This window comes from Pteropus medius, unplaced genomic scaffold (genome assembly GCF_902729225.1).
Source record: "Pteropus medius unplaced genomic scaffold, Ma_sr-lr_union100, whole genome shotgun sequence".
NCBI lineage: Eukaryota > Metazoa > Chordata > Mammalia > Chiroptera > Pteropodidae > Pteropus > Pteropus medius.
The window spans coordinates 43,402,956-43,521,750 of record NW_024344378.1 but is presented as its reverse complement, the minus strand read 5'-3'; the positions used below and the strand labels follow the sequence as shown (position 1 = coordinate 43,521,750).

The following is a 118,795-nucleotide window of genomic DNA, read 5'->3' as shown; positions in this document are numbered from 1 at the left end:
TCTAGCTGTTCGTCTAGATCCCCAGGTGACTCTGCTTGCTGTTTGCTCCAAGTTTCTGTCTCAACTTTGATGTGGTCACAAGAAAGGATGAGTGAAGCTTCTATCATCTATGCCATTTTGCCTGGTTCTCAGCAAGCTTGCTATTTTTAAATAGAGTTGTCAAGAAAGGCCTTTTCTGAAAACACATCATTTGAGTAAAGATCTGAAGACACAGGAGAGTGTGCCTTGTGTGTTCATGGAAGGATACCTCTTGGATGGAGTGAATGGAGAGAGCAGTAGGAGATGAAGTCAAAGAAGTAATATGGGCCTGATTATGTAGGATTTGTAAGGCGACTAATATGGACTTTGGGTATTCTCAGTGAGATGGTAGCCGTTGGATGGTTTTGAAGAAAAGAGTGACAAGACCTGACTTACAGGATTATTCAGGAAACAAACTGAAGGAGAGACAAGGGAATAAATAGAAAGACTGGTAAGGAAACAACTATAATAATCATAGTAGGTGCTCAGTATATATCTGTTCATAAATAGGAAAGTGATTGGCACATGGTTAATAATGGCAGCTAATTACTTACTGTGAGCCAGATAACATTCTATATGTCAAAATCTTCTAATCCTCAGAACAACTCTGTGAGATACTATTATTTGCATTCTGCAGATTAGGAATTGTGGTCCAGAGATTAATTATTTACCAAAGGTCACTAAAAATAAGTAGGCAGTTTTACTCCAGAGTCCACTTTCAATCATTATGCTATACTATCTTGTAGTAGGAGCTCAATAAATAAACCACCACAACACATGGTGCTGTCCTCTAAAGATCTGGCTGGAAGAACACGCATGTGAAAACTAGATTTTTAAAAAATCTTTACACAAACACACCAAAGAAACACAAAGACATTGGACTAGGAAACTTGAGATGGAAGAGTTCTGGCTGCCATTTGGGGAGCATATTCCCTCTTGGGCTTCTTTTTATATCCGTATCTTGAGGATTGAGCATTCACATGTCCCTGAGATGTTATAAAGCTGTCCCTACAGAATTTGTCCAGTGAGTAGTACAGAGTATAGATCACCATAATGCCGTGATCTGAAATCTATTTCATGAAGATAACAATCAGAAAAGATAGAAAAGTATAGGGTATGTTGTGGTGAAAGGGAGTGAATTTGGTCAGGGCACAGCTAGCACCTATCAATTATGTTCATTCCAGTAAAAATACCACTAGTAAGAGCACTAATTTGTCTTCGACATCATCATTATTATTAATGGAAAATGTATTAAATAAGACTAGGGTGATTATATCATCTTTAGTATATATTGACCTGAAAGCGTCAGAAAATGCAATCGTACAAAAGACAAAATGAGAGGTGTAATAATTGGGAAGGAGAAGGGAAAATTATCATTATTTATGGATGGTATGATTGTCTTCTTGAAAAAGCAAAGTAAAACAACTGAACACAGAAAAAGTAAGAAAGTTCAGTAAGTATACCTGTCACAAATAAAAGTATAAAAATCAACTTTTTATTGGAAGAAAGATGCAATGGAGAAAAAGATCACTTTTGTAACAGCAACAACAACAATCTAACATAAATTTGAGTTATGTAATGAGCCAGATTAAAAAAAAAAATTATAATGTAGGACTTAAAATAAGTCTTGGTCGCCAGATTGTAGGCTCCAAATAGCATTTCCTATTATAAGGAAACAAGGTTACTTGGAGAACATGGTAATTCCGGATTTGGGGCAGGATGAGCCTGGATATCTTGTCATACCAGAGATCAAGGAAACTATCAAAGACTAGTAGGGTAAGGTCAAAATGACTGAGAAGGTACCAACTTAAGAGGCTCTTGCTGGCTAAAGATGGGACAATTTGATCATCAATAAAATAACTGTAATAAAGTATGTCATGTGTTAAAATCCACAAATTTATAATGACCCCAATAAAGGACAAATATATAAGGTATTTTTAAAAATGCAAATGGCCAATAAATGCAAGATCTTAACCCTCACTCAATTAAAAGATGCAAATAAATACAATACAATATTATTTTGCACCTAGCAAACTTAATAAAGGAAGCCAAAATCCAGTGTACCAGTGCTATGGAGAAACACGTTTTCTCATTCATTGTAGGGTGGGAATGTAAACTGGTACTGCTTTGGAGAGCCACTTGCACCAAAATTTAATACACATTCACTTTGAACCTGCAATTCTACTTTTAGAAAATTTATCCTAACCTGATAATCAGATGAGTAGGCAAAGATGCATACAAGAACACTCATTTTAGGGTTGCTTATAATAGTGAAAAATTACAAATAACCAATATGGCCATCTAGTGTCCTGGTTAAATATACAGTAAGATGCCATGGAGTCATCAAAAATGTCGTGGATCTGTACTTACAGAAAAGTGTGTACAACATTGAGGGGGAAAGAGCAATTCATAAAACTGAATGGTTCCAATTTTGTAAATGAATTCCTGGATGAGATGTTCACAAAAATCTTAGATATGGGTTGACTATTAGTTTTTTTCTCCTATGTTTAGATTTTTACAACCATCATTTATTATTATTATTATTATTATTATTATTATTATTATTATTAACACCTACAACACCTGGTATTCCTAGGTGGTCTCCCACCCAAGTACTAACCAGGTCCAACCCTGCTTAGCTTCTGAGATCAGACAAGATTGGGCACATTCAGGGTGGCATGGCCATAGACTCATCATTTATGATTTTTAAAATAAAAAATTTTGAGCTATTTTCAATTTTAGGAAGTCACCAAAAACAGAACTAGTAATACTAATAACTTTATTATGGCATAAAGCAGTATTTTATACATTAACTCAATTTTATAGTAAAAACATTTTATGTACAATTGTAAAGAAACCGCTGCACAGATACTCCAACATAAAAAAGTGTTGTATTTCAAAAGTTCAGTGAGTTGTTTGATATATAAATTGAAAAATATTTTCTCTGTAGAAAATAGTAAAAATGATAACATTTCTCAGGCTAGCCCAACAAGCCCATTTAAACAAAGCAGTAGCTGAATTATACATTTATAAATATGGTTTGAGGTCTGGGATCCAGAAGAACTTTAGCTTCATTTATTGAAATAGTCACGTTTTCCTTAAAATTAAGTTGCTTAAAGGAAAATATCCAACAATCTTCCCCCTTGCTCTTGATTTATGCCTAATTATTTTTCTTTAGGCTACTCCACATCAAGGTTTTAGCTGTTCCTTTCTAAAGGACAGGTTCTGTGTCCTTTTGATCTGCTTGATAAAGTACTCATTCCTATCCAAACTATGAAATGTTTTGGGTGTTACTAAAGTACGCTCAGTATTTGAGCAAAATTAGAATCTAATAAAATTGTAATACACAAGGTACATGAGTTGTTTATCATCAAACAACTTCCCCTAAATTCCTGAGGCCTGATGGTAAGCCATGAGGAATAGGAAGAAAAGTGATAAAATTGACAAGTGGATCAAGGAATTAAAGCAAGAGGATTTCTGAGAACAGAGAAATATCCAATCAGGATTAAAAAATAGAACTGAGGGGCAAATAGAAAGAGGAAACTGCCTCAGAGTTGGCTCTCTGAGCCCTTTATTGCCAGGTGATCAAGAGGCAGTCAGATATAGACTAAGTGAGAGAAACCAGGGCCTAGAAATATTTGTTATTCAAAATAATTAAATGAAAACAAGACAAGCCATGGACTTTAATTCCTCCCACCATAGCTTATTCCCTGAGATTCTCAGTACAGAATTTCTAGGAATTAAGGCAAGAAGACAATGCCACTCTTAAGTTCTTGCACCATGCAGAAAGTTTCCCAGAGAATATCTGAGAACTCAGAGTTATCTGGCCTGGGGATATATTAAGTTCTTCAGTTCCCTCAAAGCAACAACTAAAAATAACCATATAGTTTTTCCTTAAAAAAGACTCTAAGCAGCTAAAACCTTTCAATGGAGTAGCAGTCTAATAGAAAACAATGTCCTATATCGCAGCTATAAAAACGAGGCCCCTAAGAAACTAAACTGGATCATTCTACCTAAAAACTCCAGTGTTCCCGTTAGAAGTTAACCTCAACAGTTAATTTCAACAGATATTGTTTCCTTCTTACATGTAAAAATATTTTCAGTTGGTATTTGGACTCTCCAGCAATGAAAAAATCTCTGCCCCCACTCCCTTAATTCCTTCTTGGTAAATAATGTTAATCTTCCAATAGGAAGAAGAGTACATTATCACCAAGCCCTATTTACCCAAGCCTTACTTATGAAGAAAGTTTTGGGGCCATCTTTATAAATTTGAAATTCCTTAAAGACACTTGCTCTCTATTAAAATACTTTGTTATATATGTAGACATATGGATATATAAAATCTGTAATGCATTCACTGCAGCATAAACCACCTTATATTGAGAAGCTAAAAATGTATCAAAATGCACATAACAATGGCTAATTTACATAATGTCTCCTATCAAATGTATCACCATCCTCCAAATCAAGAGCACATGCTGGCATAAACTTTATTACATCCCAGCTAAGTTTGAAATCTTGCTTCAAAACACTGCTCAGTATTAATTCTCAGAAGACATGTTACAGGGCCACATGAGTAATGATTAGGCAGGTGGCTGAGGAATGCCAATTACAGAACAAAACCTGACTACTCAAAGTGTTTCTCCAGAGACTGTTGCATGTCCCCATAGGTACTTAAGAAAGAACGCTATTAAAATAAAACTTTAAATATGAAGACAGATCAACTTAAAGAGTATAGACAGCTTCCGATGCATGCTTGATTTTACCTTACCATCTATAGACAATGCATTAGAAGAAAAATGTAAGGAATTCATACACCTTTTCAAAAAGAAAACCCAATATAGAAGTAGCAATAAAGTTATAAATGACAATCATCAGATGAAATAATTTAAATGAAGCTTATCTCTCTGGAAAAGATGCGGGCCTGGGCAAGTGGTCAGGAAGGAAACACAATGTGCTTTTAACTTTGTATGAAAAAGAAAGTTCAGTTCAGTGTTGCCAAACACAGTTCTGTTTTGCCATATAAATCCTCTACTTCAAATTACTGACCAAATGCTTTACTAAAACTCCGTTTCTGGCCTTTGTTGTTTTGAAATCTGTTACTTCTGCCACCTCCTGATCGCTGTCCTCTGAAGTTTCTATTTCCTTCCCGCTGTCCCCTGAAACCTCTGTTTCCTTCTCGCTGTCCCCTAAAGCCTCGATTGCCTTCCCGCTGTCCTCTGTAGCTTCGGTATCCTTCCCGTGGTCCTTCTAGCTCTGGCTGCTCTGTGGCCACAGAGAGCTGCCAGCGCCGTGAATCATGCCATTTTTCCTGTTGAGAGATGTTTGTTTTTACATGCTTTGGTTTTTACTGAATTTGGTTTAATAAGGCATGAGAAAGACAACATTTTTTGCTCTTTCTCAAAGAGAAAAACCAAACTGATAACCTAAGTGCTTAAAAGGTTATTGGTAAAAAATAATACTAACTCTCATGGCCCAAAAACCAGTCACTAAAGTGTAGGAAAATAAGTTTCACTATGAGGAGTACCCTTGCAATGTATCTTCATCACAGTCTCATTTATTCAATTCAATTACTACAGGGCATCCAAAGCTGTCAGGTAGAAAAACATAAACATGTTTCTCACAGCAGTACTGAATAAAGATGTAATAATTAAAAATGTTTATGTAAACCTTGTATAACATATACAGGGAAAAAAGCTGGATATTGTTCACTACTCTGTAGAAAGGAAAACAGGCAGGCTGAACAAGAAAAAAATAACAGAATAAAAGGCTGGTAGAAAAAATACTAAAGTTCTTAACTTTTAGTAAAGGAACCAAAGCTATTGTTCCCCTCTCCATTCTGTACTGTCAGTGATGAACATTTTACAATTTAGATATGTTAACTTCAAAATCCAAGTGAAAGAATACCTGTATTTCTGTTACTGCTGCAGTAGGGACATCAAAACAAACACCCTAGAAATCAAAACAAATTCAAGTTAATCCAGCCTTTGACTAGAATTATAAAATGCACATCAAGTAATACTCTAAATGACCAAGCATTATGTCAAATAAAAAAAAAAAAGTATCAATTTTAGATAAACTTTAGACCAAGGCCAACATATTATATCTCCCAAAAGCAAAACAGCAAAAAGTCAAGGGTGCAAAAAAGTACTCAAAAACAAATTAGAACTGACTAGAGATCATTCTTTGCTATCGCACCGTGCTAATCCTCAAGTAGCCACTAGCAACATTTACAGCTGAGGAAACAGGCTTGGAGAGGCTAAGTGTCTTGTCTAAGGCTCCACCATTGGTCAGTATGTCTCCAAAACCTATGGTATAAAACCATCAAAATATACTGCCTTCCATCAGAAAGAGTGTGAACTATTGAGGATGGCCTAACTGAAACAGAAAAATAAATGATCTTCTATTGTTAAGTTTCTAGTTTTTCATAATTCAGCTTCCTATAAAGTTTTTAAAAAATTAAATATTTTACAGGACACTATCTTTGATAATAAGCAATGACATCATTTCCAGTTAAGAAAGTCCTCCTTTTTCTTGGTCTCCACAAATATAGTCAAATTGTCCCTGCAACTAACTGACACAGGCACCCCTCTCAACTGGCCATCTTTAATTACAATATTTTATGAGCAACACCCCTGTCTACCTAATAATTTACCCAATTATAACCACAGGTAGCATCAGGTACTGATCGATTTTGCCATTTGTGGGAATCTTCATTCACATGTTTACTAACTATTCAATGCCAGGCACTCATTGGGGTAGAGAGAGAACTAGAAAACAGTCTTTGCCCTTGAGTAGGTCATAGAGTTCTTGAGGCTCTCAGTCAGTAACCAAGCACAGCAAGTAAAATTTACCTGAATAAAGGTATACCCTAAAACGCTGCAGTACAGAAAAAGATGCCCCCAACTCTGCCATACGGCCAGGGAGTTTCACAAGGGAGACTTAAAGCTAAGCCAAGTCATAAAGGCTACCATAAAGGAAGAAGTATTATAAGCAGTGGGTTGAGCATGCACTCAGGATGAGAGACAGCAAGGTGTGCTTGGCATTACTGGAGTGGAGGGTGTTGCTAGTGAGGAGATAGAGATAAGTTGATAAGGGAGGGCAGCAGCCAACTCATGAAGAATCTTATCCTCCATGTGAAAGTTAGGACTTCATGCCACAGATTTGTGGAGTTGCTTAAAGAAATAAACAACATGGTCAGACATGCAATGAGTTGAAGATAAACCTGGTTTGGTTTACTAGGTCAGTGGTTCTCCAAGAATGTACCCCTGAAACTCTGAGATCTTTTGGAGGTTCCACAAAGTCAAAATTATTTTCATAATACTAAAATGTTATCTGTCGTTTTACTCTCACTCTCTCATTAGGAAGGAGAGAGTGGCATTTCCCAGACACTAAATGCGATGACATCGTTGCTCTGCTAGCTAATGGAACATGATATTCTTCTCTTAGAGTTCCGGTTTTACTTACTAATAAAGTAAATATCGATAGATATAACCCACATAAACAAAAGCTTTTTGGTGTCCCCAATACTTGTTAAGAATATAAAAGGATCATGAGACCAAAATGTTTGAGAATTGCTGTGCCGGTGGTCCATGCCATTAACTTCTGAATAGGAATCAGAAGAAAGAACACCAGGTTTGGAAGGCAAGATTTAAAAATTTGAATTTGAATTAAAGATTTAGAATTCAATTTTGAATGTTTGTTTTAAGCTACTTAATAAACCCCATTTGATGGAGATGTCAGAGAAGCAGCTGGATCTTCCAGTCTAGCACATGGTTCTGGCTAGAGATAACACATAAGGTAGTTGTCAGTGACTAAGCAGCAACTGCGGGTCACGGATGACACTGCCCAGAGAAGACTGTATAGAATGAAAAGATGCAGCATCCTCATAGATTAGGGAGAAGCCACCATACAGTGTTTACTGACAGCATAAAGCTACTGAACCAAAAGTGAGGTCACAATAGAAGCCCCAGCCTTCCTTACCTGCTTTCCTTTGAGAAAGACCATTCCCTTCACTTTGGAATCAATATCCTCACCCAGTTGCTCTTTAAGTTCTTTCCAAGCATAACTAATGTTTGGCATTTCAATTGAGCACTGTAAGATCATGGTCACAAAGCCCTATGGATGAAAGGAGAACAAAATTAAAGTCTTGAAAACAAGCCTAACTTATAAACAACTGCCCTCAAGTTTCTAAAATATTTCTGGAAAATTTCTTTCTAAAAGGATATACCTCCCCACCAACCACACAAATTAGAACGAGTAAAACTGGGGAACGCCGAATAAGTCTGGTGGACTGTGCCAATTGGTGGATTGTGCCATAGAAATAACCAGTTGTGACATTATAGTTTTGCAAAATATTACCATTGGGGGAAACCGGGCAAAGTGCACAAAGAATCTATATTATTTCTTACAACTACATGTGAACCTACGATTATCTCGAATTAAAAAAAAATAAAAAAAGTTTATACCTTCTAAAGTTTCTAGGAATTTTGGATATATACATTTGTGTGCATATATATTTTAAAATTTCAAAAAATTGATATAATTCACATACCATAGAATTCACTATTTTAAAGTGTACAATTCAAGAGTTTTTAGTATGTTCACAAAACTTACAACCATTACCACTATCTAAAATTCTAGAACATTCCGTTAGCAGTCACTACCATTCCCCCACTTCACTGGGACACTGGAAACCGCTAATCTTTCAGTCTCTATGGTTTGTTTACATCTACCTTAATGCAAAAGTTAAAACAACTGGGAAGTTTAAATGAAATATTTTCAAATCCTGCTCAAACTCCGAATTACAAAGCATCAGAAATTTGACAGGGACTCACCGCATCTGAGTTGATCAAAGAGCGCTGGTCTACTGATGTGGCACCTGAAATGTGGGCCAGCGCTGCTGCCAGGGCTTCCACAGCGCCCTTCTCCTCTATCAGCTTCTCAGCTGACTGCTTAAAGTGACTAATGGCAGTGGGAGGCACAGAATCCAAAAGCCTAGTTTGATTGAGAGTGTATTTGTCAAGAGAAAGGATAGCAGAAGTGGACAGATTCCATTCTCAAGAAAACAGCATCTCAAGATAAATCAATAACTTTCAAACCACATCTTTCATATGCCTAATGCATCATTTTGATGCAATGTATACAGTCACACTTCTGTAGTAATAAATCTATTCCTTTGATTGACTCTAATTCTAATTGACCACCAATCCTCCCCCCAGCAAAAAAAAAATTTTATCCTAAGGAAATAAGACAGATATTAAGATGTTTATCACGGTGTTACAGAAAAAGAGTGTAAACAATTTTAAAATGTACGTCAATATGGAATTAAATTCTTTTCATTTGCAGAACTTTCCCAAGCTATTAATATGCTAATTAATACCCAGCATTTCTTTTGATCGTGAATCCCTCCTATTTTTTTAAAATAAGCATGTCACATATTTACGATAACTGTGGAAAGAACTTTAAAAATGATGTTCAGTCTCTGGTTCTAAGCCGGGGACATTTGGAGAACAGGGCCTTTTTGTTTTTCATAATGCCAACCTCACTCACCCCTAGGGATACATATTGCACAGCCAGGCATGCTTAACAGCTAAATATCCTTCAATTTGTGAAGACAATCCCATACAATAAAAGATTTTCTTGCCCCCAATGCCAGTAGCACCTCCAATGACAAACACTGTTAGTTGATGTAATCCTCAAAATCTAGATATTTACTATAACTTAAAAAAAGCAACTCTCATTTTTCCCAGGTGGGGAGCTGTATTAATGAAGATTTAGAATATAATCTGTGATCCCATCTAATCAATCTCCAGATGGGAAGCACCTACACTGTATCTAAGATACAGTTCCTTAAACTGCCCAAGACAAACCAAACTATTATTAGTGGTTTCCTCTGGTGAGCAGGCATGAGTAGAAATGAGGATTTTTACTTTGTATAACTTTACTTCAGCACAGTCTGAGTGCTTTTATAACAAGTGGGTTATAAATTATTAATAATAAATAAAGAAAATAAAATTTAAAAGGCCAAATCTCATTACTACACAAAGACAAGCAATTAACAGAACAAGCACTAAAACAGACCATAGCAGCAGTAGAGAACACACCTGATGGCATCTTTGCTGGAAGCTTTTATTATTTCTGTTGCAGAAGGAACACCTATTCGTTTAAATTTAATTCCCTACAAGAAAATGAACCATAATTTAATGTACAACGTGGCCATTGTTTCCATTGAGATTAGTAGTCCTTTAATTTTTTATATTTACCAAACATATTTATTACATATTTATAAGATAAACTTTATATTTGAGAATGGTTTTAGATTTACAGAGAGTTTCTATGTACCATGTACCGAGTTTTCTTATTGTTATTACCATGGTACATTTGTCCCAACTAAGAAACCCATATTCCTACATTACTATGAACTGAACTCTAGAGTTCATTCGAATTTCACTAGTTTTCCTACTAAAATCCTTTTTCCGTTCCAATACCCAGTCCGAGATACTACATTACAACTAGTCATCATGTCTTCCTAGTTTCCTCTGATCTGTAGCAGTTTGTCATTCTTTGTTTTTCATGATCTGGACAGTTTTAACGAGTACCGGTCAGATATTTTGTAGACTATCCCTCGATTTGAGGCTGTTTAATATTTTTCACATGCTTAGACTGGAGCTATGGGTTTGGAGGAAGAAGAGCAGAGGTCAATGCCATCTTATCACATCTTAACAGGGGTACATGCTTATCACTGATGTCAACCATGATTACCTGGCCAGGTAGTATAGTGTCTGCCTGCTTTCTGCACTCCTCCCAACCCCCACATTCCTATTCTATTCTTTGTAAGCAAATCACTAAGTGCAGTCCACTCAAAGAGAAAGAGGGAGATTAAGCTCCACCTTCTGGAGGAGGAAGTAGCTGCTTAAGAATTTCATTACAGAAGAATTCTGTAAGGAAAATTAGTCTCTTCCCTCCCACTTTAAAATTTATCCTTTTCACATATTCTCATTCTTTTGGTTTTCAAGCAATTCCTATAACCCCTTACTCTATGTTTAAATATTTTTGGTGTGTTCATGTTATCATTGTCTGAAAACTGCCTTTCGAACATAAAAACACTCCTTATAACTGTATACATGAAAACAAAACCACTGCTTTCAAATGCAAAGTTATTTCAAAATGTGTTTTATATCACAGAACAAAATATAAAATATGTATCTAATAAGCTTTCACAGTCATGGCCACATGATGGAAATAAAAATAATTTAAAGTTAGTAAAAAAATTGAATAAAGAAACCAAACGCGGACTTTATAACTCAACAGTTGCTAAGTAAAGCTAAGAAAATAGTTTTACCGCTTTTTGCTCCACTTGTGCTAACTGATATTCTTCCTTGTGCTGATAAAAGCAGATGCAAATCCCTGTCCTTCCAGCTCTACCCGTTCGCCCAGAACGATGAATGTAGGACTCCACATCCTATTGAAGTAAAATATATGAGTGAGTGACAATGAACAAAAAAGAGACAAAGACTTGAGCAGTCTTCATAGAGGCAAGTGTGGTGGTTATATATGCGAGGAAGTATAGGGAAGTTCCTTAGCATTTCAATGTAAAGAACTGTGACAATTTTTAAAAACCTTTAGAACAATGGCCTCTATCCTGTGGACAAATCTGCAAAAAACATAGTGCTGTTCAACAGAACCATAATATGTAATTTCAATCTTTAATTTTCTAGTAAACGCACTAAAAAGTTAAATTAATTTATAATTATTTTATTTTATAAAATAAAGTAAATAAAATTAATTTTATTTAAATAATTATAAATTATTTTATAAAATAAAATATTTAAATATACAAAATATATTCATATAAAATAAAAAATATATAAAATAAAATAAATTATTTAAAATAATTTATAATTATTTTATTTTGGGTATATTTAATACACCCAAAAGTTTTATTATTTCAATATGGTATCTATATAAAACAAGTAATCAAATGAGATATCTTTACATTCTTTATTCATGTCTTCAAAATCCATTGTGCATAATAAAAGTTAAAATAAAAACAATCCAATGTATATTTTATACTTATAGCATATGTCAATTCAGATCAGGTGCATTTCAAGTACTTAACAGCTACATGTGGCTGTGGCTATCATACTGGGCAGTACAGGTGCAGGCTCATTTAAACAATGTCCATGCCACACACATGGGACTTCCTTTAAAAAAAACTGAAGACTTCACAGTTATCAGAGTTATTTTTTCCAACACTGTAAACCTTTAATCCTGAGAAATGTGACGGTTTGGGGGTAAGTTATAGGGTCTTCACACTTAAAACAGGCTTTTTTAAATTTATGTGAAGTACTGTCCACACCACATAAACTATGCTTTAGAACCCTCCCTGAGAGGTTCTCATCTCCCACACACCCAAGCAGTTTTAACCATGGAGGCTATTAACTACAGGCCTTTTCTCCCTTCTCTATCCTCTAGTTCATGAGTTTATCTATTCTAGCCCCACTCCATCTAAGTCTTACACATGTTCAAAGTCCAGTTCAAAACTGCACTACTTCCATGAAGCCTTCCAGGACTCCCTCTAATCAGAAATTATCTTCCCAATCTCTAGGCACCGACCACACTGGCACTCAACTGTCAGTTCTGAAGGGAGGGCATCGCAATAAATTTTAAAATCATCCTTAGCATCCTAGCACTTATGAGAGAATATTACTAATCACATGAAAGTAAATGATACAAGTTCCATTTTATTTTAGTGCCCAAAGACACAACAACAACAAAAAAGTCTTACCTTTGGTGGAGAACTCTGTATAACCAGATCAACCTCAGGGATGTCTAACCCACGTGCAGCAACATTGGTTGCAACCAATACTCCAAAATCACCATTTCTAAAACCTTTCAGTGTGATTTCCCTTTGCTTCTGTGGAATATCTCCGTGTAATGACTGGGCATCCTGCCAAAGAAACAAACTGGCCTAAGAATACCAGATCCAACATTATAGGTACTTTTTACCTGTAAAAGACATTCATATTTTGGTGATACTTCTGTTGAAAATAATATAAAGGAGAAAACATGCGCTGCTTTACATGGACAAACCTCAAGACTATATCCAATCCTTGGTCATTAAATCAACCGTACCCAAATACATATACAAGGTAAAAACACCAGATAAGAGTGATCAAATCTACTTTGTTGGTATAATCTTGGGGGTTTGAACCACCTTTTCCTCATCTCTGAGATGAGAATGACAGATTAGGTGAGCTCTTACATGTATACTCTATTAATTAAAAGATGCCTCCTTAAAAGAAAGGGTGAGGAAGGACCAACCTGCTTTATGGACACATTCTGTGACAGCTCCTGGGCTTCTTTCTTTGTTTCACAGAAGATGATAGTGCGCCCATGAAAACCACTATACACTCGGATCACATCCCCAATAACTGCTGCTCTTTGAGTCCAGTGGCACTTGATAGCCAGATGCTTATAAGAGAGTGAAAAAAAAGATCAAATTAGTAAAACCTAGCTGGAACCTGAAACCACCTGCTCAACACTAATGGTACTAGAAGCAACTGTTTAAGCCTGACTAGAGCAGATGATACCATTATCATTTGGAGAAAAAAACTAAATCATTAAAGCAGAGAGCCTTTCCCCTTTCTCCAAAGAGCATCTAGCTTCTTTATCTATTTTCTGACCTCATCAGGAAAATGTAGGAAAAGAAATACCATTCACATTCCTACAGGAGACCAAATAACTGACAAAAGAAAAGTTTCTGTATGTTTTGTCCTCTCATCCACTTAAAAAATGCAATCAGTAGTCAGTTACTGTACATGTCTATTCCTTGGGTGAAACGATTCACCTAGGTACAGGACCCTAAGATGAAAAACAGCTTCAACACGAGCACTAGATTTTTCTGCTGACCTCTAGAGTTTAAATTCTAGCTGTAATTTCTTATTGTTTAGCTCATTCAGATTAGGTTCCAAAAAACTTCTGAAATCAGGCTGCCAGATGATGAAATTTGGAAAACACAAATAACACATACAACTCAGAAAGAAATTTGTCTTTACTTAGCTTTTCACATGGATTTATTATTTATCTGGAAAAAGAGTTTGTAACTTGTCAGAGTTAAAACAATCACAGGGAAAAAAATGATATACAATTTATTACTAATTCCAGAAACTAAGTGAATCATTTACCTCCACAGTTATTGCTGTTTTCTGAGTCTTTTTACCAATTAAGTCCACCTGTTCATATGTAGACTTCATGTACTTCTTAGCAACATTAAAAACCCAATGAGGACAAGTTGCAGAAAAAAGCAATGTTTGGGGATTATCTTCTGAATCTTTGGAGGAAAAAAATCAGTATGAATAACCCAAACAAGCCTACATAGTATTCCACCTCACTCAATTCTTTTAGGGTCCATTAACATTCCACAGCAACCACCAGGCCGATCCAGGCATTGAGAACACAAAAATGAAAGACACAGAAATTCCCAACAGGCAAAGAAATGCTACCTAAATAATTTATGTAAAGGATCCTTGAAACAGCAAAAGCACTTTAAACTTATTTTGCTTTCTGACCAGTGGCCTTTACGAACCACAAGGGAAACTTGTCCGTTATAACAAGACCTACCAACTAGAAAACACCAATTCATTGCATTTTCATACTTTTCGAGTGGCAGTATAAGCTGGTAGAATTAATTTCTAGAAGTAATTTCGCTTCTGAAAATCTATCCTAAGGAACTAATTCTAAATATTGTGGTGTGAAAGGAAGCTACCTGCACAAAAATGTCTGTATGCAGAATTATTTATTAAAATTAAAACAGGTAGATGAAATTAAATCATGGTACAACCACTTCATGGACTATTATGCCAAATTGTTATATGTACAGTATGGTTATAATTAAAACACATACACACACAAATAGCACAAAGTCAGGAAGAAACATACCAAAAGCAAAGCATACCACACTGGTAAATATGAAATTTTCCCTTTACTTTCCCAAATTTCCCATTGTAACTATGTGATAAATTATTATTTTTTAAAAAAATTTAAGTTTTCCTGAATAAAATAAGTCACCTCCAATTTCCCAAGCCTTCATTTAACCCTTACACTACTTAATCACTACGCTTCCTCTGCTCTCCCTTTTATTGGTTCCTTGAGCTTGGAGTTTACCTTTCTTGTATGCCACACTTAAAATCTCTTCCACTTGATCAGCAAACCCCATATCCAACATCTGGTCAACTTCATCCAGGACAACATGTTTAAGTTTGGTGAGATCCAGCTTGCCATTCTGCAGATGGTCTTTGATACGGCCTGGTGTCCCAACCAAGATGTCAATCCCATTCCGCATGCGTTCGACTAGAAAAAACATCAATGATAAGATACACTGGGTGTTTAAGTCCTTTTATTAGTCTGGAGTATCAGCTACATATATTTTTATTCTAAAATATTTATTATATTTATTAATTACAAGTACAAGGTAATATGCTAAGTATATTAAGTATTTATGAAGATAAAGATACTCAAAGCACTCCTTAATCTAGTGGAAAAAACATGTATGAAGTGACAGTCCATTGTGTTATGTGACATAACAGAAAAATGCACCAGTGGGGTATGGCAGGACCAGGAAAGAAATGGCTTCTTTGGTTGGTGGAAAAGTGTCAAGATTTCACAAAGTGAGAATAAGAATCTTAAACAAATAGGAACTTTCTATAAGGTAAGGTTTAGGGGAAGGAAACAAGATAGAAGGGCAAATATAATCATAAGCCTTGTGTGCAAGGCTAAGAATTTTTTAATGCCTTGAATCCTTTCCTGAATTATGTATCTGCTCTACGTTATAGAGCTTCAAGGTCTTGAACTGGGAACTAATGGAATACTACAGCAGAGGCTGCAACATTTAGCCCTTGGGCCCAGAGAAAAGAAAGCCTGCCTATAGTAAGAAAGAAACAAGAATGCAAGAGGAGGCAGAGACCCAAGGTCCTTGACAGATAAAAAGAGTAACCTGAATTCTGACTTTCTAGTCTAACGGCCCAAATGGACTCTGTCCTCTTGGGTTCAGTAAGATATCTTTACAGTCTTTAGATGAACACAGATAAGACAAATGTCCTAAGAATGGTACGTAGGATCTAATACATCATCAAGCAGGACCATGTTCTTGACCATCTTTAAGTAATAATAACAAAAGAAAACACCAGAGAACTAGACCAGGTAAAGCTGGATATCAAGGTCAGAAGATAACCAACCAGGACATCCAACAATGAATGGTAATTTCCTTCCTTCACTTTTGGATTTACTTACTTTGACCTCCATAGGGAGTTCCACCATAAAAACAAGCCACTGCCAATTTTTTTGTGATGTCGCTGAAATCTTTGCTTACTTGATTTGCTAACTCCCTTGTAGGTGCAAGAACCAGTACCTGAAAAGGAAAAACTAATAATTAAATTTAAAGCATTACATGATTCAACTCACTCTAACAAGCATTATCAAAATATCTATTATGTGCTTTGCAATGTGCTGTGTGTGGAAGGATCATAAATAAAATATGGTTCCTGACAAACCTACTCAGAAGAAAAGCTTGCGATCCTACTAATCAGAAGAAAAGTTATGTGCCCAAATGTAGGTGCTATAGGAGAGCTGCACAGAGCAGGCTGAAGGAACCGGGAAAATTTCGTGGAACTGCTAGTACTTAAAGAATAGCATTCCAGGAAAGGAACAACTTGAGCAAGGAATACTACTACTGATATTAACATCAGCTAATATCAGAGCTTTTACTGTCTCAGGCTCTACTAAATGCTTAATATGCATTATTCTCATTTAATTCTTACAAGTTATTCACCTACAATACCTACAATTGTATCATACAATTGTACTATAATACCAAAAAACAAAACAAAACAAAAAAACAATTGCATTGTAACACCTACAATAACACACAATAGATTTCTAAAACCAGAAGACTAAGAAGAAGAGCCTGAATATAAATTCAGGCAGTCGGGCTCTAAAACCTATGGTACGAACCTCTACACCACAGTGAATGTGAAGCAAAATGGAAGTCAGAGTAGTAAGGCAGGGCCAACATGGTGAGGGGCTTTAAATCCTTGAGCAGTCTCAGTTTGATCCAATGAGACATACAACACAAAACCAGTACAGATACTCAAGCAGGGTAACAGCAAGATGCAAATATGAGTTAAGAACAATGACCTAATATATTCATCCTACAGATATTTACTAAATATCTACTATGTGCCAGGTGGTATTCTAGATGCTACAATAATTCATTTGTTTACTACTGTATTTGTTAATAGCAGTAAACAAATAAATAAATGAGGAGGGAGAATGGACATGGAAGGCCAGTAAACAAGTGAGGTGGGGCCAGAAATACAGGTGCAAGAACCCCCGGCCAAGGTGATAACACAGGCATTTCAGTGATGTAGGGGGCTTGGCCTCTTTGCCTGAGTGCCCCTCCTATTCATGCATCTCTATTAAAAATGCTTTCTCAATCTTAAGCAAATATGATCAGACACTTGACCAAATCTGCGAGCCCCAAGAACATCTAATAGTTTGAAAAGAATATGATGAGCATTAATAATACAGGTGATCACAACCATAGGACAGATTACAATACTTAAATATATAGGATTTATGGCTGATACTCTTAAAAGAATTACCCTGGTTAAACAATGTCATCTATTACTTAAAAGAAAAAAAAGAAAAAAACTACCATGGTCTACTTGCAGATAAAGATGTGCTGTAAATACCCCAAAAAGGCTTTAACTTAAAGAAAACCCAATAAAAAATAGGGTTCGTAAACATGCCCAAGAGATGTTTTTGCCCATGGGCATTTAGAACCCCTGAGGTCCCTGTTAAAGCTAGTTACCTGTCTATGGACATGCCACCCTGAACAAGCCCGATCCCATCTGATCTCGGAAGCTAAGCAGGGTCGGGCCTGTTTAGTAATTGGATGAGAGACCACCTAGGAAGACCAGTGCTATAGGCGTAAAAAATTTAAAAAATAAGGGGTTATAAACTGACAAGGTCCTTGCAATCTGTGAGGTCAATCAAGGGTTGCCTCCCCAAATAAACAAACAAACAAATAAATAAAAATAAAGCTAGTTACCTGAGGGGCACGGCCTCTCTTTCGGTCTTGCAGTTCTCCCAGAAGTTTCTCAATCAAAGGGATGGCAAAGGAGAAAGTCTTCCCAGTTCCTGTCCGTGCCTGTGCAATTAAATCTTTTCCACTATAGACATGGTGAAATGTCTTTGCTTGTATAGGAAACAGGAAGGTCACCCCACGGGCTGTAAACAAATTGACCATTATTTGACAATGCAGTTCTTAAAATACCAGCCATACTGGAGGACCCATGCTTCTGATCCTACAGAATTAAGGAATTCTACCTTCTGATAGAATTCAACATCTACAAAGTCACACTCAAGTATATTCTGGCAGTGAAAAATCTGCTTGACTGAAAAATTCAATAAACTTCAAAGCACTGAATTATTTATTATTTTAAGAGATTAAGTCACTTGTCATGAAATCTTATCCATAGGTCAGCATAAGCCTGAAAATCAAGTGCTTTGCAGTCTAGACTGTGCCATACTTGTTTAGAAAACACCTAGTTGAACATTTGTGACTACCTAGCTCGTTCACAGGCACACTGCTAACATGAGATCTAAGCCAGAATGGTATCATTGACCTAGAGATGGCTCAAGAAGTAGAAGAGGATAAAAAAGAAAATACTAACATGACATCAACTATTTAACTCCAGCAGCACTATCAATCAATATACTTCTGAATATACATATTGTATTGAATAAATTTTAATCACCTGTTTAAGAGGCAACAAAGACCACCGCTATAGTCCTATACTTAATATACAGAACTACTTCAATTATTTGGTCACATGTATTGTGACCAATAAAAACATGTCCTAGTTCATCTCAACAAAACAGTGGAGTGCTTCCAAACAATATGTTCTAAATTATACAATATTTCCAAGAATATTACCTTTGAGAAGTTTAATAGTCCCTTCAGATATGGGGAAATTGGAGAAAGCGCCTTCTTTTTGTTCCACAGGTATTTCCTATCAAGTAAAGCGCCACAAAAAGAAATCAGTTAACTTTACTCCTGCAGGTTACTAGAGAGAGCCTTTTGAGAAACAGAAGAACCTATTTTAAAACATCTCTTCTCAATCAACCAAAAAGACACAAGTACCTTGTGGTAGGTAAATCAAGATGTGAAAAGGAAATATATCGTAATAAGCCATAAAACCTTAACAGAAGAAAAATCTGTAGCAAAAATATATTGCACATATATTATATATGGCAGACTCAGTCTCAGCCCTTTCCCACAGCAACTTCTCATATACGTTCATAGAAAATAAGAACATTTATGACAGTGGTCACAGTGGCATTATTGATAAAAAAATCTGAGTGCCCAACAGGAATACTTATGTGGATTTCTAAACATTTATATGATGCTTTATGTAACCATTAAAAAGATTAATATTTTTATTTAATACATATAACATTAAATATTTAATGAAAGTGAGGGAAATACATACATAAAAGTGGAAAACGCAGAAAACAAGATTGCATATATAGTACAATCCTAATCTGATTAAATAAAAGAGGTTCGTGTATAAAAACTACTGTTAAGAAAATAAAATTCAACAGGTTACTTCAATACCTGAAGTGTTTAACATTTACTGAATTACTGAATGCAGAAATTCTAAGGAGCTTTTTGATAAATTTCCATATTTCCTAAATTTTCTAGACCACATTAGTTTTTAAAAGGTGATCACGACCTACATCAAACACAAAATTATTTATTAGAATTAGGATTTTTCTTTGATGTTTCTGAACAGTAACAGAACTATCTTCCAAATGCACAGACCTTTAATCGTCTGGTTCAACTTAAGTTAGTTAATGGCCAAAGCAAAGAGATTTATGCAATCTAGCAAATAGATAACTTTTCAGTAGTTCCATTTAATCCTGATTTATTTGGTGAAACCCCCCAGGAGAGAAGCTAAGGCCATTAAGCACGACTATATCCCCCCTGTTGATTTCTCACTTTCAAATAAGCTGAGCAAGTGTGTGGAGAGATTTTTACCATATTTAAACAAATCTATTTACTTGCAAAGGAGGCATTCTGAGGGGGCCCGGCCCTTCCATTATTAAATAATATGTAGCAATTACCTACTTATTTATCTGAAACAACAGAAGATACATTCCACATATTTAAATGCAACTTTACCTGCTCTAACTCACTGTTACTTTCTTCACTGGCAATTTCGTTGGAGTTAGAGTCAGGTCCAGAATGAGAGAATCCATTCTTCAGTTTGGGGCTCTTCTCTCCAATTTCTCCATTCATTTCCTTTTCTTTCTTCATCTTTTTGGGTTTAGGAGCACCTATTTCTTCTTCAGAAGGCTCCTCATTTTTTACTGCTTTTTTGGTTTTAGGAGAAACAACTTTCTTTTCAATGGGCTCCTTTGGTTTTTTTACACTTTTGGTTTTAGGAGAAATAATGTCATTTTGAGATGTCTCCTCTTTCTTTTTTGACTTTTTGGATGTAGGAGAATTCACATCAACTTCAGAAGGTTCTGCTTTCTTTTTAACTTTTTTAGCTTTGGGGGAAACAACTTCTTGCTTTTCTTCTGCTGCCTCTTCAGTCTTACCAGATTTTGGCTTCTCTTTTTTAACTTTCTAAATAATCAAAGAAAATATAAACACTGAACAAAGCATCTGATATATTTGTATAACAGATTAATTCTAGATTATTGCAAGATCATATAATTATGAAGAACACAATTTAGGGGTATTTTCCAACATTTGTACTTTCACCTAGCAATGAGGCAAAAATCAACAATACGCCTTTTAGTAGTATGTTTTAGCTATATGGAGATAAATATACATGAATAATTTCATTAGCTTGGACGTGAATGTCTCTTGGTAACTATTCAATGCATGTCAAACAAGTTTTAAAATCAAAATTTCACAAGGGATTTGGAGTGGCTCAAGGGATGCTCCAACAGCTCTAAACGAAATACACAACAGCAAGTGACCAAATACAGTTTAATTATGATAGAGTAAAAAAGGCCACATACGTCCATGGATGGATGATTTTAAAGCAGACTCTTTGCTAGAATTCCTGTACAGGTAAAACAAGGATTCGTAACATCTACCTTGCCTATCTCACAAAGGCAGATGAATTTACAGAGACATTTTATGAACCAAAAGCTATAAAAACCCATAATCTATCACCCTATGTATAAAAAAAGAGGTTCTTAAGAAAAAAAAGTGCACAAGTTACAAGGAAATGGAATGAGTGAAACCTTAAAACCAAACCAGATTATGGCTCCTACTTGAAATGTCTGACCCAGTCCAACTTTCATGTTATTGAAAACTTAATTACACTATTACATGGAGCTGAAATCTATCTCCCTAAAACGTCAAGCCTGGCTTCTGCTCTCAAAACATGGAGTAGGGGAGGGGTAATCTATCCCACATCACACACACACACACACACACACACACACACACACTCTTCCTCCCCCACCCCCACACCCCAGCCTCCCAGACTTCAGTTCTTCCATCCCCTGGTTTCACCAGAAGGGGTGGCTTTCCCAATCCAGTGGTCTCTTTTGGAACATAAGGGAGTTTGGTCATGACCTCCTAATCTGAGTATCCTCAATTGAACACTGTTTACTGCTGAAGAGCAGATAATGCAGGACCACTTTCTCTCCACCTGCAAAGACAAGTTTGTGCTCCCTTAGCTTCCTAAAACGCCAGAACATTTCTGTTGTACAAGCTTCCCATAAAAAAGACCCAGAAACAGCAAGGAAAGAAAATTCTATATATACAACACAAGTTCAGGGACAATCTGTGTTTCCACTTTATCTCAGAACAGACTCAGTCACAGTTAAATCACTATCTAAAGAAGCAAAAGAGGGCAGACAGCAAAAAGGTAACTTAAGACTATTGCGATGTTGGCCTATCATCTCAAAAATATGGTGTACAGTTAGCAAAACACAGCTTTACATTTCCACGGGTAATCTGGTCAATAAACCTTAAGAACTTAACTACTTCATCTTCTAAGGGTTGCTTACCGGAAAACAAACTGTACTTCCCTTAACATGATAAAGAGAATGTCACTGCTGATATGGCCCACGTGTACAGGTGAGTTAAGTCTCCCTAGTCTAGTCTAAAAGCGTTAGTCCCGACCTTGACTTACAACTCCTTCCACGCGCTCACTCGCAAGAGTGAGGTCTGAGCCTGAGCCAAAACGTGGGGCCTAATCGCGGACGTCCAACTCTGCACACCCGGTCGTGGGCGCCCAGACTCGGGTACCACGTGAGACGCCGGGCCCTCCAGTTCCGATCTGTCCGAGCTCCCGGAGCGCGCCGACGCGCTCAAAGCCCACGGAGAACACCACTCCTGGACGGCCCCTGACCGAGACTCACGCGGGTCTCCGGACGAGCTGGGTCAGCGCCGCGCCCCACGCGCTCCCAGCCGGGGCACCCCTTCTCTCCGGTTCCCCGCTGCCCCGCTCCTCTCAGCGACCCGGCTTCTGGTCTTGCCTTGCCCTAGCCCCCTCGGCCCTTGGTGGCACCTTCTCTTTTCGCGGTATCTCCACTTTTCCCATGGCGGTGTCTGATTCCAAATTCACGTCACTGAGGAGTTTCCCCGGCATCATTCAGCACAAGCTGTGTAAGGCGACCGATCTCGTCCACCGCGTGGAGAGGAAGAGACCGGCCTACCCTTTGGCCCACCCAGCTTTCGTCACATCCTGTAGCAAAGCCCTTTCCCCCCGGAAGCAGAAAGCCCCAGGGAAGCCAAGCCCCAGGTGGTAGTCCCTAAGCAGCGGCTGCTGATACTGCCCGGGCAGTCAATTGACTGCCTACTGCGCCTGAACTAAAAGGTACCTGCAGAATGCTAGAAATGGAAGGAACCACAAAGGTTGGCTTTGTGTTCTCGTTTAAACACTAGTCAGATTCTCGCTAGTCCCTGCCGGATAAATACAGACTTGTAGTATGCTTTTGAGTGGCGCCTCTTCAATACTTTAGATCGCTCCAGTTATGGATCATTTTGAGGACACAGAAAGGAAGCGCCCAGATTCATAAGCCTGGTTTAGAACTAAAATTCAGTAGGGTCTGGTTATTCATTCATGCACTCAACAAACATCCTCTAAGCATTCACCGTATGTGAGATACAGGGCTAGGATTCTGTGACAGACAATATACAAGCCTTGTCTTCAAGCTTTATTGACTGGTGAGAAATAGACGAATGTTACTTGTTATGAAGGCATATAGAGGCACTTTACGGGCCCTGGGACCAAAAGGGGTCCCTAAACTACATAGATCTCTCTTAGAAAATACAGGGGCTCTTAGTCTTGCATAATTTGGACAATATACTAATTCAAGCGGTTGAGATGAAGTGGTCCATTGAACGATCTATGATGTTGCTAAACTTATTCTGAAGAACTAGTGGTCCAAAGAATTAGGAGCCAATTCATCATAAAATCGTTTTAAAAAATGGGTTGAAATCATGCCTGGCTTTGAAAACCTGCCCTATTTGCTCTGTGATTTTGGACACCTTACTTAGTCTGAACCTGAGTTTCTCGTGCATGAAATGGGCTTAACAAAACTTGCTTCATCGGCTGAGAAAATTAAGATAATGAATGAAAAGGGTTTAGCAGTGCCTGGCACATGGAGCACAATAAATGAATTATTAAAACAGGTGTGTCAAGTGTTTAAAAAAAACAATTCAAAGTGCGATCATTTTATGACAAAGGAAAATGCTGGAAGTTTTATTTCTGTATTCCATAAGATTAGTTTTTACTGCATTTTTAATGACAGTTTAAAGGAAAACTTTCATGTTTCACAATTATTTGATGTTTGTCTCAATTTTTAATTTTATTTTTTTAGGTCAGGCAACCCTTGGTTGACCTCACAGATTGCAAGGAACATTGTCAGCTTACAATCCCTTATTTATTTTATTTTTTTTATGCCTACAGCACCTGGTCTTCCTAGGTGGTCTCCCATCCAAGTACTAACCAGGCCTGACCCTGCTTAGCTTCCAAGATCAGACGGGATCAGGCTTGTTCAGGGTAACATGGCCGTAGACAGTCTCAATTTTTTAACAGATAAATTTATGTAAATATACAATGCTTTAACTTGTACTCTATAATATCCTTGAGCTGGTAGCCTTGATTTATCCATCTGTGTATCCTTAAGATTTCAGACAGTGCCTGGCACACAGTAAGTAGCCTATCACATAATGTTGACTGATCACTTAAATGGCAATGTGGGGTGGGGCATGGGAGAAGGAACTCGTTGAAATAAATTTTAGCTATGTGCCCAGGCAGGCAAGCAATTCGATCATCCTGGTGTGATAGAAGAGGGAGCAAACATGAGTGCAGTCAATCAACTGACTAAAAATGCTTCACATCTGGGATTTCGGCATCGTACTGCAGACTTTGGAGTATATAAGTACCAGTCCCTGCCTCAAGTTGATAAACCACAAAACTGCATGATACTGCTGTAAACAGTATAAGCACATTTTTTATTACCAACAGATGTTGAGTAAGCCCAGAACACCACTAAATGGAAAATTGTTGTCAAAGCCTATAAAGTTCTTCTGTGACATACCTGCACATAGGTGCAAAGCCAAAATTCTAAGAGGAAACATGCAAAAAGCCTTTTTTGGCTCAGAGGTAGCCAAATTACTGTATTGAATCTAGTCATCAGTCTAAAATAAATAGAATGAGTAATATATATTCGATAGGAAATGTGAAGCTCTGCTTGAATAGTGACTGTGCCAGACTAGTTTCCTCTGATGTACATATGTAATGTTTTCGAAAAATTGGGAGAATTTGTTTCACACACAGTGAATTCAAAAGTTTACACAACAAAGTGTTTGCAGTAATTATCTCTGAGTGATATAATTATGGGTGGTTTTAATTCTATTTGCTTCTCTATTTCTTTTAAATTTTCAACAATGGACATGTACTACTAATATGAAAAAGTAATGATTTTAAAAATTATTATTAAGCACTACCCCAAAATATATAAAACAAAACAGTGCGAGAGGAGACTCTCAGACATTCACACCTAAATGTGAATTTGTTAAGTGTCTAATGCTGAAGGAAACAAAATATATTATTTACAAATTCAAAAACTGATGATCAGGACATCTGAAACCAATATAAAATACTATCGACTGTAATTGGAAAAAAAAAAAAAAAAACCCTGAAGATCAGGGCAATTGATTCAAGTCAAACAGCTGTTAAGTGACCCATACTAGGGCACAGAGTACCAAACTGGAAGCTCTGAATAGCCAAAAGGTGGTGCCATGAAGATGCTGGGCTCTATGAGGAAGAAGCAGAGTAAAGGCGAGTGGCCACCCAAAGCTGAGAATTTGGTGAGGAATTTGCCCTTCCTCTTCTTCCAGAAGATATAGAAGGCTAGTCTTTAATCTTGTTAGTATCTGCCCCACTTTCCTTCCGAACAGGGTTGCCAGCTTTTAGCAAGTGGACCCCTTAAATCCATCTCCATCCTGCTAGTATTTACCTACATGCTTATCTTTTCCACTCTTTTCTCTGAAACACTTCAGTGGCTGTCCAATGTCTGTGAAGCCTTCCAAGATATGACTCTTGCTGTGTTTTCACCACTGCTTTCCTCACAGAGAAGATCTACTTAGTTTATTATACTTAGACCTTGTTGTTACATTAAACCTTTGCCTGGATGCCCATTCCCATTTCCCTGTTTCTTTTTCCTGACTTAATTCATGTGCAATCATTGTGTCCAAAATCTTTCTGTGAACCCTGGGCTGGGCTAGGTGGCCTATGCAGAGCTCTATCAAGTCACTGCATTTAGTTATTGCCATAGACCTAAGTTTATGTATCCAACTATGTCACCAGATTCTGGGCAGAGACTGGGCACTCCTTACTCACCTTTGTACCCCAAACACTGTAGATAACACAACATATTCTGACTTAAGTATTAGTACTCACCTTTGTACCCCAAACACTGTAGATACACAACATATTCTGACTTAAGTATTAGTAGTCATGCATCTAGAAATGGAGCCCATGCTTCATCTTGGGCATAAATTCAGAGCTCACAATTATTCAAATGCAAAGCCAACTGAGATTTTCGCACCCAGTCATAGTTATCTGGAGCTCTGTTCCCTATAATCAAAACTTTCTCCTTTCTCAATCCAGCACTGAGGTCCTTCCCCCAACCTTGGCTTAACTGAAATCTGACTCTTCCTGAAAAATACTCCCCCTGCAGCTTCCTCACACATGCCATGTACTCTGTCTGGTGTCAGTGTTCTCTATTCCTCAACGCCATTTCCAAACTATGGCTCCTTCACTTTCATGTAAATGCCCTTTTCCCTTTGAAGACGTATTATCACCCTATACTCCTATTTCAGGTAATTTACTAACATCCACCATTCACTGATATTTTGTCCCCCACAGGCCTACCACACCCTGCACCTGTCTTCCCAACTGTTCCACTCCTAAAATCTCAATTTCATACATCCCTCACTGACCTTTAGTCCCATGCCCCTTTTACACTCTATTATCTATCCCATCTTCACTTCAATTCCTAGGATGTCTACAATCCATGGAGCATTACTCCAGTCATTTTTGTTGCATCTTTAACATTTCTTCTCAAAGCGAAACTCTAATCCTGGATCAATCGACTCTCTCCCATCTCCATCCCTATAAGAGAATGGTGAATGTTGCTACAGGAAATTAATCATTTGATCGCTCCAACTGCTGCCACTACAAATTCAGTCTCTTATCTCAACTGGACCCTGAAAGCTACCTGTGCCCCTCAGTTTGCCTACTGAGTTCTCCATCTTGTTCTATAGTTGATACTTCAGCATTTTTCCACTTTCCTCAAACCTCCTAGCCTACTACTTCCCTATTCACCCTCCACAGATGATAATGAAAGAAAAAAATAGAAAACATGAGGCAGGCACTTCAACTTAAAACTCACCTATATGATAATCACACTTTTCTCCTGACAAGATGTTAGAGAGATGTACCATCTAAGGCTAAAATCTCGTGTGTGCTCGACCTCATCCCTATGGGTCTTTAATAGGGATTTTGCTACATCATATATTCTCTTCCTCCCTCCTTTATGGCTCCTTCCCATATTAATATTTCAACATGCTCAAATTGTCCTCTAGGTCCTGCTTCAGTTTGTTCTTCCCTATTTACAGCCAGACTTCATGTTAGTTGTCCCTATTTCTTTATTTTCCATTTATTACTGAATCCACTGCTAAGTGGCTTCTACTTTTAATACTCTATTAACATGGTTGCTCTTCATGTCAAATGTCTTTTTGCCAAGTCCAGTGGCCCTTTCAGGCTTGTTTTCTGGTTCCTGTGAAAGCCTCACACTTCTGGGCTTTCTGTCCTCTTCTCCTTTTTCAATAGGACCCCTTTTCTTCTGCTACACAGTAAATACATTGGTGTGCCTCTGAGCTCCCTTCTCAGTCCTCTTTTCTGACTATAATTTCTCTAGATAATCTCATCTACCACCTTAACTGATTTATTATTATTCCCAAATTTTTAGAACAGATCTCTCTCCACTTCGAACCTATAAAAACAACTGCCTACTGTTCATCTCCTCTTACATTATCTCATGGGACAATATTAAAACATATCTAATCCTGAACTAATCATATTTCCACTCCCTCCCCACATAGCTTTTCTTGCTTTGTCCTAGTAGCTTATCTTAGTGACGAAAATCTAGGTTTCGTCCTTTTGCTTCTCTCTCATCCTCTAATTCAAAGCACTAAGTCCTAACAATTCTATCTAAAAACCTCTGAAATCTATTCATGTCTCTCAATGTCCACTGCCACTACTTAGGCACAGTGGTTAAGAGTGCTGGTTCAGAAGCTACACTTATCTTGATAAAAATCCTCACTCCACTACGTGTTATCCAGCTATGTGGTTCTGGACAAGCAACAACTTCTCAAGTACCTCAGTTCTCATCACTTAAAATATGTTATCATTAGTGCAGACCGCCATCACCCCTACTTACCGTGGATTACTCTGACCGTATCTTGAGGCAGTCTTGCCCTTCTGTAATCTAGTCTCAATGTAGCCAGTAATCATCAGAAACACAAAGCTCATCATATTAATCCTCACTTTATATGCTTTAATGGTTCCCACTGTCTTCAAGAAAATGTTTACACTTCGTAACAATGCACACAAGCCGTTAAAATCTGGTCCCTGTAAATATTAACTCCTATCTCTCTTATTCCTGTCTTCTGCTTGTCACACACAAACCACACTGAATTGTAACTCTTCAGACTTATCATGCTATTCCTTGCTTCTGGGTTTCTGCATATGCTGGTCTACCAGCAAAGCCTCTCCCTTCTAAATTCTTCTTCCCACCATACACATATATCTGGCGAGATCAACTGATACTTTAACTTCTCCTTTTGGGCATCATTTCTTCTAAAAGTCTTCCCGACTCCTAAGACTCATTAGGCACACTCCAACTAGGTCCTTAGCATTCCATACCTATCTTCACCTTAGACTTTAGATGTTAACTTCATTCACAACTGCTTGACTATCTTTAGACTGTTAGTTCCTGGAGGAACTAACATGCCTTTGTTCACCACTATATCCCTACTAATTAGTATAGTGATAAGCACACAAGAGACAGCCAACCAATATCTGTTGAATAAATTATCGAGTGTGCACTGATTGCACAGCCTTTTAATTAATTATATCTAGAATTTAAATTGCTACACCTAACCAACCATGTTACCAGTTTATACAGCCCTTTAATGTAGAAGGGATTTCTTATTGTCTACCCTATATCCTATGGAAGGAATAATCTGAAAGCAAATACACTACATTTTGTAAAAAGCAAGTAAACAAGTAAGATTAACTTGACTGCTATGTTTTAGAAAACATTTTAAAAGATCACATTGAGGAACATTCTAAACACATAGTGAAAAGAGACAATAAAAGGAGTTTTTTTTTATTCAAAGGTATAACTGCATAAGTAGTTTTGTTTACAACCATTCTTGTGAAATACTTTTTAAAAAAATACGACCAACTTCTTTGCAAATAGCAGACACATACCTCAACTATCATGACCTAATTTTAGGTGGATAATGTACATGATTAGGCAGAAATATGCAAGCTCACACTGGTAGATTAATTATCAAATTCTCAGTCAAAACTCCGTTTGTGGCCCCCGCTTCTTGATCGATTTCTATTCCCACTTCGTCTTCTACCATCTTGTCGACTTCCTGATCGACTCCCCTGTCGACACTGTCTACCTGACCGGCCACCGGAACGACCACCTGACCGGCCTGACCGGCCTGACCGGCCACTTGACCAGCCACTCCTCTGCCTGGAATTAGAGGATGTGTTTCCATCATAATATTCTTCAATTTCAGGTAATTTGGCTGGCACTGAGAGTATCCAGTCTGAATCATGCCACTCTGCCTGTCAGGAGAAGTTATAGGATTAATATAAATGCAAAATAGAAACTATAAGCAAGCACATGAGTACAGTAGACTCTTTTTTTATATCTACTATCCATTAGCTAAAGGCCATTGATCCATTAAATTCGAAGTATCTGGAACAAAATTGAAAACCAGAAAAAAAAAAAAACGATATTCAAAGTACATTCACTAAAGTTCCTAAGTTTTCGTCTCAGGAGAAACTCTCAGGCCCATTTTGAAACTCCAAATTCATACACAGTTTACACATTCTAAAAGAGAGCACTGGTTTCTCTGCACAAAACAAATTCACCACTAATAAGTAGTACACTGCTTTCAGCAGGTATACTGACAGAAGCAAGAACTGAGAGCTGATGATGGAGATTAAAAAACCTGTCAACACCAGCATTGGAAACATTTGCTATCGGGGTAAACAACTCTACATACACAAAATCAGTGGCTCATAAGAGCATCACTATGTCATATCCTTTTACATTAACTGTTCTTCATTGCGATCATGACTTGCCAAGGAAAATTAATATTAAAATATCTTGGTTATAAGAGTGAGCAGAGACAAACACCCAAACATACCACTAGTGGCAATATATAACCGAAATCTTAAAAATATGCAAACCTTTTGGCCAAGCAGTCATCTTTAAAAAATTCATCTTAAAGAGATAAACATGGCAATGTATAAAGACTTATTAGGTATACCAAATTAAGGGCTGGCCTGTTTATTACAGTATATTATTGGAAATAATCTAAAATGTCAGAAAATAGAACGTTGATTAAGAAAAGTTAGCCACCCATATGGCCAAATACTAAGGAACCATTAAAAATAAGTAACTGTAAAAAAAAAAAAAAAGTAACCATGTAGTTAACACAGAAATGTATTCACAATATAGTCTGAACTTTTAAAAAGACTTAAGAAACAGAATAATCTCCTTCTTGTTTCAAATTATGTATATAAATATGCACAGGAATGCAACAAATTCTATAATGTAGGAACCCAGTGGACAATCTCGTTCTTCAGCAGGTAAAATACAAGGAAAAATTTTAAAAAGAGATGGAGGGAGAACCTATAGATTAAGAAACATCAAATTACAGTATGAACCTTATGGACCTTATATTAAATATCTAGAAAAAATAAAAAAATAAATAAAAATAAAAATATTTAGGAGACAATAGGGGAAATTTAAACACAAGTTGGATAATATAGAATTATTATTTTGGGGAGTTAGTTATGATATTATGATTATGTTTTTAATAAGTATCCTTACTATTTATAGAAATATTTATGGTTAAAATGATAGCATGCCTAGAATTTGCTTCAAAAGTGTAATACAGGAGAGTAGGGAAGTGGATGGAAGTATACATGAAACAAAATTGGTCATGAGTTGATAATTGCTGAAGCTAAGTGATTGATACATGAGGATTTAGTATGCAATTCTATTTTTTATGTTTGAAATTGTTTATAATAGAAAATGTTTTAAATTATGATTGGATAGATTGGATATTTTATATTAAGGAATTGTTAATTGACTTAGGCATGATAATGATATTGTGCTTACGATTTTTTAAATATCTATCTTTTAGAGAAATATATTCAATTATTTAACAGATAAAAATTTTTAAATACCTGTAAACTTTCTGACTCAGTTGTGGGAACATCAAAGCAAACACCCTAAAAGCAAAATGAAAACATTTTTATTTAGATATACGAGTTAATTTTTTACTAATACTCTAATACTTGCTGGTAATCTTATATTAGCTATAAAAAGAAAAGATTAGCTGTGTCCCAGACTATACCTAATAGAATCAGAACAGGTAATATATAACAACCCATGACACAGAGTGGCTGTTTACTGTGTTTTCTAAATCTGAAAAGTAACTAAACACAGTATTTAATAAGAATATACTACTACACTAAGGATCTAGAGCATTCCTCAGAAAAATTTTTGTAGATACTATAATGTTGTACTATGTTCCTTGTACAATGATTCATCTAATAAATTCCTTTAAAAATTTAGTGCCAGAAAGTTTCTCTCCTGAAGAGCTGCAGTGCTTACCAGATAAGAGACTGATGTAACCCAAGATGTTTCCTCTTTGGTCTTGGTTGCCAAAAAGTTGAAAGTTAATTTTGTAACTCAAGTGTACCAACTAGCTTAGCTGAAGGATCTTGTTATATTTTCCCTCCCCTCCACATTTGTTCTGAATGTGTGTATTTTTCTCATACTTGCCACAAATCTTTTTTGAAGGTAATATTAAACTTTGAGAAAATTATTTCCAATAAATAATTAATTTAATAAATTATAGGCTAAAATTAACCTCAATAGTCAAGTTAGGTGAATAAATATAACATCTTTTCTCAAAACCATTAGAAGAAATCAGTAACTAATATTACAGATGGCTTTAACTTTGCTATTTAATAAATGTATTAAAATACTTAATTCACTTCATTCTCCTCATTAACAACCAATAGCAGGCCACTCAAAAACCAATATTGTATATTCCCTAAATAATAGAATTGTTTAGCTGTTGCAATCATAAGTTACTTAGAGAATAAACACACACAACCACACATGATAAGTCTATTAGGGCAGAAATTTAGATAACTTGGGTGTTACTCAAACTAAGCAGAATACTTATAGCTTTCTAGAGGAATGAGTTGTTTATATAACTCCTCCAAATTTTACAACTGGAAACCAACTAACATACAGAGAAAATAATATTATTCATCTCATTAGGCTTCAAAAAAATAAAGGAACAAAACCTGCTAGTCTTTATAAACATTTATAGTAGTTGATTAAAAAACTTTTTACTTATCTAGAAAAGCCTACCATATTTCCTTTAAGGAGGAACATTCTGGTAATTTGGGACACAGCATTACTATTCAGCTTTCTGTTAAGTTCTTTCCAAGCACAGCTGACATCCTGTATTTCTTCTGGGCTTTCCAGAGTCATGGTTACAAACCCCTTAAGGAATAAAAGTCACATTATTCTTGAAAAAAAAGCAGCAAGACAATGAAGTTCGAATTCTATAGCCCTTCATGACTTAACGGTATACTTATGGGCCAACACTATGACTGCTAAAAAACATAACTTCTTAGAAACTATATTAATAGAAGACTTATAGATCATTGAAAGTACCATTCTTATATGTATTGCTATAAAGACTATATTTAATTCTAACCATCAAGCTTTAAGAGATAATTAAACTAGAGCATCAGAGAAAAAATAAGGTAGTGAAGAATTAAGGAAGTCAATTCTGAATGAGTCCAAGTTAGCTTGGAGTGGAAAAACAAGAGGACATAAACCTCTTTAAACTTTTAAGTGACTATTATATAAGCAAAAATTACTTGTTCTGTAAACTTTACTGGACAACGAAAAGATCAAAGAAGCCATATGGAGGTATTCATCTAACAAATTTATTGAATGTCCCCTATGTATGCACCAGAGACTCTACTAGGTGCTAGAGATTCAGCAATTAAATAGTCCTTCCTCTCATGGAGATTACATTCTAGTGGGCTTTTGGTGGGGAGGGGGGAAGTGGGGTAATCAGTAAACAAATAAGCAAACATAGAATGTCAGATAGTAACAAGCATCATGAAGAAGAATAAAGCAGAGCAAGAGAATAGAGAGTAATGAGAGGAGTAAGCTATATTAAACAGGGTGAAGGAGAAAGACCTCTCTGATAAGGTTATTATTTGGAGAAAGACCCAAATGAAGTGAAGGAAGAAGCTATGTGGTTATTGAAAAGGAAGAACATTTGGAATAGTGCAAGTAAGAACAATGGCCTTGTGCAGCAGTAGGTTTATGTCTGAGTAACAGCAAGTAGGGTATCTGAAACAAGGGGAGAGCGATGAGGGATAAGGAGATGAGGACAAAAAGGTAGCATGGGGAAGGCCCTGTAGCAGACTCATGGTAAACACTTGGGATTTTGCTTTAATCCATAAAAGAAATGTCAAACCACTAACACTCTATTTCTAAGGTATTTTAATCAGAGGTTTAGATGACCCATCTGCCAAAAAGGGATTCTTTTGTTAGTTAAGGACTGGGATTAAATGACCTCTTCAGTACTTCTTAGCTCTAAAAGACTCAGTATTTTCTTAAGAAGTGGATTTTTAGGGATAGGATATTTGCTCAGTGCTGAAGTATCACCCCACAGACTACTTACTAATTATAGAGAGTAAACTATACCTTTATATTGGGAATATATGGCAGTTTCCATCTTAAGCAATCGAACTAATAAGCATTTCTAGTACTAGAACAATCTGACAGTATATGCCTCCCGATGTGATGCAGTATGAAGTATACACTATCACTAAAATGTAGTCTTGCCAAAGCTGCTTAACCTGAATATAAAACTAAGCTTTCACGTTGCTTCCAGTTTATGAAATGGACTGAAAAAAGGTATAAGTTAAATGATGAATGAAGAGAAAGCCAACCAAATCCAGAAGATAAGCTATTCTAGATTCTTATGTAGATAACTTATCTAGAAACTTCAAATAATCAATTAAAAAGATAAGAAAACAGTTCCAGATTAAAAGAGAGACATAACAACCAATTTTAACATATAAACTTTAATTAGATCCTAATTTTTTAAAAAGATATATAGGGGAGGAAATGGGAGGGTGGTAGGGACAGAGAAGTAGAGTTAGACACATTGTCACTCTCAGCAAAATGACATTTGGCTAAACTCTTAATACCTGCCAGGTGGAAAACCACAGATGACCCAGCTGCAGTCATTTATGCTATACCAAATAAGTCACATGCAAATTTACCTGCCCTGCCCTTTTGTTCCCCTCTCCCACCAACTCTCTTTGACAATTTCTCTCTCTCTTTCTCCCCATCCATACAGAGAGGTTTTTTTTGTTTTTTTTTGTTTTTTTTTTTTAGGTGAGGCAACCCTTGGTTGACCTCACAGATTACAAGGACCCTGTCAGTTTACAATCCCTTACTTTTTATTTTTTTCGCCTACAGCACCTGGTCTTCCTAGGTGGCCACCCATCCAAGTACTAACCAGGTCCGACTCTGCTCAGCTTCTGAGATCAGATGGGATCAGGCTTGTTCAGGGTGGCATGGCCATAGACAGGGAGCTCTCTTTTTTATGGGTCCCCTCACCCAGTGACTCCTCTCACTTATACCATAGTGAGTAATAAACAAATCTTTGAATTACTTGCAACCAGTGGCTCTAGTATGGTTTGTTTTGACATTTGACACCAATCTAAGAGGGGACCATGTCAGATGATTTTACTTACACACACACACACCCTCCACATATACAGGCAATTCTTACTTTGCATGGTACTGTGTTAACTGCATGGTTTTCTTGATTTGCGTGGTTCTATGAAAACTTAAAAATTAAGGAATAGGTTCTAGTACGTAAGTTTCAGTTAACATAGTACTGTGTAAAGTGAAAGTTTCCTGTATTTCTCTCCAAATAAACAGATGACTATGGTTCAGTTTTAATCTAAGTACATACAATTTTCTCATAGATTTCTACCTTATCAGAGGTAATCAAAGATCGTGGTTCAAAACTCGATGCACCAGAGATATGGGCTAATGCTGCTGCCAATGCATCCACTGCCCCTTTTTCTTCTATCAGTCTCTGAGCTGATGGTCGAAAAAAATCAACAGCGGCATAAGAAACCGAAGCCAGAGACCTATGGTTTAAAAATAGCAAATTTTCTTGGTCAAGACAAAGAGAAAAAAATTAAAGAAAAGAGAATGAATGGGAAAAGAAAGAGCAACGTTTTCGTATTTTAATATAACTAAATGTCTGCTGGTAAAACTGGTGATTAAATTTTCTGATATTTGAACTAGGAGAGCTTAAAGATGAATAGCCTAATACAAAAGAAAAAATTATTCAGCAAGGTCAGAAAGCATACCTGATGGCATCCATGCTTTTAGATTTAACTAAATCCATTGTAGAAGGAACACCTACACGTTTAAAAGTAATTCCCTGAAAATGAAAGAATTATATTAAAGAAAAATGGAAGTCTTTACAATTAATTCCTAAGTTAATATAATTTGAATTTCCACTTCTTGGACTTAAGGATTTCCAAGCCCTAGCAGATCAAAGATCTGCATTTTCTAATATATCATCAATTATAAAATATACAAAAAGAAAAAAAATTTCTGAATTGCCCCTTAGTTACAATTATGGAATTTCACTTGCAAAATAAAGCTGATTCAAAAAAAGAAAAAAATGCTATTTATATCTATCAACATTTTTTCTTATTACCCTCTCATTTTACTAAGTATATAAAAGTGTATAAAAACATCATAAAAATAGGAAAAATGTGAAATATGACAAAAAATTCAGACCACAAAAAGTATAATTTCTAGAAACTGGCTATTGTACCATTATTCAATATAGTCTTAACTATTACACCAAGACAATGTCACAGTCACCCATTTACAAGGCTGAACTGAGAGGTACTAAAATCACAATGCACTTCAAGGGAGAAATTCATGGGAAAAATGAGAAAGTCAGCTCTTCTGTCTTCACAATAAAAGTTGTATTAAAACAGTCTTGCAGCTAATACAAATTTAGCTCTCCACATGCTTCACATCCAAATGCAGCTTAAACTGAGAAAAGTTATAAATAAAGCCTGAAATAATTTAACTCTACTTACTGCTTTTTGTTCCACGTATCTTAGTTGACCTCTTTCTCTTGGTTGATAAAAACATATGCAAATCCCTGTCCGGCCAGCTCTACCTGTGCGTCCAGAGCGATGAATATAGGACTCAACATCCTAAAAAGAAAAGGTAATACTTTTTAAAAATCTAGCAAGTTGCACACATTCCGGCATCAAAATAATAATGCTAATAACAAACTATCACTAATAATAATATTTTTATTTCAATCCTGTTGCTCTTTTCAACATCCCAAAGAATTTTTACGCAGAATTTTGGGATAAAGGGGTATGATTTAAATCTTTTTATCCACCGCATCCCTGGACTCTTTATATGGCAACTTTTTATAACTCCCTTGTACGAATCCATGCTTTAAATCTAAATAATGAAGTTTAGTAATTTGCAAGGGCATCAGATTCTAATCAATTTAACATCACACTAACAAAAAATGGCTAAGAGCAAGAACAGATAACATATTTTCATACCACAAACAATATCTTGTAAATAAAATGGTAATTTACACAGCTACTTTTCTTTTCCCCAAATCAAATCTCATTTCCTACCTGTGGCGGAGAACTCTGAATGACCAGGTCAACCTCAGGAATGTCCAAACCACGGGCAGCCACATTGGTTGCCACCAAAACTTTAAAACTACCTTCTCTGAAGCCTTTCAGTGTAATTTCTCTTTGTGACTGTGCAATGTCCCCATGTAAACACTGGGCATTCTATTTGAAAAAAGGGAAAAGTAAGTGTACAGCTCATACTCAGAATTGAAAGCACCCTAACACCATAAAGCCTATGCTCTTTATTGTTTTTTAATCTTATTTCCCGATAACACGTACTTATTGTTTTTTTTAAAGTCAAACATTACAGAAAGTATTTAACATAAAATATAAAAGCTTCCCTTAGTATCAGTCTCCTAATAATTTCACTGCTAAGTTTGGTGAACAGCCCTACAGATATTTTTTTTCTTTTTATGTTCTCCAGATTTTTTTAAATATATACATGCTTCTCACATATATTAACGTATACTATAATTTTATGTATTTACTTATAAAAACGGGATGCTATATATGTACTGTTTTGTAACCTACTTTATAAGTTATCTTAGCCATTTTCCACATCTATAGACATAACTCTACTTAATTTTTTAAAACTGTATATGATTTCTTCATATGGATGCAGTATCATTTATTTTAGCAATATCCTACTAATGAATATTTGGGTTGCATCCAAATTTTCACCTTCAGAAACAAAGCTAGAGTGAACAACATTGTATTTATATATCTGGACACCTTCGTATATGTATATTTCAGTAGGATACATATCTAGAAGTTGAATTTCTGGGTGGAAAATGATAAACATTTAACATTTTAAAAGCTATTGCAAAATCGTATTATAAAAAAAGCTGGCTCATTTACTCTTCAACATTCTGGGTATTTATTTCATCATTCCCTACCTACCCTGTAAATTATGAATCATAATCCTTGTGAATCTAATAGGCAAAAATGATTTCCCAATGTTGTTTTAATTTTACACATTTCTGTATCTTTTAGTGAAATCAAACCTATTTATACTACTTACATATTTATCTTCCATTTGTGCTGCAAATAATTTACCTAGTATTACAAATAAGTGTCCTAGTATTCCTAGCCACCATTACAATTTAAAGTTCTTAACAATGATTTAATCCCAACAGTGTCTAAACCTTTGTATCTAAGCTTAATGCACCCATGAGTTAATCACTGAGTGCTTGCTATGCACCATGCACTATGCCAGGTTCTGGAACAATCATAAAGAAACCGTCTTTAGATAGACAAGTTGACAGGCATTTTCAATACAATGTGATATGTGCTATAACCAGGTGCAGGGTGCTATAGAAATACCTAGGAAGGGAACCTAACTCAATCTTGTTTGAGAGGAAAGTAACACTGACACATAAAAAGGAACTAGTAGTTGAAGTAAAAGAAGAAACAGAAAGCTAGGGAGTTCCAGGCAGAAAAAAAATATATAAATAGTGTGTCTAGGGAACTACAAATACTTCAGTATTGCTAAAGCATAGAGTTAAAAGAAATGGTGAGAGATGAGGTTGGAAAGGAATATGAATTTTATCCTGAGGACAATACAGAACAATTGAATGATTGTAAGATCATCACGAACATGTATGCATTGTAGAACACTAAGGCTACAATGTATAAAACGTATTAGAAAAGGGCAAGGCATACATTGTTGGTGGGATTGCAAATTGGTACAGCCGCTATGGAAAATAGCATGAAGGTTTCTCAAAAAATTTAAAATGGATATACCTTTTGATCCAGAAATTGTACTTCTGGGTATTTATCCAAAGAAAGCTAAAACAATAATTTCTAAAGATCTATGCACCCCAATATTCATGGCAGCACAATTTACAATAGCTAAGATATGAAAGGAACCTAAATGCCCATCAACAGACAATTGGATAAAGAAATTAGGGTTCATATGTACAATGGAATATTACTCAGCCATTAAAAAACTGAAATCCTACCATTTGCAATGACATGGATGGATCTAGAGGTTATTACGCTGAGTGAAATTAAGTCAGAGAAAGATAAATACCATATGATTTCACTTACTGGAATCTAAGAAACAAAAAGAACAAGCTAATCAAAAACAGACTCACAAATATAGTGGACAATTTGGTGACGGACAGAGGGGATGGGGGTTAGGGGAATGGGAGAATGGGGTGAAGGGTTAAAGAAGTACAAATTAGTAGTTGATAGATGGCCACAGGGATGGGGAGCATGGCAGAGGGAATGCAGTTAGCATTAAAATGTTGGCTAGGTGAAGAGCCAGGGGAGGGAGGGAGCAATTGGGGGGATCATTTTATGAACGCTATACACATCCAACCAATGTACTGTATACTTGAAACTGATTCAAATAAATTATAGATAAATAAATAACAACATAAAAAGGGCAAGGCAAAAGTAGAAATTCAAAAGAGATGTCAGTGGCCTCACCAAAGCAGTGCCAATAACCATCTATTCATTCAACACATACCTAGTAATCTACAACACGATGGGCACTAGGTATAAAACAGCAAACAAAAACAAGACTGCCTCTGTCTTCATGGTCTTTATACTTTGGCCAGGAACATTAATCAAATAATTAGGCACATAAATAACTTTAGCCAAAAAGTGTAATGGTTGATGCAGGAGTTTAAGAGGCAAAGAGCATTTATAGGAGGACAACCTGACCTAGTTTGGAGCAAAAAAAAAGTCCCTAAAAAGTGTGATCTGGACTGATATTGGAAGGGTGAGTAGGAGGAGCCTAAGCAAGACAGACTACAAGTTCAAGAGCCCTGAGGTGAGAGGAAATATGGTATATATGGAGAAAGTGCAGAAATGAGGGAAAAGTGTGATAAAAAGATGAGGCTGGAAAAGGTAAGTAGAGGCTAGGCCACAAATGAATTTAAGAACTACTAGTAAATGAAACTGGGAGGACCTGGTGAAGGGAGTGGAAATGAGTATGAAGGAAAGAAATATATTATATATGACTGCCAGATTTTGAGTTTCTGCAACAGTAGTGGGAAAAAATGGACCATTTTAAAACATAGGAGACAGAATCCAAAAATATTTTAGAGTTAACTAAATGGCATATGGTAAGGAAGAAAAGTCAAGGGTAGATTTATGGCTTAGGCTACAGGTAGATGTATCATTCAACAACAGGGAACGCTGGAGATAGTGTTTATAAGTGTGTAGAAGAGAATGAATTCAATTTTAGGTACATAATGGGCTGGGGTGTCTTTAGCTAGTAGAATACATATAGGACTAAATTCTGGAGACAAAGCTAACCTGGAAAAAAATCTGGACATCATCTGCATATAGACAATAACCAGAGCCATAGGAGTGACTAGATATATGTATCTATATACATAGCTATACTACTATATTTCTACACTTATTGGCTGCTTGCTATAAGAAAAGCATTGTGCTAAATGTTTTAAATAAACGACTACATTTAAATCTTGAAAGTATAAAAAATTTATTTTTAATACCACTTTTAAAAAAGGAAACATGGGCACAGAAACATGAAGTAGCTTGCTCAAGGTTGCACAGCTAGTAACACAACTGGGATTTGAACTGTCTGATCTGTCTGACTCCAAAGTCTATGCTATTAATTACTATGCTCAGGAAGAATATGTTGAGTGAGAAGAAATAAGTACAGGTTTGAGGTGAGTGAGGAATGCCCATATTTAAAGCACAGCAAGAATATAAAAAGACCTCAACAAAACAGAGAGATTAGTCGGAGGAGAAGGAAGAAAACCTGTATAATATCATGGAACCCAAATTAAATGTTCAAGAAAGAAAAAATTATCTTATTTTTTTTTTAAACAGTCATAAGCAAACATATTTTAAATAAGTGAACAGGTTTTCAAGTGAATTTTTCAAATTCACCTTAAAAAATTTGATACACACTGATTTTCTTACTTGATAACTAGTCCTAAGGGGGACTTAACACATTCATGATACCAGTGATGGTTACCAGGTCTTTAAGTTATGAATAAATTATTTCCCAGAAGTTTGTGTAAGTGTGTGTGTAATTGTTTAGAATCTTAAGAAGGTATTTTTCTGGTAAAAACTGACCTGAAGAGAAAAACTAAATTTAAATTTAAAAATAAAAGTAAACTAATCACTAAAGTTCCCTTGTTAGTCCATAAAATCTTGTATTATCCATAATGATGTCCTACTACTATTTTTACCTAAACAGCAAACCAGCGGCGGCAAAACTGCATTACTTCCAACCATAGAAACTGATCACCATCCAATAATATTTTAAGAATTCTCAAACAGCCCTTGCGGTAAGGCAGTTCCTCCCTATGAGATAAAACAATAGTTTCTGCAAGACAGCTGCTACTGAGTGTTCTAAAGCAATGACAGGAAAAGTAAATCAACTACCTTTCAACACTATTTAGCATCTGTTTATACTGGATACAAAGCCAAAGCTCTACAATTAGTTAAAATGACAAGGAGAAGATGGTGACAGCAAAGTCTTTGAATCTCCAGTTTCCACATAAAAACAAACAGAGCAAAACAAGGATAACACAATTAAAAATCCAGACAACATCTATGACAAAACTAAATGACAAGGTATTTTCATAATTTCCAAAACATAAGCAGGTAGGGACAAGACCTGTATGTATAGGGGGAATTTGCTAGTCCTAGGAACAGATACTCCCTGGAAACTGTAATGGGCCAATATGAGAACAGCAACTGAAACTGCGAGAGTTTTTGCACCTTCAGAGGTGAGTGTGAGGAGCCAGAGATAAGGTCTGAAAGAGGATGGAGCACCCTGGACCCTATAACAACTTTAAAACAAGCAAGCCAATGCATCCTTGTCAGGACAAAGCCCCACACTGAGGAGAAACTGTTGGACCTAGAATCCAAACTGAAGATGCCGGGTGGTCATAGAAGCAACAACAAAAAAAAGAAGATCCAGATAAAACTGAGAGAAAAGACAGCCAGAGCTCAGAAAATGAAGGTCTCTTTTTAAAAAACACCTTTGTTGAGATATAATTTACAGACTGAATTCTTAAAACACTAACAAAAATTACAGGAGACTTGAAACTAATTAAAATTTAAAAAATAAAGATCACACTTAAAAATAAATCACAGGAGAAACAGCTCTAGAGCTATGAAGTAGAAAACTATTCTGACCCACACAGCCTCATCTAACATTCAGAAAGATTACATCTAAAAATGAACAATAGAAAAAGTCACAGTTAAACTCCAAAAAAAGTAATTAGAAGGGAGGAGAATAAGCAGAATAGTATCTCCATGATTAATGAAAGTGCTCTAGAAAGGCATGCCCACAAAACAGATGAAAACCATAGCATTATATTTCTGAATGCGCTAAAAGAAATTTTTTAAATGACATAAGAACAAGAAATATCAAAATGAGAAAAATTCAGAAATGATGTGAAATGACTCAAGAAAGAAGTATCAATAAAAGATAAAGATTTTTCATAAATGAAGACTATACTGAAAGGAATACAAGATTGAGTAAAACACAATGGATGATTCCTTAAAAATGAGAAATTCGGAAACTCGAAGAAAAGACAAAAAGGATTTGAGATAAAGTGAAAAAGGAGAGAGGAAAAAAAGCCAACATACATATAGCAAGAGTCCCTAAAGAAAAACCCCAAAGCAATCAGAAAAAAACAAATAAAAAATTTAAAATTCAAGAAAGTTTTGCTGAAATTAAAATATATATTAGAAACTACAAATTGAACATGTATACTGTGTACCCAGAAAAAGTGACCAACACCACCAAAATATATTCTAGTATAACTAAACGATTTTTAAATAAAAAGGAAAGTCTTTTGCATTAAGACAAAAGACCAAATCAATTCTAAGGGGAAAAAAATCAGATTGGCATCAGACACTTTATTCCAAAAACAACAGAAAAAATATGCTTTAATCCAAAAACAAAAGAAAAAACATATTTAAGATACTGAAGGAAAGAAAATGTGAACCGAGAATTTTATATTCAGCCGAAATGATTTTCAGTTATGAAGTTAAAAATAAGCTATTATCAACAGGCAATATTGTCCTGTTGATATTAGTCCATCCTCAGGAGTCTACTAGATAACAAGTCACAGATAACAAAAATGACTGAAGAGACATTGACCTAAGAACTGATAGCATTATTATCAATGGATGTTAACATCAGAAAAAGAGAAACACTAGACATTATACACCTCCTGAAAGAAGTACACCACCTATGAAATAGTTTTGCCCAAATGAAACAAGCAAACTTGAATTTTTTAGGAGATACAGAAGACAGAGGAACATGTTAAATGATATCACAGGGAAGCAATATTCTAGATTCTGGAAACAGGTTTCCTAAACAAGAAAAAAAATAAAAGGAATCCAAATACTAAAGAGATTTAATGAAATCACAAAATGTAAGAATCTTATTTGGACCCAGATTCAAGGGAAAAAACTATAAAAGGAAAAACAAAGCATTTATGAGGCAACAGAGACTGAACACTAATTGATATTAATTATTGTTAATTTTTTAAATGCAATAACATTACTGTGCATGTTTTTAAAACATAATCCTTTTCTTTTAAAGACACATACTCAAATATTTATGGACATAATATGTCATCCAAGGCTTGCATCAAAATAATCCTGGAGCAGAAAGTGAGTGGCATTTGGATGAAATAAAATAATCGTTGCAGTTAGAGAGTGAATACATAGGGTTCATTACAATGTCAACTTTTGTGTTTTAAATTTTCCACAATGAAAAGTTAAAACAAAAAAAAACATATGGATTTAGTATTCTGATCCATTCATTCAATAAATATTTGTGATTTGTTTTATAATACAACTCTGAAATATTACCCACTCTTACCCACAGAAACTCACTTTCTTTCAACTTCTGCATTTTCAAGATCATATTTGTAAAATCATAAAAAAACCTGATGAAAATTGATAGAATTCCATCCTGACTTATGAGAAGGTGGCTACAACTTCTTTCTGAATTAGATCCAATTCTAAAAATGACTATCAAATCTGGTCCACAAAGTATAATATGATTTTTTGTTGAGTGCTTCATCCCGATAATCTCGATTAGAGAAAGTATGAAAAAAGGCTTACCTGCTTTATGTGCGGATTCATTGCCATTTCAGTAACATTCTTTTTGGTCTCACAGAAAATAATAGCCCTCCCTTCTGACCCACTGTAGACTTGAAGGACATCTCCAATAACTGCTGGCCTCTGAGACCAATGGCATTGGATGGCCAAATGCTTTGAGGAGAGAAAATGCCAAATGTTTCATTAAAATGAGTAAAAAGGTGTAATTTTTTCTGTCTATTCAAGAACTGGCTTTCCTGGGAGACAATAAGACAATGATTCTCTTGAACCCCATTTAAAAACAACATACAAATGGCTATCGATAGGTGAAAGGATAAACAAATTATGATATAGTTATACAATGGAATACTACTCAGTAACTAAAAGGAACTGAGAGAGAAAGAGAGAGAAAGAGGGAGAGGGGTGAGAGGAGAAAGGGAGAAGGAGAGGGAGAAAGGGAGGAGGAAGAGGAGGGAGAGGGGAGGTGGAGGAGGGAGAAGAAGGGAGACAGACAGACAGACAGACAGACAGACACACCAATACTGACACCTTCAACAATATAGAGGAATCTCAAAACATAAACTGGGTGAATGAAGCCTTACAGAAAAAGAGTCCAAACAGTATGATTCCATTTACATGAAATTCTGAAACAGGCAAAACTAATCTATGGTGGAAAAAAATCAGAACAGTGGTTGCCTCTGGATGGGGGGCTAAGCCGAAGCATGAGGGAAATTTCTGGGACGATGGTAACATTCCACATTTTGATAGGGGTTTGGGTTATGCACATGGATGAACTGGTCAAAATTAAGCCAATGTATACTTAAAAGTCTGCATTTTTTGTATGCAAATCTCTTAAAAATCATATTATATGATGAACCTCAAAAACATTATGCCAAGTGAAAGAAGCTTGACAAAAAAGTCACATATTATATAACATTTTTATGAAATATCTAGAATAAGTATAACCAGAGACAAAAAGCAGATTGACAGTTGCCAGAGACTAGGGGAAGCAGGGAATGAAGAGTAACTACTAAACGGTTACCGGGTTTCCTTTCGCAGTGATGAGATGTTTTGGAAGTGGATAGAGGCTCTGGCTGTATAACATTGCGAACGTACTAAATGACGCTGAATTGTACACTTTACAAGGTTAATTTTAGTTATGTGAATTTTACCTCAATAAAAAATTTGTAAATATTGAGAGCTCTAGTTAAAGATGTGCATACTAAAATATTTATGGGTAAGTATATTGATTTCTGCAATTTGAAATGCATCAAGAAATAAAATGGGTATAGGGATGGATATATATGTGATAAGGCAAATACAGTAAAATATTAATGGCAGAATCTACCTGGCGGGTACATGGGTGTTCATTGTAAAATTCAACTTTTCGGTGTGTTTGAAAATTTTCATGATAAATAACTTATGTTGTACGTTTTAAAATCTGTTCACTTTAACATATATTATACCTCAATAAAATTGTTTTTAAATGTAACACATTAATTATAGAACACCTGGAAAACAGAAAAAGCACAAGAAAACCAAGAATCATTTATCACCTACAACAAGGTCTTGCTTCTTTTCCCACTCTCAAAAGGAAAAAAAAAACCCAAATCTGATCAAGCTTTACAATCTAACTATTAAGTCACAGGAAAATGAAGGCAGAGGAACATGTTAAATAACACCACAGGGGTGCAAATCAACAAAATTGAGACTGTGGGAAACTTGCAAGACAATAGATCTTTCTTTTCAACAAAATATTACAAGGAAAAAAGGGACAGAAGAATGTACTAGATTGTAAAAGATCTAAGACAGTGGCAGAGTGAAGATCTTATTTGGATCCAGATTTGAAAAGAAAAAAGACAACTAGAATAATGAGGAACTAGATATTTAACGATAGTAAAGAATTACTTTCTTCTACTGTGATAACTCTGTGGTTTGGTTTTGCTTTTTAAAGAGCCCTTATCCTCTTAAAAACATATAAAATTACATGAAGATGAAAAGATGACTAAATGCTTCACATGTAGGGATGAAGGCTATATGGGGGTATAGAAAAGATCATTCTTAAAGCCTGGTGATAGGTACATCAGATCCCTTATACTATTCAATTTTTGTATATGTTTGAAAACATCTTTAATAAATTTTTTTCACTGATACATTTTACACTCTTATTGTAAAAATTTCAGCCATTAAAAAATATATGAAGCTTCCTCTGACTATCCTGTACTGTTTAAGTCCTTTCCCTGAAATAATCACTATTATTAGTTTGATGTTCACCCTTCCAACCTATGTTTGTATATTTACATAAATACCTAAAGAATCCATAGCATTTTTGTGTACTTTTTAAAAATAGTATAATTCTATACATATCACTTGGTAATTTAATTTTTATTACTCGAATTCATTTTTTAACCATTACATTGTATTTATAGATTATAATACTGTTCATTTAACCTATTTTTATCTACATACACATATATGTACATCTACTAAATGGAAAAATTACATATATGTAACATATTTGTCATAAATCATACAAATATTATCTTTCTTTTAAAAAACATACTACTAGTTTAAATTTTCAGAGTCGAAATTATCAACCTTATTTTTTATGGTATGGTCTTCTGACTTTGTTTAGAAAAGCCTTCCCTTTCCCGAAATCAAATAACTGTTCCTCTATACCTGCTTTAAATAACTTTATGCCTTAATTTCTAAAAATCTTTTGGGAATTTTTTTGGTATAGACTATGAGATGAGGATCTAACATTTTTTCACCTAAGCTTTAACAAATTATTCCAATACAATTCTTTTCGGATTGATATGAATCACCTCTTTTATCACAATATTTAGCAAAGTTTGTCTATGTTTAAGTTTGTCTCTATGGCTGCTTGGTTATCTTCTGTTAGGTAGGACTTGCCTGTGCACATACTTTTCCCTCTTTCATTTATTCTATTCTGCTCCACAGTCTCAGACTATAGAAATATATAAGTATCTTATTGACTAAGGGCAATAAAGAAAGATTTGGCCTGAATTGGTACCCAAAACTTAAGTTTAGCTTCAATAAATTTCAAAATACCAACTGAAAGTTAAAATTTATCATGCTGGAAAGCTACTTACTTCCACAGTAGTTGCAGCCTTTTGAGTCATTTTTCCAACAAGGTCAACCTGTTCATATCTGGGTTTCATATATTTTTTTGCAACTTTGTATACCCACTGTGGGCAAGTTGCAGAAAAAAGTAAAGTCTGAGGATTGTCTTCAGAATCTTAAACAAACAAAAAGAATTCAAATGCTTTCTTAATACCCCAGGATGTAGTCAGCTCTTAAAAATCCCCCCAGACTTCAAAGAAATAATGAAAAATTCAAAACATGGGGTGAATTGAACATACAAACTTCATTGCAATTATTAAAACTTTCAACTTTTATAACTGGGAGAAAATATGAAGAAAACTGAATCCAGAAGGAAGGTGAAAATTTAAGGAACAATGAGCAAAGAAACCAGCAAAACGTATTAGTAAATGTAACTACTGACTATAAAGCATAAAAAGCTAAGAAAATAATTTAAGTATGCTATTATACTTTCTTGATCAGGAAGAGAACAAATAACTTCAGTTTTGTTAGAACACTGGAGACAATGTAAAAATTATGAAGCAAAAAATTCACAAGCTTTTAGATTAAGAGAATAATTGCTAACGTGCTTATTTTTAATTAGGATATACCAGTTTTGTAGGATTCGTGGATAATATCTTCAACTTGTTCAGCAAAACCTAAATCTAACATTTGATCCACTTCATCAAGCACAACATGGCGTAATTTAGAAAGATCTAATCGGCCACTCTGCAGATGGTCTTTGATGCGACCAGGGGTTCCAACCAAGATGTCAATACCATTTCGAATATGATTAACTGTGAGAGGAGAAAAATATTAGTAATATGTAAATAAAATATATATTTTCCTATTATTTCTTTTGATTTAAGTAGCAAATAGATCTTTGAGCTACTATCATACTTATTTACTCACTTTGGCTTTGATATGATGTTCCACCATAAAAACACGCCACACTTAGTTTTCTAGTTATATCTTTGAAGTCTTTGGCTACTTGGTTTGCCAGTTCCCTTGTGGGAGCCAAAACGAGTACCTGAGCAGGAGAGTTAAAAAACAAAATGATACATATTTTTCTAAAGATATCTAAATTCAAACTGAGAAAACTTTTTTTTTTTAAGGCACATTTAAAACTAGAAATCTCAACATTGATGTCGTGGTATTTAAAGAGCACAAATAACAACAAGAATAATACCTTATATTTATTATATTCTCCCTTAATTCCTTCAGGTCTCTTTTCAAAACTCACTTTCTCAATAAGCTTGTCAGTCTCTCTTTTCATATCCCCTCGCCCTTGCTTAACTGTTTCTGTTTTGCACTTACATCATGTAAGATATTTATATTTTACTTATTTGCTTATTGTCTCTTACCCACTAAAATGTAAACTCCATGAAGACAGGAATTTGTCAGTCTGAGTTACTGTATTCCTTACATTTCAACCTGGACAGAACCGATACTCAAAAAATATCTGCCGAATGAATGAATGAATGCATGCTCACCATATGCCAGGCACTAGTGTTTTACCTGAATTATCTAATTGGATACACGCAAAAACCCTATAAGGTGACATTATTATCCTAATATTACAAATGAGGAACCCGAGTCTTAGAGAAGTTAAGAATCTTGCCCAAGATCAAACAGCTAGAAGTGGTGGAGCTGGAATCTCCAGTAATGTACTTCTAGCATAAAAGTTTTTTAAGGCAGTGTTAGAACTGTGTCCTATTTCTATTATTTGCAGTCTTTCCTAATTTCACCTAAGAAGCAAAACTTTCTGAAAAAGATTTGTCCTCTTGGCCAACCTGATCCAAGAGTATTATGACTTAATTATATTCACATATGTAAATTTAGTTTCATACTGTAACATCATTTAACAGTCTCAACGAACAAATTACTTTTAATCACATCCTTTCAAATTATAATGCTGATTTTTTTTTCTTCACTTTTATGAACCTTAAAGTGAACACGGGTTCTAAAAAGGTCAAATTTTGGGCTAAAATTTCAATAGGTCCTATCTGTTCTTTACCACTTATAAATTAAGACAGATCTCCAGTATTCCAAAAACATAGGGACCAGTAATACCATTTCTATAATCTCTTCTTAAAAAGTCAACCAGCGAAATAAATATTCTTTGCTGAATGACAAAATAAATGAATACCTCTTTAGCAAATTCATTGTTTAAAAGCAAAAGTCATGACTTAAAAAAAAAAAAGAAAAAGGTCACTAAATATACTAACTGTAAATACTCCTAAAATTAGATATGCTGGCTTCATAATACACAGTTATCAAAGATGTCTATGGATCCATACACATTACATTCATATGCAGTAACTACTTCACTTTAGCATTACTTGAATTTCTTATGTTAAAAATAAACAAATTTTTGCTTTAGGAGCCAAATTTTTATTTTATGCCAAAGTTTTCTATATTGGGAATACTTGGACTTAAAACTATTATACTTTCTTTCCTTTTCCAATGGAATAATGTTTAAACCTTTTACTCCCTATAATGGTTACCTTTGGTGAGCGGCTTTTTTTAATTGTCTCTTGATTTCTTTGGAGTCTTTCAATCAAGGGGATGGCAAAAGAGAATGTCTTTCCTGTTCCTGTCCGTGCTTGAGCAATTAAATCTTTTCCTTCATATACAGGACCAAAGGTCTTAACTTGAATAGGAAAGAGATATGTTACCCCTCGACCTGCAAAATGAGATTTCATTGAAATATTTATTTAAGACTAGCATTAGAGAAAGATATATTTATTTGAAAATGGTAATCCTGATTCCTCAACATCTGCCTAAAGATATACCACCTAGTGACATGTACAGTTATTCCTATCCCAAAGAGAAATTATTTTTAAAAATTGGTCTGAACTTTTGACAAACACATATAATTCTTTAGAGTTAAAAACAGGTTAGAATACCAAAAAGGATGATATAGAAATAACTGCAATTAAAGAAGAACTATTTCTCTATACTTTCTATATTCTCCTTTTAGTTGGAAAAGGCAGAGTTTTTATAAAATCTAGTTTTTAGATTTAGATTTTCAACTGCATATCCATTAAAATTCATAGTACCTTTCAGAAGCTTTATAGTCTCCTCAGAAATAGGGAAATTGGAGAAGTCTCCTTCTTTCTGTTCACGTGTTAGGGTCTGTCAAAATGAAATTAAAGTTCTAACTAATATAATTCATATTCGACTAGGTATTTAGAATCTTTTAGTCATTTACTGTTTTTAGTTTTACTAAAGGAGCTAATAAATCAACTTTAGTTAGCACTTGAAAAATTGTATAGATTAATTTACAAGATAAATTAGTGGGAAATTCTGTTAATTTCAAAAGTATCCCTTTAAATAGCAATCTTACTTAATACACTTTCCCATAATACATTTAAGAATGATCAATTCACACATAAATCTCCCTTTAGCAATACATCTACTACATAAATTAAAATATATTTCCATTTGACTAAGATATTACAAAAGAGCTATTTAATAATCTAAATCATATTCACAGATACAAAAAATATTAATTGCGAGGATCAACATCAGCCTATAAAACAGCCCTAAAGGAAATTGCACGAGGAAAGTAAACTGTTTAAAAATAAAGGTTAAAAAGTTGTTCTACGGCTCTAAAAAGCATTTTTTAGGTCACTAATACAAAGAAAAGTTTCTGTAAGCTTGAAAATTTCTTTAACATATATACAGGTTAGCATAACATTATCACTTAACATCTATTGAAAACTGTGTACTAGTCAACATACAGATAGAACAAAGAGACAATATATCTACCCATAAACTTTGTTATTGACGTGTTTAAAGAAAGTAGTTCCAGAACCACACATAACAGCAATTTTCAAATAGGGAATCAGGTAGAACACATAGTATCAAATTCAAATTGTAAGCCATTTAAGCAAACCTTAACAGTATCTTCATTTTAAGATAAAAAAAAATTATTTTATTATAAAAGTAATACATTTTCATTGTAGAAATTTTAGAAACTATAAACAGAAATAAATGTTATCTATAATCCAATCAGCAAAGCCACATTACAAGCACATTACTCCAATCCTCACTCTATACACATATTGATTTTTTTAAAGTAAAAATAAGACAATACTGCATTTACTGTTTTGAAATCTGCTTTTTTCACTTAATAAGATACACTAAATGCCTTTCTAACACTCTTCTATGACATTTAAGACAGATGTATGCTTTCGCATGAATATAGCATATTTTATTAATTTCAAACATTTAGGATGTTGAAATTTTTGGCTATTATCAACAATATCACTGTGATAAGAGTACTTATTCATACATCTGTGCACATCTTTTGTGATTATCTCCTTAGGAGGATAGATTCCTAGAGTTAGAATTCCTAAACCCTAACATGATCTAAACAAAATTATAAACAGTTAAGCCTATTATGATACAAAGCATTGTATCAAGCAAAATCCCAACAGAACAAGAGCAACCTGTACATTCCACTACTAGCAATACAGATTTGTAGGACCTTATTTAGATCAGCTAACATTGTGCTTCCTGACCAATAACAAATTCACAAATAAAAAACACACATTGTAAGGCAAGAATTCAGCATTTTTTCCCAAAGCTCCCCATATATTACACATTAAGCTCAAATGTACTTAAATTATCAGCAACTACCAGATTTAAAAAATATAAAAAATTACTAATCACCAAGAATTATTAAGACTATCAAAGTTGTTTCTGAGGAACTAAGTAATTTACTGACAATTAATAATACCTAGGAAGATTTATGAATTCTGCTAGAGGAAAACTGCAAAAACAAACTGAACAAATTCTGTGCAAGAAAATATCTACTCGACAGGTACTGGCAAAGGCTGCAGATTTTACACTAAACATGTTTTCTATATCTCTCAAAAATACTCATGAGAAAGATTTCTTCAGATCATTTTATGTTTCATTTGTTTTAAAAATGCAGACAGCTTTAAGATTGAGTTACAATAAGACTTAAAGATCATTTAAATGCTGTTGTTATAAAAAGCAGAAGGTAAAATACATAAAGTCAAGAGGGCTTATGTACCTTGTTTCAGGAAGTCAGAAGTCAATTCATGAGTACTGGTAGAGACTGAAATAACCATAAGAAATACAAGTAGGTGACCATCAATAACCAATTTGGAAAAACTGCTTAATAACCCAAATGTACAGGAAAAGGTTTAAATCTGACCATCCATAACCTCTACATCAAGAAAAGGCAATACCTTAAAAAAACAAGGGACAAAGGAAAAAAGGCTCAGGTTACAGCTGTACAGACTCCCTGGTCCAACTGAGGGTACTAGACACCAAGCAGGTAATATTATAGAATCAATTCTAAGTAGTCTAAAAAATCAAATTAGTCTGTATTTCAGGATAATGTCAAATGCAAAACAAAAAATATCCATACCTCCTCTAGTTTATTATCACTTGACTTATGAGAAGAACTATCTAAGGATGACACTTGCTTTGATTTTTTTTCATATTCATCAATATCTCCATTTGACAGATCTTTTCTTCTTGACTTATGAGATTTAGAAAATTCATCTGAAAGTCTATTATATCCTTCTTCAGTGTCTCCATTTAGCTTCTCTTTCATTTTAGCTTTTTTGGACTTGGGAGCATCCAGGTCATCGGCAACACCATTTTCTCTTGTTTCTGATTTTTCATCTGAGTCAAAATGGTGCCTTGACGTCCTTCTGTCACTCTGTAAAAAAACAAGGAAGCAGTGACAGGAGGTTCACAAACTATCCTCTAAAAGAAGTTAGAACAAGACTCCCCAACCAGCAAAGCACAATCTACTGTTTTCCTGAAAAGTTCCCTGGTAGAAACCCAGACTGGTTGCTAATGCCAAGCCACTGCTTCGCCTATTGCTTTCTTTCTCATCCCATCTCTTGCATTCTCAAGACTTGGCCTCTAGCCCCTTTCTAATCCCATAATTAGATTTAAGGGAAATTAAAATAGCTCCTTTTCAGAAGAAGGAGATACATAAATGTAAAAACAAACAAACAAACAAACAAAAACTTCGAATAACTCCAAAAGAAAAAAATTAATATTTATTACCTACCCAGCATTGTGTAATGTGTTTTCGGCTTATCTTGTTTAAATCTTCATAACAACCCTATAAGGGAAGTACAGGTCCATAATCCCTTATCCGAAATTCCGATATCCATAAAGCTCTGAAAACCGAAAGTTTTTTTGTAACTTATTTGGAGACAAAACCTTACCTGACCCAAACTCATTTGGTGGCTAAATTTGACTTGAACTAAAGTAATCTTTATTTATTATACTTAGTATGGATATTCATATTTAGAATTAAGGTGTTTCATTACAGGTTGGGGGCCCCAAACCCTACTGGGGTGATACCCTTCTAAAAATCCCCAGAATTCTGAATTCCAGAACACATCTAGCCCCAAGGATTTTGGATAAGGGATAGCGAACCTGTATTACCTCTGCCATTTTACAGATGAGGAAACCGAAGTTCTCAAAGGTAAGTAATTTGCCTCTGTTACTGACCCACATGTGGGATTTCCTGCAAGTTGAAGTGCCAGAAATCAAGCACCATCTGACTTGAAAGCCCATGCTCTTTTTACATCATGCTTCCTCTCTGAACATCGATAAATAACAGGTTAAAGAAAAAATAAACCAAATGAAACTATTTAATTCATGTAAAACTCCAATTGTTATATTCTCATGAAAACAAGTATATTAATCTTGGAAACTTTTTTAAAGTTTTTTAAAATTTAGTTAATAGAATTTAATTTTTTCAAAAAAGGACTATTCTTCAACTTTAGTTTTAAAAAGCCAAACTGTTGGCCAGTGTTTTAATATTTGCAGACAGCAAGAAATAATTTGGAAATACGTGGTCAAATGTTCAAAATAAATTAGAGTGATTAGTGATAATAAAAACTACCATCACCAAAAATTTCATCATGATTTACACAATTTTTACAGAGTACTCTCACATACAATTTTCTCATCCATAAAATAGGAATTGCAAGAAAAATAAGGTATGTGAAAATGCTTTGTAAACAGTAGAGCTTTACATTAACATAAGTTATACAGTGATATGTTACATCATTTATTCTTTAGTTAACTGAAATAACCAACATCTCTCCAAATCAATAGGGCCAATAGAAAAACAAGGTCATTTATATAGAGCCAGCTTTGGGGTTTGAATTGCTCCTGGGCCCTGCACTTCGTAGAAATGAAGCAAGGTAAAGTGAGACCTCTAGGTCCAAGCCCAGCAATATCATAAGGTGATGAAATATATTGTTCCACATCAGATGCACAGTGCTTGACTTTCCACTTCGTTGGCTCCCATGACACTCTATATTCTCTCCTTATCTTCTTACCTCTACCTTCAATGGTTCCTTTTCCTCCTCTTTTGTCAATGCTCCTTAAGTCTGTTTTCTATGCACATTTTCATACCATTTTCACAGCTTCAACATACATTGCCAGGCTTCCTTCCTCACTTGCATTCCAGTTCTGAGAACCTAAGGCCCAGCTTCATAGTTCAACATATCCAAAACCAAAGTTATCTTCATCTCAATGCCAGATCACTATTCAAAGGCTCTTTTTCTATTAGTATTCCAATCTCTTTCCAGATTAGTAGTTATCTTTCATAAAGGAAAATCAACAAGTCTTCTGGAGAGTCTACAATGCGAAAGCCACTAATTTACAAGAATATAGTGAAATGTATTGATAGACAAATATATGGTCATTTCCCTCAAGAATCTTTGAGAAATACTAGGGAAAGATACATAGGAAAAATGAGCTAACTTTACAAGGAAGGGCATAATAAATGCCAATCGAATGATAAAGATAGCACTGGAACAAAACTCTGAAGGGGAATGTTATATGTACACTGGTTAGAACTCTAGACCTTAACAGATGGATAGAATTTGAATGCAAAAGGAAAAACAAGTATTTCAGGAGGAGGCAAAATTAAAATAACTACCAGATGATTTCACTTATGTGAGGTATCTAGAGAGTAATCAAATTCATACAGAAAGCAGAATGGTGGTTGCCTGGGGCTGAGGAGAGGGGGCAATGGAGAGGTTGGTGCCTAATGGGCACAGAGTTTCAGTTCGGAAGGATAAAGTTAAGATGAATGGTGGTGGTGGCTACAGAACAATGTGAATGTACGTAATGCTGCAAAACTGTACACTTTAAAATGGTTAAAATGGTTAATAATTGTTTGGCTGGAATGGCAAGTTTACCTTGGTGATGAGGGTAGGTTCTGCTCTCTGGGACTATACAGAATATTTTCATTCTTTGTCAAACATCAGCCTTGGAATAACACTTCCTTACCATCCTCAGCTGTTTTCTCCAGGTCTCTTTCTTTGGAGGGGTGGGGTGGGAAGTCTCTACAACTCTACAGGCTTCTTGAGGGCAGGAAATTGTTTAAACTCTTTGGTGCCCAGCAAAGAGTCTGGCACATATTAAACTCCATAAATACTTGCGGATTAAATGTAAATACTAAGAGTAAAGGCTATTAATACAACACACACGATTTCCACTATAGCCGGACCCTGGCAACGGTGGCTCTGACACTTTTCCTTAAGCCTCTAAAGCCTAGTTATCGAAGTTTGTAAACCTAAAATCGCTCTCCCCAAGATTCTCGCATACAGGTCAGGGTGACGGACAAGTAACATATTCAAAGCAATCAGTTTTCCTAATCATTGTTTGGGGACGGCCAACAGGAAGCAAATAGCAGGTCTCGCTGCTTTAGGAAGAAGAGGAGAGAAAGAACACACTCCGCGCCGATGGAGTCCCATCTCGCAGGCGCCGACGGGGAAGACTGAGGGACCACGGAGGCCGGGCCAAAGCCCAGGGCTGCCTTTCTCCAAGTTGGAGGTGTGAAGGTAGGAATGGGCAATGGCTGTGCGAGGAGAGGCCCTCGGATGCTCCGGCCCGGTTGTGACAGGCCATCAGGAACAGCTCCCCTCCCCACCCAAGCCAGCGCAGCCCAAAAGGAGGCGCGGCCCATCTTCAGCGCACCTTTTGCCTCTCCTTCTTCTGGCTCTCGGTCTCCTCCAAGGGTGCCTCCAGCTCCATAATGTCCCCCCAGAGGAGTTTCCCAGGCATCATTCGTCGCCGCCGCCTCCCTCTGGACACAGCGGCCACAAGCACCTACCGAGAGCGACAGCGTGAAAGGAAACGGGGGCAGGGCAGCCGCTGGGCCAAAGCCGTGCGTCACTTCCGGGACACGCACCGCCCGGCTAGGGAAAGTAATCCCGGATATTCTCGATTTAAACTCTCTCCTTGCGACTCAATCTCTAGCCAATGAGTGTGAGAGGTCTCGATTCGCCCACTCTTGTTCCAAAGTGATTGGCTGCTACAACTAAAACCCTGGCCAATCGCCACAAAGGATGCGCGAGTTTATTAGCATAAAATAGGGGTTTGTGGGAGGGATTCCTCTCTTTCCCCTTTCGCCACTCCGAACATTTCACCTTGGAGACGCTTCGAGGCTTCCCAGCATGCAGTGCTGGTGCTAGGAAGACCCTCAACGGCGGTGGAGAGGGGCCCGCGCGCACGCGCGACAGGCTGGCACATTCGCCGGCCCGTGCGCGGTGGGTGGGGAGTGCCACGCGCCGCCCCGCCATTCGTCGCCGGAAACGGCGGGCCTCGGCCCCGCCCACTGCGGGGTGAGGCGTTAACGTCTAACGACTTCGCGCGAGATCCGAGGGTCGCCGTTGTTGGCAAAGGGCTTAATGGGGGTCTGGAGTGGGCAACGTGGACTTGGAGTGAAGGCGAGAACTGGATATTCGTCCCTCAAGTCTTAGGTTTTAGTCATGAGGTTGGTCCTGGCTTCATTTTAGGTCCTTCCTACACTCCCCATTTGACATAGAGGAAACTAAACCCTAGGAAGGGATTTACTGGTCTCAAGTCACACAGTTAGTGGCACAGTCAGGACTAGAGAACTAATCTAAATCCAAGATCAGTGCCTTCTCTGCGACAGCAGCCTGAAAAACCTGGACACTAGTAGAAAAAGCCTGGAGAAACCTAGAGAGAAAACAAGCCTTGATATCTTTGACACATGTATTTGCAGTGAACAAACGGATTTTATTTTACCGATGGGGATTAACTGCCTCTGAATTAACTTTATACAAAACTGAAAACCTTTTGACAATACTAAGCGTTAATTCCTAGCATATACCTTTTCTAATTTCACCTGTGTTAGCTGGTTGGCTTTCTTTACAGAGCCATTTTTCTCTCTTCATAATCTCTTCAATCCAGCTACCCTTAACTGGGGAACAAGAAACCAAGCTGAGATGTAGATGCGGGGGCACCTCGCAAACCACTTGAGGAAGTCTAGCACACGAGCCTTGTAACCTGAGCATCAAACTTGTTTCTTAGCAAAATTACAAATTGCTACATGTCATGGAGTTTGGGGATTGCTGAAACCACAAATGTTAAATCTTGCCATAGGCCTTCTGCATAATTATGGATTGGTCTAAAGTGAAAGGCTATGTTTCTGTAAACATAGCCTTCAATACTATGAACAAAAGGAATGTTCAACTAATAATTGTGAGAAATTGCATCTCTGGATCTGTGCTTTTTTTCTAAATCATTTTGTCCTACTCCCTCACACCCATCCCCAATTCTACCATCTTAAAAGTTCATAGTCCTACAACAGGGCATAATGTGTATAGGAACACAGAGTGGATGTGGTTAAGTATGTCACACACACAAAACTGGGACAACAGGAACAAATGTTAATATGTTGTGAAGAGCAAAGAGATGAAGTAAACTTTTTAGCTCCTCAAGACTTATACATTGAAATAGTTTAAGGGGTGATTATAAATTGATCAAGAGACATTGGAGTCAGAGAATGAGTGTTCAGGGTAGAAGGGAAAAATGAAAGAGGGAACAGGAGGCATGTTTCTGCCATTGTTAGCCACATGACCGTGGCCAACCCAACTTAAAAGCTGTTCTTCACTAGTAATGAGGACAAAAATGCATTGATAGTGCAGGGAATTTTGGGAGGATCAGATGATACAACAGTACTACAGAAATGACGCATTTCTAAGTTTAGTTTGAGGTATTTGACAGGTTTTGAAAACACTGGAGACAGCTTTGAACATATTTAGCACATGTATAACTATGTATCTAGCTCCTAACTGAAACTAGTTGAAAAGCCTTTTAAATTTGTATACTCTGGAGGGAGGTCTGTTTCTTTAGTCAATTACTTCATAGACGTTTTGAATCAAGTGGTGGAAGAGTATAGTCATGTTACCCCAGAAGAGGGCACCATTACCCAAGAAATGGAAGTTTGTTGCTGCTATAAGGAATGTTACTAAGGTTTTAAATGGGATTTGTTAGAGGCCAGCAAAGTAGTTTCTGATACCCCCATTCTTATTTCATGACTTTCATGTCTCTCTTTCCCACTCCTTTAGGCACTGGTCTGCCTTCCCATTCCCCAAAAGCCTTCTCAGGTTAGGTATAGAATGGGTTCTCAAAAAGTAGTGGTTCCCAAGCTTTTCACTACTACAGCTCTTTCTATTGTTTTTATGTCATGGATCTGACATTTTGAAACATTTTGTCTGCTAAACTGCATTTATTAATAATTGATTCAAAATCATTCTTCTAATCTATAAATAAGATACAAATACAGTTTTACAATGTCACACCAGCATGTGATAGTTTCGCATTACTGTGGTGGTGTAATTTCAGCCACTGGCAAAGAAAAGTTTTAGCTAGCAAGGAGCAAAGCAGAGGAATTTCTATTAGGATTTTCAATATATTGAAAATAGCTCACAGAAGCCAGCTACTCTCTGAGGATTCCTAGGGGTTTGAGATCCCAGATGAGAGGGTGATCAGAGTCTCACAGTATAAATGTCTACAATAAGCCCATGCTTTGCATATTTTGTTCCTATTGATAGCATACAATATTAACTGAAAATTTGTTAGCCAAAGAAATAATACCTTCCCCAGGCATATCTAGATTTTGATGATACTTTCTCTAATCTTCACCTAAAGGATTGAATCTCTAAATGGAAGAACTCCAGAAAACCTGGCAAAAAGCAGGGGACCTGTATAGTAGGCCATGTATTTACCTATCAGACAAGTTTTGTGAATATATAAAAACACACATAACAATATTAGGGGCCTGCTGCATTGGGCATTTCGATAGATTATCCTCAAATCTTGTAACAATATGTAAGGTATCATTACTATCTTCCTTTTACAGATGAGAAAACTGAATCAGAGAAGTTTGATAACTTTCTCCATTACACAGCTACTAAGGATTGGAACTGGGATTCAAACTTGTTTTTCTCCTAAGCTCTGGTCATCATGCTTAGGAGTTTTCTCATTAGAGAACAGACTATCATTGGGAAGAAAAATAAAGAACTAAAATTTCCACACACAAAAAATACTGGAGGAAAACGCAAGTCACCTATTTTAGAGAATAACCTCCCAAAGAACAATACACATCTTTAATTTCTGTAGTCATATGTTTTATTTAGAACGGAAGTTTATTGGTTTCATAATAGGCTCCACCTTAATACATTTAGAGAATGTCATAATGCATCCAGTAGCAAAATTAGATGGCTTTCATTGGTCCCTAGATATGGCTAGAGCCACGAGACTTTGGATTCCTTTCTGCTAAGAAACTTGTCCGGGTCCAAATTCGAAGACAGAACAGAGTTGCTAGTGCTCCTTCTTCCAAGGATTGGCAGGGATAGGTGCAGAAATAGAGAACTAGACGCAATGCTCAGGAATCTTATGTCAATCCAGTATTTTGCAAGATCCTCGCTGAATCATTTTTTTTTTTTTGAGATGTATTTGACAGGTAACACTCACTGAATCTTATAAGCACAAAACAGTACCATTGGAAGGAATCTTCAAAATCGTCTATATTTCAGCCATCCTGATAAAACTAAGTACTGGAAATACCTCTGCAACATAGTAGTCAAGGGATCACCAAGCCTCTGCTTGAATGCCCTAAATAATGGGAAATTCATTTGTTTACAAAGCTATTTCATCTACAGATAGGTTTGACTAATGCAACATTCTTCATACTGAAATCTTCCTTGTAACTTTGATTCACTGATGCTAATTCGAAGCTATAAGATCACCTAAAGCAATGCCTCCCCCAAAAGGTGTTTCTCCCCAGATTACCCTTTTTGGTACTTTGTCCAGTTTTGAATGCCCTTGTGAACAGAGCTAATCATTTTGGAATGCCATGATAGGTTGGTCAAGGCCAATGAAAACCATAGTCAGAACTGATCTTATCTGATCTCCTCTCCTCTGCACTCCCACAGGGCCTGGAGGCAAGCTCTCCACTGTGCTGAGCTTTATCTGGCTGTCACTGTCAGCAGAACAGTGAGAGCTGGAAAGAGACACTCTCCAATGATTCAATCATCATTGAGATCTAAGGCCTTGACAATCCTTAGAAACCTCTTAGAAGAAACATCCCTTCAACCATAAGTCAGCATTAGCATCTACCTAAAACCTGTCTTGATTATTCCACTACTTGGTCTAAAAAGGCCTACCATAAAAATTCTGGCAAAGCCATGAAGGGTCTTATCATGAATGGAAATGGATCAAATGGTTTCTCTTCTCTAGATCTCTAATGCAGAACCTCCCTTTACTTCACTGATAAGCCATTTCCAGCCATTCTTCTTTTATCTCTGTGCCATCTGAGAACATCCTGACTTCTCACAGCCATGCTATAGAGAGAGCTTCAAATGTGGGGAGGCACCAGAGAAACAGTTGAGCCAGAGCCTACTGTCACAGGTATTTTAGACATTGCCAGTCAGTGACAATGTAGAGCCATTATTTCATGTTCAAGCTGGTTGCAGAGAAGATCCTTGACATCAGTGACTGGATGGAAGGAATTCTTGTTGCAGAGCACCCAACACATCGACATATATTTTTTTCTGATAATGGTAAAAGACTTCAGCTGTAAACAAAGTATCTATGTAACCCTAAAACACTATTTTCTGAATTTTTGTGTTGAAATCTAGTGAGATCCACTTATAATAACTCAGTATTAGTGCGAGTAGAGAAATTCACTGCTGGGTAGTAAATTAAGATCCTACATATTTGAGAAGATGATGTCTGAAAATGCAAGCTAATTATATTCAATTGGAAGAGGACCATGATTTCCATGTTTTTTTTTTCTTACTGCAAACAATCTATATAGTCCCAATAAATTCATCGTAAAATAAGCTTTAAAAAAGCTTTAAAATGTCAAAAAAGGAAAAAAGCCAGTAACTAGAACAAAATAAGTAATGAGATTAATAGCATGTTTGGCTTTAGAGAATTCTTATATACTCAGTTGATTAAAACATCCTATATGATATTGTACATTTTTACCAAAAGTTCCCAAAAGAAATATAAGAATTAAACATTTATGACTGGATTTAGCTGTAGTAAGGAATTAGATGTAAGTGTTTGATTGCTCTTTGTGCCTTCAAAATTCTGTAGAAAATTCTGTCTTCTTTTTAGTTCATCCAGAATGACTGAATTATTGGATGCAAGACTCTGTGTCCTAAAGATATTAAAAATAACAGAATTATTACCTTCAAAAGGGGCCTGGATTTCTAATCAAGGCATTATACCACCTTTCATTTCTTTGAAGCAATATAACATTTACTAACACTAAGATGCATTTATCAAATACGTCGACCTTTAAAAATCTAAAGTGCTCTTTACATTTTAAATGCTTCACAATAGCACAATATAAAGTTCACATTTTCTGAACATCTGTTCTCAGATCCAGTATCAAATATTTTCTAGTCAGAAAAAAAGTCACTGTAAAACTCTTCCACACAACTGAAGTGACCAATATCATCTTGTGTAATTTATTTCTTTTTTGAGAAGTCATACCAACTACAATATTTTTCATATTGACAATGTTCCTTTCCTAAGAGCTGTAAGCTATGTTAGTCCCTTATCGAATACATCTATCTGCCTTGCTTCAGCCAAGTCACATTACTGTTTGGGCATTTTGCTTTTGACATTCCCCCTTTTCCACATTGCTTCTTCTCCATCACATATTCATTACATTAGGATATGTCTCATAAATGTGTCCTCCAATAAGTCTTCCCCCACACAACATAGCCCACCCAGCACTCTTAATTCCACATCTTTTGGCAGTTATAAAGAGTTTATGCTTTGTTCTTGAGTCCAATTTGTCTGTTGGTCTCAACTAAATTGCAAGCTTCCTACAAGTAGCAACATCTTGTTCATTTCTAGCCCCTTAATCTTTATATTAACAATATGGCACATAGTTGATGTTCAAATGCTATCTTCCCTCCCTCTTCCTCTACAAGTCTTTAATCCTTTTCCCATTTGCCCCAAGAATACTTGCTGGTGGCACCTGCAGCATTTACCCCAAGATAACTCACAGATTACAGTCCTAACCTTATCCCCAAAGTTTGTCATAAAATATCTTTTATTATTTTTGCATCACTCTAGTATATACTGATAGTCTTTGGAAACAAATGACATCATTCTATTTATAGCATTGTTTTTAGTAGTTTGATTCCTAAAAACGTCAAATCCTAGAAAATGTAGCATTTCTACATGTGATGCCAAATGAACACTGGCAGCGAGCTGCACTTTTTTTCCCCTAAACTGGAATTAATGATATTAGTTATAAGTCAAGAAAATCATAAGCGATTTATAAGAAATCAAAATTTCTCAAGATTTTGCTCATTTAAATTCTCAATTGCATGTCAAGAAATAATTTCCCTTATCTGTTTTGGGTTTGTTTTTGTTTTGCTTTTTCCAGAGAGAGAGAAAGGCAACCCCCAGCTTATTGATTTACACCACCATTATTTACTTTGGAGACAACGTGTTTTGATACTTTAAAGACTTAATATGAATCAAACTATTGTTTCAAGCAGAGAAGATCTGTTCCTGAATGAAGAAAGGTATTCTAAAAACAGACTTCTGAGTAGTTAGCCTAAATTATAAATTATCAGAAATGTCTGCAAATATTTATATGTAAAAACAATCACTGGATATTTATTATAGACAAAAATGGGAATAATCTAAATGACAAAGGAAGGAAAATAATGGTTAGATAAATAATAAGGCCCACATAATGGAATACTAAACAACTATTAAAAAGAATGAGTTGGGTCTGTATGTATTGATTGCAGGATATCCATGATATGGTAGGTGAAAAAAGCCACAGCTCTATATGATTTGTTGTCAAAATATATTTATAAATGCACAAAAAAAATGTCTGAAAGACTATATTCCAAATTGTTCACAGTGTCTAGGTCACCTCTATGGAATGGGAGTGGGAAAGGTTGGAGAATGAAAACTTCGTTTTACTTTTTACATTCTTGTATTACTTTTCAAAAAGAGGTACACAATAATTTTATATAATAAAAAAATCTAATAAATATATATGCTAAATTTTATAACTGAAAAAAGCAACATGCAAAATAGCAACTACAATATGATTTCAATAGATAAAAATATTTAGATCAGTATGTTCAGCCTGAAGTATTATAAATATACCAAATAAATACAAAAGGATTTTTAAAAATATCTGAATAGGGTGACTATAATACACACACACACACACGCGCGCACGCACACACACACACACACACACATCTATATAATTTTTTTTTTTTTTTTAGGTGAGGCAAACCTTGGCTGATCTCACAGATTATAAGGACCTTGTCAGCTTACAATCCCTTATTTTTTATTTTTTATGCCTACAGCACGTAGTCTTCTTAGGTGGTCTCCCATCCAAGTACTAACCAGGCCCGACCCTGCTTAGCTTCCGAGATCAGATGGGATTGGACTTGTTCAGGGTGGCATGGCCGTAGACTGGGTGATTATATTTTTTAGAAATACTTTTCAGTTTCAGTACTTCTCAAATGTTCTATTATGACCATATTATTTTTATAATCTGAACAATGTTATTTAAACAAATTAGCCTGGAAAATACTAGTGGAAAGTAGCAGCATCTCTTTCTCAACCTATGCAGAACTAGGAATACAAGTGAAAACTTCCAACCCTAAGTTCAGGAAATGCTTGGTTTTTAGCAGTTCCTATTTTTAGAAATAATTCAAGATTTAGTAGTAGTAGAACAGTCAAATTTGGCTCACATTAAAAATGAACTCTATCCTATTACACAAGAGATTTCATTGTAACTTTACACAATTTATTCAGTAAAGGGTGGCAGAATTGTATCATTAAAAAAAGTTTATTCAGGAGTCTCCCACTAAGTAACTCAATGTGCTCTTAACTTTAATAATTCCCATGAGATAGAGACTAATCAAATGCTTTTATGTGCACTTACCGTGGAGAATCTATTCCACTATCTCCTGCCATACTATGATTTTCTGTTCCTTCCAAGTGACTGTGTTCATGTTGGATATCCTGAGCCACCACTGGCATATGTGAAGAGTTGAAAAGTTCTAACTTTTGTGTAAATTGTTTTCTCATTTCCTGATTCTGAGCACTCTGACTCCAGCTGGCTGGTTTCTTTCCTGCGTCACCAAAAGAGCCTTGTGGGGTTTCAGCCTCAGAATTGGCTTTGCTTGTGCTATAGTAATCAAATATACTTCCATCTACAGATGCCGAGGACTGCACACATTCAGCGACACAGGGTTCCTCTTCACAGTTCAAACCAGACCGGATTCCTGAATTGGGGCCACAGCTTTCAGCAGAGAGATTAGGTTTCTGGCTTTCGCCTAAGTTAGTGAGGAACCCAGAGGGTTTGTAACCTTCATTTCCTTTAAGCACCTGAGGCTCAAATCTATGTACTTTGCTGTTGTACTCAGTCAGAGATCTTTCAGTCACCTTTTGTTTTCCTAAATGATTCCACTCGCTTCTCCCTATAAAGGAACACTGAATGTGGCTAGGCAGCATCTGACATAAATCATCATTCTCAGAAAAGTCATCCTCATCTAGATATAATGAACTGCAGGCACCATCATCATTTTCCACTTTATTCTGATACAAAGTTTGGCCATCATCAGAAAGCACTTCATTTTCTAGACTCAAAGTCTCTGCTTCCTGGACAAAAGCCTTTCTCATGGGTGTTTCCTCTGAGTCTCTGTCTTGTCTCAAAAGGTTTGCACCAACTGGATAATTCAAAAGACTAAGATTTTGAAACTGGTGTATTGTTTTGTCAACTAATCTATAAGCAGAGGATGCTTGGTCTACAGAAGAGGAACCCAGTGATGGCAGGACATGCTGTGTTTCTTTTGCCTCTCCTAATGTGTCAAAGTGAGAATAACTTTTCCTCAAGACTTCAGGGATTACCTCGTTTTCTCCACCATACACATCATATGTCAACATGCTTTCCCTAAAGGAACAGCATTTACTATCATTTTGCGAAACACTATATTGAGAGCAATTTAAGAGGTGATCTCTAAAGTCACTGATAGGCTTGACAGTAGAGTTAGCCATATAAATGGATTCTGCCCTCGGTTTATCCTTACATTGTCCAGCAAATGGCTGTTCATCTTCCCTCTCAAAGATTCGTGAGGAATCCAAAGACCTTGACCTTTGGAAAGGCTTTCCCTTTGGTCCAATCTGACTAGGTTTCAGATCAATGGTCTTCTGGGTATTGTGCTCTCTGGTAATTGGGTTCCCACGGTGAGATAAACCCTGGAAAGGATTACTGATTCGCTTTTTGTAAATCAAACCTAGCTCTAATGGGTTCTCATAGTGTGGTTTCTGAACTACTGCTTTATTTGGATTTTTAATTCTGGGGATGGGCTGTGTAGCAGGGAGCTTGGGGTGTTTCTCCAGTGTAATGCTTCCTGCCTGAGGCTCACTTCCCTGACTCCTGGCTTTGTGTCTATCCCTATGAGAATGTCCCCGCCTTCGAGGCTTTGCACAACGACCATGCCTTTTCTTAACTCCCTTTTTTAAAGGATATTTATGCCTGACTGTCAGCATATCAGTGGAAGTGCCCTGGCTATTATAATTTTTCTTTTCTTCATATTTTTGCATTAAGACGGTATGTTTGATTAAGTTGTCAACAGTCAGAATGGGATTAATTCGTTTGATTATCTCATGTTCAACGTCTCGAGGGATATTGTCCAAGTTATCTTCATCTCGGACAGGCCACTCTTCTGGTGGGAACTGGGCAGAGAAACTGCTGTGCTCTGTTCTGGTCTTCTCCTTTCTGGATATACTGCGCCAGAACAGGCTAAAGCCAAACTTCTTGCCTTTATCTCTGTTTTTTGTGCATGGCGAAGGTTTGGTGCTCTCCAAGATGTGATTCTCCTCAGACACTGAAACTGCTCGATTCTGTATCAAAAATTTGGATTCCCCAAGGCCTTTCTGGCCTTTTCTAGTCAATTCTGCAGCAGCTGGTGGCTCCTGTGGATCCTGAGTGCACACATCAGGGAAACACTGGCAAGACTGACAATGGGAAACAGGGGCAGCATTTTCTTTGGCTAACTCTGCACAGCTCTCCATGCTCACCAGATACGTGATGCAAGTTGGCGCTGCACGACTTTCATCTGCTCGGACTCTCTTACTGCCTTTGGGGGTTGTATTTGTGATGAAGTAAGTCTGAGGAGTAACTATGAAATATCCTTCTTCAGTGTGATAAATCTTTCTTTCTTTAATCAGAGTTCCCAAAGTGGTATAGAGAATATCTTGAGGTGGAATTGCAATGCCTAAAACGAACAAGCATATTACAGTGGTATTTTGAATGAGAAACATTTTAATGAGTGAAATCAGTAATTCAGAAATGACCACACATTTGCTTGATCAACCCAGAGTTAATTATAATATATGTAATTAAAATGCCAGAGCATTAATGATGATCATAATTTAACTGAATAACAGGAATATAATTTGGTCCACACAAAGACATATGGCTAGGCTAATAGTTCAGTAGAAAGAAATAATCTGAGTTCATTCAAATACAAACATTAGTTACGCAACTCCATTATAAATTTAAATTTTGCCTAAGGAAAGTATTTTTGAGAGCAAACATGGGAGAATTTGAAAACCAATCTCATAGCTTAAATCTCAATAAGAATCTAAAGAGAAAATGAAAACCAGTGTGTGCTTGGGTGAGGGCAAACTACCTAAAATCTGGATTACGGTGGTTTTCCAAACTGGGAAAGTAAGAATTTTAAAAGAAATTCCCTTTCCCAAATAGCAGGGTTCAAAATTATATCATAAAAACAATGTTCAAAATGTTTGTATAGCATTGGAAGAAAATACATCAATATGTTGCCATCTGATTTCCCTTGAGTGGCAATACTGTAAGTGGTTACTTTTCTAAATTTTCTGGATTTTTCTATAATAAGCATATTCATTTTATAATGAGAAAAATTAAAAAAATATTCTCCTACATTCACACATTGTAATATCATGCAGCTATGCAAATAATGAGATAGATCAATATATGCTGATACGTAAATATCTATGAAATGTTTTTAAGTTAAAAAAAAAGCACAAAGGGAATTATAGAATGATCCAATTTGTTATATTAAAAAGGATACATATCCTCAAGCACAATTTATGAATGTATACATAAGAAACTATTATAAACAATACAAAGAGGTGAGGGGAGAAGATAAACTTTTCCTTTTTTGCTTTGTACTCCTTTCTACAGAGTCTCATTTATTTATTGCCATGAGTGTTATTTTTGAAAAAGTTAATTGGAAAGTAAAAAAAAAATACCCTTATCAAATTTGCTGATGTAGGCCTTTTCTTGGCAGGGCTCTAATATAAGGTTCTATAATAGAAAAAAATTGGATATCGCCCAGTTTATCTGTGTTTAAGATGATTTATAAATAGAAAACAAACACATGCAATGAACTAACAGAGAAAAACTTGTTACTCTACCTGGGTAATGTTTCATCAAATGCTCCAATAGTGATTCCTGTGTTACTACAATCTGAGCAGCATTCATATCGGATATAGCACAGCAAAGAACTTCGGCCAAAGGTATAAACTGAGCTTGGGCTATTGGATTCATTTGCACTGGAAAGACATCACCTAAATTGGAAATTAAAAAAAAAAAAAAAAGGAAAGGTGATAAATTTGATATAGTGTAAAATACTTGGAATTAGAGAATCAAGAATAGTTATAAAGACTGAATAGCAGGTGAAACTGCTATTTTTTCATCAGTCTTTACTCAGACTCTTTTAACATGACAAACACAATAATAGAGACTGTAGAAGAAAAGGATTTACATTATAGTCCCTACTTCTAAGAAGCTTGTAGTATTTGTCACAAGAAAAAGTTTCCATATGAAAGGCACAAACTGCTATCAGAGTTCAATAATAATTCACATATTTCAAAGCATTTTTTTTCATATCAGCTATCTGAGACAGGCACGAATGAGATTATTATTTCTTTATTTAAATATAGCCATAGAAAGCTCAAGTAATTGTCCCAAGGTCTAAAAGCAAGTAAAGTAACAGAAATAGGCCTTCTGACACCTATTACAATATTTTCATCATTCCACACTATCCTGATTGGAATTAGGAAGATTTGAAAAAGAAAAGGGCAGAAGTGTTTTCCAATTAGCAAGAAGACATGAGCAAAACGATGGAAAGAGGAAAACACAAGGTATGTAAAAGAATGGATAGAGTTATCCCGGTTAGAGAGAGTTTAAGGAGTATTTCAGAACAAAGTGGAAGATAGGGCTGGAAATATAAGTTAAACCATATGGTCTTTCCTCTTTGCCAACTTATGAATGTTCTTCTTAACCTGCCTTTACTCAGGTTAAGTTTCAGATCTGCTGGACATCCAAGGGAACCTCTCAATTAATTGGAAATAAAAGACTGGGACTCAGGAAAGAGGTTTAGGAATCAACTAATAGATATAAGATTTGAAGCCAAAGACTGTAATCAATTATTTAACATGAGAGTAAAGAAGAGAGCCAAAGAACACTTAACTAAGGGACTACCTACATTTAAGAGAGTAGAAATAGGACACCATGAAAGAGATAAAGCATAGTAATGAGGGTAGGAGGGAGAGAATCAAGAATATAAGAAGAAAAAACACTTCAAAGTGAATAGCAAATCAACAGCATCAAATGCTTGAAAGAGATCAAAATGGTTGAAGAGGAAGAGAAAGGACCATTGGATTTCTTGATTGAAAGATGACCAATGGGGACTTTCAAGAGAACTGTTTCCATAGAAAAGAACACAAATTCAGGATCAAGGGAAGGAAGCTGGTGAGTAAAAAAGTTAATGGATCTTCCTTCTGGGGCAGGGTTTCTCAGCTTCAGCACTTTTAACATTTTGGGCCAGATATAGGGTGACCAAGCATTATAGTACACCCAGAACTGAGGGGTTTCCTGGGATACAGGATTTTCAGTGCTATACCTGAGGAAGTCAAAGGCAAACAGGGATGGCTGGTCACCCTAGCCAGATAATTATTTGTTGTGCAGGTCTGTCTTCTGTATTGTAGGAAGTTTATAGTAGTGTCCTTGGTCTCTACCCACTAATGCCAGCAGCATCCCCCACAGGTGCAGCAACCAAAAATGTCTCTATTGTCAAATGCTCGGGATGAAGGGAGGAAAACAATGCCAACTGTAAACCACAATGAAAGAAGAGAAATAGAACACAAATCAGAAAGGAACAGGATCAAGTGAATGTGAATATATGGTGATTTTCTTAAAAGATCTCTGTACATTTGGATGTCAAAATGAAAGGCTTAGTGGCAATGATAGAAACGATCATTGGGAGAGAGAAGACCAGTAAGACAGCAAGATCCCAAAGGGGAAAGGTAAAATGTATAAAAGGTACAGGTAGAAGAACTACTCTAGAAATGAGGAAGATAATACCTCATTTAAGACTTGAGAAAAAAACGGAAGGTGGCAGAAGACAGAAAATATACTGAGGCATAGAAGGAAAAAAAATAGCACAGGAAGATCATCTGATCTCTGGAAAGTTAGAGAGAGAGTAAATAGGAATGGGAGGAGTAAAAAAATGAGAATAAAGAGATGACGTGTGCAAGGGGGTCTGAGGAGCTATTCTTGGAGTATATTAGGAAATTTTAAAAACCTATATGAAGATTATAAAGGAAACTGAGTCTCAAGGAGATTTAAGTGTGGTTTCTGGCAGGTGAAGTGGCAAAAAAAAGGATGAGAGCCAGAGAGGCCAACAGTGCTTCTAAAACGTTAATGTACATATGAGAATCATCAGGGGACTGTGCTAATGTGCAGATTCTGATTCAGAAGGTCTCAGACCAAGCCTGTGATTCTGCATTTCTAACAACCTCTCAGGTGATGTCCATGCTGCAGATCTGAGTTCGTACTCAGATCTTTGCAGTGGTAGGGTGAGGATGTTAATGATAGCAATGTTCAAGTAGCTAACCATACGACAAACAGGCTTGGGGGCTGCAGGGAGAGTCAAGTGTAGCCAGAAGGAAGACAAAGAACTGAGAAAACTTGGCTGTACAAATCCTGCAGTTAACTCTTCCAGTGACAGTGAAGAAGCCTGCACATTGCACAGGCTGCTGAAGTAGAAGGCAGGCGGTGAAGACTGGCAATGAAGGAAGGGTTGTAGCCAAAGCTGGTAAACGGCCCATAGTACTTATTGTATCTGCCTGAAGATAAAGGACTTCCATAAGGAAACTGATAAGCAGTTTGCTGTTATACCTCACGCTGGTCTGTTTCCTTGTTTACTTAAGTTTCTTTGTCAGGCTGAGGCACTTTTGACTTGGGAGGTCACAATACAGAGCTGAATTTCTGCTTTAGCAGCCTAGGAAAGGATCTCTTCTTGGTGTGCTTGTGGCTATCTCATTGGGTGACACTAGGATACCTACTGCATTCTGAGAAACTAGGATGAATGGCTAATCAATTATCATTTCAAAAAACAGTGATGAGAGATGGTGCTGAAACTGTCCAAATGGGACAAAAATTCATCTAAAACTCAAAATCCTCCTAGAAATTCTACCTCTGAGCTAAGGGCAATAAGCTCTCTCCTTCATTCCTCTTTGTCTTTTTTTTTCCTTCGGCATCTGAGATTTACTTCTCTTTTATCTCCCTCCTCAACCAGACAAAACATAGAATTAAAGTACAATTTGAATATCTGTAAGCTTCTTTAACATAACTCCGTGTGCTTACTTAAAACATACGAAAAATAAACTTTCATATATCTTCATCTCATAAAACACTGACTTTTTTCTTATATGTGATTTTAAATTGACTACCTGCCTCTACTTCATGTGGACTAGAAGTCCTTAATTCAAATAAGATGTGGGGAAAAGTCACCTGTTCTAAAAAGGGCTGGAGTACTGGAGTAGAGAGCAAAACCTAAGGCCTTCTTGCTCAATCACACAATACACATTCGAGACTCACTTCACCCCTACCCTAAGCCTAGTCACTCTGAACATGAGATGGAGAGTGAGGGAATATACTAAGAGCAGAGCTGAGTGGATAGAAATACAGTGCATCATCCATTTCTGTGCAAATGAAACAAGGAAGCATTACTGGGGTCCAGGATTGGGGTCTCCACTATACCTTTGGGCTAGATCTGAAGCAGCCCATTTTCCAGTTCAATCCTGAAGCTCATTTCTTCTTTTCATAGGGAAACTAATAGTCAAAATAGATTTTTCATGAGTTAGGGAGAGGAGTGCAGGAGATGTTCCTGTACATTTCTTGGCAACCTCTTGTATACTTATAATTATTTCAAGTTAAAAGTTAAAAAGTAGATTTTTCAGAAAGCACTACTTTTATTGACAAGCAGAAATGTATAAGAAACAGAGAACATTTTTCTTACCTTTTTAAAATCCCAAACAACTTTTAAAGAATCCTAACACTGCTTGCCAAATCCAGACACTCTTAGAAACTGTATTTATTATCCTTACCATGGATTATAAATACATGGGGAATGTGTTGTTCATTTTTTAAAGTTTAAATTTATTTTTAATTATAGCTGACATACAATATTATACTAGTTTCAGGTGTACAACATAGGGACTCAACATTTATGTATCTTATAAAATGATCACAAGGAGATGTGTATTTTAAAAGAGTAAACAAATCTACTACAACAATTAGAAAGACAAATTATTTTTTTCTCCTTAACATTAGTACAACTATATATCAGCTGCATTTTAGAGAACTTGCTATGTCACATTTAACCTCTACTTTGAATCTCCTTTCTAGACAAAGCCTAGAAGTTTCTAAGTACATTTCCTTCACAACCGTTGCTAAGATACGCCTTTAGGTGCATAAATCATCCAGAGTTTTTTGTACAGAAAAGCAGAGTAAACTCTGACATGGGATCATCTGTGACAGATGCAGAAATCATTTTCAGGCTATCACTACAGTTTGTTTCCATTAATTCTGAATTTCTTATGTTCTTGGAATGACTAAAATACAAAAATTAACTTTCAGTGTAGAAGATCCCACTTACAGCTTTCTTAGTAAGAGAAGTCCAGCCCTTTGGCTTTATCCTCAACTACTATGGATAATTGAAGAGCATCCTTAGGTCCAGGCCTGCTATAGACCTCTGACCCTTTAGAAGGAGCAAGGATCAGAAGGCTAGGGCAGACTGTGAGTCAGAGTAAACAGTAACAACAATGCTCTCTCTGTTTACAGTCTTGTACTCTTGGGTGTTGCAGAAATGGGAGAAGTGTTTAGGCTGAAAGACTGGTTTCACAAAAATACCAACAAAGCAGAATCACATATATTTGTGCCTACTACATTTGATACCATCTTTTCTGTAAAGGGCATTTTTGTTAATTTATCCATACCTTGCTGTACTTTCAAAGGATTTAGTTGGTATAAAAAAATTTTTAAATTTCCAAGTTATAATAAAAGTCTACTCTCTGGGGGGAAAATAGTGCAAGGCAAATTAAATGAATGCAGCACAAAGATACCCAATTAGAAAATGAAAATATGGACCTCTTAACTATTAAAACTGATGACATCCAATAAAGTCCAGGGCAGGCTCCTTATAGCTTGGGATCTCAATCTGTGACTAGAATCAGCCTCCTGTGTGACAGAAACAAATTCATGTAACCCTAGGCAATCAATCCCTGCCCCCTGGTGCCTAATGACAGTAGCCTAAAAGCCCTTGGCCAATAGAAGCAGAACCCTGGAAAACTACAACTTGCTTGCTCCTGAAGTTGGTGACAATAGCTCAACAATGATCCAGTGTAATCAAAGACCTCACCAAAATTCTGAGGAAAGGGGAGTGGTTTCTCTATGTCGGGACACAAAGGCCTCCATATGCCTCACGTGGAAGGCAGAATACCCTATCCTAGCTGTTTCCTAACAGCAAAAAAAAAGTCTGAAAGAGTCGTTTCCTAGCCAGTTCACACGGTTTCAACACTCGTGCCCCAGTGTAAAACAGCAGGAGGTACATTCATAACAAATATGGACACAGCAAGACTGTCTTTCACCAGACCCAGAGAAGGCTAGAGTAGATCAGACAGACCCTCCTCAAACTGTGATACTGGAGAAATCTTCAGCCAGGAACGCTGGACTCCTATCTGCCAGTTATAGAGCATCAGTTGGAAGCTTTAGTAACAGTAAAGCAAGCCTAAACTATTCATTCTCATAATTGGGAGCACTGGTGTCAATATAGTGGCTTGTCCACCAAGATTATTTTCCCCAGGGTTGGTGGGTATGGAGAGCAAAGCCAATAGAAGTGACAGTAATCAGTCCTAGTACCTAGAGTAAAGGTCAGATGCAGGGGCAACAATATTGGGGTTAGACATCTTCACTCCACATCTTGAATGTCATTATCAATTAGTTTAAGGTGAGATTTGGTATCATGACCATTTTAGAGGAAACAGCCAGATGCAAAGGAGACATGGGACCTCAGGTCTCCAAGTGAGAAAGGCAGAACCGAAATCATGTTACAGTCTGCCTTGCCCCAATCCTGTTTGCTTTGTCCACTGTGAAAACCCCTGAAGTAAGGGCATCTTTATCAAAATTGAATGTGTTTATTTTGATATTTGAATCCTCCAGTTAAATTTCAGGGTAAAAATTAAAGTTTGATATAAAAACTTTCTCTTTAGGGGAAAAAGTAAACTGCAGTGCGATATTTACATTTAACATATTTTAAGGCATCTAAACAAATCCCGAGAGGGTCTCCTCGTGGAATCTAAATTCTGACATTTTAATCCAGAATACTTGCATTTTATTTTAAGGTCCATAAGAGACTGGCTACCAAATATACAAAACAAAGGGAAGAGTCCTTGGAAATTTGTAAAGCATTCACACCAGAACTTTTTTGTATGCTACTAAGACATGAATTTGCCATAAAACTAAATTCTAGGCAAAACTAATCTTAAACATTGTTTCATATTCAAAACACAAAACTTTCTTTAGTATAAAAATGTTTAGTCCCTATACAAGTGTGTTTATGAACTCTGTGCTAGGCAGTCTGCCAGAAATTCATGCATTATTGACCTTCAAACGGTTAAACTGAGCCGCTCAAACTCCACTAATTACCGGGATACATGAAATCTGAGACCATCCTTTTGGGTGCCTGTATTGAATCACACTGTGGGAAAGATATCTTCTAGTGCATTAGAGATGACAATAGAGCATGAATAAAACAGTCTGCAGATACACTCAAGTTTAATAAAAAAAAAAAAAGATGTTTTGTTCTAAGTAATCTAAGCAGCTTTCATGATTTTAAACTGTACTTTAATCCCAATACAGAATTTCCAAATTTCTTTAAAATTAATCCTGACCTTTTAAAAATGAAAGTATTTTGTAACAGTGCATCTCATCAGAGATAAGATGCTGTGCAAAAATTTCCATGGCTTTAAATAATTAGATCTATTGTGTTACAACTTTAAATAGGTTCAGAAAATCAAACAAAATGGGAACAAAAAGAAGAAAGGTTTCAGGCCAGCAAAACCAAGCCCCTCTCCATGTCTCCCTTTTATTTTAGTAAAATAAAAGAGTACAAACACTTTACTCTACATTTAGAAACAAAAGTATACCAAGACTCAGAAAAAGGGTAGTCAGTTTATCTACTATGGAAGCTGAAATTCTTTCTCAAGTACAATGGTGTTGATTTTGGACTCCTAGACAAATGGCTTCCTTTCTGGAAATGCCCTCTGCTGAAAAGCTAAAGGCTTCCCTTGGAAAGCTGGGCTGTTCAACAGCAGGAGTCCTTAGTGCTATTTTCTTTAATAATCACACTTCGACCTGTCAGGATTAGTAAATTAGCAGCCACTTTCTTTTCAAGTGATACATCCACTAATATCTATTATCAGTTGAGTTGCAGAGGCCTTTGGGCCATTTATGATAGGGACCCTATGATTTGGTTGTCAGGACAGTACATAAATGTAGTAAAAACAGAGAGGTGGCCCTACTTCCAGGAGTCCTTTGAGTCTCTAGCAGCCTTCACCCATGACCACCATCCTCAATTTGGGTAAAGATACAGGACCTCCTGACTGGGACAGAGAGATGTGAATGACCCAAACCAGCTGTTTTTTAAAAAACACTAAAACTCATTCACACTCAGCCCCCAAGCCCTTTAGGCTTCTACTTTGAATATGTTAACGATTTTACCCAACTGTGCTGGTTTTCTAAGGCTGTAAAAATAAATTTAGTAGCTTCAGAACAACACAAATTTATTATCTCATAGTCTATAGGCCAGAAGTCCAGTGGGCTGCACTGGTTCCTTGGCTCTGGGTCTCATGGCCTAGGCTCTAATTGGAGACTCTGGAGAAGACTCTGCTTCCATGTTCACTTGGATTTGGGACAGAAATCAATTCTCTGTGGTCACAGGACTGAGGACTGAGGTCCCTGTTCCCTTGATGACTGTCAAACGGGAGTCTCTTCTGAGCAACTTAAAGCCACCTGCATTTCGTCTTCAAAGACAGCATCGTATCATCTTTACAGTCGATTAGCTCTTCCATTGCTTAGCCCTGCTTTCAGCCAGAGAAAGTTCTCTGCTTTTAAGGGCTCATGTGATTAGATTGGGCCTACCCAGATAATATATTATAATCTCTAGAGTCTATAATTTGATTACATCTGCAAAGGTTTTTTTGCCATGTAAGGTAACATGTTCACAGGTTCCAGGGATTCAGATGTGGACATATTTTGGCAGGCCATTCTGCCTAACACACCAAGTATAAGGGATGGGGACGAGGAATAGCTGAGGAGAGAAGCACAAATTGTAAACTGCTATAGTCCTTGTATCTGCCTAAAAAGGTCTGTGCAGGAGAACATCCTTTCTTTGCCCTCCAGACAACCTGGGACTGATTTAAGATGAACCTTCCTCCCAAGATTCTGGAGGCCGCACAGACCATGACAGTGACCGGCAGCACTCATCTCTGCTCAGAGTCATAGTGATGAAAATACCAATATACAACACTAGAGGAAAATTTTAGCATCAAGGTTGTTTGAATAATATATAAATAAAAGTTCCCTGGGATGAATAAGCTGTCCTTTATATACACATAGTCTTCGCATTACAAATGAGCATTATACTGGAGGTCAAGAGACCTGAAAGAGATTCTAATCCAGGATCTGCTATGTGGCTCTGAGTACGCCACTTCTCTGGGCCTCGGTTTCCTTGTCTATAAATATGGGGCTGAGCTAGGTCAGCATTTCTCAAAATGTGTTCTGTGGAAAACTGATTCCCATGAAATGTTCTGCAAGAAAAGGGACCCAAGGCCGAATGTTTGAGAAATGCTGATTGGAGTCACAGGGGCACTATTAAAGGCTCTGAGAACGATAATGGACAAATGGACAACCTAGTTTATTTAACTCAATGTTTCCCAATCATATTTGGCAACAATCCCTTTTCTCTAATACCTATTATTACCTTTCAGTTGTGATTCTTCTCTATTCAAAACTGGCTTCTCCCTGAATGGTGTGTACTTTCTCAACTCAGCAATCTGGTCCCTATTTCCTCTACCAAAAGCACTCTTCCCCACACCTCAGTGTTTCAAAATCCTCTCATGAAGACTGGCTCAAATGCTGACTGGCTCCCCCGTGAATTGTTCTCTGATTCCATCAGATGGAGATACATTCTCCTTCCTACACGGACCAATTAAGAAACATGCGAGTGGCTATTACGGTGCAGCACTGGCATTCATAAAATCTTGGTAGTATAATAGTACAATCCTTCAATTGTTCCTTAGCCAGCAAATATTTACTGAGTACCTACTATATGCCAGTTACTGGGGATACAACAGTGAACAGGACACGGTCCTTGTCCTCAAGGGGCTCTGATTCTGGTGGAAGAGCAGTGCTTGGAGGTAATCATAACCCCACATGAGTGTTATAACTGGTAGGACTGGGACTCAGCATGCTTGGGTACCCCTCCTAAATGCCATTCTCAGAAGTCTATGGATGTTTGGGCAAGACCATAAGGAAGAAGAGTAAGAGTTGTCCCTGTGGGTCTTGGGGTGCCTAAGGCAGCATGGGATAGTAAGTGAAGTCCTGGAATTGGTCAGGCAGAACTGGGCTCAAATCATCCACTCACATTTACTGTGTGCCTTCTTCAAGTATTCATTAGTTACCATAACTATTCGATATGATTAACAGTCTTTGGCTCAAAGATAATTGTGGGAAAATACACAAAAGTACCTGGAATAAGATTTGATACACATCAATTTTCTATCAACATTACCACTCTTTAACTTTTCTTCCCAAATTCGAGATATTAAACTTGATCATCCCTTGTTCCCTGTCATTATTAGTACTTCAAGTTTTTCTTGTAGGGCATTGGTTCTGCACATGGATGGATTTCTTAGCCAATCCTAACTTTTCTTTTCCCAACTCCTATAGCTCAACTGACCAGCCACCAGTCCTGACCATGACCTGGAGAACACCTGGCAGAAACTTGGGAAAACACAACTGATGCTGGTAGAGCCTAATGCTAGCTAGCCTTGCTTGGTTCTATTTGGTAATATTTTATTGTGACCCTTTGTAGCAGATATTGTTGGCTAGCACATTCAACACACATTCCCAATCACCTTTATCCTTGCTTTCCTCTAGTGTGGAGGCAGGAAAGTATGTTACTCATTTGCCAGCCTCACTTCAAACTAGTGTATATTGACATCACTGTGGTCAATGAGATAAAGGCAGCCAGCTGCCACTGCCAAGAGAAGAGGCCTTTCAAGAAAAAAGAACCTTCCTGTATCTTTTACCCTTTCATTCTTGATTCTTCTAGCCTGGATCTTGAAGAGGATGCAGCCATCTTGTGACCAAGAGATAACAAACGTAATGTCAAAAAACTACCCACTAAAGAAAGCAAAGCAGAAAGGGCCCAGGTGTCCGAAAGCCTTGCTGAGCCACTGTGCTGGCCCTGGGCTTACTACCTCTAAAACTCTTATGAAACAAACCTACCCCTCATTTGTATGTGACACGACAAAACACATCCTTAACCAAAATACTTAGTCAAAGACATCTAACATTAATTTCCTCCTCATATTTTCTGCTATCAGCAAAATGTTTGTCTTGCTGAGGGCTCAATTAAAGCTTCTGAAATTTATACCAGCCAATGCTTTATTTTAGTACTATAACTGCTGTGAAGCTAGAATGTCACACTGATAGATACAGAAAAGATGTCAGCGCTCCTGATACTTTACCCATATCATGTCAAGTCTGGGACATGCCATGAAAAGAATGAGGTGCAGAAGCTTGCACTAGCATTGCTAATTTTTAACTGTTTGGGGAAATTTGCACTAAAAAGTTTACAACCAGCTCTCTCCTCTTGATGAGGAAAGATATCCTTATTGCGTATAGAAATCACAAAGGGGAAGATAAGAACTGTCACAGCTGTACAGCTCACTCTCAGAATGTATCTGCAGTTACAGCCCTGAGAACGGGATGCCTTTCAATCTCTCCTGAAAGGAAGTCTTGTGAAATGGAGCCAAAAGTCAATATCACCATTAACATCAGTGTAAGATTAACTCGGAATTTAAAGAGGCAAATAATGAATAACTCCACTTATATTTCAGGGGCAGGGGATCCCTGCTATTTGTTGAAAAAAGTGGCCTTTGGTCCTGAAAGAGCCTGTAAACCACCCAGGCTCCAGGTCTCTGTGGCTGGGTCCCTGTGGTAGTGGACTGAGCCCAAGAGAAGCCTCCTCCTCCAATGAGGACTGGGTTTTGTGGTGACAGGAGCTGGGAGAGGGCTCTACTTTATTAGATCATGAGATCAACACACTTAATGCTACCTTTTACCCCTTTTACCCCAGACTATACACATACACACATACATACTACAGAAGGTGGGGGTCAGTGACCCAGAATAATGCACAGGATCTTCCCCCAGAATCCATGCCCACAGGTGCCCCCTCAGCAGGGCTGCTTAGTCCAGTCAACCACCCTCTCTCTGACTCCTGAACTGCTCCTGCCCCAATCTGGAAAGCATCATTGAGTTTCTGCATCAATGGTCCTTTTCACTTCTCCCAGACTGTCTGCTATGCTCCAGCTGCTTTTGAGTTGATTATAGACTCACTGGCCTCCTGAAATATTAACTTTAAAAGATAAAAGCCACTCCAGGGGATACAATTCACATAAATGTAGTTTTATTGAGAAGTACTTCTAGGCTGTTAGAAACTTTAATGACATAAACCTTTCGATTTTAAGATTGTGAATTCCCTTTTCTTCAGCACAGAAGGCTTCATATTACATCTGGGCAGATGTGACTGTACCTCAGCAGGACTTTAACATATTTTCACAAGGTCATTGCCTTAGGAATGAAATGTAAAGTTCACAACCCCCAGAAATCTTTGAGAAATCTTAAGAGATGCTGCAGGGCTTGCTTAATATAAATGGCTCTGATCTCTCTCTACAAGTGCGGGTCATCTGATCACAGCTTCTAGGAGCCAACCGCAACTTCACACTAAGCCATCCATTACCTTGGACTCAAGGCAGCCAGATGTTTTCTCAGATTACATTCTGGTAGGAAGGGTGTGGGTTTGGGCACATTATATGTGTGTCCAGGCAGAAACCACTAGGATCCATCTGCAGAGGTCATCTGACCTCTCCCTTTGCCTTCCACACAGACATGGCTCCCCATCCCCACTCAAAACACATATTCTCTTCCTCACTCTCTTGGATCTCATCCCAGAGAAGGGAATCCAACATATTTTTTAAGTATACTTACTTCGTGGTTTATTGCTTCTCTAGCCCCATCTTTTTCCTTTTTAGGAGTCTAAGACTGACATTCTCTATTTTCTCATGAAATAGCCCTTTTCCCAAGTGCTGCACAGACAGTACTCTGGCTATCAGCATACTCAAGGTTTTCTCACCTCCTGCTCACTTCATCAACTCTCTTGCCCAAGCCACCTCCTCCCCTTCCCACTGCCACCTCAGGCTTCAGCCTGGCAGCCCAATGCATGGTGCCTCCCTCAACTCAGATGTAGGAAAGCAAGGCTAATTCTTGTGGAATTGCCTGGAGCAACATAGATGGCTAGGTCATGAGAGTCATGCATCTGTCCTGCTCCCAACATGGCCCAAAGGGAGCACACGGTTAGCAAGAGAAGCAGCATCTTTTATATGAAGGAGTGGGGCTTTCTGCTAAATGTTGCTGAAATCTAGGGATCCTCAGCTAAATTAATTTATAGCTATACAGTGTAAAAATAAAAGGAGCCACTTTAAAATGGAATTAAAGCTGCCATTCCAGAGGAACTGCCTTGCACATCTTATGCCTCAAACCTTTGGAATGTTAAAACAGGGCAAAATAAGCTTTACTCTAGGCCTAAAGCAATCTTATGTCCCAAAGAACTGTTTGCAAAAATAACAGGAAATCAGGCATTATGAATACCCAACTAATTAAAAATATTTAGATCTAGTGTTACCGATTTAGTTTATACACACCAATAGAAATGCCTTCTTTCTATTGATGTAATTGTTCCCCTTCCCTTTCTCATAAATACCCTTTGCCTTTGTCTCCTAACTGGAACAAAATTTAGGCTCCTGCCTGAATTAATGCTTCCCGAATGGCTAGTCTTTTTTTAATCTCAAATAAATGCTGTTGCCTTTCACTTCGGCCTTTTATTTTTAGGTTAAGAGCAGTGAGAGAACTCTAGATAGATTTACCTAGCTGAAGGTGTGTTAACATTCAGGGTAAAATGAGGCTCCAAGGCCTTAGAGACAGACTCATAAAATCTGGAACCACCAGGGTTGCCCTGGCACCTGCAGAGATGTGTTTATATTCTAAAAAGTTAGAAGGAGAACCCAGAATCCTTTCCATCCTATCTCCAAGCAACAAAGGTAGTATTCCCTCCTTCTAAGACAGAGGAAGCAACTGATTCTTTCTCCTGTGTATAAGCGAAGAAAATTCATTTTTTTCCAACCCTCACCTACGGAGTGTCTGACCATCCATGACGGAGATTTTTCCATCGGCTTTCAACACGTCGCCCCAGAGTAATCACTGGGCAAGGGGTGCTGATGCAGTTATAATTATTTACATAATTTTTTTATTATTGTGTAAATAATAACTAATCTGTCTCTGATATAGAACACCTCATGAGCATTTTGAGTAAAATTAATAAAGATGAATGTTAAAAGCCCAAGAGTATGGCAGCAAGGATGATGGGATCCTTTTGGTCACATCTTTTACTAGGGGGAGACAGATGAGAGCCCAAGGGCTGGTTAGCAGAATTTGAATATCCATGGGGACCAGTAGCAAATCTGTTAAAAGTATTGGGGAGTTTGTTAGCCAGGTATCAGGAGGCAAACTTGGAAAATGCAGCCCGAATGATACTTTTGGATTTTATTCTCTCCTGCAGTTGGGCCCAGAAATTCTTAAAGGTCGGCTTTATGTGAGGCAAGAGAAGCTTATGTTGCTCTTCCTTCCAGTGAGAGGAGAGTTAATTGAGCTCCCACAGCTCTTCATAGATCTACACTAGCACAGTCCTCATAAAGATGAAAGCTGTTTCTAACACCATGGTGATTTTAGCACATGGAATCGAGACGGCCTAGGTACACACTCTAGAGTGAAAGAGTGAGGCCTCTTTCACTGGCAGTCTGAGATGTCAGACTGGGGTTCTGTGCCTGGCCTGGACCCTGCGAGGGCCACAAAGATAATGAATTGCTAACATTTGTTGAGAGTTCACTGTTGCTGGGCACTCTTCTAAGTGCTTTACCTGTATCATTCCATTTAACCAACAACTCAATGTAGTTTTATTATCTAAGTTTTATAGAGAAGCAGAGACATGAAGAATTAAGTAAATTGCCACTGCCTCAGTCAGTAGCCTTAACAGGATTTGAAGCCAGGCAGTCTAGCCCCACAGTTGGATCCCTTGACCATTGATATTTACTGAGCACTAACTAGGCTCTGAAATCCCTCTTCCCCCTTCTTAAATATCAGCCCTGACGAGTGGCATCCAGGCCCCCTAAACAGTCCAAACAAAGGCTGGGTGAAAGGCCTTGCAGATCCCTTGGGATTAGGTGGAAGGCAGCCAGTGAAGCTGGGTTTGGCCTGACCTGGCTGAGATCTAGCCAGAATTAGCACCTTTTAGATATGGTCAATTAGGAAGGACTAGAGGCAGACGCCCTGCCTCTGCCCTGACAGAGATAAAAGAAGAAACATGACGTGTTTTCCAGTGCAGGAAATGCCTCTCGGTTCATGCCCATGGGGCAAGAAGGCCTAGCACCCGTCACTGCCCTGCCTGGCACCTGGCTTAGTATGGTTCTTGATCAATAGCTAAAGAAAAGGCCTTCAGCAATTCTGGGCAGAGTGCAGGCAGGAGAAGATAAGCCTTGAAAATACTTCTAACTCCAATTCCCTACTTCGCCAGCTTTGTTCCTTTTTGATCCTCTGTGTCCCTGTGCCTCTTGAGAATTTAAATGCTTCTTGGGGGGTTGGGGGGGCTCCCTTTTATCTGCTTCCTCATGTACCTGCATTGCTTACTCCTTGGTATCTGGAAGGCATTTGATTTCACAGAAGGCTTTCAAAGACTCCAGAAGTCAAAGGTCAAAATTTACATTTGTAACACACAGTCAGAAACAAAGAAGATTTAATAGATCTATTGTGTACCTACATCAGAAGACTAAATATTGTCAAGATGTGAAGTCTCCTGAAAATGAGCTATGGATTTAACACAATCCTAAAAAAACACTAGCAGGAATTTTTTCTTGTAGAAATTGAAAAACTAATTCTAAAGTTTATATGGAAAAGCAAAGGACCTATAATCACCAAAGCAAAAAGAAACAAAGTTAGAGGTTTTACAATACCTGATTTTAAGATTTACTATATAACTACAGTAATCAAGACAGTGGAGTATTGGTTAAAAAAAAAAGAGGTATATAGATCAAAGGAACAGAACAGAGTCCAGAAATAGACTAAAAGATATGTGGTCAACTGATATTCGACAAAGAACCAGGGTTATTTAATGAAGGACAGTCTTTTCAACAAATGGTTCTTGAAAAATTGGACATACATATGCAAAATATATATATATATGAGTTTCTACCCATAACTTACATCACATATAAAAATTTACATGAAGTGCATCATAGATCTAAATATAAATCTAAAAGTATAAAATTTTTAAAAGAAAGAACAAAAATCTCTGTGATCTTGATTAGGCAAAGAATTCTTACAATACAACAAACACAAACAATAAAGAAAAATGATTAATTATACTTCACTAAAATTAAAAACTTCTTTGCAAGACACTGGTAAAAATAATAGACAAGCCATGGACTGGGAGAAACTATTTATAAAACACATATCTAATAAAGAACTTGTATCTAAAATATATGAAGAATTATAATTCAATAAAGAGAAAAATCAATTTTTTTAAATGGGCAAAAGATTTTAACATCACTTCATCACAGAAGATACGAATAGTAGATAAGCACATGAAAAGATACTGAGCTCACTAGGAATTAGGGAAATACAGATTAAAACCATAATGAAATACATCTATCCACATATTAGAATAGCCAAAAATGATAAAATAAAATATAATATCAAATGCTTAAATGGAATACTCATACATTGCTGGTAGGAATGCAAAATGGTAGTCACTTTGGAAAACAGCTCTCTCATCTCACACCTAGGTATTTACCTGAGAGAAATAAAAACATACCCATGCTAAGACCTGTTAGTAAATGTTTACTGCAGCTTTATTTATAATCACTAAAAGCTGCAAGTAACCTAAATGTTCATCAACTGGGTGAATGGATGAACACACTGTAGAACATCTGCATGATGGGATGCCACTCAGCAACAAAAAGGGATGAATTACTGATAACACACACTGATGAAGCTCAAAAGCATTATCCAAAGTGAAAGACACCAGACACAAAAGGTGACATACTGTATGATTCATTTATGACATTCCAGAAAAGTCAAAATTATAGGGACAGAAATCAGATCAGTGGTAGCCAAAGACCAGGAGTGGAAGGACAGGATTGATTATAAAGGGTCACTAGGGAATTTGGGGGATGATAAAAATGTTCTGTATCTTAATTGTGGTAGTGAGGACACAACCATTTATGTTTGTCAAAACTTCGACTGCATATCTAAAAAAGATAAAACTTTCTGCATGAAAAATATACCTCACTAACTTCCCCCGACACACACACACAAAGCCAAACATTTCATTTTAAAAATATAATTTATAAGTAATTGCACTATGTAAGACTAATGGTAAATCTGTGTTGCCAGATCCTGCCATCAAGTGAATACAGTTATAACTGATGGTTTCAGACTTGGGGAGACAAAAGCTGTTTTGATTTAAAAACAAGGGACTTTCCAATCCTTAATTAACTGCTAAAGAAATGGTGCAGAGCCTTGCATCAACAAGAAGGGGATCATTTTGCACCTTTTTTTACCCAACAGATAAAATTTTTTAAAGTCAATTATCACATAATAAGCTTAATATTGCAAATGCTCTTGGGCAAGCACTTCGTTTCCTCATTCATAAAAAGGTAGCTGATCTAAAGAGTTCTCTGGATTGTAAAAGCTTAAAGTCTGATCTCCCTCTTAGTACAGTTTAATTGAACCTCTGGGCAGCCTCTGAAAGTCCTCTAATCTATGAAACTTGTGAACTCGAAGGAAGTCAAACTCTACCCCTACCTGACACCTCCACTGTATGTGCATGTACCACCCTACCCCCATGTGTTGGAGCAGGCAAGCATGGTAACTGTCATTTGGAAAGGGAGGGCTGCAGGATCAGGGCGCTGCCCCAGGTCACATGATTAATACTCGTCAAACAGACCAGACTCTGTCTATACTGTTCCCCATAGCCCAATACCACCCTCCATCCTCCAACAAACTTACCTCCCTGGGGGAGGGGCACTTTGGCAGTTTTTACTTTGTCTCTCTCTATCCCACCATCACCGAAATAGTGACCCTCTGTAGGGCAGGCCTCTGGGCCCGCTCTATGAGCCGATAAAACTCCTTCCACAGGAAGATACTTCATGGGAACAGGTCTAAGTTCATTCTTTCACATGTAAATATCCAGTTTTCCTTGCACTATTTGTTGAAATTATCCTTTCCCCACTTTGTATTCTTGGCACCTTTAACAAAAATCAGTTGACTGTATATGTGTGAGTTTATTTCTGGGCTTTCTATTCTGTTACATTGTTGTATAAATCTGTATGCCAGCACCATACTGTTTTAATTACCATAGCTTTGTAACATATTAAAATCAGGAAGTGAGATGCCTCCAGCTTTGTTTTCTTGTTCAAGATTGTTTTGGATATTCAGGGTCCTCTGTGATCTCATACAAATTTTAGAGATGTTTTTTCTGTTTCTGTAAAAAATGCCACTGAGATTTTCATAGAGATTGCATTGAATCTATCGATCACTTTGGATAGCACGGACATTTTAAAAATACTAAGTCTTCCGATCCATAAACGCAAAATAAAAGTACTTTAATGTTAACTAAATTAACATAAGAAGGGCCATATATGAAAAGCTTACAGCTAACATAATCAATGGGGAAAAACTGAAAGCATTTCCTCTAAGATCAGGAACAAAACAAAGATGCCCACCCTCACCACTTCTATTCGACATAGTCCTGGAAATCCTAGGCAGAGCAATTAGCAAGAAAAAGAAATAAAAGACATCCAAATTGGAAAGGAAGAAGTAAAATTATCTATTTACAGATGATATGATTATGTATGTAGAAAACCCTAAAGACTCCACAAAAACAAAAACAACAACAACAAAAAAACCTGTTAACTAATCAACAAATTCAGTAAAGTTGCAGGATGCAAAATCAACATGCAAAAATCAGTTGCATTTTAATACACTAATGAAGAACTATCTAAAATAGAAATTAAGAAAAAAATCCCATTTATAATAGTATCAAAAAGAATAAAATCCTTTGGTATAAATTTTAACTGATTGAAAGACTTGTACACTGAAAACTATAAAACATTGATGAAAGATAAAGAAGACATAACAAGTAAATGGAATGACATCTTGGTGCTTGTACTTTGTACTTTTCAAAGTGTTTTCACAGATAGTATCTTATCTGAGCCTGATGCCAACTCTATGAAGTAGAAAGAGCAGACAGAATGCTCACCAACAGACGAGGCAACCAAGGCCCCAAGAGGATTAGATGAGAAGCTGGTCACTCACGGCTGATTAGTGACAAAGGATTAGATCCTGGGTGTCCTGTAAAGCCATTGGGCTCTTTCTATGGCCTTACTCAGATGACAGACCACCACTAAACCAACGGCATAACTGCAGTAGGTCCACAGGGGTTATATAACCCCTGAAAGGCACCATCACTGAGGCGACAATTCAGCGGAAGAAAATGCACCAATAAGTCTGGGAAATATTTACCATGTATCATGTTAAACAGGATTATACATGTAATCACATATACATGTGTACTCTACTGCTTAAAACTCTTTAATCGGCCTAGGCTCAAATCCAACCTCAGTATAGCAGTCAAGGCCAGTCCCAGGCCAGTCCTGCTCCAGGCCCTTCCTGCCATTGCCTACCTCCCACTCCATTCTCAGCCGCTTATGGTTCCCTATGTGGGCCATGTCCTGCCATGTCTTGTGTCACATATCGTCCCCCTCTGCTTAAAATGTACTTCTCATCAAGCTAACATCTACTTATTCTTCCCATCTTAGTTTAAGTATCGCTTCCTTCAAGAAGTCCTTCCTGCAAACACATGCACGCGAGCGTGCGCACGCACACGCACGCACGCACAGGATTCTTGGTTAGCTGTGCTTCTATTGCTCCCTATGACTCTGTATCATTTATTTGTCCATCTGACTCCCTAGACTATAAGCTCCTTGAGGTCAGGGCATGAGCCTTTTGGCCCTCCGTATTGACCACTGCAGGACCAGGCACACAGTAAATGCATACCGAGCAAATGATTATGTGAGCAAGGGAGGCCCAGCATGCTATGGTTGCATCAACAGCTCTGATACTTCGGATGCTTCTCAAAGGGGGAAGAGTATCAGAGAATCAGGATATCTGGGCAAGACTAAAAGGAAGGTACAACTCTCCTGTTTGTGGAAAATATCTTAAGCAACTTCAATGTGAGCTTTTGTCTGTTCTTCCCTAGGCCTCTTGACAGAGGTGAATGAGGGACTGATCTAGCCACAGACTAGTGCCAAGCCAGAAGTTGGGAAGTTTCGGCCAGTCAATTGCTCATAGCTGAAGACCCAGGGGTCCAGAGAAGTGAGCTAACTGACTTGAAGACTCCCAGCAACTTAGCAACAGGGTTAGTTCCACGCTCAGGCACTGCAATCCCAGTTCAGGGCTCTTTCCACGGCACCAGGAACCCTCCGGGATCTGAGTTCAGGCACTGGATAACAACCAACTATAGACTTGACCAGCACCTAAGAGTCTGGGATACAACAGGAAGGACAGGACAAAAGGACAGACTGAGATCTTGAACGTAAATATGTGCCAAGCTACCAATAATAAACACAGGCCCCAGAGGAGATGGACTAGCTAGAGAACAAAATCCAGAGGTACGTTTTCTACTCCCTCCATGCTAGAGATGCCGCATATTTGTTATTTCCCTGACTTTGACTCTGGACAAGACATAGGCTGAGTGTTCTTGGGTCCCTTATCTTCAAAACTACCTGCAAGGAGTTATTATATTCTCATTTGTACCATAAAGACAATTGAGCTGAGAGGAGTTAAGTAACTATCTCGAGGTCACATAGCTTGTAAGTGGCAGGAAAAGAATCTGAATGAGTTTTCTCCACTAACCAGAGAGCTTCTCCATGATCTGGAAACTTTAAATTACAGCTTTTAGTGACTCTTCAAGTCTTGGTTTTGCTGTCTGCAATTGAAAATAATTTTACACAGGTATTGTTCAGCAGTAATACACATGAGATTCACAAAAATACTTAAAAGGTTCAGTGCATGGTACATTGAGAAAAGAAAGATGACCATGTTTAAAAACAAACAAACGAATAGCCTGGGATTGACCAACAAACTTGCTTTTCCATGAAGGGCAACATGCTCCCAACACCAGCTGGGAATCTCTAAACACAAGTGATGGGAGACTCTACTAATGGCAGGCATGGGGGGAAACCAAAGAACACCCAACTCGGGCACGCAGGAGAGGGAACAGCATACAAAAACAGCCTATGCGAGAGCCCAGCTTGTTCAGAGATAGCATCCAAGTTTGGCTGAAGGGAAGTGTGATGGTGAATCTTACATGTCAACTTGGATAAGCTACAGCCTGCTTTTCAATCAAACACTAATCCAGGCATTGTTACAAAGCTATGTTACAGATGTGATTAAAGTCTATAATCAGTTGACTTTAAGTAAGGAAGATTATGGGGATCATTTGAGGTCTTGCCTGCCAGCATGTCATCAGTTTGGCTCAAATAAACTCTTATACAAATTTTTTTTTGGGGGGGGGAGTAAGGGAGATTATTTTACATAATCTAGGTTTCAATAAATTGAAAGGCCTTAGGAGCAGAACTGAAGAAATTCCACTTATACATAGCAGCTTTGGCTTGTGTCCAAGGTTTCCAGCCTGCCCTTCGTGATGGAAAGACCTAGAGAGTTCAGATTCGCTTGCTGGCCCCCACAATCACACAGAGCCAATTCCTTGTCATCTATTTCATACTGGTTCTATTTCTCTGATTGAACCCTGATGATACAGGAAGGCAGGCACCTTTCAGAAAGTGAGGAGAAAAAGGAGGCTTAGGCTGGAATTGGGTTAGAGAGCCTTGCAGTGTACATTAAAAACTAAGGGGAGCAGCAGAAGAGATCTGAGTAGATAAGGAGCAGAATTCAATCTGCATTTTAGATGTTCTGAGTCAGTCTACCTGGAGGATGGAGAATGAATTAGAGTGCACAAGGCCACACAGAAGGTGGCACTGCAAAAAGGGAGGACGCTGGAGCCATAATTCAGGTAGGAAATGGTGAGACCTTGGGTGAACAAAGGCCTATCAGTGGAAACAGAGAAAAAAGGATGAGTTTGAGAAACACTGAGGAATTAAGCCTCATGGAATTTGGTTACCTACTGCCTAGGGCATGAAGGTGAGGGCAAAGGAATCCAAACTGATTTCCATGTTAATGGCTCTTTTCATCCCACTGGACCTCAATATTACATGGCGGCAACTAGAGGTGTCATCTCTTATCCACCAGCTGCTAAATCAAAACATGGAGCCAGGGACACTCATTAACTACCCAGATGCTATGTACAGATCATCCATTTAATAAACAACATGTCTTGAAGACACCTGTTGTGAGCCCTTTGGCTCTTTCAGACAGAACCCTTCAGCTGCCCATGCACAGAATAAGGTAAAAGGCAACATCTGACAGAACAAAGCCAGAAAAACATGGTTGGAAAGATCCTGGGTGAGAAAGAAAGAGGGCACGTTCAGAGCAGCTGTTTCTGCCATTTTCTGGGCCTTGGAGTAGACCAAAGGCATGTGGGAATCTGATAGCCTCTTGGGGAGTGTGAGTGTCGGGGTACTGGCTGGTGAAAAATACCAGAGCCCTTACAAGAACCCTGGGAAGACTGGTGGTAAACAGAGAAAAAAGCAAGAAACCCAAACAACACCAGCCACATCACAGCCTTCATTTTGTTTCCTGTCTGCAAAGTGGACAGAATTATTCCATCTTATCACCTAATAGAACAAAAAGGATAATCAAGCTAGAAATGATGGGGGAGATACCGAGATCTGTCTAGAAGGAAGAGGTGGAACAAAAGCATTTGTTTTTGGTGGCTATCTAAATGATCTCGTCATGACCATTAGTTTCTCTTTGGGCTACACATCTCTCATCAACAAAATGACATTTTTTTTTTCATTTTTATTATTTTTTTTTGACATTTAATATTATTTTATATTAGTTTCAGGTGTACAGCATAGTGGTTAGACATTTATATAATTTGCGAAGTGATCCCCACAATTAGTCTAGTACTCACAGAACTATAGTTATATTACAATATAATTGGCTATATTTCCTATGCTATAACAGAATGACATTTTAGAAGAGGAGAAAAGATAGGAATTAAAAACATTCATTGGGGTTTTGCTTCCAGTAATGGTAAATGAGATCCTATTAGACCAAACCTCTTGAAAATAACAAGTACAACTTTGGACAAAATATAAAAACCTTTATACCTGAAGGTACTGAAAAGCAACCAAAACCAGGTAGAAAATGGAGGGGAGGTCCTCTTTAAAGGAAATGGCAGTGGATAACTTTCTCATTTTTTACATCTCTTCACCTAAAGGCAGGCCCCACTAAAAGCCAGGCCAGGAAGCTAAAACTTTGGTAGAAACCCACAGTCTTATTGACTTAAAGAATCTAAGGACGCAGTTTGGGGTAGCTATAATAGCAGGAAAGTGATGATGGAAAGGACTGAGTCACAGAGGTGGAATCCCAAATTTTGCATATAAACTCATACTGACACTGTAGCTGAACTATGAACTATACATGCACAGGGCACAAGCAGTTCGCCTTCAGAGATTTTTAGCTGCCATACTGCAGGGGAGATAGAGTTCAGAGTTTTGAGTCTAGCCAAATTAATTACCTAATAAAAAAAATCAACATCTACCAAAGAACACAACAATCCAGAGTCTCTACAATGTATCACTCAATGTCACAGATACAATCCATAGCACTAGCCAATATAGAAACAGGAAAATGTGACCCATTAAAAAGAAAAGGCATCCAATGAGATGACTGAGATGTTAGAATTATAAGGATTTTAAAGAAGCTAGTATAACCATGCTGAAAGATAAAATAAGAAAATATGCTTGTAATGAATAAACAAATTGGAAATCTTACCAGCGAAATAAATTATTTAAAAATAACCAAACAGGATCTACCCAAAAATAAAAATATATGTCCATATACAGATTTGCCCAGGGATGTTCACAGTAGCATTACTCATAGTGCCCCCAAAGTAAAAACAACCCCCAAAATCATCCACTGATAAATGGATAAGCAAAAGGTATATATCCACACAATAATTATTCACCATAAAAATGAATAAAGTACTAATACATGATACAACACGGATGAACCTTGAAAACATTACGCTAAGTGAACAATACCAGGCACAAAAGACTACATGTATATGTATATTCCATGTATATGAAACATTTAAAATAGGCAAATTCATAGAGACAGAGGTAGATTAGTGGTTGGCAGGGACTGTGTTGAGGAGAATAGGAAGAGATTGCTACTGGGTACAGAGTTTCTTTTGGGGGTTATGAAAATTTTCTGGAATGGACAAGATAATGGCGATGATTGGACAACATTGTGAATATCCTAAAACCCACTGAATTGTGCATTTAAAAATGGTTAATTTTATGTTATGTGAATTACATCTCAATTTTTATCTATTAAGCCACCTACCCTATGTCTTTTGACTAAAGCATTTAGCCCATTTTCATCTAAAGGGATTATTGATAGGTACATAGTTATTATTCATATTTATGATCTTCTCGCGCCTCACCCCCCCCACACACACCCATCTTAAAGAAGTCCCTTTAACATTTCTTGTACTACTGGTATGGTGGTGATGAACTCCTTTAGCTTTTTCTTATCTGAGAAGCTCTTTATTTGTTCTTCAATTCTAAATGATAGCTTAGGTAGAGAAGTCTTAGTTGTAGGTCCTTGCTTTTCATCACTGAATATTTTGTGCCAGTCCTTTTCCACCTACAAATTTCTGTTGAGAAATCAGCTGACAGTCTTAAGGGAGCTTTCTTATAGGTAACTAACTGCTTTTATCTTCCTGCTTTTGAGATTCTCTGTCTTTAACCTTTGGCATTTTAATTATAATGTGTCTTGGTGGGGGCCTCTTTTGGTTCATCTTGTTTGGAACTCTTTCCAGGAGTGCCCTTGTATGTGCCCTCCTTGATTGCTGTTGGCATATCAGTGGGTTGGACTGACCCTCAGGCTGACTCAGGTTGTGAGGATTGGCCATGACCATATGAGCTACTGTGCAGGGACTGACCTCACAGAGTAGGATTCAGCCCAGTGGGCTTTCATGCCTGTGGAGACCACCCTTTGGGTGTTATATCTCACTTTTTAAAAAGGTAAAAAACATGGGAAACTGGGTGATGAATACAGAACTCATATATAAATATATCTGTAACTTTTCTATAAACCTCATTTATTCCAAAGTACAGTTTATTTTAATATAATTTCATTTATAATAGCATCCAAAAACAACGTTCTTAGAAACATAAGTTTAACAAAAGATATTCAAGATCTGTACACTTAAAAGTACATTAAGAATGCTCAAAATAACAGAGAGATATACCATATTCATGGATTATTAAGATGTCAGTTGTCCCTTAATTAGGGTGATCAATTGCCCCAGCTTACCTGGAACTAAGGGGGCTCCAAGATGGCAAGACTATCATTTCTAAAACCAAGTCAGTCTCCAGCAAACCAAGATGTGTTTCTCATCTAACTTCAAACTGGTGTATTATTTCAACACAATCCCAAGCAAAATCCCAGGTGGATTTTTTTTTTTTTAAGAAAGTGACAAGCTGATTCTAAAATGTATGTGGAAAAACAAAGAACCTAGAGTAACCAAAACAATTTTAAGGAAGAATCGAAGTTGGAAGACTCACAATATCTAATTTCAAATCTTACTATGAAGTACAATAAGATAGTATGAAACTGATAAAAGGATAGACTCAACATCAATGGAAATAAATCCTTACAAATAGTCGATTGATTTTCAACGAAGTTGCAAAGGCAATTCAATGAGAAAGGCTAGTCTTCTCAACAACTTGTCCTTGATCAATTGGACACCCATATGCAAAACAAAAACAAAAACAAAATCCTTAACCTATACCTCATATCATTCACAAAAATTAACTCAAAATGGATCATAGACCTAAATGTATAACCATAAAACTTCCAGAATAAAACACAGGAGAAAATACTGGGCTAGGCAAAATTTCTTTATAGAAAAAGCAGACGTACAAACCATAAAGTAGAAAAATCGATAAATTAGACTTGATCAATATTTAAAACTTCTCTCCAAAAGATACCACTGAAAAACAAAATAGGCAAGCCACAGGCTAGACCGAAGTCACAAAGCATATCTTCAACAAAGGACTGATATTTAGAATGTATTAAAAAAAAATTCAACAATAAAAAATAATAGAGACAATACAATTTTTAAAAAGTCAAAGATTTGGACATACTTCACAATGCAAATTGATAAACACATCAGTCATTAGGGGAATACAAATAAAACTATAAGATACCACTAGATACCACCAGAATAGCTAAAATTAGTAAGATAACACTGAATGTTGGCAAAGATGTGTAGCAAACAGAACTGACTACTTTGCTGGTAGGAGTGAAAAATGGTACAACTTTGGAAAAAGGTTCCATAAAATTAAACAAAAGCAAGTCAGTGAGTCAGCAATTTCTCTCCTACGTAGGGATCCAAGAGAAATAGAATTAAAAAAAAAAACTTGTACATATTCACAGAAGCTTTATTCACAATAGCCATGAATTGGAAACAAGGGAAAATAGATAAACTGTAGCATATTCATAAAATGGAATTCTACCCAGCAATAAAAAGAATATAAGAGAGATGAACTTAGGAATATTAAGCTGAGTTAAAAAATCCTCACACAAAAGAGTACTTACTAATGATTCTATTTACATTAAGTTCTTGAACAGGCAAAATTAATTTATGGTTAAAAAGATTAGAGTGGTTGGGATGGGGGAGAGCTGAGGGTAGGAGAAGAGGTCACTGGGAAGGGGCAAGAGGAAACTTTCTGGGGGTAATGGTAATGTTCTAAATCCTGTTAGGGATTTGGGTTACACTCATTTATGTATTTGAAAAATGTTTCAAATGCTACACTTATGATTTCTGAATTTCACTTAATGTAAATGTCACCTTAAAAATTCCATTGTCGACAACAACAAAAAAATCCATTGGCTACCAAAACCTACAAGATGCCCCACCATCATTCAAAGCAGGAACTCAAAAACAAGGCAGAAGAGGATTTGGGCCACTCCCTGTCTTCACCATCTCTACGTACTCCTCTATGACATTGCCTAAATCACAGGATAAGTCAGAACATTTCAGATGTTTGCCTAACTCTTGTACCACCAGGCACTGGTACCCTAGATTCTGAAAGCATTTATGTGTAGCATAAATTAGTGACTAGCCTCTACTCTGCTAGGGCATTTGAAATTTTACCATGATATCTCTCTGTACTCAGATGTTTCAGGGAGCAGACAGGTGGGACATGAGATGTGAGAAGATTCTCACATTACCTCCCCTTCACCACCCTGACTTGCCCAATCTAGTACCCACCCCACAAAGCACACACCAGGGAACTCTTGCCCAACTAAATCAGAGGCAGAACCTGCAGAGCCCACACCTGTCACCATGGGATGGAGAAGACTGTGAACCAGCCAGCTTCCAGAACATAGCCTCCCACCCAGCTATTCCCTCTTAACTTGATATGGAGGAAACAAGTTGATTCCATTTTCTCCTTGAGATAATGCAACTAGGAATGAAAGATGCATTAAAACACAGAAACACCTAGAACATTACCTGGCACATAACTGAATTAATGAAGCAGATATTTTTTTAAAAACCACAGGCATTCTTATTTAATGAGAAAAGATGGTAGGCTATACTGGGGGTGAAAGAGTAGGGATACTTCAGCTATTAATTTCAGGAGAAGGGAACAAAGTTGTTTGGCCAAGTGGCCTTCCCTCCCTTACCCCAGGAAGCCATCATTAATTTTTAACCTCCCCAGCAAGGGTGGTTCCAGAGTAACAACTGATTCACCCAAATAAATACAGGTGTTCTCCCTCCTCTACCACCTGCAGTGGCTCAGCTAGGGAAACAGATGTCTCCCTCTAGCTTCCAGAGCTCACCCCTTTCATCTGTTAATGTCATTTGCTAATTTAAAAAGAAAACACTTGAGGACTGAAGCACAAAAGAAGAGTTAGCTCCTGGTTATCATGCCAAAGATCCTATGTCCCTCTTCAGGGAAATGCTCTAGTAACTATTTTTCTCAACAAGGGGAAGCTGAGGTAGAAAAAGTAAAGAGGGAAAGAAAAGGCACAGAGCATGAAGAAAACACTCCTGTCTGCCAGCCTTAAATTCAGATCTGCATCTGGGGCTCAGGTCACTTCTGCTGGCTTGGCAAGGGCACTCCATCATCATAACTTAGGAGGTCCCATGAGCCCCAGGTCCAGAAGCCCAGGACAAGAGCCCATGGGAGCACAGTGGGTTTATAAAGCTCATGGCCATCCCTCTCAGCATTTTTTCTGAGCTGGCTGGCAATAATCCCTCTGCCCAAATACTTTTATGTAGAAATGAACCTTTAAAAACAACCAAAAAAACAACAAAGTGACCAAATTGGTTTGACCAAATTGATGATTTGTATCTTTTTGTAGCATTTTGCCCATTTCCACAAAGTAACAGTAAGAATGGAGATGGAGCAGCACCTGCAATAGTGCGCAGCTGTTCTTCCCTTGCTTCCCTGGAAGCCCATTTTAGCTTCTGGAAACCAATGCTGCCAGATTCCGGAAAGCAAGGAGACTAAACTGCCAATTCCTTTGAGGGAAAGCAGCTCCTACTGCTTTCACCACCTTCTGGGACTCTGAGATGGCCCAAGAGCTGTCTTCATGCTTCCTCTCCTCTGACCTGATTCAAGGACCCCAAGTTAAACTAGTAGTTAGCCATTCTATTCAAAACAGCTCCCATCCTCGTGTGCATCCATTGCGTCGAATAAGATCTTTCCCCACTTGCTCCTCACAATATCCTAATAAGTGGTTTTGTACAAATTCCAGCTAAATGTACAAATTCTTATCAAGAGTCTATTAAATCTACGGCCATGCCACCCTGAACATGCCCGATCTAGTCTGATCTCAGGTCAGGCCTGGTTAGTACTTGGATGGGAGATCACTTGGAATACCAGGTGCTGTAGTTGTTAAAACAAAACAAAACAAAAACTCTATTAAAAACCTCAAAATCATTCCTGCCAAGAGACCCAAGTCAGGGGTGATGACCCAGCATAGTACTGCACACACCGCGTAATGTCCATTGCATCCCAAGTTGTGCAATGAGGGTGGAGAATTAGAGCACCTGGGGACGTGTTCACTTTACCCACTGCATCTTTCAGATGGCAGCAAACAAGACCAACCCAGGAACCAGCATTCACCACTGCTTGCGGGACCCCAGGTAGTGGCATCATGGCTGCCTCTGACTTGGCACAAGCCCTCTCTATTTCACCGTCAGGTCTAGACCCCCAACTCCACCCACCCACTTTCTGCAATATACTCCACGTTCACCCTTTGAAAGAGGGTGGGGGAACCAGAGAATGCAACCACTAATTCAAACCAGAAAAACCCAGGTCACAGAACTGAAAAGAGTTTTTCATCCAGCCTGTCTGAAAGACCCTTTCCCCCTGTGAGAATTTTGGCTTCCAGAGGCAAAAACCTATTTTCTTCACTCACTTCTGCATGTAAAAGGAGATGCAACCTGTTTATGTGGCTTTGCGAATAAGCTCTTTTTTGCTCTTAAAGGAAGAAAAGTTGGGGAGGGGGGGATACAAACAGAATGGGAATGCATGGAGGTGAAAAGGCAAGGTTTAAAACCACACTAGCCTAGGATGTAGGGACATCTCTGAGAAGATGATACAAAATATCGAGTGCCTCTTGCTACTGTTTCTTTCCTGAGGACTAAAACGTTTGGGGTTTTTTTGTGTGTGTGTGGTTTTTTTTTGTTTTTTTTTTGTTTTTGTTTTTTTGCTGTGAGGAGGAAGAAGAGGAGGAGACGGGGAGGAGAGAGGGGAGAGGGAGCAGGAGCAGGATTTATGGACCGAGACAGAGAGGGGTTCCTCGAAGTCAAAATGCAGGGCTGGAACAACTGGGGACTGGTCAACAGCACACCATCAAATCGTCATCATAACCCCACATAAATGCAGACAGACAGAATCAGGCTGTTACAGGGAGCTGACAGCCTCCCTGAATTTAGTTGCCGGTGCCAGAGACCACTCACTCAATGTGGGCTGCGGTTTAGTTTCTCAAATGAAGCTATTTTACGCAGGCAAAAAGCTGCTGTCTGTCTTCAAACAAATGGGCTCTCTGAAAAGACTGGGAAGGAGGAATTCTCTCTTTAGCTAATGGGATGCGTTATGTCCAGAGTGCCATTTGTCATTTCTTTTTCCCAGCAGTTAACGACTCCAAACCATCCACTAGGTCCTGATCCAAGACCACCACTCCATTCAGTACAGTAGGACATGAAAACTAGACTTTTGTCTGCTCCAATTAAAAAAGGGGGGTGGGGGCAGCGAGTTCAGAATCGGTAGATTCTGGCCAAGCCCTGGTGCACCCCTCCTAAGCGCGCTCCTGTAGTACAGAGACAGAGGCCCCTGTCTCCTGACCGCAGCTCTGGTTCCCGGGGCACAAAGCCTTTCTCCCCAAAGCACTTTTCTAAGTAGAAAGTTCCTTCTGCCAGGAACCTGTGCGCTCCACTAGCTGAAAGAGTTGAGGAATGGAGCTATCCTAGAGTTGGCCCAGGGCAGCGGTGAAGCGTACCTTGGGGGCCAAAGCAGCTGTGTCCCAGCAGAAGGGAACGTCGGGTGGACGGCCCTCTCCAGTCACCCGGCCTGTCCTCCCAACCCCGCACTCACCTACTGCCCTGATGCGGAAGCCGCGGGGCGGACGCAGCGCCCGGCGGCACCAGGCGTCGCGCAGCACCTGCAGGCTGGCGGGAGGCGCGTGCACCAGCAGCACCCCGCACCTCAGCCAGCCCTGGAAGGCCAGCCGCGAGGCGGCGCGCGCCAGCCGCGAGTTCCAGAAGCAGCGCGCGTTGGCGCGGCGGAAGGCGCGGAACACCGCGCGCCCGCCGGGCTCCTCCGCGTCGCTCGGCGCCTCCAGCCTGCATAACACCAGCGCCAGCGAGCCCGGCGCCAGCTGCACCGGTCGGGCCATGTTGCGCGGGCGGCGGGGACCCGCAGTCTAGCACATCGGCGGGCGCGGGGGCCGCTCAGCACTGGCGGCTGGGGCACCTCTCGCCGGACGGGAGGGATCGGCTTACTGCGCGCTGCGCCCGCTGCCGGGGGAACGGGGCTCCGGGGGCGGGGTCAGCTGTGCTCCGCAGGGCAGGGGTGGGGCGGGACGCGCGGCTCCGGGCTGGCCGCTGCCCTCACCCGCGCGACGCCCAACAGGGGTTTCCCAGTGCCGAGTTACCTGATCAGCCTCCACACCCAGCCAGGGCTCCGCTCTCCCTGCCTCGCTCCGGGCGTCTCACTTCACTTCTCAGCTCCCGCCAGCCCGGAGCTCCCCTTGCCCGGATGGGCCCGCACTGGGCTTTTCCAAGTCCTAGGCGAGCCCCGCGGTCCCCGGAGAGCCAAGCCGCCTCTGACCGCGGTGCCAGCGGCACGGCCAGTGGTCCCCAAAACCGAGAGGGCCAGTGTGACCGCCGTCGCATTGGCTTTGTGGTAGCTCCCAGTGAGAGAGGCCACAAGGGACAGCCTGGGGGTATCGTGGACATCGTTCGGGCCGAGAATCAGAGACCCAAATTCGAGTCTCAGTTAACCGCTAACCTATTTCTCCAATTTACTTACTCTCTCTCTCTCTGAGCCTCAGTTTACTGTCTGTAAAATGAGTTGGGACTGTGTTCTAAGGGTCTTTTCATCAGTGGGTTTCTGATATTCTAATATCTGTTCCCGCTCCTGGAACACTTAAGTAATAAGAGAAGTAAAGTATTCCAGAGATGCCACCGACTGGGAGGGTGCCCTGATGAAATCTGTGGGCTTCAGCCCTGCGTTGGATCTGGGAATCTGAAAAGACTGGGGCATCAACTTGCCCCAGGAGTGAAGGGAGAGGCGCTTGTGATTTACCACAGCACTGTAGCCAATGTCTCAGAGCACTGAGGGACAGACCATTCAGATGCTGAGGGACATAGAGACTGCAACGCTGGTTGGGACACTGGTTGAGGGCTCCTCGAGGAAGGAACGGGGAAAAAGGAGGGAAAGGGCATTGCTAGAAATCGGCACGGTAAAAGGGAACAGAGGTGTTTGGCAAGACCTGGGAGTCATTCCAGAATTCTCACTCCCTCACCTCATCCATCATTAATAATGACGACAAGAATCTGAGATAATCTATACACTACCCCTAGTAAGGCATTGTCACAATAAAAGATAGATGATGTTATTAAATAATAATAGCTAACATTTATTGAAAGCTATACTGGGGCATTAATTTCACACTTCTATGAATGACTATCAGCATTTATATTTTTTTACGGATGAGGAAACTGTGTAGCTAGGTTGGATGAAGTGTTTTCCACTCACAGAGATAGTAAGAAATGGAGACAGACAACCACCAAGTCAGGGTTCCCTATGACATATCTGACACAATTTTCAGTTAAAATAAGTGTACAAGACAACACTCTCACATCTGAATTATGACTCTGAAGTGGATGGATGGATAAATACAACAGAAAGCCCAAACAAATTAAACTCTTATGTCTGTATATCTCCAGGGTGGGCAAAGCTCTTCCTCTGAGTGCTCTCTATCATGTCGCTCCACCCTATGGGATCAAGAGTGCCTTTGCTGTGTTCTCCATCCTGGAGAACTATGATCTCTATAGATCTAGCATCCAGTACTGTGTCTTTTCCATAAAAATAAGGACGATGATGATTCCTATTTACTCTCAGCTCACTCTGTACCTAGAACTATGTACTAAGGGCTTTACAATGTGATCTACTTTTATCCTCAGAATTAACCCTCTAAAAGGAGTAATATTGTTAAGCCCCATCTTCCACAAGAAAAACAAAAACTTAGAGAGTTGAAGCACCTTGTTCAAGAGGGCAAAGCTAATAGGTGGTAAGGCAGGGACCCTAGTGTTGGCTTGCCCACACACCTGACCAGAGGGGAGGCCTGGAGACCATCGCTCTGACTTATTGGACCTGTGGCTAAGTGTGAAAATTTGTACTGAGATTGATTCCCTCTCCTAAGAATTTGAGCTGGAAATACACAAAGACAATTAGGCCCTTAATATCAAGGCATGTAGCTGCAAGAATGATGCAAGGTAGATCCAGCTATGAAGTTTCATGGCCTGAAATTATGAAACAAAACTACCTTAAACTGCAAACTTTCATTCATATGTGCAAAATTTCCCTTATTTTGCTTGAGCTAGTCCAATTAACAAAGAAAGTGGAAAGAATGTAAAGAGAAAATTTTAAACTGGATAGCCAAATATGTATCCAACCATTTCCCAAAGGATCAGCTACCTCCCCCTCCCCCGCAATATTCTCAAATTCCTACAAAATGGAACATGTCTTAAAAGTTAAAACCGTGGGCCTCCAACCTGAATGGCCTTTATTACATGGCAAAACTAGAGAAATAGAACTACTCAAAGGCCTTCCATCTTTGTGGTCTCTGTAGACCAGACAGAAATATTTTAAAAGACAGATTTGGTACCATTCTCAAAGAGGCATAGAGTAGTCAAACTAAAAGCTAAACTGAAAAGTTCAGAATAGAGAGATTTTTGTTTTTTAATTTTACATTTCAGTATATTCAGGGTCTGAGAAAGGACAAAGTAATTCTCACACTGTATACAATCCAAACAGTATGCTATGCAGTCATTTAAAAAGATTGACAGAATTTTATGTACTGATACAATATCCCAGATATACTTTTAAGTCAAAAAGAAAAGTAAATAGAATAATAGGTCTAGTATGCTAGACCAACTACTTGTGTGTGTGTTTGTTTTTTTTAAAATGGGCACATATATTCATATGTAGCTGGGAAATCTCCAGAAAGGTACAGAGAGGAATGGGGGACAGGGTAAAGGGAAAACTTATTTTTCACTGTATATTAATTACCATGTTCAAATACTTGTTCAAAAAATACTTTCAGAAATATATATCTGGACATTAAGAGGTTATCTCTAGTCATCTTGACAAATAGAAATTTTAACAACGGTCCAATTTATTCCCTCCAAAGTAAATAATTACTAACAATTTACTTCACTTTTCTCCTCTCCTATTTCCAGATGATTCTTCTCTTGCTCACCTTATCAGGCCTGAAATTCCTGCCCAGAGACTCTCGCTTTAGGAAAGACTATGCATCCAAAGTCATAGTTAAGAGTACATACACTGCCTCTTCCATTATCACATTTTTGTGAAGATTTATTTAGCTCGTCCAATTGGCTGTTGACTTCAAAAGCACAGTGGCTTTTCATCGGACAGGGGACAGGATGTATAAAGGGCTTTGGGCTTCAGGACCACTGAAGGAGATTAAGATAGTTTGTTCTAGAGAGGCTGGCATGGGAAGCTAGTGCCTTTAATTGAATCGAGGGAGCAGCACTACTGGGAGGTAACTTTCCCAAGAGTAGCCCGTATGGAGGAATACTTGGCATTACTAGTGGAGACTAGACTCCAGCCTTTAGAACAACAGCAAAAGGGTCTCTGAGGCAATACAGTAAGGACCATCACAGGGGCCTCTCGGAGCCAGTGCAGAGCTTCAGAGCTTGGTAGTCAGTGGAGGTGGAGGAGCAGACCTTAGCCGCAGAAGCCAAAGTAACTATAATGAGCACCCCAGAAAAAGACCAGGCCCCTTTCTCCATTTTCTGCATACCATGTAAACACCTAAGTTTTATGACAACTTCGAGGAGTAGACTCCCCAAAACATGGCCAAGATTCAATATTTGGCCAACTCTAGCAAATGAAACTTGGAGTTTGATTTTATTTGGTTTAGAAAACTGGAACTGAAAAGGAACTAATTTGTACTTGCGACATTATAATTGCTGTAGAAGGTAAACTGGATCATTTGATGCTCATGTCTGCCTGGTATCTCTCCTGAGTAGAGCATTCAGTGCTTTTCACATCTTGATTTCAGCCTGTCTTTCTAGCTCCATCTCTGTTTTCATCCTTGCTCTCCTTCTCCAGGCCAAACCAAGGATCTTGTGCTCCAGCAACCCAAAAGTGTGCCTCCCAAGCAGATGCTCTCACATCTTTGTTCACACACTATTCCCTCTGCCTAGAAGGCCTTTCCCCTTTCTACCAGGTGGTATTCTACAAAAAGCCTAACTCCTAAAACCTGTGACACACCCAAGAAGATTTCATCTGTTCTCAGAGTACATTGTTAACCCTTTTGTAACACAGGTGTGTTAAGGGCTATAATGTTTATTTACCTGTCTCATTAAACAACCAGAGATTCCTTAAAGGCCAGGCACCTGCCTGATTCATCTCTGTGACCCAGCGCGTAGCCCAGTGTCTTGAGTTATAGATTCATTCCACCTATATCAAATCTAATTTAACTAGTGCTTAATCCAGAATAACCATGCTCTTGCTGTTTTCTCACTAGTCTGGTGTCACTATACACAAAAACATTTCTGGTTTGAAGATGAATCACAGGAAGGCCTGGTTGTCCAACAGTCGATGCCCAGGGCAGAGCCCCAAGGAACAGGCACACCTAGGGATCCTGTCCAGGGCATCCAGGCATCGGGATTTCAGTGATGTATCTGGTGCTGTTTACAACATACATGTTATAGTAAGAATGATGTTTGGATTAACCATTTCCAATTTTTTTCCACACAAAAATGCATCAGAAAATCAAGCCTTGACACTTAAAGCTGATTTAGGAAACATTTCCTATCTGGATTCTCTTTATTATGACCATTTCTGCTTCTATAACACCTTTCTTCTCTAACCTCCCCTCATTATCCCCCCCCCCGCCCCCGCAAAAGCCCTGGGGACTGTTTCTATTTCTCAAAGGAAAATATGACTTTTTGCTAAGCAACTGTGTTGACTCAAAGGGCGAAGAAAAGGAGGTGGTGGCAAGAGAACATTTAATGCCATTTCTTCTTCTTTTTTTAAATTATCTTCTTTATTCTAGCTGTTTAACTTAGATAAGACTCAACCACAGTAACTTTCTCTGTGAAAGGGAGTAAAAATACTTAGCCGGTCTGAAGGATTTCTTAAAGTCCCTTCCAGCTTCATGATTCTATAGCTCCATTTTCACACCCAAATATAGGAACCTAATGTAGTTTAAATTGTCATTAAGTTCAATGAGATACTAAGAGATACAAGATCAGAGCCTGAGAGCTAGATATCCCCGAAGCTCATTCTGATTTCCCTGTAAACAATTCACTTCTTTACCTTTCCAATGGCAAGAGGCCAACAAAGAAGTATTGGAGAAAAAATGTTCTTAGTTTGGAACACTAAAAAGCTAAGAATACCAGAAAGCACATGATTCTGATGTGAGAAGTGTTAAGGAAAAAATTATTCTGTCATTCGTTAAAATGGTAAGGAAGATTTTAGACTATTGCAAAGTCTAGACAGCAGATAGCTGTAAAGCAAAGACAGCAAAGAAGCTGAAGATTTTTGCCAAAGAGCAGAGTAAGAGTCAGTGGATAGAAAATTGCTAATAGGAGACATTAAGTATAGAGGAATTCTTGCCAAACTGACCTAAAAGGAATCTTGCTAATGGCGAGTCAAGATGGAAGATGAGGAACTTAACCAGATATTGAGCAAGATCAGATATCAAGGGTGGTAGATTTGCACTAAACTGACAGATGGATTCTTGCTAAGACTGGGCTGGGCAGGCAGAAGACAGGATGGGGCCCAAGGCTGAGAAAAGAGCTCAGAGGAATCAGACCAAATTTTGGCCAGGAAGTGTCTGTCAGGAGCCAATACAAACTTCTTATCACTCTGCTCCTCCCTTCATTAAAGGAACAAACACCTATAAAACATTTAAAACACCCTATAATCCCATTTTTGTTTAGAGAGTAGGGAACTAGAATAATGATGTTAACAGAAATTATTTCTAGGTGGTGGGATTATAAGCAACTTTTATTTCTTTGAGCTTTTCTATACTTTCCAAAAATCATACAATAAAAAAAGGCCCCCGATAACTTTAGGTTTAAAAGAAGATAAGGCAGCTAGCTGGCTGTCTTGCACTGGGACCATCAAAGCCAATAAGCTTTCTAACCAAAATGAAGAGACTCCATTACTCTACTTCCCCATTAGACTCAGGGTCAGGGGGCAGATCTCAAAGCCAGAAAAAAATTACTTCTAATAGAAAGCTGGAGCACCAGCCTGTCAAGAAGGCATGCAACTAAGTGCCTGGAGCAAATCAGCAAAATTCTTATTGTTTGAAACGTGGAAAATCAGATTAACTCTCTCCTGACACACAATCCCCACTCCCCAAAAATAAATAAAATCAAAATATGAAGACCTGCGGCAAGATGCCCAAACCAGTTTTAGGATTTCAAAGTAGAAACCACTTCTCTTCAGTTTAATTAGGGCAGAAGGTGTAATGCTGGGCCTCATATCCCACCATTTACATGCAAATTAGATAAAAGATGAGTTGGCCCCGCTCCGGGTTCCCAGATCTCAAAGGAACTCTGTTTCCAGCCAGGCCCCCTGCCTTCTAGCTACAGATTTCCTCTGCACTCTTATGGAGGCGGGGAAGAAAAGATGCTAAGGCATCTCCCTCACACACTGAAATTCTCATGAATTGGGAAACTGACTGGTGCTTTCCCCCTTTTCATAATCTACCTTAACCAGCTGTTTAAATTTCTTAACAACAGGAATCCAGGATTACTTCTTATTAATCTATACCTGTGCTCTAAAATGTCCTCCCCCCACCCCCGCCACACACACACACATACACATAGCACTGCTCAAAAGAAAGAAAATGGCTCCCTAAACAAGATAGTAAAGAAGAAAAGTGTGACAGAGAAGGGCTAGACGTTCAAGTTGGTACCAACTAACTCTGGTTTAGGACTAAACATATGTAGTTCATTCACCATTATACAAATAATACAAATAAAATATGAGACTTTTCAGAAGTATCTACAATACAATAAAAAATACTTATGGAGTCTGCTAAATTTTAGGTACTTTGAGTAATAAAAAGGAAGACATAAAGATAAGCTTAGCTTTTCCATTAATTCAGATAGCTTACAAGCTAGTGTTTTTCAAAACATCACAGACTTCACAACAAATTCATGACAAGGAAAACAAAGCAGTGGAAGAGAGAGCTTAGAAGAGACCCAGAGGTGTGTCAGCCGATGCAATGGAAAGTGTGGACCTCATTTGGATCCTAATTTGAAGAAACCAAATGTAAAACAATTTATTAGAAATTTGAACATTGACTGGATATGTGATATAAAGAACAAAGGGAAAAATGAAGGAATATATAAAATATGATTTACGAAAAGTGAATACGCTCTTAAAATATCTCCATTGTTTATATGTGTGTGTGTGTGTGTATGTGTATCAGTATGTTGGATAAATTGGTGATTTTCTTTTCTGCTCTTTTGTAAAAATGATTACTAATCTTCAGTCATCACCTCATAATAAGGTACATCTGGATAGCAGAGTGCTTATAAATTATACTAAACATATATATATTCTTACCAATAAGACAAAAAAAGTTAATATTTCAAAATAACACCATCGAAGGAGAAAAAGATCTTTTTTGCAATAAACTCTGGCTTCATCTGCTCCCCATCCACCAAAAACAAACCAAACCCCAGGAAAGGAAAATAGCCGCACTGGAAAAACTAGAAAGAAATTGTATGAATCTTCAAATAGAGTTAGGAGGCTACAAATTTTGCTGGCTGTTGGAGTTGTGACATTGTTCCTTGTATTAGGACAAAGATCTACATTGATAATACTAAGATTTATTTACTATTTATTTTCTTTAAGTACAATTTCTATTTCCCATACATAACATGGCTTGGGCTGACATCTGTTCCTATAATAGAATCAGGAAATCTATTATTATAGCTAAAAAAAATTTTTGTTTCATCTGTTCCTATTCCTCCCATTCTGTCAAAACATACTTGGTAAAACTGAGGAGCATAGAAGTTAGGCAAGTGCCCAGGGTCCCATTGCTAGTTAGTGGTTGGGCAAGCAGTGGAAGTGAGGGAGATCTCCAATTCTTTGTCTAGAGCAGAAATTGGCAAACTGTGGGTGGCAGACCAAATCTGGCCCACTGCCTGTTTTAGTATAGCCTGCAAGGTAAGAATGATCTTTATATTTTTAAATGATTGGGGAAAAAATCCAAAAAAGAATAGTATTTCTTGACTTGTGCAAATCATATGAAATCCAAATTTCAGTGTCCATAAAGTTTTATTGGAACACCACCATGCTCATTCATGTATGTATTCTCTATGGCTGCTTTTGTCAGCAGAGTTGAGGGTTTGCAACAGAGACTGTATGTTTTGCGAAGCCTAACTAACATTTCCTTGCTGACCCTTTACAAGAAAAGTTTGCAGAATCCTGGCCTAAAGCCCTGTGAGTGTCAAGACTCTGCTTTACAAAACAGGGCCAGACATAGGGTAAGTATTCTTAGTCTGCAAATGGTAGGCCTTTGGGGCCTCCTGGTCCATCCCAGTTGCTTTATATGTTGGATGCGCTGAAAGAGGAGAGAATTGATAGCTCCAGCCAACATACTGAGCTGAGGTGGGGTAATTTAGTTTCTCTTCTCACTGCCTAGTCAATCATGAGCTGCTCAGCTAAGCCTGTCAACAGGAAGACCAATTAGTGCCAATTTCCATGCGAAAAGGGCTTCCTTAAGGCAGGACTGAGATTACCACATTATTTCACACAACAATTTAGGGTCGCAAGGTTAACCTGGGTTAGATTCAAACCAAGCCTTAAAAAGTGAAAGGCACCCCCGCTTACCAATCCCTAGGGTGCTCCAGACTCCTTAGGAAAAATGTGTTAAAGAACTCAACTCATTACCAGAAGGGAACCTAACACTTCAGGGGTAAACAGCCAATAAGGCCTGCAAATTAAATATCCCTCATCTACAAGATGCTCTCAGATTTCCCACAGATGCTTATGGCAAAACTTTATTAGAGACACGTGTAGTAATTAGTTTCCTTGGAATTCAATTGAAGGGTACCAAATAACAGGTCCTTCACTTCAGAATTCCGAAATTTTTAGGAAATCGGAGACCCACCTCCAAGGGCCAAGTGAAATATTCTTTTGCATGAGGGCAAAGATGCATTTATAGGCAACCTTATTTTATACTAGAGTGCCTAAAATTTTACTGTAAATAAAGTTTTTGAGTGTATATTGGAATATTTAATATTAGCAAGGCTTACTACTTAACTCTTTTGGTGGATCATTTAAAAATGAATAAAACTCTTTTTTTTTTGAGAGTACATAGTTTTTAAAAGAATCTCATATTTAAAAGAATCTCGTATTTTTTTTAAATTGAAGTGCCATTCACATAATGTAAATTGCTTAGTCTAAATAAGTCAAAATTGCTCATTCTAAAGTGAATAATTCAATGGCATTCAGTACATTCACAATGTCATGATTTTTTAATGTCAATGTAGTCTTTTCACATTTGCCTAAAATTTCATTTACATTTTGAGAGAGCACATACACCCATAGTGTTCCTGTTGAAGAACTGCTTTTTTAAACCAATAAACTGCCCCTCTTAGACATTCAAATTGCCAAATGGTGATGAGAGGTAAATCATATTAGTGGACAAGAGGAAAAGAGAATTCTTTTAAATTGATTATGATAACTCAGAAAGTGGTTTACTGGGTTTTCTAGGTTGTAGACATTTCTTTGGGAACATTAAATATATGCCAACCTTCCCTCAAACCACACACTTAAAAAAAAAATTTGCTTTTGAAAAATTGATAATCTTACAATTAAAAATTTAAACAACATACGAAAAAAAAATTCCCTTATAATCTTACCACCCAGAAATGATCATCTTTAGCAAAGTGAACATTTTTCTAGGTATATATATAGGCAGAAAGAAATAATTTTAGAAAAAATGGAATCACATCATATATCATAAATTAAAAATATTAGACTTAGTTTCAAGAAGATAGAATAGACATACTTTTTCTATACTTTCCATTTAAATTAACTAAAAGCCTTGGAATGTTTTATATATATATAAAATCTTCCAAGATACATAAATATACACATTCCAAGATCCATACACATATATATGTGTGTATATACGTACCTCCCAAGCATAATAATAAAACTGAAAGGCAGACTGGCTGGCTAGGACCTCAGACCCAAGAACAACATCATAGTAGTTAGGTCCCTGGGTTTTCTTTTTGCATCATGTGTCCCAGACTACGTACTAGAGGAGCCAGCAACCTAAAAATGCCAATGGGCACAGACTAAACTAAAACCTCAAGAAAAGCCTGTTCTCTCTAGCTTAAAAGACCAGGAAAGGGGCAGCCTAGCAAGATAGAAAGTTTGACAAAACCATTCTACTCCAGCCAAATATCAAAGGAAAAAACTGTGACACCCCCTCCACCACCACCAAAGGCCAATTGGAAAGCTTAGACTTCTACACTTGCCAGACTGCAAATGATGTGTCCCAGCTGCCCCCAAACCCACGAAGTAATAAGAGAGAAGGAGTTGTGAAGAGCCCTCCAAGCCCCCACAGTGTCAGTGGAGACCACACGGGGAGTTTGCTCTTTTATCCCTGCTTGGCAGTATTGACTGCCCTTCTCCCTCCCACTGGGATGATGGTGTCAGAGGTGGCCAGGTGGAGGGTGAGGACTTCCACCACAGCTCATCAGTAACAAGGCCATCCCATCCTCAGAGTCAGAGGAGCCCATAGGGAAAGCAATAACAAGATGCCCCTTCACTTTCAGGTCGAATGCAGAACCTAAAAGCCCATCTCCACCCAGAAGTAACAACTCCCCATCATCTCTCTTTCCACTGTCAAATCCTGGACTTCTACCCTGATCTGGCAATAACAAGGTGGCACTCTTTTTCACCCACTAGAATGGTGTCAGAGGTCTGAGCAGTGTCGGATAAAATACAAAATTTAAATAAGATCTAGAATCTTATAGTACCAAAATGTCCAAGTTTCAGTCACACACCACTTATCATACCAAGAACCAGGAAGAGCTCAAAGTGAATGAGGACACCAACACAGATAAGAACCAAATATAAATATTGAACTTAAAAAAAATACAATGTTGAAGAGATATTTGCACCCTCATGATCATAGCAGCATTATTTACAATAGCCAAGACATGGAAACAAACTAAGTATCCAATGATAGATGAATAGATAAAGAAATTGTGGTATATTTATAAAATGGGATATTATTCTGTCATAAAAAAGAAGGAAATCCTGCCTTTTGCAATAATATGGATGGGCCTTGAGGGTATTGTGCTAAGTGAAATAAGTCAGAAAGAATGGCAAATACTATATGATCTCACTTATATGTGGAATCTAAAACAAAACAAACTCATAAAAAAAGATCTATACTATCTTTACTACTTCCTGTAAATTGGTAATTGTTTCCAGGTAAAAAAGTTTTAAAAATTATTTTATTAAATGATTTGGGGTGACATTGTTTAATAAAATTATATGTTTCAAATGTACAATTCAATGTATATGGCTTTGTGTTCACCACCCGAAGTTACATTTCCTTCTGTCACTATATATTTGCCCCTATTTAACCTCACCTACCTTCCCCCTCCCCTCTAGAGTTTTTGAAAAAGTGTTAGAATCAATTTTACTTTAGGTAAAGTAAAAATGAATTGTTGAACTTCAGATTTTTCTTACCACTGGAGTTATTGTTTAAATTTATTTTTCAGTTATAGTTGACATACAATACTATATGAGTTTCAAGAATATGAACACTTCATGAATTTGTGTGTCACCTTTGTGCAGGGGCCATGCTAATCTTCTCTGTATCATTCCAATTTCCAGTATATGTGCTGCTGAAGCAGGCAATGAAGTTATTTTTAAAAGAATTATCTAGATTGAGTTAAAAGATTACAAAAAACATAGAGGTTAGTACGTTTCACCTTCAGACAATATCTAATATTCCTTTATTATGAAAGATGAGAAATTAGGACACTTTTAGTTTTTATTATATTATTTCTACATTAAGGGGTTTTTTTTAATCGACGTTGTAAATTAAAAAAATTTTAAGGTGTCTCATAAGTGTTATTCTTTAAGTTCACCTATGCTCGAGAATATTCATAATTTTGTCTATTCTTAAAGGGTAGCTAGGCCAGATATAAAATTCTGGGGTTGCTTTCTCTTAGAACATTCTAGAAATTGCTCTATTGTCCTCTGAGATTAAAAGCTAGTTCAGAGAATTTTCCTTCTTCTGTTGATTCTGTCATTTCCTCAGCACTTTTATTAGATTGAACCATATGAAAATGCCATTCTTGTAGGTCAACATGGGAAAGATGTGTAAGTTTGAACGATAAGAAACTGCCTTTTTTGTAGGTCAAAAATAATTGCACATTACAATTTCATATGATTCAACTTAATATACTGTCTTCCATTTTATTTTGTTTAATTTCTTCAAGCCTGTTAGATCTCTGTTTTTCAATTTGTTACTCCATTTTTAATTGATTTTAAGGTGACTTTTTCTGTACAGTTTTAATAGTTGACTTCTATTTCCTTAATGAGCTCTGCCGGTTTTTCCCCCTTCTTTTGTTTCTCTCTCTTCTATGGACTTTTGTAATTCTTCATCCTTTTAAAAAGGAAGATTTCTTAAAGATCAGAAGGAAACTATTTGCTCATTGTTTGGGAGAAATTTTGGCGGGGAATTCGTTTTTGATCTGCCTTTTGTTTACGTTCCTTTGAAGAGGGGACTTTTTTTTATACTTAGGTCCTATGTTCCTTGGGGAACTTCCCCTTGTATTATTCTAAATGCCCTTTCACCAAATCTGTTATTTCCTTTGCTTTCTCTAGGCATTTATCTCCCTTCAGCTCTCAGGATTCAAGAGAATTGATGCAAAGCCCTCTGCCTATTGCTATTATACACCTGTTTCTCTCATTTCACCTCTAAGGCTGCACCTTAAGAAGCTAGGTCAGAGATCGTATAAATGGTAAGGATGCCTTGGTCTATCCCCACCTCTACCTCCTAGACAGAAACTGGGTCTCTACAGGAGTATTCTCTGCTTCTCTAGTGGCCTGTCCTGATGTTATATCGGATCGCTCTAACCAAGAATATTCCTTTAAAGACTGTGGCACTTGTGGGAAAAATACATATTCGAGGTGTAAGGGGGGTGGGGTCAGCTCTCAGTGTGCACCTGCATTTCACGGTTGTTGCGGGAGTTCTTTCACGGGAGGTGGGAGTTTTCCCTCTTTCATTATTTTTGTAGTTTTAGTGGGCTTCAACAGAGGATAATGAGGAGAAATATATTTCACCATTTTTAACTCCATATACCATTCCCTAACCCAAATGTTTGGACAGCCCCTTGCTAGGCATCCAGAATGAGGATGTCTGCCTTCTTAGCTCTTATTTATCCACTCTTCACTGTCAAACATTTTATATAAGTTTGATTCTTTTTCATTATGGTTGATGACATCTGCATTCTTAAACCCCTAAACTCAACATTTGCAAAGGAAAAGGGGAAACCACAAAGGACTATTCCGTATCAAAGTGCCTAGCTCGAATTGCTTAACCATCATGTTAAATGCCCCAAAAGAAGTTTGTGAGAGGAACCACATCAGGCACTAAGGATTCACTGCGAGCAAGAAAGGAGAGGAAAGATAGCTGGTTATTGCTGAAGCAGCAACACATCAGTTTCTGATCAGTTCATCACAGCTATATCATTCTTAAACTGCAGCTATCATAAACTGTTTTTCCAAAAATAGTATGGACTCTCAAAGAAGAATTTTTAGTAAATTTCCCTAAATTCCAGTTCATTATGAAAAGAATCTGAGACATTTTGTTTTTATTTGGTATCTATCATGAGAACTAAGAAAAGCAATCCAAATGTTTTCACTTCTTTATGAAGCCAGGGAGAGACTTCAGCTAGTGTTACATGATTTGGCAGGCCAACATTCCTGTAAGTGACCTGAGGTAAATCCCCACAGTTCCGGCTCAGCGCCTCAGTGTTCTCACCTACAAAGTGGGAGGATGAAGAAAAGCCATTTCATGTAACTTTAAAAGGTGATTGAGTGAAGCATGATTTAAGGTAAGAACTGGGATAGAAGAGGGATAAAACAACACTGAAATAAGATTACGCATTGTACTATGAAATACACATTTTACAAAATAAGTATTTCTTACAGCCATGTTGCAAACTATTTCTGTCTTGTTTACACAGAATTCTAGTTATAATATTTTCTTATCCTTTGTTTTTGATTTATATCTCCCCTATCATTCTCTCAATTAACATTTGGATGTAAAACCATTTCCATTTGAGTGTTGTTTTGAAGGTTATTTAGTAAAGATATGAGAATCTTTGTGATGACCTGAAAGAATGAGGTTATCTATGGGATTACATCATTTAGGGATAATATACAGTTGCTCAAAGTAATGTAAATTAAAAGTTAATATTGAATAGTCTTTTACAAGTAGGAAGCATTTTCAGCTGAGCAAAATGACACTTAAGTAGTTACCGCTAGAAACAGTAAGACAGGAGTGGTTCTGATCCTGCAGCTTAGACTTTCAACTGTTATTTTAAGAAGTTTAATAAAGAGTTATACTGTCAATATAAGCACCACTAAATCACAGCTGGCCTGAGTTAGCTTTTTTTTTTGTAGTATAGAATAAAGCTGGAGATGGAATTCTTCTTCTTCTTTTTTTTTTGTAATGAAATTCGTTTTAGTGTGCCAGGTCAATCTTTTCCTGTTTGCACCGACTAAACCCCATGTACCATACTTTTATTAGGTTCCTAGCTCTTATACTTACACCATGACACATCAACCTTTTACTTTTTCTGGTTGTCATTTTGGATATAGGTATATTAACAGAATAACTGCCAATTCTTTTAATAATCTTAACAGAAGTGTATTGTGTGACTTTATAATCTTGGGCAATGAAATCAAATGAAATGATGACTTTCTTCAATACCTTTTGTCCTATTCAAGCAGATAAAGGTTGGGTCCCAGGAAACAGGATCTGGTCTATTTATTAAAGAATACTATAATATATCCTTAATAATTTAAAACAAAAGTACTGCTGAAGCAATGCTGAATGCCGAGGAAAGCAAGAAACTTTTACTTTGGCTTCAGTTTCTTAGAGTGACCTGCAGACTCCTGGAGGTCCCAGGCAACCAAGAGTTAAACACTACCGACTTAAACAAAAACCAATTCACTGTAGGGGTAAAGGATTAACTTTAGAATGGTCGAATTCTCATTTTATTCCAAATTCTAGTTCTTATGGTGATGAAAAACAGTAGCTCAAAAGTTAAACATTCACCACCTAGAAACATTTCCAACACCCAGGTAAGACTCTTGAGTTTGCAAAGCTGGTTAAAAGCCTGGGATAAATAACAGATGGATTTGGAAAATGGCATAAGCATAGCCCAAGGCTAGTTAGTGTACTTTATACCTTAAGGAAGGCTGAGTCAAAAGTTTTAATTAAATATTTATGTTACAGTCAGAAACAGCAAGCCGTCTTTGTGTGGCCAGGGACTGGCTTTCAACAAGTGTATCTATCTAAGAAAGAAAATGAATGGATATTAAATATTTATTCTTTATATGTTAGAAATAGTCTGCTCTTTCCCCGCCTGAAGGAAGATAAAAAAAGTCGAGAGATAACCAGTGAGCTGCATTTGGAAATGTAATCTTGTAAAAAGACTGGGAGGCCAGGTTCAACTAGGAAGTGAATCTGAGGTTTTATTGAGGCCAGATGATGTGAACCCTTTACCATTCGTTTGGGGACCATGAAGGAATAACTTGATTTTTTTTTTTTTTGGTTGGTTGCATTTTCTCACCCTTAGAATGGGGAAAACAACATGACCAATTTTTTCTTTTTTGTTGAAGCCATAGACTACTGACGGCTGTATTAGTTTTCCAAACTCTTAAATTAGACCCTTGCAAAGAAGAATTTGTTGTAGCAAACTAATCCTAAGACTAAATGTTTTTTGTTTCTCTTGTTTCGAACTAAGATCAGTGTTGTAATTATCTCTATTTAATAGCTTCCTGATTCCTGAAGATCACATATGAAGTCGTTCCCTGTACTTTATGAAGTTACATCTGCCTGAACGGCTAGAGCAACAGTACACCATTTATTGTTGGATCACATGTATATGTAACCAAAAGTGAAATCTGTATCTGACTTAGTAGCTCAGAGAATTTTTAGGGCAAAGGCCATGAAAATCCAAATAAATGCTAATTTTTAAAAAGCATTTGGAAAAAGTTTAATTCTGAAATTAAATTAATCCCCCAAATTTGAGAACCTAGAAGAAACTTCATACAAAGAGGTGCCCTCATTAAGGTAAATGAGTTGCCCATGTTAACGATAATGAAATTGCAGTAGTGCGATAAAGGAGAAAAACTAAAATGATTACGAGGCACTCTTTGATGTTAGATCCAGGGCACATGGGTTCTAAAACTGGTGAATTGGAAAGCCATCTGCTCTCAAGACACTGTAGAACAATGCCAAGAGCCAAATATTTAAAAGGTGATTGAGATATCTAAACCTAGAATTCAAAATACTTATTTTTCTTCTTTTGCAAAATACTTTTAAAGTTTAAATATATTAGTGAAGAATAGATATTTTAAAATATCCACTTAGAAAATGGGGGTGGGGAGAAGGAATCCAATGAGAGATAAGCCAAAACCTAGTTTCCCCAGAAAGGCCCACAATAAGATTTTTGTCACCATTATAAGGAAGCTCTCCTGATAGATTCACGTACTTTACATGAACAAAATCTCAACACACAGATTCACAACAGCTTAGGATCTCATATAGAAAATATAAGGACTCTTTAAAAGCATTGGTTTTGCTTGCTGGTCTTGAGTTTACTTATAAATAAGAGTTATGTTGAATGCCCAGGAAGGCAAGAAGCTTGTGGGTGATCACAGCTTTTTATCTCTGGGCTTCAGTTTCCTAAAGTTATCTTTATCTGAAGACTGCTGGAGGGCCCAGGCAACCATGAGCTATAAACATGACCAAGTCCTAAAACAGAAAAATTAAGTGGAGCTGAAGGTTTAGCTTTCAAATGGCAGGGATCTTATTTTACTTTAAATCCAGATCTGGATTTGATTTCATTCGATTTGAAATTAGGCTGGCTCACGCTAACATATTAAACATATTTCAAATGCTTACGTATTTTTCATTAATAAATATCTGAAAAACCATATGGTTATTAAGCCTGCATTTCAGCCCTGCGTAGGTACAAGTATCAGGTATCTCTAAACTGTAAATTTAAGCTCACCAGGTTTCTGAGCTAATCCAAACTACCTGATGTTTTAGGAAGTGTGCATCATACCAATGGCTAGGAAGTATCTTTCATTGTCCTGAATGTTGTGTGAACCCAAATGCTACCACCCTCACCAGGCCCTAATCTTCACTCAAAATCTGTATAGATGAGCCTCTCTATCTTGGCACCTGGCCTCTCCTGACATTGTTTGCTGAACTTGGCCCCGGCTCTGAATCTTGACTCTGCATCTGCAAAATCCTCTTCTTTAGGTGCTGGCGTCTGCCTTCATGGCCCTGCCACTGGCTGAGGTCTAATTCAAGCTGATCAGCTTCCCTGGAACTAAGATTAGAATCTGCCTGATTTTCAGCAATACTGACACAGCCTAGAGGACTACCATCTCCTCACCCACTTCACTCTCTCCATCTACCAGATTAGACCTTTGAACAGTGAAATCAGCCTGCACATAGCCTATACACAGGAATCTGGACTATTAGCCACCCCTCGGTAGGGCCTTGGGGAGCAGTTAGGACGACCCCACACATCATCAGTCCCACTGATTACCAACATATTCTAGTTCCTTAACTCAAAGGAGCAACATTTTAGAAATTTATCTAACTTAATCCAATTAAGTTTCTCTCACCATTGCCTTGCCCATTCAAAGCAACTTCTCTATGAGGGCCTATCTAGTCATGGAAGCTCCTCTTCTCCCTCAAGAACACAGCCTCTTTGGGTAAGGCTTTATAGAACGAAATCACTGCCTTGAAGATTAGTCCCTTTAAGATTGAGGCAGATGGCTGGAGACACAGAGAACCTGGATTTGAAATGATAGTCTTTGCTCACAACTCGCATCTCAAGAGATCTTTGCCTTGTCATTTCTTGACCTCTCCATTGTCAAAGACTTCGTTGCTTATTGTTTGCCTCTCTCCCTGCTGACCATCTCAACTCCTTTCTTCAACCCAGCAACTTACTTGTGTTCTTGCCCAAGCCAGCTGATAGGCTCCCTCACCACTGACCTGGTCTCCTAACGAAACACTTAACTATCTTCACAAACTATTATGAACATCCTGTCACCCACCCAATCGACAGTAGAGACCACACTGACTACACAGACATTCTACATTAGATTATGTTTAGAATTTGATAACTCACAAAGGAATTACATAGCCATGTCAGCTTGTGGGTGAGAAGTGAAAACAAAAACCTATGATTGATTTTTTTCCAACTTAATTTTGTTGCTTAAGCAGTGAACTTTCCCTTAAAGAAACTATCTCAAAGTAGCTTTTCAAAGACTATCCTGCAGATTCCTAGACATGCACTCATCTCGGTGTCCTCTATAGCTTAACCAATGTAGAAATATATGCCCTTACAGAAAAAGCCCAAATTGATCAGAAATAGTATCTCCAAGACAACCACTTCTTTTTAAATTATATATTAAGTAGTGAATTACCAGCTCTGTGTATCCTTGTTCAAAGGTTCTCTAAGCATGTTAACGTAGAACAGCAGCAGCAGTACCTGGAACTTGTTAGAAATGCAAGATCTTGGGCTTTACCGCAGACCTTCAGTCAGAAATTCTGGGGGTGGGGCCCAGCAATGTGTGTTTTAACAACCTCCGAGGTGATTATGATGCATGCTAGTTTAAGAACCACTACCTTCGTTTTGGCATAATGATCATATTCAAACTCCATCATTAATGGGGCTAAAATAAGGAGCTGACTCAGTGACTTAAATAGTACCCTATCTGACATACGTCCTCTATACATATAAGAAAAACTGAGTGTATAATTTATGGTCAAAAATACTCTGGGACATAATCTTCGTGTACAAACCTGAGGCTTGTTTTGAAACTAGTGAACATCAAAAGCAGGTTGTTACCCACAAGGTGTATAATAAGGCAATAATCAGTTTGCCTTAAATAGTCCTGGTTTACACCTAGTATAATTATTCTCTGTACCTTCTTCTTCTCTCAAAAAGTTCCCACTGTGGACAATAAATTATGGTCCAAATATCACCCACTCTATTAATAAAAAACAAGGCAGTGAAATGTGTTAATGATTCCTGGAAAATTTTCATTATTCCACTAAAAATTCTCATCACTTCTTCATTTAACAAAAGTAATTTGTAAAGATATTCTTAGATATTACTTTTAATAAACTCCAAAACAATCTGAATACAAAATTGTAGTAGAACAAGTTTCTTTCCTGGAACCCATACACATGGCAACTGCAATGCAGTCAAATCAGGAGATGTGTTGCATGCCACACATCCTATAGAGCCAGTGGTCCCCTTTTTGGCACCAGGGACTGGTGCTCCTGAGAATCTAATGCCTGATGACCTGAGGTGGAGCTGGGGCGGTGATGCTAGTGCCAGGGAGCAGATGCAAACACAGATGAAGCTTTGCTGGCTTGCCCGCCACTCACCTCCTGCTGTGTGGCCCAGTTCCTAACCAGTCTGGGGGCTAGGGACCCCTACTATAGAAGAACCTGTTATGGTGCTTTTAATTACTGTACTCACTTCAATCCTTTGCCTATAATCAAAACGTGCTTTCTGTATCTACTTTGACTTCACATTACGAGGAGCAAATCTACGTGGCTTCTTCTGACAATGAAAGCCATCTCAGGTTATCTCAGATCCACAGATTCAATGCCACCTGAGTTAACTTGCGGACAAAGGTGCGATGACATGAGTATTCTGGGACAGAAAGGCCACATCGAAGAAAGTAGGGAAAGAGTTTTCCTTCTACACTTTGTATATGACTGTCAGAGTGCTATGAAAAGCCCTGTAGTATCACATGAATTCCTAAAGAAAAAAAAAAATCTAGTCACCACTGCGATATTTTTGAAGAATTCTACATTTAGAGACCTACATATAGCTAAGGGAATTTAGGCTCTGAGTAGCCTCTCAAGGGTGAGTTATTACCTGAATCAGAGAGAACTCATAAAAATTGGCATGGACTCAGCCAACTATTGAAGATACTATTCCTTTCCTGCTGGAACTGTCAACAATTCTATGTAGGTACCTAAAGAGAGTATCTTTATTGTTTGCTACATACAAGGGCACTTGTATGTAGTACCTGTTTTCACCAAATTTTTTAATTTAATGCCTTGTGGACATGGATATCCATGAGTAGATTCTTTAATACATTTACAAAAAGTTTTGTCCATGTTCTAATAAGCCAACTCATCCATGCTTAACATACTCCAAATTCCTTTCTTTAGCAGAAAATCATCTTCCTCAACTTTTGTTTTCTACATAAACATTGGTTTTCCTACAAGAAGCAACTACCTCTATATTAAGGCACAGCACAATTTATGTTGTCACTGTGACAGAAATCCCTGTTTGTTCCCTTCATCTCGGCTATGACTATACTCCACAGGTACTCAAGTCCTTCAACTGAACCATAGGGAAGGTGCCTGAGAGCTGAGACTCTTAGGATTGTCATGGTCTTTGGTCCTCTGTCCCACTTCATTTCTCCACTGGTGCTGAAAATGGACATTAAGATTTGTCAAAAACGTAAAAGCATCTTCAAGTGTCATTCCTCCTGAGTCTACCTTTGGCAAG

The 118,795-nt window shown here is 37.7% G+C and overlaps 3 protein-coding genes, 2 non-coding genes and 4 pseudogenes across 9 annotated transcripts; 1 reads left to right on the top strand and 8 right to left on the bottom strand.

Annotated features, from left to right (window-relative positions):
• Window positions 1–2,589: 2,589 nt before the first annotated feature.
• On the bottom strand, window positions 2,590–2,708 carry LOC120609960 (uncharacterized; annotated as a pseudogene).
• Window positions 2,709–2,780: 72 nt separating this feature from the next.
• Window positions 2,781–22,793, bottom strand: DDX21 (DExD-box helicase 21). The gene is made up of 15 exons (XM_039871974.1): window positions 22,623–22,793; window positions 20,267–20,716; window positions 19,019–19,094; window positions 18,131–18,309; window positions 16,312–16,429; window positions 15,187–15,372; window positions 14,208–14,353; window positions 13,345–13,494; window positions 12,809–12,970; window positions 11,363–11,482; window positions 10,125–10,198; window positions 8,856–9,015; window positions 8,002–8,136; window positions 5,926–5,970; window positions 2,781–5,329 (listed from the first exon to the last, which is right to left on the bottom strand). The coding sequence occupies exons 1-15, from the start codon at window positions 22,704–22,706 to the stop codon at window positions 5,060–5,062; spliced, it is 2,355 nt and encodes a 784-aa protein (XP_039727908.1). The 5' UTR covers window positions 22,707–22,793; the 3' UTR covers window positions 2,781–5,059.
• Window positions 17,893–18,010, top strand: LOC120610039 (uncharacterized; annotated as a pseudogene).
• A 1,224-nt stretch (window positions 22,794–24,017) lies between the features above and the next one.
• Window positions 24,018–24,136, bottom strand: LOC120610193 (5S ribosomal RNA). The gene has a single exon (XR_005654882.1). It is a non-coding gene; the product is annotated as a 5S ribosomal RNA (ribosomal RNA).
• Window positions 24,137–28,990: 4,854 nt separating this feature from the next.
• DDX50 (DExD-box helicase 50) lies at window positions 28,991–56,063 on the bottom strand. 4 transcript variants are annotated; one of them, XM_039871978.1, is made up of 17 exons: window positions 55,848–56,000; window positions 53,295–53,376; window positions 52,912–53,023; window positions 52,255–52,551; window positions 49,910–49,985; window positions 49,355–49,533; window positions 47,760–47,877; window positions 47,459–47,644; window positions 46,859–47,004; window positions 43,770–43,919; window positions 36,693–36,854; window positions 36,129–36,248; window positions 35,379–35,452; window positions 34,994–35,153; window positions 32,329–32,463; window positions 31,128–31,172; window positions 29,214–29,492 (listed from the first exon to the last, which is right to left on the bottom strand). In XM_039871978.1, the coding sequence occupies exons 4-17, from the start codon at window positions 52,441–52,443 to the stop codon at window positions 29,214–29,216; spliced, it is 2,019 nt and encodes a 672-aa protein (XP_039727912.1). In that variant the 5' UTR covers window positions 52,444–52,551; window positions 52,912–53,023; window positions 53,295–53,376; window positions 55,848–56,000. The 4 variants fall into 4 exon arrangements, with proteins under 4 accessions (XP_039727909.1, XP_039727910.1, XP_039727912.1 ...); XM_039871975.1 differs by lacking the exon at window positions 53,295–53,376 and having other exon boundaries at window positions 28,991–29,492; window positions 52,912–52,965; window positions 55,848–56,063; XM_039871977.1 differs by lacking the exon at window positions 53,295–53,376 and having other exon boundaries at window positions 55,848–56,002.
• On the bottom strand, window positions 34,462–34,580 carry LOC120609822 (uncharacterized; annotated as a pseudogene).
• Window positions 56,064–59,286: 3,223 nt separating the features above from the next.
• STOX1 (storkhead box 1) lies at window positions 59,287–98,215 on the bottom strand. 2 transcript variants are annotated; one of them, XM_039871973.1, is made up of 4 exons: window positions 97,785–98,215; window positions 67,647–67,799; window positions 66,267–66,463; window positions 59,287–61,347 (listed from the first exon to the last, which is right to left on the bottom strand). In XM_039871973.1, the coding sequence occupies exons 1-4, from the start codon at window positions 98,083–98,085 to the stop codon at window positions 61,324–61,326; spliced, it is 675 nt and encodes a 224-aa protein (XP_039727907.1). In that variant the 5' UTR covers window positions 98,086–98,215; the 3' UTR covers window positions 59,287–61,323. The 2 variants fall into 2 exon arrangements, with proteins under 2 accessions (XP_039727907.1, XP_039727906.1); XM_039871972.1 differs by having other exon boundaries at window positions 64,126–66,463; window positions 97,785–98,214.
• On the bottom strand, window positions 63,533–63,651 carry LOC120609873 (uncharacterized; annotated as a pseudogene).
• Window positions 98,216–109,745: 11,530 nt separating the features above from the next.
• Window positions 109,746–109,849, bottom strand: LOC120609767 (U6 spliceosomal RNA). The gene has a single exon (XR_005654830.1). It is a non-coding gene; the product is annotated as a U6 spliceosomal RNA (small nuclear RNA).
• Between the last annotated feature and the right edge of the window lie 8,946 nt (window positions 109,850–118,795).

Bases quoted from the DNA above. Each gene is read 5' to 3' on its own strand.
- DDX21 (XM_039871974.1), bottom strand. From the start codon at position 22,706: ATGATGCCGGGGAAACTCCTCAGTGACGTGAATTTGGAATCAGACACC. The intron at 12,971-13,344 runs GTTGGTCCTTCC...TTTCTTTGGCAG, and splicing joins AGAATGTGTCCATAAAGCAG to GATGCCCAGTCATTACACGG. The intron at 9,016-10,124 runs GTGTGTTCTCTA...CAATCAAACTAG, and splicing joins TCCAGCAAAGATGCCATCAG to GCTTTTGGATTCTGTGCCTC.
- DDX50 (XM_039871975.1), bottom strand. From the start codon at position 55,937: ATGATGCCTGGGAAACTCCTCTGGGGGGACATTATGGAGCTGGAGGCA. The intron at 47,878-49,354 runs GTAACCATTATA...TCTCCTGCTCAG, and splicing joins AAAAAAGCCGCTCACCAAAG to GTACTCGTTTTGGCTCCCAC. The intron at 36,249-36,692 runs GTAGGAAATGAG...TTTTCTTTTTAG, and splicing joins TTCAGAGTTCTCCGCCACAG to GATGTTGAGTCCTATATTCA.
- STOX1 (XM_039871972.1), bottom strand. From the start codon at position 98,085: ATGGCCCGACCGGTGCAGCTGGCGCCGGGCTCGCTGGCGCTGGTGTTA. The intron at 67,800-97,784 runs GTGAGTGCGGGG...TTTCCAATTTAG, and splicing joins CTTCCGCATCAGGGCAGTAG to GTGATGTCTTTCCAGTGCAA. The intron at 61,348-64,125 runs GTAAGTGCACAT...TAATATCTTTAG, and splicing joins AGTGGAATAGATTCTCCACG to GACACAGAGTCTTGCATCCA.